This window comes from Halichoeres trimaculatus, unplaced genomic scaffold (assembly GCF_033239565.1).
Source record: "Halichoeres trimaculatus isolate MK-OKI-2021-1 unplaced genomic scaffold, fHalTri1.1 fHalTri1_scaffold_8, whole genome shotgun sequence".
NCBI classification, from domain to species: domain Eukaryota; kingdom Metazoa; phylum Chordata; class Actinopteri; order Labriformes; family Labridae; genus Halichoeres; species Halichoeres trimaculatus.
Window position 1 is genome coordinate 7489850 of NW_027437186.1, and position 144179 is coordinate 7634028.

Sequence of the window (144179 nt, forward strand, 5' to 3'; positions counted from 1 at the left end):
ATTTTATTTTTTTTATTTTTATTTTCTTTTGATGATAAGGCTTTTATGCCTTTGTTAAGTGGACAGGACAGTATACAGAGCACAAACCAGAGTGAGAATAGGGAGTGACATGCAGGAGAATTGCTGCAGGTTCAGATTCAAACCATCCACTTTAGGACTAACCTAATGAAGCACACAATCAACTGCAGGACTGTAGAACAACAACCGTGAAACAAATTTGTGATTCCCTTTCAAAATGACAGATAGCTACCTTTTTATTTTAGTCCCTCCAACTGGTCATGTCACAGTTTGAGGAAAGCCTGTGTTGATCTCAGGGTGCTGTTTAGCCCAGTAAGTGTTTGATAGATGTAGAAGTGGTAATCCCTAACTGTCCTTGTGTTACCAGCAGTGTGTGGATGAGATTAGATAATACTGATGGGCACTTGTTAGCTTCTTTTAGCATCAGATAGATAAACAATACTAACTTCTTCTTTTTCTTTTAGCATCAGATAGGTAAACAATATTAACTTCTTTTTTGTTTTAGCATCAGATAGTTTAACAATATTTGCTTTTTTAAAAAAATAAGTTTTAATTATATTTTATGTTTTAACCCTGTATTGCCAAACAAATCATTTTCGATACACAAGTTTCAAAGACTTCTGTATCATTTGAATGATAAATGTTTCCTGCACGCAAAAACCTGTTAAAAAAGTATTCTTCCTCCTTTAAGATTACACTATGGGCAGCTGAAGTTGTACTCTGACCCTTTTCAAAATGGCTACTCTCACAAGCTCATCCACACACTTTAAAGGAAAATCATAGCTTGATTCAAGAGGTTGTGGTATGAATAACATCAAAATTGTCACCCATTTTTTGAAATATGTCATTTCTGAACCGAAATAATGTGTAAATAATCACTAAAAAAGTTCCAAAATGTTTCAAATGTGATACAAGAAATATATACAAAATGATAAAGCATTATTTTTTTAAAGTTTTTGTTAAAAGGGTTAATAAACATCTCAGTTCCTTGATGTTAGAATTGTCTGGCTACTTTTTGGTGGCTCGGGCTTTTAAGGGTTAAGTTGTTTTTAAATTGTTTCTGTATTCTATTACATTTTATTTTATTCATTGATTTTTCTGTGAGGCACTTCGGTCAACAGGGTCTGTTTTTAAAGTGCTTAGCGAATAGAGTTGGATTGGTTGGCATGCTAAGTCACCAGACGAAATAGTTCTGATATTTTTTTAACTGGATCTTCTTCCACAATCCAGGTGACAGCAGGAAAGCAGCCGCACTGCAAATTATTTTGCACTTACCAAGATTTCAATTTCTAGATTCAGACATGTTAGATATTAAGCCTTGTTTTGGACGTTTTTTTTTTTCTTATTCTTGAACAAGAACATTTTGTTTTTGTTTCAATCAGTCAGAGGATCTTAAAATTCAATAAAAATAAAAACAAACCTGTTAAATAACTTAATTGGTTCCCTCACCGAGAAATACATCTGAAAATAAAACTTATTACACATCCTAAGACCAATTTGTATGCTTTGTTATATTGAAACACATTTTCTTTGTAAAAAAAACACACTCCCATTGAATCAGAAAAAAAAAATTCTCATCCCAATTCTATACTACTGAGTATTTTTGTTAACTAGGTTTGTCAAATTTTTTGTGCAACCTTGGCATACATGTGCTAAAATTAAGATAGAGAAAAGAATGAAATGAGGAATATTTGCTTGTATTCAGTATATGTCACTTATCACTGCTTTAGGAAGTATTTGAATTAAAACATTAACATTTCACTTTCTTTTTTTAACACTTTAAAATACTTCTTAAGACAACAGATTCCTCAATTTAAAATTTTAATTTCACAATTTTTGGTGACTAAAGTTTCATTGCTGCATTGACGGATAAGTAAAAAAAAAAAAAAAAACTCATCAAATTTTAAGTTTTTATCTTCTTTCTGGGCCGCACTTTTTGCAGCCCTGTGAGCATAAATCATTTTAAACCAATGAACTAAGCTTTCATCAAGTGTTTTTTCTTTTCTTTCTTTGCCAACATGTTTGTGTCTCCAGTGAGCAGTTGGGTTTTAAGCATGGAGTTATGGGATATCGCTTCTTTTCAGGGTGGACCAGACCTCAGCTTCACATCAGGGGATGAATGTGAATGTTAATCAAATCTGCAATAAATCAAACCAGCTGATACATTTTATGGTTTCAATGATTTATTAAATATTGCATAATACCAAAGCCATTTTAATATTTTCAATGTAACAGCACTGCAAATTGAAGCCAATAAACCAGACCTGTTGCAGGTGAGTGTCTCATCAAACCTTTCCATTCTTGTCTTCATCAATCCTTGTGTCAAAGCATTGTTGTGTCACACTTTAGGTACTTAAACAGTTACTGTGACGTTCTTAGTATATGTTCCTATGTTACAAAGACAAGGACCAACAAGAAAACAATGGTTACATTTCATTATGTAATGCACACGTTTCAGGGACCCCCCAAAAAAAGATAAATCCAAAAACAAAGAAACAGAGGCACGATGTCGCATCCAACATAAGGCAATCTGATGCTCACGAATGGCAGCTTAATGTTCATGTGTCAATCCTTCTGTGCTCATATGCTGCACTGTGGGCTTTACAAAAAACAAAACAACAACCTTCAGGAAATTAACCACTGCAAGTGACAGTCAGGTCATATAGATGCTCCCGTCTGTTATAGTCTATTTTTTTATTTTACATATGTACAATCCTGCTTGTGCCTCACTGCTCAATAATCTGTGTGTTCAGGTGAAAAATCGACCTTACATTACCTGTGAGCCGCTCACATTATCCATACATTCATACATCCTGTCTTATCTATGGAGCACAGTCTAAAGTAAAACATGTAATGGCTTAACAGGTGATTATTCATTTGTTCATTCGAGGATTGGGATTAACCATCGAGTCACTCAGGAGCAACAATGTGGAGGATGAGGATGGAAACATTCTATGATGCTGTGACAAAAGAGCTGATTGTCACATCAGTGCAAGAGAGGCAGAAATGATGGGGTGAATTATCATCAGCTGTTTATCATGAGGTAACAATCCCTGTCCACGAGGCCAGAGGAGGAAAGAAAGGCTGATTGCTGCTCACTGTTAAATATCTGTGTTTTGTCTCTCAGTTTGTCTACACTAACAGGTAGGTCCATTAAAGTCCAGAAGAGGTCTGGAGTGAGACTTTGGGTACTTGAAGCAACAGATGCTTTGATCATCTGTGAATAATTCTTCTGGTTTACCTCTTATCCTCTGCATTCTTCTGCTAATCTGATGGTTTGAATACCTGTGCGGCAGCATTAATGCACACAGCGCAGAAAGGATGAAGAGAATATTTGACTTGTATAAAAAAAGCAAAGACAGAAAAGCTGTCCTCTACGGTGGCGTGTCGCATTCACTTGAAAAAAATCCTGTTTTTACCACATAACTATCTCATAAAAAACAGTAAATATTTATTTTCAAATTTTTTGTTTTTATGAGATACTGGCTGTTTTCCAAACTGCCTGCTACAGACTACATGTGAATATAGTCTGTAGCAGGCACTGCACACTACCTACTGCTTTAGCATGTAATATGTAGTATGATTGTTCTGTTGGGTCTGTTTTGTAGTATACTACTCTGGTTTTAAGTTTCAGAAAATAGAGGTGATAGTTTTTATTTGGCCTTTATTATAAATTTTAGTTTAGTTATTATAAAGTTAGCTATTTTAGTTATTTTGTTAATCATATCATAAAAAAGTCATTATATTTGATTTTTAATCTTACACCAAAAGTTACATCATTTGTTAAAAATAAATCTGAAAGGAATTTTTATTTTTACAGCTGATGGAAAAACACTACCATATAATCCACGTATGGTTTAAAAAAATGTAATTATTGGTTTATATGGCCTTTAATGAATTTGTAGAAGTAAACGCCTCTTTTATAACAGGAAGTGACAAGATTTACTTGTGTTTCTCTCATTACTTCACTTCAATCTCTTGGACCGTCTGTTAGTGTTGTTGTATTGTAGTTACATTGCTGACTCATTCCAGTAGATGGCGGTAATTCACCTAAACCTGCCACCCACATTGACAAACAGTGTAAGCGCAGTGCATTGTGGGAAACAATATGCCAGGTAGACTGGTCTGTTGCATACTAAGAACTTTTCCTGGATCAGTAGAACATCCAGGGATTTTTAGTATACTGCAGATGTTTCAAGTTTTTGCATACTGACTTCTACAGACTGAATTTCAGCTAAAATAGTAGGCACTGCTAGTGTAGTAGACGGTTTGGAAACAGCCACTATCTCGCAAAAACAAGGTTTCCTATGTTGCTCTGCTCCATGACTCGTTGCTGCATGTTTTAATCAGAGGTGTGGGTCAATACAGGAAAGATAGGCTTTTTATTGTGTTTTAGTTAATAGCTGATAGATGACGATTAAAGATTTTCAGGAATTTCTTTACTTTTTAGATTCCTGTTTTATGAGATAGTATCTCACAAAAACATGAAATTCATAAATAAATAAAAAAATCCTGTTTTATAAGATAGTTATGTCGTAAAAACAGGATGTTTTTTTCTATTTTCAATACGCCACTGTCGTCATCTTTCAGTCCTTGCATGACAAGAAGTGTGACGGGTCTAAGATAGTGGAAGATATCTCAAAGACACACAGTTAACCCAGACATCACTGAGCTGATCGTCTGTTATGCTCTGATTAAATTTAATCTCTTTAATTCTTCAGTGCAAACCGTGCTAAGGCTTTACTTATTATTCCAATCATCACTTTAAATGTTGGACCCAATTCACAGAACATATGTCACCGTATTTTAAGTACTTTTTACACATCCACATGACTACAGCTTCATCTTGTCAGTGAGGGAAAAATTGTGGTTATTAAACTTCTTTTTTGTCTCCACTGATTGATCTGCTGTGTTCATGTCAGTTGTGACGCCTTAAAATGACCAAACAAGGAGTTAAGTGCTTCCACTGGCTCCTGTACAGGCGCCAGCTGTTAGAAAATAAAACGCTTCAGTCTATTTTCACATTAGAGTTATAAAAATACAAATATATGTCTTCTGAAAACACAACATGGGCATTAGTTCTCGTGATTCATGACACTAACTCTGGTGAACACATGCGTCCTGTAAAAGGTAGCTTATGTCAAACCAACATGGAGTAATAATACGTTCTGCATCTTTCAACTGAACTTCAGCGTATCAGATCCACTCTTTAATCCATGCACTGCTCTTCTGCCAATGTTCTGCTGAGTTGTGCTGCTTGATTTTGCAGCATAAGCTACTGCTTTGCACCTTTGATTCATGTTTTTTTTAATTACAAAGAAGGGGAAGGATAAGGCGAGCACATTTGGATACCCTAGAATGAAACCTGTAGGATTTCATCGTACCTCAATGCTTCTAATCCAGAGCCACTTTATATTAAACCGTAACTCACTCTAGAGTAGAGGAAGCAGTTCTTGATACTGTTACAAAACATCTGTGCAAGATTTCAGGAGAAGATGGATATTCTTTGCCAAATGATGCTCTCACCGGTGACAAACCCCGTACTGCCGCCTCCAGACGGAGGTGCAAAGTAAACACTGGAGTAAAGACATACTGAAGGACGTTTTCTCTGATGAGCAAGCTACTTTCATCAAAATATAGTGTGTGATAAACAAATCCCCCCGTGAAGCTGGAGTTTCTGTGTCGTTAAGTGTGTGAAACGTAGTCAAAGTGTGCGCACCGTCGAGCGTTCAGCAACCCTCTCCTCGTGCAGTTTGACATACCTCTGGCCAAACCGTTCACTTTCCCAAACAGACTGGATTCGCCCCCGGCTAAAATGACTAGATTAACCAACAGTCATGCGAAATAGAGTTAAATTTCTAAGCTTGACAGGCAACACGTGTTACAGCTAGATATCTTTACAGTTGCACCTCCTTCACGTAATTCCCAGGAAAAGTCCCAAACTGCTTCGTTCTTTGTGACGTACCTGGAGAGGGAAGAGAGAAAAGAGAAAAGGACGTTTTTAGCATCAAAGGCTGAGATAAATACATCACAAATTAAAAAAATCTGTATTTTAAATCTATGGCATCTCTTGGCATGTAGATTTCAAACATTTGTCCCATTTCTGAAAACTGACACTATAAAAAAAATCATGTTACATAAATAAGTTGGTCTTATTCCAGTGGAAATTGTTTTATTTGACTTATTGTGAGCTTATCCACCTGACAAGTCCAAAAAAACTAACATGACACCTGAACTGCTAGTACAGAATGAAAAATCAGCTGATGAGGTAAGAAAGATATGCTAGTTTAGATTCTTGAAATAAGAATAATGTCTTAATCCCAGAAACTAAGACAGTACATTTTTCTTACCAAATTAGCTGAATGTTTCCCCTCTTTAAGAGCAATCCAGGCATCAATTCTGTCTTTTCATATCTTGAAATAAGACCCTTTTTTAAGCCCAATAAAGCTGGCTCTCTGCTTGACATAAATGTGAGGTCCACGCTGCTTCGTGCAGACTAATGACGTCATTTTAGCAGCCCTCACGCATGGTCCTTTCCAAGAAGAAAATTTCCAAGTTGTGCACGTCCAAAAATGTCCAACTTCCGCACAGACTCGTGGATACGTCAAGCTCCTGTTGTCCACTCAGCTCTGTGCATACTATGAGAATTTTAAACCAAAGCTGCGCAGCTGAACAGAAGCTTCTGGTGTTCACTTGTCCCTTTGCAGAAGTTAGGACCTATATTTTTTTTAAAAAGTGCGGGCATCTATATGACTCATCAGAGATCATGGTGATAACTGTGTGATAAACAATTCCTGGTGTGAAATTGAGACCAAACTCTACAGAGACGAGGATTTCGTGAAAAAAATGTTGTAAACAATGTAAACAGTGTAAACAGTTTCTTTTACTCTAATTTAGTACCGCGGTAGACGTGTACTTGGGATACACTGAAAAAACTGAATCTTATTAAGTGTTTTTGTCGTATTTTCAGTAGAAAATGTCTTTTTAGACTAAATATGAGCCACATCTAGAAAAATGTCTTATTCCAAGTTATCTCAAGACAAAAATGAGGTCTAAATTGCTTGTAACAAGTAAAAACAATCTGCCAAAGGAACAAAAGAAAAGTTACTTGTTTTAAGACTTTTTTCTAGTTTTAGGCAAATTTTCGAGCAAATTTCTCTTTTTCCATTGGCATTTTTTTTACTTGTTACAAGCAAATCAGACCTCATTTTTGTCTTTAAATAACTTGAAATAAAACATTTTTATGACCTGTTAGGGTGAATGTGGCTCATAAGAAGTATAACAAGACAATTTTTACCTAAAATAAGACAAAAACACAAAGATTTTAGTTTTTTGCAGTGTACACCTCCCATTTCTGTGCGTCATGTTTGTGCAGAAAGCACAACCCAGTCAAGACATTAACACTTGCTCATATATCAGTATCTGCAGTGTGCTGTCTTTGGTGTGATTCTTCAGAATCAGAAACAGATTAATGCATTCTTTAAGAAATCCGTCCACAGAGCCGCAGCACTTACCAACAAACCAGCCGTCATCACATTTCTCCATAACACTGACGAGGTCGCCCTCCTGCAGCTCCAGCTCATCGTCGTTCTGTGGCACATACGTGTACAGAGCCTTGAAGCTGGGGCAGAAAACAGGCTCACATTGATCAACTGGTGAAACTGGTGAGTGTCAAAGTGTTGTTAGGCTAACCAGTGTCTGAAGGAGGAAAGGATCTTACTCACATTCCACATTTGAGACGGCTTGGCTCTGGGCTGCTGCTGTGGGAATGAGGTTGCTGGGAAATGATGAGAGATTGTTTACTGGGGTTGGCGTGCAGACTGTGGACAGAGTCATTAGGGTGGTGGGACAGGGTGCTGCAGTACCTCACAGAGGTCTCAGCTATATTCATGATCTCATTACACACTGCCTCCTTGTTGTTGTTGTAGTAAAAGGTGAAGTCGTCAGAGAAAAACAAACAGCAGCCCGACCCCGTCCCGTCCAGGGAGGGGTTGAGGTGAAGTTGAAGGAGATGGTGAAGAGTTAGAGAGGAAGTGGGTGAAGAGCCAGACAGGAAGGTAGATCCAGTAAGTAGCAAGGCAGACAAGGCAGTGATCCGTTAAAAGCCGGGGGAGAAAGCAGAGAGGACATTGACAGAGAGGACGAGAGGACGGGCATGACAGGGCAAGACACCGGGGTGAGAAGATGAAGACAGGAAACATCAGAGATTAGTTCACTGTAAGAGGAAATGATTCAGAATGATGATGCACTGTTAAAGGGAAGCTGAGAGGGAGAGCTCTGCCGTCACAGCTGTCTGTTCAGCCTAAAGTCTAGCCTGTAGGACTACTGACCAAAACATGACGACACACATCAAAGTGGAAAAAGGCAACATAGCCTACAGATCATTAAAAAGTAAATCCAATGTTTGAAAACACTTCTGTCTGATGTTGGGTTTGTGAGTTTGTAGAATAGATCTGATTACTTCAAAGACTGTAGTATCTTTATTAATTTTTTAAATAAAGTACAAATCAACTATTAAAACCAACTTTAATCTCACCCATGTATAGCTGAGCGTATCTCTTTAATGTGTCTCTTTTCAGTGATGAGAGCTGCAGATTAACCTCACCTGTCACGATGTAACAACTGAATCAAGTATTTGTCTCCTTTTAGTAAAAGCAAACATGTCTTATAAAAATAAATATGAGCCAGGGCCACCTGACAAATCCAGAAAAATGTCTTCTTTCAAGATATTGAAAGACAGTGACACATGAATATCCGGCGGTGAGTAGTGAAGATCTGCCAGTATGGCTTCTTCAGCCCTATTCATCCTCTCTGTCTCTCAGGTCAGCTGACCAGCTGCTCCTGGAGGTGCCATACTGTCCACTTTTAAAACCTGCCTTAAAACCCATTTTTACTCTTAGGCTTTTGACCTCAGCGAGACTTAGATTCTTTGCCTGATCTTATTCCCTCTTATTTTCTTTAAGTTGTTTCGAATATGTTTTCTTTCACACTGCAAAAAACTGAAATCTTATCAAGTGTTTTTGTCTTGTTTTAAGTAAAAATTGTCTTGTTCTACTCAATATGAGCCACATTTAACCTATCAATCCAGAAAAATGTCTTGTTTCAAGTTATCAGATTACAAAAATAAGGTTTGAATCGCCCAATGGAACAAGTAAAAATTGCTTGAAAATTTCCATGGGACTTGAATAATGTCTTAATACAATTAACTTTTCTCTTGTTCCATTGGCAGTTTTTTTTTACTGGTTACAAGAAATTCAGACCTCATTTTTGTCTTTAAATAACTTGAAACAAGACATTTTTTTCTGAACTGATGAGGTGAATGTGGCTCATATTGAGTCTTAAAAGGAATTTTCTACTGAAAACAAGACAAAAACACTTGATAAGTTTTCAGTTTTTACAGTGTATGAGTGTCTGTTTTTCTTATTTGTTTTTATTATCCTAATTTATCTCCCCGTACAGCACTTTGTTTGAAGCTGTGTTTTTTTTTAAGTGCTTTATAAATGAAGTTGGTATGGTATGGTAGAAAAAAAAGAAACTTTGGTTTCTTCAATTCATTATTTCTATTCAGAGGAATTAAAAAAAAATTGTCTTTTCCCCTTTGGCAGATTTTTTTTTTACGCAATTCAGGCACCGGTTTGTTCTATCTATATCTTAAATCAAGATATTTTTCTGTACTTGTCAGGTAAATATAGCTCATACTCAGTATAAATAGCCATTTTTTTTTTACTAAAATAAGACATAAACACTTGCTTAGATTAGATTAACAATGTATGAGTCAGACAGTGAGCTATGAAACTGTAAACCTTAAGGCCCTCACTGATCTCTATTGATTGATGGGAGAGTTTCACCTTTTATTATTATTTTTGTTATAATAATAATAATTATTATTATTATTAATAATAATATTTTATCTCAATTTCATGCTTTGCTCCAGGATCTAGACCTCTTTCATTGATAATATCTTAGTACAAGAGTACATTTATGTACAGACTAAAATTTATAGACATGGTTTAAATAAAACCTTTTTTTCCAAATTATTTTTTTGTTCAAAATGAAATCTTGATCCCTTTTTTAAGAATCCTATCCATATTGACATTCACTCTATGAGGTCAATAGAAAATTTTAAACAGTAACGTAAAATAATATGTGACTCTCGCCTTTTCAGGTAAGCTGTTGCTCACTAATAAAAAAGTGAGGATTAAAGGTGCCGTAGGCAGGATTGCCCAGGTAAAATGGCGATTTGACCCATGCAAGATGGCTATTTGAAAACCAGCACAGCCCCTCCCGTCCTGTGTTCTCTGACATCATGCCCTTACGCAAGTTTAGCCCCTCCCACAACAACGCGAACGTGACACAATACCTGCCGGTATCAAAACACTCTGCACTCAAAGGCTTCACAACGACTTCTTCTCCGTGCTGTCCTCATTTAACTCCTTGGTGTTTTGGGGGTTGGAAGTCCGACAAGGCAGGTAAATATGCGAGCCAGGACCTCCTCATGCGCGTTCATGAGAACAAAGAGCTTTACAACCAATCACAATGAAGGACAAGCGATGTTTGATCTGTTTTCCACCATTTCTTTCTCAAAGACCCTTAAGGTGATCAAACCAGGATAACAAAGATATCAGCGAAGACAGATTCATTTGGGAAACACAGCAATTTTCATTTCTCCATCAGTTTGCATAGTTAAATTTCTTAAGCCTGCTTTCATTTATTTTGTTTGTGAAGAAAAGTTTGAGAACCCTGTGCTAAGCTAGAGTAAGCTGTAATCAGATCCTTCGACGTCATTCTGAACAGACTGATGTGAAAGCTCGCTGATCCTTCTCTTTGCCTTTTCTGACACTAATTATAACATTCTCTGTGTTTAAGAGTGCATATCTCTGAGACACATGGGAGTTTTAGATGATGTGAGAAAATGGATCTTTGAAGATGACAGATTAACATTTAAAACAAAAGATGAAGTCATTTTCTTTTTTTAGCAGTCAAAGACAGCTCTGTGCTCGCTTACCGCTAATGAGTTTACATTGTTGTTGTCCTGGATGTCAAACAGCATCACAGGGCTTCTGGAGCTCCGTCCGTGATGGTCGGCCTCGTTTCTCACAAACTGCAAAGCAAACGGGTCAAATTAGAGATCAGGGTCAAGAATCCAGGCTTTCTCTGAGTCCGTCAGAGTCAGGATGCATTTCCAATCAAAACCTTTGTCACAAACATCCTCTGTGACCGTCCAAAACAAACCTTACCGTCACCAGCATCCAGTTATCAGATCTAATGGAACATCAACAACATGCAATCAAACACCAGAAAGAGTGTTTTACTCTCAAACTGATCCTTGAGATGCGCATCAGCTCCTCACTGCCCACAGAGTGAGACGACATGAAACCCTGAACAGACACTGAAAAGGTTTTGGTGTTATTGAGCACACACACCATGCAGACTTTCAGCCTTCAGCTGTGGAACAAGTTTAAAGCCTTCCTGCCTCTGCAGACCAGACCACCTTTATCAAACTGATTCCAGGTCATATCAGTAAAATTCAGTTAGTCATGTTTTCACAATCAGTGTGAGCCTCGGCACTCAGAGGAACATCTTTACGGGCATCAAAGTGTGGCTTAAAGCCAGTGTGTCACAGTCAGCCTGAGATGCAGCACCGCACACCATGCAGCAGATACCTCTGCAGGGCTGCTTTTCCTGACGCCCACTGCTGGGACACCAGCATCCCCCTCTGCACCTTCCCCCTCAGTGAACTCCTTCTCCCCCCTCAGCCAGCCCTCCAGCACCGGCCCACCACATGGGCTCACACTGCGCGACAGGTGCGGTGAAGGAGGGAAGAGCATGAAGTCCTCCCCCTGAGGTGGCGTGAATGTGAGGAAGGGAGTGCTTGAGTTGGGCCTGGGCGGGTAGGGAGGAGGGAGAGGAGAGGCAGCTGGGGACGCCATGGGGGAGACACAGTAAGGGCTGCCAGTGATGGGAGGAACGGGGCTGGCAGAGAAGGGCGGGGGCAGGTACTCGCCACATCGATAGGACACGCTGGGCGGTGGCGGCAGGGGAGGGGTAGGGGCAGCAGGAGGACTTCCCCCTCCAACTGTCAGAGAGATCCACTCAGAGGACACAGCGTGGACCTCAGGGGACACGGAGCGTCGAGGTGAGCGGGGGAGGGGCAGGGGGGACGTGGTGAGACGGTTACGATACAGCTTTTTAGAGAACCAGAAACAGTGGAGGAAGACAGGATGGGATGGAAGCAAGAAGAAGAGAAGGAAATCAATAAAGAAAGAAAAGGGAACTGAATATTTGGACAATAACTCACAAAGTATTGATGAAAGAAAAATGAAGATGGGACCGTCATCATGAATCAACACTTGGATCATCTCTGCACTTTGTCACAAGGTGTCCATGTCTTACCTGAGGTGAGGCGTTGGTGCTACGCTGTGGTGACTGGCTCACAGGAGGGTCAGGATACTCCACCCCGTTCTTCACACGGGGCCGTCTGTGGACTTCCACGTAGGTGACGGGGAAGATGCCTTGGCGGTTGGTTCCAGAGACTTTTCCTTCATACCAGTTTTCATCAACTCTACGAATGAGTGTGATCCTTTCTCCCTGTAGGCGCAATTATTGTTTGAAAAGTCTTTTGGTTAAAAAAAAAAAGACAAAACAAAAGGATGAAAGCAGAGGATAATTTCCTCCACGTACCTTTCTGAAGGACATTTCCACCACCGTGTCTCCATTGAAGTTGAAGCGAGCGACAGCCTCTCCGTACTCCAGCACCTGGACGGGGACAGTTTTCTTTGGCTGAGCTTTCTCTGTCGGGGGAAGCAGCTGGAGCAGGAGGAAGGAACAAAACTGATTAAATTAAACAAAAAACACAAGTGGATTTATTTTGTATACAGGGGGTTCCCAAACTTTCCAGCCCATGAACCCAAAATAGTGACGCTGGAGACCACTGATTCACTGCTGTATAATCAGACTACCTCTGCGCACATTTTGCACATAGGTGACTAAACAAGGACACCTTTGATATCAAGTCGAGTCACCTCAGGGGTTTGCATAGTTTGATATAAAATGAAACCCCTATTGTTTATATTTTAACAATCATGGAAAAAATATACATCTGTAAATAGTTTTTGATTTTGGAAGGCATTTCACCACCTCTGATCAGTGGTTCACGACCCCCACTTTTACCCTTTTCCACCAAGCTGGTTCCAGGGCTGGTGCTAGTGCTGGTGTAAGAGCTGGTTCGCAGTTGGTTCAAGTGAGAACCGGTTAAGAACCGTTTGCTGTTCCACAAACAGGTGCCAGCCAGAGAGCTACGGCATCACGTTCTTCTATTGTTTCGCTTACCCCAAACTCGTCTTTTTAAAAAGGGAGCTCTTCCGTGTTTTTACTCTGCTTTGGTTGGTCAATAACCCTGCCCCCACCCTCTGACGTAAACCCGTAGCCCCTGACGTAACGTAGTTCTTTCTGCTGGCCCAGCAAAGAGTTGGTGCTTGCCAAACACCGGTTTTGAGAGCCAGCAACCAGTGCTTAGTCTGTGGAAGACCAAAGAACTGGTGCTAAGTCTGGCTCCGAACCAGCCCTGGAACCAGCTTGGTGGAAAAAAGGGTATTTGGGAACCACAGCTGTGCATCACAGTACAAAAATAAATACATAAAAGGCAGTTAGGAATATTTTAAAACATGTAGAGAAACTAGAAAATTCTTAAGAACAAAAACAAAGAGAAAAAAGTCACAAACCTCAACATAACTCTGAGGGAAGATCCCCACTCTTCCATGATGTTCTCCTTCATACCAGTTCTGATCCACCTGTCGGATTATATACACAATGTCTCCTTTCTGAAACGGTAACTCCCTGAAAAGAGACGCAAAATTCAAATAAAGACAGTTAGATCGAGATAGATAGAAACAAATAATAATAGACAGACATAGACGGCTAGACAGAAGACAGGACATTTCTTAAAGTAGTGAAAATATCTGTCCATGCAGCAAGATTATTTGACTTGACTTTAAGTCTTCAAAGAATTTTAAATCTAGAAATAAGTGGACATTTAGAGGTGTTAAAACTAGAAGAAAATGTTATATTTAGATTAAAATATTTGGAAACAAACTTCCTGCAGCACAATAATAAGTGAAATATACTGGATACCATACAGAAAAAACTAAACAAATTTAATTAATTTTGTAATATGAACTTAAGCAACTGAGTGCATAGGGATGAGAAAAAGATGCCTTATTAACATTTTTTTCTGTTTCAAAGAGAGTGTGTTTGTGCCAAAAACATACTGTTTTTGTAATATTTCTGTGCATAAAAAAATGGACCTTAGGATGTGTAACTCTGTCAAGAGTTGTGGGTTGTCTCCTCCATGTTGTTTGTGACTAATTCTGGTCGAGTCTGAATCATTCAGTTGGTTAACATGTATTTTCAACCACTGTACCCTCAATGAATGTATAATCCTCAATCAAGCAACTTAAAGGTGTTACTGAATCCTGGAAAAAGTTTTTATTTTGATAAAACAATCTGTCTAGCTTATTTCATACAGAAACAACCTGTAAAAAAAACCTTTCATTAGTTTTTTAACTGTATTTTATCATCCTCTTACCCACGGATTCCCAAAGTGTGGAGCACTAGCTGCTGCTAGGGGGTGCACGACGTTAGTGTAATGGCAGCTGAGGATCATTATTTATTGATATTGTATAAATAAATAAATAAATACATTAATAATGAAATAAAATATTTAAACACTTTTTAATGGGGGTTAAGGGTTTACATTCCTAAATGCTGAAGTTTTGTTACGTAGTAATCACTGCTATTCATCACTCAGCGACCATACGTGACTTTCAAATATTATTATTGTCATTGGTATGTTGTTACTTCCTGTTATTTTCCCCATTGTTTCTAATGTGACAGATCATTAGGCTCATTATTGTACATTCTGTTCTGTGTTAACAGCAGCCTATTTTATCAAACTTGATACCCTATATGTGACTATAAAGACTACACTTTTTATTATGTTTCGGGTGTTGAGGTGCGGCAGCTAAGTCAGGAAGTAAAAGGGGGTGCGCAGCCTGAAAAGTTTGGGAACCCCTGCTCTGACTAATTGAGACAAAAGGACATAAACATGCTTAATATAAGATTATACCTTAAACTAAAAGTCTTAAAATACTCTTAAAACGAGGTTAAATGTTCAATGGGTCTGAAATTTTAAATTTGGCAAGTACTGAATATTTTGCTGTGCAGAGAGAAGGACAGAATAATAGATACACAGAAATGTACTCACTTTAAACTTTCTGCCCTGAAGTCAAAGCGAGCCATGGCTGGAGTTCTCTGTAAACAAAACCATGAAACAAAGCCTCGTGAAGTAAACAAAGAAGATTTCATACACACAGGTGTGAAGCCATGGTTGGTTTAAAACATCTGTCCCTGGTTAGACTTCCAAGAGTCCAACAGAAGTGCTCAGTTTAAGATACTGCAACCATAAAATATACAATAGGATCAAAGTAACATGGAAAATATGTACTATCTTTGTGTAATAAAATCAATACAACTGAAATCTAAATAAGTGTTTATGACTTATTTTTAGTAACAGCTGTCTTATAAGACTCATAAAGAGCCATGTTCACCTGCAAAGCTCAGAAAAAGGTTTTATTTCAGGATGTTTAAAGACAAAAATGACGCCAGAGTTATTCAAAAAGTAATTCAACAATGGAGACAGAAACATATACTTTTGTCAAGTTCCATGAAAACAGACTGTCTTAATATAGGAAACTAAAAAAGTAATTTTTTCTTTCCCCATTAGCAGAATATTTTTTACAATATACCAGCAATTCATTTCTGTCTTCATCTTGAAATCAGTCATTTTCTGGGAATGTCAGGTAAAAGTGGCTCGTGTTAAGTCGAAAACGAGAAGTCTGACTTAAATAAAGACATAAACACTTTCTTTGAGCTCAGTTTTTGCAAAGGTCAGTCTAAAAGTGCTTAGTGTATAATGTGTATTTATATAAGTATTGAGTTGACATTATGTTTATATATAAATTAAGTGATGAATAATTAAAAGACGGTGCTGGGGCTAAAACAGTACTCGACACATACTCGACATACTCTTTAAGTGTTTTCCTCTTACATTTCTGAGCCGGGGAGTTATCTGTTCCTGCAGAGGTCCAGCTGACAAACCAAACATCCCCTCACAGCCTGCCTCTCTCATAAACCAACAAAGCTTCAGCTGCCCTCACTCTGCTGTACCTCCACGCCTGATCTCCTCTTCTCCGTGTTATCTGTGATGTTGAGCAGATCCCCGAAGCGCTCGTTGGTGATGAATTGGTGGTGTGTCGGGACAATGCCTGTGTGTCGCCTCGATGCTGTGTCAGCCTCTTCCTGTTCCCGCTTCAGCCGCCGCTGCTCCTCCAAGATTTTCTGCCAGGAAACAACACTGAACTGTTTGTCCCTTTTTTCCAGATATGGGGCCCTTCCACGCTCTCACTCATTAGACTGATTCATGCAACGTGTCAGGATGAGCTCCTCATTTACACAAACACTGCTGGTGAGGTGGAAACTATGAAAGTTTGACACTTGCCTCCTTGTCTCCATGTCGACGCCGCAAAACTTCATCATGGCCTTCCCCTTGAGTTGGGGACAAGTCTAGAAGAGAAATCAAAGGAGGATTAAGCTTTGAGGAGCTGCAGAAACCTCAGAACAGCACCCTTCAAATATAAAAAAATGACACCGAAGTCCTTAATTCAAATGATCAGAAACACAAAATATGCAGAAGTACGACCATGCATGCTTAAAAAAAGAGCACCATCATCTCTGGAAACAGAAAGCACACACACACATCCAAAAGCCAGATGTATTCCTGCATGCACAGAGGAATGAACACAGGATGACCAGATGTGTGCTCATGAAATCAATACACGCAGAAACACAGTAAAACCTGTTTTGGTTGAGAGATGAGGATGAGATCAAGGTTTTACCGAACAACAAACCCATGTCTATACGTTAACTGAAGGTTAGGCTCTCTGATAGAAGCTGTGTGTCATTTTAACGTGACATTTTACGCCAGGGTCACAGGAAACATCTATCAGTGAGTTTTATGTTTGTGATCCCCAGTGGACTGACTGCTACGGAAAAGAAATCAAAGTAGAGACTTCCTGTCCTGCTTAACAAAGCTCTCATAGTGACAGAATGAAAGATGTCAATGCAAACTGTCTACAGAACAGAAATAAAATCAGATACAGACTGGGTTAGACATCACTTTGGGAGAGTGTATGCAATTTCATACCAACATGTCTGTAACAGAAAGAGAGGGCCATTGTTATGGGTGGAGTCTGTGTGTCATTAAAGATGCTGTGAGGAGGATCTGTTTTAGTTGAGCTCCCTCGCCACCTTGTGGTCCGGAGTCTCCACACACTGTTGTGAATGACTTTTAGTGAGGCGTATGTTTGTTTTGGAATTAAATGGAGATCAGATCCAAACAAATTTTCTTTGTTCAAGAAAACTTTTTACTGGATACAACGCACTGATGTAAGGTATTTATTAGACATACACCGATTGCTCAGTGCTGATTTCCTTAATTTTGGGTGATGGTTGATCAGGGATCAGCCCATCCTTACATATGAAACTGATCTTATATTCCTCCAGGAAGGTCTGACAGCCAGCCATTGTTGCTTTTTGCTCTGAGACCTAAAACTCAGGACACTTTATTGGTTGTTTAAGTTAAAACATAGATTTTATTGTTTCAAAGGTATTGTTCAATGATTTTCAATAAAATAAGATTGGAACATTGACGTTAAATGCTGTCAGTTATAAAAAATAAAAAATATCAGCCCAAATCGGTATCAGCACGTCAGGCTTTTCAAAGATTGGTGATCGGCCAGAAAATTGTTATCGGTGCACCCCTAGTATTTATCAGTACAGTTACGTAGCTCTACGGTTTACAACGTGACATCAAGCAAATGTTGTAGCAGCCGGCTATATGTTAGCCCGTTGCTCCGATGTATCTGTAGGCTAACGTGACAACAAGTAAACACTGTCAGTTTGAAAGTAGTTTAGTAGCTGTTTATATTTAGCACATCTGACAGCCTGGTGCTCTGAGACGTGTCTGTAACGTGTAACGTTAGTGAATCCTGGTTATTTCCTGCCAGTCATCTACCAATCAGAGGTAACGTAACCTCACTCTTCATTTTATTGATAGACTCAAGTTTGAACAGACCACTGCAGAATAACTGCTGACTGTGGGTTGGAATCAACATTATCACAAACAGTTTAACCCATGTGTTATAGAGTGATACAGCATAAGCTAAAGGCTAATTAGCCTTTAGCTTGGGCTGTATCACTCACCCATTTATCTTTCTTCTTCTCTCCTGTCCTTTTTCTGTCTGACAGTTAGGCTCCTGTGTCCACCATCACTACAAAATTAATCACAGAAATCGTTTTCAGCAGAGAAAAACACAGATCCCTGTGTCCGGCTCTGGATGACCCAAACTGGAAGCTAAGAAGTAGCCATTTAAAATAACCTGTAACCAGTAATATTAGTGCTGATAATCTTATTTTAAAGTGTGGATTACAATCAGGTATATATCTAGAAGGGAGACGTTTTCAAGATCACTTTGAAACTCCTCACAGCCCCTTTGAAACACTATTTGACATTTTCAGTCATCTTATCTTCCTAATTTGTGTGTCTGTGAGTGTGTTTGGATGCATTGCTCATGCAGACTGGGTATCTCTTGCATACAACACAAATGTGATGTCACCAGGACAGGTGATAGTCAGTATATACCTTACCAAAAAGGTCACTGAACCTCCTACAGTCACTGAAGTGTTTTGTTGCATTTGTTGAATCAAACTTTTCACAGAGATAAAAAAAAAACAGAAAAAAAAACAGAAGAGCACCAAACAGCACACTCAGAATGGGATGGAGGCTTCCCTGTCGCTTTGTAAACACACCAAACAGACTACAGATGGAGGTGGCAGAGTGGCTTTGTGGAGAGAAGGAGGAAGAGTTGCATTCATGAGGGTCTACAGAGGGAGGAGAGAGGAGGGTGACAGTGTTGAATGGATGGAAATAGCCACCTCTGCGGTGAGCTGCCAGCAGCTGCAGTAGGTTTCCATTGGCGTCCAAGCAGTGCTGGTTGCTCAGCTGGTCAGAGTCGTTCCCCTCCGTGTTACTGAGCCGCTCCAGAACCTCCAGAGAGGACAGGCGCTGAGGGATCCGAGGTCGGGGCTCGGGAGACAAAGCAGACGGCCTCTGGAAGCCCATTGTCACCCTGGTGGCCAGAGTCTTCCGAGTTTGGTGAGACTGCAGGTTCTTCCGTAACCTGAAAGGTGCGGGACCCATGAGGAAGAGGTTCCCTGGCAGCGTGGTCCTCTTCTCCAGAGGTCGAGGCCTCTCCTGCTGGGTCATGGCTTGCTGCCTCTCGTGTCTGAGGATGGTCGTAAAGCGTGTGTAGGAAGCCGGGCAGGAGCCTTTGCATTTGCTGGGTTTGAGGAGGAGCTCGTGGTTCAGGTTCTGCAGTAGGTGATGATGATGATGATGGTGGTGGATGAGGCCGTGCTTTGGAGGGGAGGCTGAGTCACACTTTGATTCACCAGCGCTTTGGTTGATAAACTCCTGAGGACTCTGTTTAAAGATCTGCTCCACCTCGGCCTCAGTGTTGAACGGAGACTCCGTCCTCTCATTCTGCACGTCGGTGGAGGCTGCTCCCTCCTCTTCCTCCGAGCTCTTGCCCTCAGCCTCCACCGGGGAGCAGGTGACTGTCTGGGTGGTGTCTGCTATCAGGAGGGACTCGGCTGACACCGCGGACACCATGTAGAGGTGGGTGGGGCTGTGGCTGTGGCTGGAGTGTAAGGTGGGCAGGGAGGAGGAGCGGCAGGGCGCTGAACTTGACTGCTGGATGATCATTTCAAACTCGGTGACCCGCGACGACACAGAATCCCGTGGAATGTTATCCTCATCGTCTGCCTCTGACCTTTCACCCCTCTCTGCTTTGGCCTTCTCGAACAGAGAGGCGAGGCTGCGGACGCTGCCTTGGGGGCTGCAGCCGGCTGAGCTGGGCTGCTGGATACGATGCATGGACTTGTAAAGACTGGAGAACTCAGACGCGCTCCTTCTCATCGCACAGGAGGCATTTCTGAGGCCGTCGTCACACTTTGCACCACAAATGGAGTCTGACTGTTTCCTACTTTCCTCCGACACGGCGTAGTCTCTGTCATATTGCCCGTTGTACAATTCCTCACAGCTGTGGGCCTTTGGGTTCCTGACAACTTTAGTCCTGCTTTTCTGACTGTCACCACTGGGTGGCAGCAGGTTAGGCTTGAACTTAGAGGGCAGAATTTGGGGTATGCAGGCTTTGGCAGCAGACAGAGGCTTCATACTTTTACACTGGTTACCTATTGCATTACTGGCAAGAACCGTTCGACTATTTACAGAGGAGCAGGGTGAAATTATATAGCCATTCCCACCTTTATAATCCACTGGCAAGCATGCAGGACAACAGAATAAACAACATATTAGATTGCAATGGTCACAGGTTCACACACACAGAAACAGAGTCAGGCACATTTCTGTCTAAGGTCCATCAAAAGAGGATGAGAGGGGAAGCAGGCTGGATGCACTGAGTATCAAATGTTAGATGAGAGTTATCATCACTGCAGGAAGAAATCAAACATTTGTATCCAGCAGATCTTTGCACTGTGAGCGTGAAATAAGTGAGACATGAAGCTCTCAAACACCAATATGCAGTGGGATGGTATGTGACGCTGGAGGCTGTTTAAGATCTAATAAAGACATCTTCCTCTTCTGTGTCGCCTGTTTTCATTCCCATCAGAGCTCCTGCTGCTTGTCCTGCTTTAACCTCCAACATATGCTTTAACCATCTCCCTATAGGGCTGCAGTGACCTGTGATGCCCCATCCAAGCTACAGATCTTGCGTAAAGGTTGTTTCCTGAGTCGGCCCGCCCATTTCAGAGAAGTGACACACTTCTGGAGCCATCACTCCATCAATTTACTGCTCTCTCCATCAGTGAGGAAGTGAGCTTGGTTGGTTATAGTCACGCCATGTGACAATTAACGGGATCTGGCTGCAGAACCCCCCCCCCCTCCAGGATTTACTCTGGAGAGCTCAAAGATTGAATCAGATAGTTTTTATTTCAGGAGCACAAGACGGGGGCATGTGATGACCTGTTGCTCAGATGTTTGCTTAAAGAGGAGGATAATGAAGGAGTGTTGTTGACTGGAGTCTGATTGCTGCTTGAATTAAAGCTAAACCAGCTGTTTAGTGTCGTGCCCAGTCGATAAATGAATAATAAACATACAGTCATGCGTCCTTCTCAAAGAGCATATGTTGAGCAATAAATCTCCTTCCTGTCTCATCACCGTGCGTCCTCTTGTCCTCCACTTCAGCCTCTGACCTCACAATGACAGCTGACTTCCTCATGCATACCGTCCCTCTGTGTCCCTCCTGTTTATCTCACCCTGTCTGCTCAGGTTGTGAAAACCTGAGCTCTGTTTACCCCCGCCCATCCATTCCCTCCCTCTTTCTCTCGCCATGGCGCTCTGACACTCGGCGCTCTAACGCCTGAAGCCTGCCTAGTGACTGTCACAGCTGGAGCAAGGAAGGGAAAATCCTAAAGGTTATCCTCCAGCAACCTAGCGAGACAACCTCACCCTCTCCATGATGACAACACTCATAGCATCATTAACATGTCAGATACTGCGATGGGGACGAATGCTGCGAGGTGATTGGCTGATGGAAAAGAAAATGAGTAAACTCTAACATAAACACATGAATCCCTGCCTGATCGTCAGTGCCTGAGACTTCACATCATTCACACACACCTTTCGTGTCACACGTTTATCATCCTACCTTTAGAGGAAGAGGAGCTGCCATGGCGCCTGTTTAAGGCCCTTAGACCTTGCAAGGGTATGTCGCCACCCTCCAGGACACTCTTGTAAACATGGCGGTCACATTCTGGAGCCCCAGAGTCTCTGGTAGATCCATCGTTCTCCTCCACCTGGTTGTGTCCAGACTTGCTTGAGGAGCTAAAGATGGCAGAAATGCAGACAGCTGATTGAAGGCGGTGAAATCATTTACAGGAGGTATGTTAGGACATCAGAGGTGTAACAAGCTGTTGTATGCTTCTCATTTCTTATATCTGGAGGGGGACTTCCTGTGTTCACAGGCGCTTGGACAGTAAAAGAATTTCAGAGTCAAACTTGAGACAGAAAGCTGCTGTTGGGAGGGCCATGGCTACCACACACATCTCAGCATTCCTCAGAGGCCAATAGGACGGATTTCTATAAATATTCCCTGAACATTCCCACATGGTGCATCAGCCCAGGCTGCCTTGTACCTGGATAACTCTCAGGTTTACTCTCTTTACATGCCACCAGAGTGTTTCTTACACCGAGTGGAAAAACATGCTCAAACAGGCGGCACTGACTCCAGTATCATCGATGGGATAAACCTCTAAGGGGATGGAGTGAGGCTTTATCTGAAGATGTGAAACACATTTCTCTGTCTCTTAAAATCCCAAAGACAAAGTTTATGACCCATCACATTCAAGTTGTGTAATATTTCAGAGACAACACAGAATGTTTTTAACCATGTTTACCCAGAGACTGATGTCTTGATCTAATCTAGCTTCACAGCTCCACAGAAAGATGCTTCCTGCCCTGAAACATGAGGCTTAAAGGGGTCAGAGCAGGACCTGAAGCTTCCTGAAGTTTGGTCCCCTGATCAAGAGTCTCTTTCTTCAAAACGCACAAAGAAGCAATGGATTACATAGCTGGATTGGGACCTCTCTCCTCATACTGGCAAAGATCACATAATGACTGTAGCAGATGGAAAGTTTGGAGCAAAGAGGCAGGGAGAAGTTTCTTAGCTCCCGACTGTTAGACAAGGCAGTCTCTGTTTATTTCCCTTCAATTTGATCACACTGAGGAAGCCAGTATCAGCAGACAGCTCAAAAAAAGCTCAGCTGGCATCTCCTCTCTCAGTCCAGCAGCTGATCGTGGCTCTGTAGTCACACCCATCCAGGAGGTAGATGATGATGATGATGATGATTTGTTTCAGTTACACAGCAGCCCCTGCTATTCCAGGTCGTTGTCTTTAAATAAATGATCACACAGCAGCCATGTCATCACACAACAACCACCCAGCCCTCAGAGAAACACCACAAAACACAGACAGAGGACACACTGTTCAGCTAGCTTTTCGCCTTTTTACCAGAATCTCCTCAGGAAGCCGGAGCCCCCCCCCCCACACACACACACACTGCTGTAAGTGGCCCAACGCAAGAAGGACAAAACCTCGCGCTAACGTTTATTCACATAAACATCCTCTCAGGAGGTTAAAACATTTCAAGCAGAAGTATTAGAAAAGTAGAAGTGGCGTGGACTTACTACTGCTGCAGGTCGGAGGCTGTTTCCAGGGGGCTGAAAGAGGGGGAACTCTGCAATAAACCAAACAAAGAAGTCATTGATAGATCCACAGGAAAGTCTCCTCCAGCTAGAACAGAGCAAGGAGCATTAGCTATGGCTGGATTCTTTCTGCTTTCTCTCTCGGTTGTTCACTTGCTGCTCTGGGTTTTTTCTTGGACACCCGGGTTCTTTTGCTGCTCTGGACTGGGCTTGGCACCGATAAGTAAGCGTATGTTTGGCCTGCATGCAAGTTGGAGAAAACAAGCAGCAGTGAGGAGAGTGAAAGAGGAGGGGTGGGGGGGGAGTGGGCGGGCAGACGTGAACGGTCAGGGGCGCCCATGAAGGGAGGGGGCTGTCACAGGCTCGGCCAATGGGCTACTGTCTCTCAGTGAAGCCGTTTCTTTTGTCTGGTATTGAGTCACTCTTACTGCCACTGGACCAGACCGGAGGACAATTAACCAGCTGGTGGTGCAAACAGGCCAAATTACACACGCACAAACACACGCATACACACTCTCATACACACACACCAAATGAGCCCAAATGAGAACAAAATGCTTACTGGGAAGGAAAGGATCACAGTGAGACATTATGAAACAAATCATTAAAGCAACAATATAGAGATTAAAAAAGAGATTAAGAGGGAAATAAAGGCTGACAGAAATACTCTGAACTCAAAGTGAGGGGAAAAATGTTTAAAGGACAAAAAAGAGTAAAAAAAACTCATCAAGGATTTAATACAACGCCCTAAACTCAGAGGTGGTCATACAGTGTTGAGGCACCCACAAGCATTTCAAGTGCACAGAGCTGACTAATTTTAGCCCTCTGTTTCTGTTGCTTTCCTCTTTTCGGACGTCACAGCAGGTAAAAATAACAGACATGACATGAGCACTATGAATGAGCGCGCAAGTGTTGTTTGCAAATACGATTGCACAATCCCCCCCCATCCCCAGCCAGCCTGGCCCTGCTGCTAATACCACATCCACTTCCCCGTGGCGTGGCCGAGCTTCTGCCTCCAACACCAATGACCAGACAAGGAGCATTCTCAACAGCTCATTTGCCACAACATGCCTTTCCCCTGAGTTGCCAGGGCAGGATGATCATTAATAACCCTGCAGAGTAAATGCCTATCTTTATAAGAACAGAACATCAGGCTGGAAGGTCTATAGTTTGTTCTATTTATAAAGACCAATGTTCCATGTCAACTTAGAGAACATGCTGTCGATGTTCGATAATTTGTGCTCCTGGTCTGACATGTCTTAGCCAGACTGACATCTGAAATAAGGGGAACACTGCAAAAAAATGAAATCTTATCAAGTGTTTTTGTTTTATTTTGAGTAAAAATTGTTTTGTCATACTTGATATGAGCCACATTCAACTGGTCCGTCCAGTCCAAAAATAAAGAAAAATCTGCCAATGAAACAAAAGAAATTTGCACAAAAATTTGCTTAAAACAAAACCTTTTTTTTTTTTTTTTTTTTTTTACATGTTATAAGCAATTCAGGCCTCATTTTTGTCTTTAAATAAGTTGAAACAAGACATTTTTCTGGACTGGTCAGGTGAATGTGGCTCATATTAAGTCTAAAAAGGCATCTTCCACTGACAATAAGACAAAAGTATTTGATAAGATTCCAGTTTTTTTTTTCCACTGAAGAGAGCCGAGTAGTCTGATGAGTAACTAAGGAAAAATACAGTTATCAGAAGAATAAACAAGAAATAAACACAAAGACTTGAGAGAAATCCACTCTTTTGCTCAAAAAGTTGCATTTTTATCAATTTTTTTGCAAAAAATGTGAAAGATCAAATAAAGGAAATGTTAGCTGATGCTAAAACCTCCTCTGTTTTAGGGGACAAATGTACTTTAAGCTCCTCAGACCCCTGGCTCCTGTGTGCCGCTTCGATATTTAAAATAGCAATCATGAGTAGGTCATGGTAACATGAATCTCATTCTTTCCAGCACCTTATTCGTGGTGATATGTACTCATGAAAAAGAACAGCCCCCCCTGTGTGGCGGGCCGGTTATAGCCATGTGTTGGTCCCATCTGCGCTAAATGCTTAAAGGTAAAGGTTAAGTGTATAACGGAGGTTAAATATGAAAGCACAATGAGCTGGCGGCTTTAAGAAGTCGCCTCCTTTAGACTTTGTCAGGTGGCGGGGGGAGAGGTTGTGTGTCTCTGGGCGCTGATGCCGTGTGGTAGCAACCCCCCTCGTCAGCATGTGCTCAACAGATGGAGTCACTCTGTCGGTTATAGGGGGTCAAAATGCTTTCCTGCCTGGAGCTATGTATGGAATTTCAGTTGCAGCTAACTAATCTATATGTATGAGCCTCTGTTTGACTGCCGCTGTCACCTGCTGTGATTTCAGACTCCTCTTTAAACTGGAACTTGTTTACATTCATAAACAGGAGCTGTGCTGTAGTTATACACAGGAGTCACTTTACCCATTGGCCATCAGGTGACTCCAGATGAAGAGTGAGTGAGTCATTTGGCACGACAGAGACAGGAAGTAGGAAAAAAGGGCACAGGCTTTAGGGTCACATTAGGGTGTATTAGTGAGAGTTCCCCTTCTCTTTGTGTTTTTTCTTTTCATTAACCAATTTTTGGTACCCATGGGTCAGAAAACCAGAGCAAAAGGAATCTGTTTGCTCTTAATGGTGAACTTTTAAGCCTAAACTGGAGTAACTTCAATAAATTAAGGCTCACGTTACTGCATGTGTGGCCCGCTTCCCACTAAAAATACCTTTTTCTGTTATTATCATTAAGAATATTTCTACTATCACTGCCATAATGGGTCATCTGCAGACTTCCAGTCATATCTCAACCTGAATACTAACACGTCAATCAAACTCCTATGAGTGAGTGTGTCTGGCCAGACCTTAAGGTCAAATACTGCACATACCAGGTACAGCTTTAGAAGTGACTCTGACATTAAACAGGAGCCAGCCATCAAACCAAGCTCATCTGGAAATCCTCCAAGCTGCCATCAGACAGAGTCAGCCACCTAAACTGCTAAACCTCTCCCACATATACGCTAACCTGGAACAGCAGACTGTGCCGCTGTGTCTGCCTGATGTTAGGACATGACCTCATGTCGTATTACGGTGCCGCTGTGGGCTGTTTACGGGCAGCCAGTGCCATGATAGTCTGTTTCCAGCAGACCCTTGGCATGGATTCCTCTTCACATGCGTTAACATTCCTGGATCTGTCAGGAAGGTTTGGTGAACACGCCAGAGAGCAGACGGTGAAATGTTCACATTTCAGGAGCCTGAGTCTGTGACTTCAGGGTAAATCACTGAGTACAAGCATGTGGCTCACTATATGTAACGGAGTTGGGAGGTTGCTGATCCAAATACAGAAGCAAAGCGTTTCAACTGACTGAAATGAAGAGCATTTTCAACTCTTCCATAAAAATCTTTACTACCCGGCCTGATCTTCCAGCTGTGTGAAATGCTTGATCCTGATTGGTCAAAACATCTTGATGTCGGTTATTAACTTTCACTAACATGAGCAACCCCAGAGGCTGACTGATCACATCTCGTCAAATCAGTCGGCAGAAAAATCTTCAGAGAGTTTAGCTTCTGCTTGTTGGCTTCATACTGGCAAACAATGTGGCTAAAATGTTAGCTTCTATTAGCATGCTACTTCTGCAGGCTAAACAGCTTGGATACTTTCCAAGAGGCAACATCGCGTTTAAAAAACATGAAGTCTACGTAGAAGTGCTGAAAGTTGCAGTTTATTGACGGTTCACTTGAGGCTGGCTGCAGAAAGACCAGAAACCACTTACACACCAAGCCAAGAAACTGACTTTTACAACATTAAAAACATATTTAAAGCCTGGTTCAAAAAACAGCTTGAGTCTGAAACACTAATTTCTCTATCGGCACACACAGAGTCTATGATACTTTCCTGTTGGATCTTGTCCAGGACAATGAGAACAGTGGAGCAGGTAAAAAAAACACTAGGTTATCACTTGTTACAAGCCTAAACCATGAGTGGTGAAAATTGTCTTGTTTATTTTTGAAGAACAGACTGTCTAGTGTTCCTCACAGCCTGGTGCGCTGGGACGTGTCTGTAATGCATAACGTTAGTGAATCCTGGTCATGTCCTCTCAGAGCTCATCTACCAACTCCAACCTCACCAAGCAGAGCTAGCATAACCTCAGTCTTCATTTTATTGATAGACTCTCAAGTTTGAACAGACCACTGTGGAATAACTGCTGACTGTGAGTTAGAATCAACATTAACACAAACCAGTTTAACCAGTGTTTTAGCTCGTGCTCTATCACTCTCCGGTTTCAGTTTCAGTTTCAGTTTATTTCGGACAAAGAAAACAGTTGAAAAAAAAAATCAGCTTTCTTCTTCTCTGACCTCCTTTTCTTTTAGACAGTCCTGCACCAGTGTCCTTCATAACTATATATTTATGTATGTGTGTGTGTATATATATATATATATATATATATATATATATATATATATATATATATATATATATATATATATATATATATATGAGACTTTTTCAATATCACTTTGGAAGTTCTCAGGGACTAAAAAATGATTCATGTATACAGTTCTAAAAATAGTCCCAGTGATTTGACATTAACATTTTATCTGAGATATGATTGGAAACCAGAGATGACGATGTAGTTTAAAAAAAAAAAAAAAAAAAAAAAAAAAGGATAACAATGATTAACATCATATTTTGCTGGTATTAGTTACTGCAGACCTTCTTACATAACAACATTGTGTAGGTATTATGTAACCTCGGTTTAACTATCCATGTTATAAAATCGGATCTTTTTAATATTTTTTTTCTTCCACAGTTGTTTTTGAATGAAAGTTATTTTATATAATTTTGTTATCTTCCCTTATTTTTGCTTTTACTGAATTAAAAGCCTAACTGCATGGGGCTGTTGTATGTAACTGGTGTTGTCCCTCTCTAACAAACCATATAAAATGAATTTTTGAAAACATGAAAGCAGGGAGGCTGCAGGGGTTTCAAAAAGATCTTCTGTTGAAGAATATGACAGTGAAAGACTTAACACAGCTATGGGGTAATTTAATTGGCCCTTAATTAAGATAACTGCTGACATTGTGGAATAATACATCATAATAAAACATCCTCATAGAGAACTACTTCTCTTAAGTGCTCAGAGTTTAAGCCTCAGCCTGGAGAAGTGGTCAGCCTCATCTCTCCTGCCTGAACTGATTGAGCTCCATCAGCCGAACACAAACATGTAAATAACGGAGAGACGCTTCAGAAGAGGGCAGAAATAGATCTGAGCTGACTATTTTAGACACGACTGGATAAAAGATCTATTTCATGGGTCTGAAGGGAGGATTGTGATTAAAACAGTCATTTAACAGTGCTTACACACGTAGCAACATAACTTCTCTGAGCAGGACCGAGTTAAAACACTTCAGGGTGGGAGTAATCCAAATGGACTCACATTTTTAGGCATTATTTGAACATAAATGTTAGCACATGCAATAAAATACAATATGCTGTCACTTTAAAGACAGCGACCACTTACCGCTTTGCCAAACTCCATCTCTGAAAAGAATTTATACCAAGGCTCATTCTCTAAATCTACATCTTCTGGACTTATATCCTGTGTCTAGGGCATGGTAACAAGAAGAGGAAGAGAAAGACAAAGAGAAAACAGTTCAGATGGCACAGGATACAAACACCAGGGGACATTGTTGTTTGAGCCAATGATTGCACCAAACACATGAAATGATCTTCAACACGAAAACAAGATGAAGACACACAGTGATGATTTCTGAACAAGACAATGAGATGATGAGTTTCCTCTGAAACATGGAGGGATATTTTGAGACTGATTTCTTGCGCTCATGCTTGGAGCCAGATTTGATACCACTGTGGTGTCATAGGGAATGAATGTGAGGATACAGTCTAGCTTTGCTCTAAGACTGGAAATGGAGAAACAGCTAGTCTGGCTTTGTCTCACAGTCACAAAACCCTCAAATTAGTTTTTTGTCTCATCTTGAAATCAAGTTTTCAAACACAAAAATCTGACTCCAGGAAGTTGTTGCTTCTGTCAACTTGATGTTTTGTACAGTTCTGCATAAATTCAAAATCAGAATTTGTTGTTTCAGTCGATGAGTTGCAGATAATCTGGCAGGCAGATGTTGTTTTAAGCCCAGCTGTTTCACACACTTTCTGGTCTTTGTGACAGGATCAGTGAAACAGAGTCTGGATTTAGTTTTAGAGTGAATGGACGGATTGGAGACACGTATCAGTCTTCCTACCTTTAATCACAAAAAAGACACAAGTCCTTTCTGTTCCTTAAACTGTCACAATGGTTCATTTACTGATAAGGTACAGGCTAATTTAATACTGTCAGATCAAAAACACAAAGTGAAGTGAAAACAGTTTTGCATCCTTTTTAGTGAAAGGATGTTTGTGGTGAGTATGGACATGTCACATAAAATCAATAACAGAGTCCTTGTGCAAGTTTTCTTCACAGTGATTTTGTTATTGCCTATTAGTTCTCTCAACCAAACACAACCTCCTCACAGGCACTCAATCTTTTGACATTTAATCATCAACTTTCAGGAAATACTTAATGAAATCAAACGTATTGCGCTTCCTCTAAGGATCACGGTGAAAAAAGGAAAGAGCTTACAAAGAACATAACCAGAGGATGTGTTCTTCATAACCCAGCTGCTAACTGAAAACAAAAGAGCCCATTATTTACAATAGTTCAAGGATGAACTGGAGAAAACTCTTGTTAATGACAGTATTCATTGCAGATGTGATCAGGCTAGGCCTCACATAACAACATCTGAAAGCATGAAATAGATTAGCATCAGAAAGGCAACATTTAAAGAATCTCCTTTGATAAATACTAATTCTATTCCACAAGAGTCTGAAGTCTGCGTGGATGCTGATAAACACTGAATTTGATAGTTTTCCAAATCATTGAAAGCATATATTCAATAAAAATATGTGCAAATACAACAAATCAAATGTTAATGAAAAATGTATGCTTATTTTAATTTGATGCTAGCAACATGTTTCAAAACAAGACAGTAAGATTCACTAATAATATTCCTCACAATAAAATGGGTATAAATGATTAGATTCTATTGTTTACAGAGCACAATATCACTAAAAGATGCTGGGTGGGTGTGATCTTTAGATCCTCAGGCAGCACTGTGTTAAAACTGACATGACTCTGTAGTGGAGATCACCACATAGGCTCAAAATCACTTTGAATGAAACATTGTTTGTGTGCACAGTTTATCACTGCATCCACAAATAAAGTTTCAAACTGTACCGTGCAAAGAGGACCCAAATGACACTCTTCATCTTCACTTTTTTATATCAAAGCCTGAATGTCGCAAAACTTCCTACAGCTCAACCAGGACAAAACAGAAGGACTTATCACTGGTCTAAAGGCTGAGAGAACACTGGCCCCCTGCAATAAATATACTTGGACTTGACCCCGCCATGAGGCAAGAGACCTTGGTGTTTTATTTGATTCTGATCTTTACTTCAAATCGCACATATGCTTGGTCATAAAAACAGCATTTAATAATTTCCAAGATCATTACCAAGGAGAGCACACATCAGGACTATTTTAAAATCTTTACACTGGCTTCCTGCTAGTTTTAGAATTGATTTCAAAATTATTTCACTGTTTTTTAAAGCACCAAATGGTCTGGTACTACAGTACATCTCAGAGATGCTTTCATTTTACAAACCAGGAAGGCCTCTCAGATATCCTGGCTCTTTTCTTCTGGCTGTCCCACAGAGTGATACTAGAACTTCTGGTGATGCAGCTTTCAGCTACTATGCTTGTAGACTATGGACAGCCTGCCAGAGGATCTGAGGGGAGCTACAAACAAAGGCAATTTAAAACATAAACTAAGAAATCTGTCCATTCAGTCTGGGTTTTAAGTAGGGGTTTTATGGTTTTAGAAATTAAACTTTTTTATTTATTTATTTATTTTAATATTTTACTGTCTTGTTTATTTATTTATTTGAATATCTTAGCAACCCAGTATTTTATAATGCTTTTATTCTTTTTTAACTCTCATTATAACCCTTTTTACTTTTTTCATTTCATTAATTTACTAATTATGACTTTTTACAATTTTATTCCTATTCAATATTTAACCTTGTTATTATTTTTAACTTTCTATTTTTACTTTAATAGTTGTGTTTTAAAGGTGTCTATATTTTTTGTATTGTATGTAGTTTATAAATCCTTTTTTCGCTATTAAGCACTTAAAACAGCTTTCATATGATCCAGAAGCACTAGGGACTTCTCCAGACCTGAACCCCTTTAAGATGAACTGAGAGAAAATAAATCTGTTCTGTGGTCTGATGAATCAAAATTTGACATTGTTCAATAAAATTCTCAACTTTAAAGAGGAGAGAGACCACCCAGCTTTTTATTAGTGCGAACTTCAAAGCCAGCATCTGTGGGAGTTTTGGGGGTGGTCAAGTGTCCATATGAAGCTTTGCTTCAGCCTAAAACACATGACCTCCACGCCCTCCTTTACCTGTCTGCACATCATGACAAGAGTTGTTGAACATTTAGAAATGCGCATCATAAATCAAATAAATTCTTATCATTGTAATTATCTATACTAACAAACCACATTCTGCACATATTACAACAGTATGACTGTGTAGAAGAGTCCAGGTGCTAGAATGGCCCGTTTGCAGTCCTGATCTGTCACTTGTTATAAACATTTGGTGCTTCATGAAACAAAAATGACAACAAAGGAGACCCTGAACTAATGAGCAGCTTAAACCAATTATCAGGGAGGAATGGGACAATGATACTTTTTGACTCCCCAGAAACTGGTCTCCTGGTTCACAAATATTTACAGAGCTGTTAAAGGAAGAGCTGATGACACATAATGAAAACCATGCTCCTCTAACGAATGTTTGAAACGTGTTGCTGGGATCAAATCTCAGATGAACTACTTTCAGTCAAATAAGGCTTTTAATGATCTGTAAACCATCAAACATCCTCATTCTAATGGAATTTGTGTTGCATAACACTCCAGACCTAATTGGTGCCTGTCTAACTGATCTATAATATATACCAGAGCTCATCCCCAGAAGCTCATGGGAATACTCAACTATGCAGCTATCTGTTTGAGCACATCCCCCATGTCACTAAAAAAACAGGATACATGCTGTGTGTCAGGGATCTTCTTGCACCAAATGTATTCTGCTATATGACCTCAAGTTGAAGACAAGATGACTACAGTACAGCTATCCTTTTAAGTAAGCTATGATACCCCCTTCTTCCTAACAGGATCATCTGTCACAGCAACAGGACACCCTGAAGGAATGTGATGCACATGGCGATCAGGACAGCACATATGTTAGCTGTTAGTAAAGCTGCCTCACACAAGCCTGGATACAAACATGGTGATTGGTGGAGGTTGTGGAGGGTGGGTGGAGTGGGGAACGACTCGCGCAGCATGCACATAGAAAGAAAAACAGACACAGAGAGACAGAAAGAGAGAGGAAGAGAAGGGGGGAGGCAAACAGGCGGCTGCTGGCTTACCGTTCTGTCGTGATGCAGCACAGAAGATTTCCCCGGCTCGTACTCAAAGATGCTCTTGGGCTCCACACGGTACTTCCTGGTGTCTACCTTTTTATCCGGAGGCTCCCACTCGTTCCTGTGGAGAGGAGGGTGACAGGGAAGGGTGGGTGTGAGACTGTAGAGAGTCTCCATGGCAACTAAAAAAGGCTCAGATTCCTGCAATTCATACGTGACGTCCCTCATCATCCTCACTCCTCCGATCCCTCTCTCCCTCTGGTGATGCTGTGATGTAAAAACTGAATGAACAGCTGAGCTGAAGTGGTAATCCTATCATGTAAACAAAGCTCAGGGCTCAGCATCCCTAGATGTAACTGAAACAGACTCTAAAACTACAGTGCCCTCAGTAAAACACACACTTCATCAGGATTAATCCTTTAAATAAGACTTACAAAAAACTTCAACAATATCATGAATTATCAAACACATCTTGTCTCAGAGCCATGCAGAAAAACTAGTCCATGCTTGGTTTGTTCACACCACTCATGGTAGGCTAAGATGAGATCAGACTCCTTATCTTAATCTTTTTTACTTTAACCGTACTGAAGACAATCATTTCTGCGCATCAGAAAATTATTCAGAAAGAATTTCAGGATTTATTCGTACAGGGAGACAGGTCAAGCCACTTCGAATCATCCGCCGCTCAAGTGGGCAACAGTTTATCCTCCATCACCCGCCCTCCTTCAACACTTTATTATTCATTCCTCTGAGAATAGATCACCACTTGTTGGTGCTGACATGTGGAAAAGACAGTGACTTATAACGTCTTAAGAGAAAAAACAGAGGACATGGTAGTGGAAGCAAAAAGGACAGAATGGTGTGTGCTCTATTCTCTTTGCAATACTGTGTGAAGCTATGGAGAAACTTATAAAACAATGCGGCTTCCATCTTTAAACTATAGATAAGACGCATAAGAATCACCAAGCGATCAAGTCACTAACCAACTAACCAATGCAGTTGCATATACAGACTTTTTGAAGGGCAGGGTCAGAAAAACGGTATTTGAAGTGTGCTTTTCAAACCTCTACATATTCATATGTTGTAGAAATCCCTGAGTCTGTCTGTGAACTGATCAAAAATCTCTGTTCTAAAATTAGCACAAGGTATTCATAAGGCTTGTTGAAATGATGAGGTCATTTCATAAGGATCTCCTAGCTTTTTCATGACACACTGAGTTGGGGAGCTGCCCATCGCTCCACCACCAACAGGTCTTTGGAGGGCTGGCCAATCAGAGGGAAGGGGGGATGTGAAGCAGGGAGCCTTAAAGAGACATCAGCTAAAACAAAGTTTCAGGCAGAGGCTGAATAAGGGTTTTCTGAAAAACCAGCATGAGAAAAGTAGGGATTTATTAGAGTGATGTAAAGCTAATACAGGAGCACCAGAGGGACAGTATAAAGACTAGAAAAGGCAAAATACCCCCTCTTTAAACATTTGCTAAAGCTATAAATCGTGTGAAGCTACTTTGGGGGCACCAGACAGACATTATAAAGCCTGAAAAACCTACAATACTACAGCATTTCCAGTGAAATGTGCAAACAGGAGCAAAGTTTTACCGTCCAAAATGACATGTTTGGTTAAATCTGTAGTAATCTAAGCTGCTCTCTATTCATAATCACTTTCTGAAACATACATTGACAGGAATGTCAGACGGATTAGACGTAAACAAACCTTTTGGCAGAGGGTTTGAGGGAAGAGGATCTTCTTGGCACTGGCATTGATCGGCCTCTTGATTCAACGTCCATGTCACTTTTTGAGCGTGAGACTGCTTTCACTGAAAACAGACGCATTGACATTGTCACAGACACAGAGCCTGGTATTTCAATGATTACTACTGCATCAACATATAATGACCAAATGAGTGAATGGAGTGTATAACATGAATGATGATAGTTTATCTCAGGTAAGTCTCAATCACATAAGCCTCATCATAAAACTTACCATCTTCTAAGTAATCATAAGGGCTGGGGCCATCATCTAATAGAGAGGAAACAGAAAATAATCAGTCTTCACAAATTTGATCCACGTTTACTCTGTTAATTGAAAGATAATGAAAATAGCCCACTAAATAATTCACAAGGCATCAACCCCCCTCCCCTCACCTCCCCATCCATTAGGCCAAGCATTACAGGTTCACAAAAGTTAATCGAAGTACGTCAAATCAAAGCACTTTACGGGAAGCACTGCTGAGCTAAAAAGAGATCCAGGCATGGATGAAGATCAAGGCTCTGAATAAGTAATGCATGCAGTGTAAGAAGACCACAGCTCTACCTTTGGGAACATTCACAAAATAATATAATTACAACATGAGAGAAGGGAAAGTGTTAGCTTGAGACTGAGGAGCTCACTGCACACACCTGGGTCAACATGAGGAGAAAAATACACATTTAACAGCCGTTAAAAGCCTCATTAAAGACTTTTATCAAGCCTTTATTCGAACAAAAATAAAAGTTTGATCTAAATCTAGCCTACATCAGCTTTAAAAGTAATAGCTGAGGCTTGTTAGGAGCAATTAGTGAAAAGGAAGTGAACAGAATGACTCGACATAAAGGACAGTACAAAGCAGGAATGCAGCGACATCGTGTGGCTGTTGTATTTAACTACATCAGTGAACTGAGTCTGCTCTATTTCTGTAAAGTATGTCGTAGTTAACTATTTCAACGCTAGAATTCGCAGTTTTTATTTTAAACCACAGAGTAATTATTACCGTAACGACGTCATAGTAATTATCCATACCTTTACGTGGCTGTTTCTGTGCGACACGCACAAGGAACGTCAGTTGTGTCGATAACGTCAGCCGTAGTGTGTTCAGAGCGGAAATGAGGGCTTTTTGCGACTGTTTTAGTAGTTTATTTAACACCATCCATACTCTTTGTTAATGTTTATGTTAGACAGAAAAAAGGAAGTAATAACTCTAGTAATAATAATAAAAAATAACATTTAAAAAGTAATGAACGTTCATAAACTTTTGTGCATTTATTGTGGTACTGGACATATTTGTGACTTAATTTATTTTTTAACACAGGGGCCAAATATCAGTGCAACAGAATTCTCCACACGTGTCCACACATTATGTTTACAAGTCAACCTGACAGTTTTAAAATTGTCACTCATATTGATGTGTTGTAAAACATGAACTGAAAGTACAATGCTCACACACCCTTCTCATTTATAACTAATGGTTTTTACTCCATTATTTAGTTTCAGTTTAAAAGTAGAGCAGCCATTAAAGGTTGCTCATTGTAATGATTAAAATAAAGTTTAGATGTGAAAATCAAAATTTTTGAAACCAAAATTGAAATACTAAAAAAACAGTTTAGAAGCAGGAGTTCCAAAACTTTTCAGCCAACGACACTCAATATAAAGGTGCTAGAGACTGATGACCCCCTGCTGTGAGAAAACACCAATAAGCCAACCCCCCCCCCAAAAAAAAATAAATAAATAAAAAAATAAAAATGAATAAATGAATAAAAATAAAAAAGACCTGAGATACTTTTTTTTTTTTTTTACCTTACTTAATCTGTATCGTCATTATTCTGGTTAAGTCACCAGGGGGGTCTTCTTTTAAATCCCTATTTTTGTTCATAATTTTACAACAACTGATAAAACTTCCAATCAAAAAATAGGTTTTGATTTTGAAAGGGATTACACTGCCCCACTGGTTCATAGATAACTGAATAGCGTAGATGTATTATTATTATTATTATTTTGTATTTACTCAAATAGTTGTTATGCGCTTTTGTTACAGAAGCTTTAGAAATTCTCAAACTTTTTACCCTTGTTTCTTTTTTCCCTTGGCATCATTTGGAAAAATGCTATTTACTTAACAGAAAGCAATGCATGCCCCTTTCAATACTTAACTATGCTTTCCTTCAAAATAGGGAGCTTAAAACATGAACGACTAACTCATCAGGCTAACTTTATAAGACACTGATCAATACAGCTGAGTAATGATAATTCTGGATATAAAAAGGACTATGATCATATTGTTTTTAGACTCTAGGTTAAAAAACAAAACAGTCAACAGAAATATTAAAGTTCCACTAAAGTTAAAACATAGCTGCTTCTTGCAGTTCCCTAATGTGGAGCTAGTATCACATCTGGTGTAAGGTTTAAAGGAACAATATGTGTATACTGATCAAATACTTCAGTGGTGGGACAGGACACAAAAGTAATAGCTCTCTTTTAGCCTGTGACAGCCCACATCTGAAGGTTATGGTCATAAAAGCTGTGTTGTCACTGATGATACTATCAATGGCTCCTTTGTATCAAGGTGTTCCAGTGAGTCATGACACCCAAAATGTCCTGACTCAGAAACTCCAGCAGCTAAATGGAATTCATGTGTTCATTTTATGACCGTGACCTTTTGCCATTCTCTATCTTTTTGTGCAATCCAAAACAGGAGACTCAGAGACTGACAGGAAGTTTGAGTGGGGTCAGGATATCTGAACAAACAGTGTGCTGCACTGGAAGAATCTCATTACAAGATATTTCAAAGCCTTGTTTAATGTTGATCACACTTGTTGGTGTTATGTATCAATCCATGTTTTATCATTTATTTCATCCTTTTGGCAATTCACCCATCATTCCAGAGTTTAGCTCTGATATTGTCCTGTCCCTCTTATGTAGCTTTACTTCTGTCTGCAGTATTCATGCAGGCGGTGCATGATGGGGGCAACAATCTTTTTTCCTAAGCCTGCACTTCTGCAAATGTGTGGATTTAAACGTTAACAAGCTGCATGTCCTACATTAAATTATTACAGATGTACAAATGTTTGGGTGTTTGATCCCACAGGTGTCCAAGCTCATCCTCCTGTTGGATGTTACACAGCTACAGTGTTCTCCCTCTCTGCTTTGTGCTTCGGCTGGTGAATAAAACACTACATTAACATAATTTTTCTTCTTTGTTTATGGTACAAAAGGACACACAGCAACTCTTCAGCCCATATGACATTTTCTGGGATAGTGACTGTATCTTTTAGGTGTTTTATTGTCATCTTGCAATCTACTTTTCTGTGAACGTAACAAAGAGAAAGATGTTTCACACTCCAGGGCTCCAGTGATCCAGACAATTTAATTTGCCACAGGTTATCTGAAACACTGGAGCCCTGCAGAGTGTAAAATGTCTTTTCTTTGTTTCGTTCAGTGATACTTTTATTAGACTCAGCACCTGGCCTTCTAAATTTGGATGCGTTTCTCTTTCGCACATCTTGTTTTCAACCTATGATATCATGATGCTGTGTCCATTTTCTCTATTCCGCAAGTCCTCACAGGCTACGTTCACAAGCAGTTATTAACCCTTTCATATTGGGAATATTAGCAATAACCCGGTTGCGCAAGGGCCATGTAAACACCAATAACCCTTTTGAAAAACAGGAATATGCTCTTATCTGGGTTTTTAAAGAGCTGAAAACCACCGCTGGGTTACTCCTTTTCTAACATGAATATATGGTCATGTATATGCCTATCGGGATATCCCCATCAAAAGAAGCAGATATGACGCAAATTGCATCAAGACATTCTCCATGCATCGCTGTTTTGATTGGGATACCATGTAAAAAGGAATAACTCTGTTTGTTCACACATGTAAACGGGTTATTCCGAATGTTTCAGAAACTGGAATATTGACCTTAACCCGAATACTGACTGCATGTAAACGTAGCCACAGATTTACACACCTAAAGTCTTTAAAGTATTTGAGCGTTTGATACTTAAAGAGGGGGTATTGTGCTCATTTACCCTTGTAGTAGCTATTCATGATCTCTCTTCTTTATCTGTTTCTTGTAATTTTTTTTCGTCTCTTTTTCGTAATCTTTGTATTTGGAGTGCATCATTTCTTTGTATGGCTCATTTGCTGGTCATGGACACCAAACTTTTTGTGGCTTCAGTGATATTTTTACTACTTTTTCTCCTGTGTTTGTCTGGAGATCCTACATGTAACCATGGCTGCATTGTTTAGATGTGAAATAAGCTGTTTGCAGCCTGTAGCATGTTAATGCTAACTGGTGTTAGGCCAGATGTCTTCCCACAAGGTGAAGAGAAGGAGGTGAGGACGACCTGCTGGTTCTCAGGTGTGAGCTAAGAAGTGACAACATGGACCTGTCCGTCCAGCCATCGTTATTGGGAACATAAGATCTATCTCCAATAAGATGGACGAGCTAGCCGTGCTAACCCAGCAACAGAGGGAATACCAGAGGGCAGAGTAACATCATGCTATTCATAGACATGGCTAACGGAGCTAACATCAGACACCAACACCATCACCTGCTGTGAGCAGACAGGATCCAGGAGACAGAGACTGAACAGACTGCTGAAGGAGCTCAGTCCTGGACCCTGTGGAGGTGGAGGCTGGCTGAACTGGACAATGATGGACAAGCTGTCATCATCTATTTTCTTGTGGACCTTTTTGCACTTTCTATATACTTCCTTACTTTTGTTTTCTTGATTGCTGCTGTGATTTCGATTTTGTTGCACTTGTTACAATGACAATAAAGTTCTATTCTATTCTATTCTGTTCTATTCTATACTATTCTACAACATATTAATCAAAGAGGTTTGAAATCTGCACACGGTCAGTCTGAACATCCAGCATTCTCACTTTATATCCATGTTTAAAATATGATAGCGCAGAATACCTCCTCTTTAAAGTGGGGTGGAGATTGGGATTTGGTTAGGAACTAAACACACTGAGGGTAATCAGGGACAGGTCAGAGCATTAGTGCACAGGTGAAGGCACACAATCAGGCAGAGAGGGTAAAGGTAAGACGCGAAGCTACATATGAGGACCAGAAACTCTAACTCTAAATATTTAGGTAAAAACAGCCAGTTAAATAAAAATCTTGACATGGATTGACACACAGCAGCTACAGGTTCAACACAGCTTTAGTATTAGAAGGGCTCAAGATGACAGCAGTTTAGTGAAGCCAACAAGAGTAAGGTCACTGCCACTGATACCTTTTGAATTCATCTTACTGTCATATTTTTCAGGGAAAGTGTAGGTGGGGCGGTAAGGGTTTTCCTCAATAGGCTCTGAGCACAGTGATGGAGAGACAGGGCACAGGGTGACATAAAATACAAACACACACAAGGTTTAGACGTCACCAACAGATAACACCACAACAGAAAGACAAACTGATCAGATATATGAGACCAGGGAAGAAGTGTTTCTCTCACCAGGTATTCTGTGTATCTGCTTGAACATGGACTTGTACCAGTCTTTGGACTTCTCAGTGTTCTGAAACAGACACAAAGAATCGTAGTACCACATATCAAAAGGATAAACGTTCACTAAAAGCTGACTGCAGCATTAGTTACTCACTCGCACAGGCACAACGGGCTTGTTCAGAGGACCCAGGACAGGAGAGTTCAGTGACAGTCGCAGTCTCTTCCAGTCCATATCAGGGACTGGACTGACTGAGTCCCTCCCAGGATCTGGGCTTCTGTCTCTTTCTGGTGTCGTGTCTGTCTCAAAAACACACAATTGATGTAGAAATACATCAGCCTGACTAAATTTAAAGGTCACAGTGCTTCAAAGTTTTAAAAGATTGAAACTGGTACAGACAGAATTAATACGGTAGACATGTTGTTATTTTGATTTTTTTACACAAGTGGCAAAATATCCTGGTATTACATTACATTTTTCTTAAAGCAGTGTGTGTAGAATATTTTAAAAGTTGCATTTTTCCAGCAAAATAAACCAAACATATTGTCTTTGCTCTGGTTAGAACACATTTTTAATAATGTCCATCTCTTGTTAAGGTTTCATGGCATTGAAGGTTAGTGATACATACACCATGTTCATTTCTCACAGCATGCAGTGGTTGCAGTGTTTGCAGCATGGGAAACTGAACAATGAGCTGCCATGCAGGACGAAGACATGAAGAAAGTTCTGATTTAACCAATGGAAAGAACAGGTGTGTCCAAAGCCAACCAGCTTCCCTCTTAACATGTGTTATTTATGGTATAGATATAAATCATGTTCTGAATTATGTGTTTGTTTACATTTTCTGTCAAGATCCCAAACAAAACCAAAGTCTACCATCTAGTGACATCTCACTAAGCTACATCTGGGCTGTGCATTGGCTACTTGTATAAAGCTGAAGCTCTGTACGTTCTGCAGAAACTCAACAACTCTTACAGCTGACGTCTTTAAATGAATGTTTTCATGGTGCGTTCCACTTGTACTCAGAAGTTGGGACATACAAGTTCCAAGTGGGAAATTTGAAATGGAATGCTTCCCGAGGTCAGAATTTCCTACTAGGAAGTCAGCAGATCCACACCACCCCCGAGTTTACAATCAAAGATGGCTGCCCTGGGTTTAAACAGTAGATAAACTTCTGTAATATTCTGCTTATTTCAGTGTTTCTGACTCGTGTTTGTTGTACTAAATTAGCTGTATACATAGTTTTGTTTGATGTTTATATATATGAATATTGCTGGCAACTGGATCACTTTTTACTTGGATACGATGTCGTTCCTAGGGATGGGTACCTTTCACATTTGAAACGATGCGGTACGAATTCCTGGTACCTCGCAATCTGTATTGGTGCTCAACGGTACCGACTTTTAGTACTTTTTGTGTTTTTGTGGTAAAAATTATCAATTTGTTTAATAATAAAGCATAATATTTTTTCAATTTAACATATTTATTCTTTAATATATAACCTTACAATGCTGTGTTCATGTCCAGCATGGAAAATCGCCTTCTCTTCCACTCCCTTATAGTTACAAGGATGCATTTAGGTACCTAAATATGGTACCTTTTGATTTTAAGTGACTCGGTACTTGGTACTTTTGACAGAATCCGGTTGGTACCTACAAAAGTGCCTGATTCGGTACCCATCCCTAGTCATTCCCGCTCCCTGCTTCCTAGTTCAGATGTAAATGTAACATATGATTATCATGATGTGAAAATGTGAGAGTTCAAAAACACATCAGAGGACACAAGACAAGATAAAAGTTATGAAATGGAGCAGAAAATGCTGCAGAAAAAATAGTTCAGAATGCAGGATCAGAAATATTTGAGTCTAACATTGTTGTGTGCAGGTTGAAATGATCTACATATGAAAACCAGTCCTGATAAAATCCAGATATTGATCCTGCCATAAAATAGATCCTTACATATTTTCCTCATATCGCCCCCTAGTGGAGTACATTTTGCTTGGTCAGAAGCTGAGTTTGCTGATGTTAACGCAGGAGATAACGTTGCAGAAAACTGTTCATCTGGTATGAAGAGACACCTGAGGGACAGGTGAGCTTTGATTTCATCAGTCTGTGATGATGGAACAAGGAGGTTTGAGCACATTTAGAAACTGATTTTTACAGAAATAATGAAATAGTTAAATAGAGCACTCTTTGAAACAAGTTTGGACACACCTGCTCTAGACAAAAAAAAAGAAGAAGAAAATCGTGGCAAGAAAATGTGACGTGGAAATAATTGTGCACAATGTTTCTCTGTAGTCTGGATGGGACATTCTTGTTCACGCAGTTTACTGAGCATCGCTTCACAAACCCTTTAAAAAGCCATTCAGTGGGCCTGTCAGTGGCTATAAACTACAAAAATATCAGTAGTGCGTACCTTCAAACTGAGAGAAATGCTTTTGCTTCTCTGTTGAAAGATAAAAACAGACAAGGACAGGACAGTGAAATGTGACTGAGCAATGGTGCAAAGACACACAGCTCTGATCGTGTGCGACACTGAGCGAAGCAGACAAGACACGAGATTGGCTGTGCATAGAGCAGCGTGAACCCTGGCACATAAACTCAAAGTGTACTCACCTCTGTTGTGTTGTAGCAGGACTATGGTGGGGTTCACTGTGCTGGTGCAGGGGTAAACAGAGCCGGGTGTTGATGCAGGGCAGGTCTGAGAGTCAGTGTCGGATGGAGACTGATTTTCTTTGAGGCTTTCTGCTAAGTTGGGCTGAAAATACAGAAAAGTTTAAAAGTATGAATTCATTTTTTATGTATTCAGAGATATTTTTGAGAAGATCATCAGCAGACATTCAATAATAGAGATCACACAGATCACAGAGCAGTTAAACCACAGGAGCCAAACAAAGATCCTGTGTTAAATGGGATGTAAGAAAACCTACCTGGCACTGAGTGTTGTTTAACGGAGGTAAATCAGCCGTGCCGTCGCTGCCTCCCTCAGCCAGTCCTGCTTTAGAGCTGTCTCCATTAATCTGGGTTGTCCAGTCACCTAGAAAGAGACCACAACGCCCTCAGTTTGGCAGCCAGTGCAGAAAGAATATCAAAAACACCAAGGATGAGATGGAGAGGTTCAGTTTTTCAGCAAACATAATCTTTTTGAGATGAAACTTCAGCTCCGATTAAAACTGATATCAGTTTCATGATGTTTTTCTGGATCGTTTTCACGTACAGAGACGAGAAAAAGACTCTCCCACAATCCCTGAACTTTGTCGCCAGAACAAAGCGCTCATTCACAGCGAGCTGCAAAGGCTGTTTGTTCCACTGGCCTTTATATCCACGCTTTACAACAAACAATGCATCTTCCTGAAAGACTTCGCCAGCCTCCAGTCCAATTCCAATGTGCTCCTGGTAACAAACAAGCCCACAGTCAAGGCGCCCTCTTTCCAAAGTGTAGAGTGGGCAGGCTTCCACACAGAAGGACTCTTTGATGCACAGACGAAAGTATGAGCAGTCACACTTCGCGATGGTACAAGGTGTGAGCGGCTGCTGGGCACACAACCACAACATCAGGAGGTATAAACCAACACGTGTGTGTGTGTGTGTGTGTGTGTGTGTGTGTGTGCGTTCATGTACATCTGTAGTTTCTAACTCTAAACTCTCGCTTCACACTGCTGCTCACTGTGACTCCTTCTCCACATTCTGCAGGGACGTGTTTCTCTTTAACACGCTCATGCAGCTTCTCCCAACCTCTCAGTATTTTTTTTTTCATTATGTGAAAAGCTGTTTTGTAACTCTTGCTTACTTGGCACTGTGATGACATTTGGCTCCTCGCTGATGAGGCCCTCGTCGTCTATGTGGACCAGTGTGGCCCTCAGAGTCACGACTCCTTTCCCTTTGCATACTCGGCTGGGGTCCAGATCTGAAAACAATCAAAACAGCAGACTTGTTTCCAGAGCTTCTCTAGGTTCAATGAGGAGTGGTTATATTTAGCGCAGTAATGCTTCAGAGCTGCTGGGAATCCAAATAAACGCTTCCTCATGGCCCTCATCAAAATCAAAGTGTAACATGAAACCAGGCCATCGTATTAATATCCTCCTTTCGGTTAGGCTGATTGTTTTGATCGCGCCATCAGAGGATGAGGTGCAGCAGGCCACAGAGTAACCAGAGGATGAGGAATCCCACAGGGAAAGGCCAAACAGAGGGGTACATACCTGCGTCAGGAATCAGGTCAGGAGAGCCCTTCATGCTCGCCAAAGGAGTTATCCTGACAGCACAGACCGATCGAGGACCTGATGGTTCTTAAACAAAAACACATGACATCAACACATTTTGTCTCATGGCTAAATATCCCATGATCCTCTAACTACTCTATGTGTTCTGATGAACGGGGTCAACTGGACTGGGTTTTGAAGCTGAGATGACTCACTGGGGGTTGAAGCCGGTCTTATGCTGCCCTCTTCTGGAGAGCCCTGGGGAGAAAAACAGATATCAAAATCTTAACAGATTTATCAAAAAAGGATTTTTAAAGTACAAAACTTAAAATCACATCACAGACCTTTATATTTTTCATAATATTTTATTTTTTAAATGAGCTATCTATTTGACTTAATAGGAATTGAATTCTACACTGTGAGAAAGTCAGAAAATTCATTTTTTTTAATGCAATTATCAAAGAGAGCCTGACGATGAAATTGATTTTTTGCGTGTGTGAATTTCTTCTTCTTTTTCTATTATTTATTTATTTTTTAAAGAAAAGTAAAGAAAGCATATCTGCTTGTTCTGATTCTGTGTTGTGCACCTCTGTCTCTGACTTTACAATGACCTCAAGAGATGCACCGATCAGATCCTGGTCCAGACACAAAAAGTTAGACTGGACTTCTGTGATGAAAGGCAGATCCATCATTTCCAGTATACTTTTCTGTGTTTACAACAATCATGTGCATTAACCACATCATCAACACCAGTGGGTTGATGCTTTTTGTTGTTGTCAAAGTTAAAATATCCCGGAGGAAGTTTACCACAGCGCTCAGCAGTTTGAAGTATTTCACTTGTTCCACCAACTTTAAAGATAATTAATAAATAAACAAGTTTAACTCCTCATATATTCACTGCAAAGGTTTACAGTTTAACTGCACTTCCTGTTGGTTTTGAAGATTTACACACTTTTAGGGTCGCGGGTGTCTGGAGCCTATCCAAGCTGTCTTTGGGCTGAAGGTGGGGCACATCCTGGACTGGTCGTCAGTCAGTCACAGAGCTGACATACAGAGACAGACAACCCTTCACACACTCACAGCTACAGGCAATTAACAGTGACCATTTAACCTGATAAGCATATTTTTGGACCAGTGTGCCAGCCCACTTACACCTTTATAATCCAATTAATTAATTTTTATTTAATTTTAGAAAAACCTAAATTGAAAACATAATTCTCAGTCTTTTACTCAGATTAAAGAAAACAGAATGTCAAATGAATACTGGTATTGGATCTGATCACTACACCTCAAGTTTTTTTTTTTTTTTTTTTTTTGAGTTTTCAGACCAGGAGAGAAGAATTTCAACCTGGATTCACATTTTTAGCTTTTTAGCTTGAGACGTTGCTCCTGTTTTAGTGTTTTATGGTTTGTTTTCAATTTTTAGTAACTGTTTTTATTGTTCTTAAATTGTTTTTAAAAACAATGAAACGGTTATTTTAGTACCTGCACCTTTGTTTTATTTATTGATTTATTTATGCCTGCACCATCTGGTGCATATGTTCTGCACTTTGTTTCTGCTGTGGTTGTTTTTAAAGTGCTTTATAAATAAAGATGGGATTTTCTGAGAAGTTAGAAATCAACCAAAAAAAAAACAACCAATAAAACACCTTTTTTTCTGTTCAGTAAAGTAAATAACTGTAATTTAGCAATAAAAAAATAACAATGTGTTTGATTCTTTCTCCTTGTTGCTGCTGTCTAACAGTTGTTCAGTTGCCGGGTCAAGCTCTTCCTTTTGTGACACGTCTAAAAAAAAAAAGGTTCAATAAAAGTCCAGTGATCAGTTCAAAGGGTTTATTGTGCAAAAAATCCAAAATCCAAAACGAGCCAATATGTAACTCAGGCAATAATGTGATAATAATCCTTGATGAAAACTAAACAAGTAATGATAGGAGAACCAAGGTGAAAAAGACGAAGATGACAAAAAGTGATGATGAAAAAGTGACAGTCAACAAAAATATCTGAGCTCTCGACTCTAAGGTTCTGCTTGCCTTTGTTCTAATTCCTGCCACCATACATAATAAGTATAAAAAAAAATAATCACACCCATGGATGGATACAGGGCAGCGACGTCATCAAAGTGACATCTTCATCTACACTACAAAGTTAAAGAAAACAGCTAAACTTATTTTAGCTTCTCGCTACAATTGTTGTAAGGCAGTACATTTAAAAAAATATGGATAACAACAATAATTGTATTTTAGCATTTAAGGTAATATTTTGATCAAAGAGCTCTCACATTCTGGTGAACTGAACCTGAGGGAAAGATAAAAAGTGTTTTGATAACTAGAAAATTTGTGTTAATTTAACACCTTACACTGGGCGGTTGTCTAATACATTCATTAAGCACTTTACAGTACATGCTATTGTTGTTATAAACAATTTTTAAACATGTTTTTTCTTTAGTTCAATCATTTTCTGGCTATATCTGATCTTAATTCATTAATTTAACTGTAATAGTTCCATATTTGGTTATTTCTCACTATTCTTTATCTTGTTAGGGTTAGTCCCTAACAAGATGGAGGATTTGTCCTTTATTATTTTCTTTAAAGTTAATTTCTCTCTGTTCTTTCATGCACACTATGTATAAAAAGTGTTGCACTATAACACTCCATCTGTTTGGCAATTCCTCTTTTGGCTTCAGGAGGAAACTTAACCTGCTTTGAACCACTGATTCTATATTCACAATGTTATACGTGTTCCCCTTTAAGGACAGGAGGGGGGGACGTGAGAGAAAACAAACATATGCTAATCTGATCTGCATCAGTGGAGCACGCTGAAGCAGAACCAAGGCCACCAGAAAAGTAGCAGTAAAACACTTCTGCTGCTCCGCTGGGCCCCTTTTTGTGCCGGGCCGGCTCAACTGATTTACAACACCTCCTTATTTAAAGGCAGAGAACAGAGCTGGTTGAAGACACACACAAACACACACACACACACACACTCAGCCAGCATGTACAAACACAGATATAAATCAGCTGTTCTGTTTTTTAGGCTGTGAACAATGACAGAGAAACAGTTAAATGCGTCTAAAATCTACTAACAATAAATTCAAGCAACTTTAAACTTCAACATTTTCTTGTTTCACTTTATGTTTGTGTCAGTTTGTGCCTGATGTTTGCACATGGAGGTAAATAAATCGACCTGCAGAACAGGCAGGGGACTTGTGTTCCAGCTGGAAAGTCTGCAAATAAGCCCCACCAGGAGAGAACGGGAGCTGGTCCAACATTTCCCCAAGGGACACACGGCTGAAACATATCAAAATGTCTCACAGTCATGGAGACGAGCTGTTCGTGAGCATCAGTCAATCTTTATTTATAATTTTTCACCCTCATTACAGAAAAACTGGCTTGCCTCCTAAACTTGTACATTCCAGAGAAGCAACACATCCATGAACTCATTTTAAGGACCATTATTAGACCGTCCTCTGGGGATCCTTCAAACTACTTTCACTGTGTCCTGAAGTGGTGAGTGCAGTGTGTAAGACACCAGCATGTGTGGATCTTTCTCATATCGTAGATAATGGAAATGTGACAGCGAGCAGGCTTCAGTCTGTTAGCAGTGTGCTGTATAAACACACAAGAGCAGAGATCATCCTTGGCCTTTTTAGGAAGAGAGCAGAGCCGGGTGAAGAACAGCATCCATCCAGCCTGCGAAAAGGAAAAGACCATCGCTGGAGCTCTGGGGTGACCAGCGACCACTGAGCCAAGATAAACAGGAAGTGAGAAGAAGCCTAATCAGCCACAACTCCTGTTTAACAGCCCCTCACCAGCAGGAGTTACTACTATGATGTCGGGAAGTGTTTTTTTTTTTTTTTTAAAGCAGGGGTCCTGAGCCTCCAAAGAGTTAACTAAGGGGAGTCACAAAAGCTGGAGGGAAGAGGGGGAAATTCTGTAACATCCTTAAAGCGAGGGTATAATATCTTTTTAGCTCTACATGATTTACAGCTTTAAATGAATCACTTTTTTCTCTCACTGGTGTTTTAAGAACTCTTATTTCAGCCTCTGTATGAAAGGCTTTGTTTTAGCTGCTGTCCCTTTAAGAGTTCCCACACCCCAACCCCCCTTTCCTTTGATTGGCCAGCTCTCTGGAGACCTGTCAGGGGTGGAGGTATGGGCCAACCATGGTGTTTGAGCTCCACCCCTTCAATGTCTTATGCACCAGTTAAGAGATCTTTACGTGATGACCTCATCGTATCATTGAGTGTCATGAAGATCTCGTTCTGTTTTTAGAGCACAGTTTTGATCACACTAAAGAATATGAAGAAGTCTGAAAATCTGCACGTTTTTTATGACCATCCAGCATTTTTTCTTTATATCTATCTTTAAAAAATGTGGGACAGTAAAATAACCCCTCTTTAATTCAACACAAACACACACCACTATAACTCAAGCAAGTACTTTAAGTGATACTGATGTATCAGAAAGTTGCTGCCTGCCTGTCTCCTCTTAAAATGGAAAAAGCTCCAACCTCAGAGCACATCCTGGGTGAGAAAAACTGGTCTGAGCCTGCATGCTTCAGGGAAAGCTTTACTACAGTGGGTAACTGCTATCAGCTCAGCTGTGCCCTCAGACCATAGATACTGATTAAAACAAATCTATACAAGAATACTGATGGTGATTTTAAAAAGGAAGCACAAAAAATACAACTTTAATCTGTTTTACTTAACATCAGATCATCTGTTAAGGAACCACTGATCTAGAGAAGTGGTTCCCAAAGTGAATCCCCTGTTAAGTTGTGAAATACTGATAGAGAAGCTGTGAAATACATTTCAAAATTAAAAACTGTCAATCACTGCATATTTCATCCACAAAATAAAGTTCCAATTTCAAAGAACACCATGCTAACAGGAAATGTTTAATTTTTTTTCCAGATTTCTCTGATGAAGACCTCTGAGGCGACTAACTCACGATAACAATGGGATCAGTAGAGGCAGATCAATTTAGGCAGGGGTGGCCAACGAGTCAGGGACTAAGAGCCACAAAAAACGTGGTGTTGCAAACGCACTTCCTCTTACACATAAACAAACAACATAAAATCAAAATCAATAGATTTCCAATTTTCAAAGCGAGATTTATTGTGTTTGTAAGTGTGTTTAAAACTGTACTCGGAGCCGTGTCAAAGACAAATTTCAGTTTTTACCGCAGAAGAGACAAAGGTCTATCTATCTATCTATCTATCTATCTATCTATCTATCTATCTATCTATCTATCTATCTATCTATCTATCTATCTATCTATCTATCTATGAGCACATAAGCGATTGAGATGAGTGCATGTAGAGAAAAGAAACTGAAACTTAAGTATCAATCTCATTACACGAGTATTGATCAGTACTGATCCCAATGTTTGCAACAATGTATCAGTTTTATGTGTGGATTGAAGAGCCGCACACCGAAAGACAAAGAGCCGCATGCGGCTTGTAAGCCACAGGTTGGCCACCCCTGAATTTAGTGAACACAGCCATCTATGACCATAGGTAGTCTAATTTTAAACCAGTCAGCCAAATTAAAGGGGCAGCGAGGAGTTTCTAAGTGATCTTAGAAAGTCTTCCTTCCAGATTTATGCCTGATCATAATCCACTCTTTAAAATTACATTATCAGCATCAATACAGGTTATATCCAAATGCTACTTCTTAGTTTCCTGATCAGGTCCAGCACAGTGTTGCCAACTTCACAACTTTGTTGCTATATTTAGCGACAATCAGACCCCTCTTGCGACTTTTTTATGAAATAGTGACTTGCCACAAATCTAGTAACTTTTCTGAAGTTTGAAGTCTGACGTGGAAGCATGTATTGATTCCCAGGTCCAGCTGTGTCCAAACGAGCAGTGAGTGCTGCCGCGGGACCCTCCCTTATCTCGCAGAGGGACAAGTCCTCCTTGTTCACAGCTGCAGACAGAGCAGGCAACAGCATGAATGTGAACCACGCTCGTGCTTGTCGTTTACGGTCACATGAGAACAACAAGAATCCACAGAAGAAAGTTCACTTAATGTTCTAAACAATTTGTTGTTGTTTTACACATTTTCTGTTCCTCCTGTCATATAGTCTATGCCCACATTATTCCTCTCTCCTGCAGCGTCCATGACAATTACATGCAAATAGCTAATTGTGCAAGTTAGGTGATGACATCATTTAGCGGCTTCTGGGAGAGCCAATAGTGACTTTCTTTACTGAGGAAATGGCAACACTGGTAGAGCAGGACCGGATTGATTTACTGCAGGTCAAAATCTCCATAACAACACCAAGCTGATGAAGTTTATCAGTGAGAAGAGACATTTGTGTATTTCTCTGCTGAAAACGATTTCTGTGATTAATTTTGTAGTGATGGTGGACACTGGAGCCTAACTGTCAGACAGAAAAAGGACAGAAGAGCAGAAGAACGATAAACAGGAGAGTGATAGAGCACGAGCTAAAGGCTAAAACACGGGTTAAGCTGTTTGCGATAATGTTCATTCCAACCCACAGTCAGCAGTTATTCTGCAGTGGTCTGTTCAAACTTGAGAGTCTATCAATAAAACAAAGAGTGAGGTTATGTTAGCTCTGCTTGGTAGATGACTGGCAGGACATAGCTAACCAGGATTCACCAAGGTTACTGACATTACGGACATGTCTTAAAGTGCAGGGTTGCCAGTAGCGCTAAATGTAGATGGCTACTAAACTACGGTACAAACTGACAAAGTTTTCTTGTTATTTTTTAAACGACAACGCTTCGTAACTGATAAATACCTTACCTCGTTGTGTTGTATCCAGTAAAAAGTTGACTTGAACAAAGAAAATTTGTTACGACCTGATCTCCATTCACCTCCAAAAAAAACACATGCCTTGTGAAGAGTCACGTCTTCGTCTACGCATCTTAAGCCTTTTTTCTGTTATCATCTGTTCTTGGGATGGCCTGTCAGTCTATTCCCACAGCGGGGGGTCTCTGATCTTCAGCATCTCTATTTTGGGGGCTGTGGGCCAAAAAGTTTGGGAACCCCTGATCCAGGGTGCAACCACATGACTATGATTAACAAGTGGACTGAAGGATCACCATGAAGGAGGAGGATCAGTGTCAGCAGTGGAGTCCTCTTTAATAAGCCGTCTTCCTAAAGTCAGAGGGAATTATCTCCTCGGACTTCACAGGAAACACGTTTCAGGGGAAAGATAATGATCGTAACTAAGGGTCAGGATAAGTTTACCGAGGAATTCCTGTTTCCAATCAATGAGCAACAAAAAAGTCACTATGGTCCGACTAATTTAGGGTTTGGAGACAGTAAAGCTGTGTATTCTGATTGATTTATCTAGATTTAAGTTACGTCAAACTTAGTATCATCCCTGAAAGTAAAGCAGTTTATCTCCTCAAATAAATACGAAGCTGTTTTACTGAGCTGGTCATGAAGTCGTATTGACCCAATGTTGTGTTCTTAAGAGCAACAAAAGTTCTTCATTCTGCATTAATTTTAAACTCTTATAAACATGATGAATCTTGGTCACGCCTTTAAACAGCTTTAAAGTGAAGACATATTAATTGAGCTCATCTGTTTGTCTAACGTCCACTTTAAAACACTCACACGCTCACACACAAATATTCAACTGGACTCTCTCAGTGTTACTAAAAAAAAACATTTCCAAAACAAGCAATTCCCACAGGGCTGATAGCTCCAGAGGATTAGTGATAATCTATGGGGGCATTACCGATTTGATGATCTTCAGTCCGTGAACATCATGTTCCTCTGCAGCCTCCTGAGACTAGTGGCTGAGCTTTGAGGGTCTCGTCTGGGACTGGCCCAGGTTCGACCTTGACCCTCGCTATGTAGGGGGTCTGTGGGTTTTTTTTTTTTCTTTCCTCTTAGATGAGATGGGGCTGTCACCACATGCCACATGGGAATGTGTCACCCACTCAACAACTGTGAGAGCACCGCCTAAAATTCTCCTACCCACTGAAATGCTCCTTGTGGCCCAGCCCACAGGACAGAGACACACCACAGGCTGATGAGTGGCATTGACTTCTGGGTGACCCAACCCTCCATGAGGTCTTAATACCGCCATCAGTGACCACTGCTATTTAAGACTTGGTTTGTTTTTCAGTCACAGTTAATAAAAGTTGATATGTGTGTTTGTAGATTCTGCTTCTGGTGTGTGAAGACTGTAACCCAACATTGGTTTCATTGGTAAACACTGTAAACCACAGGGTTTTATTTTAATTAATTCATCTTCTTTACGTTAAATTAAAAAACAATCAAAGAATAAATCTGAAAGATAAAACATAATAACCTGTTCGTGCAACCATCACAAAAACAAAAACAATCTAAAGAAAGACGATACCACCCTGAATGCTGACACACGACGACTCCAGTGTTGGGCGTAATGTTTAAAGTGCAATATTTCTGCGACTGCCACCGCTACTGCTGCTACTTTTTATTTTTTGCACTACCTCAGATTCATATTTATATTTATATTTAGTCATATCTATCTAAAAAATCATAGCTGCATCCTATGCAATACAATAGAAAAAACTACCTTATATTGTACACTAAGAAAGAACCTTAATTGTGCTGTATACAAGAGCTACATCTCATAAATCTTGTACATTTAAAGCCTTCTGCAAGTTCAAGGTTTTTTTATTCCTTCTCTCTTTATCTTTTTTAATTATACTTTTTTTTGTATGTTTTTCTAATTAACTATTTATGGCACTGAAAGGAGAGGCTCTCCAATCTCGTTGTGCATTATGTATAATGACAATAAAGGCCATTCTGATTCTGACGATAAAAGAACTGAAAGTCTTTATATTTGAGGCATCTGTCCTGTGATTTTTATTCATTTTTGTAATTTTTTGTGTCTTTTTGTAAATATCAACACACAAATAAAATTTATTTTGATATTTTTTCAACAGTACTTAACATGTATTTAATATATATATATATATATTTTTTTTCTTCAGTAAATATTCTCACCCTGCAAGAGGTTTTGCTAGTTTCATGATCCACCACATAGCTGGTGACAAGTTGTGGGTCAGTTAAGCACCTGGACTCCTCTACTACAGAGCCATGCTGTCGTGCTATGTGCTGGATGTTTTATGGTGAATTAAACATTCAGGGCCCAGTTTTAGAAAACATTGTCAGAGAGGCAGCATATGCGGCTCCAGACCATTAATGATGCTCTCCCAGATGCATTTGCTCCCCATACACTCTCACTCATACCCTCACTACCACAGACTATAGCTCCAGCCTAAAAAAAAAGTTTGTCTAATGAGTGTTTAAATATGGTTTCCTCTTTGCATGCTATATTTTATCCTGCATATTTGTACACAGCAATGAACTACATTTATAGTTTTTGATTTTTGGAAGGGACTCTGGAACCATGCAGTGATTTCCACTTCAGAGTCATGTCTGTTTTTAATGCAGCACTGCCTGAGAGGTCCGAAGATAAAAGCCATCAAGTGCTGATCTTTGGCCTTACTTTTCTTCTCTGAATCTTTTAACGACAGCACGTCTTGTGGTGGATAAAATCCACTAATTCTTTGTAATTTATGCTGAGGGACACTATTCTGACCCTGAATACATCTACACACAAACCATATTCCTGCATTGATTGGAGTAGTGACAAATTTTGATTGTGTAGGAGGCATGTAAACACTTAATTCCAAATGTCAAAGCCCAATTAAGCTCATTTTTCTGATTATTAAAAGCCTGAATAAGACCTCTGGCATATGCCTGTAAAGACCCAAACATTGGGTCATGTAAACGCGCTTAAGGTCCATATTCTGGTGAAGACAATATCAGAGTGCTCAGCTCCAGGAATATTCCCGTTTACATGTTAATCAACATATACAGAATAAACCATAGTAGTAGTGTCGTGACAAGATGTCATCTTTTGCACGCACTGTATTGACATTTCCACCAAGTAGTCCAAGATCTTCGCTTTTGTGCCACACTGTGTAATATGCGTGTCCCTTCTTCACCAAAGTGTGACTAAGACTGTCTCATTCTCATTCGCCTCCTCAGCTGCAGCTTGTCACGTGGCCTTTAGGAAATATCACTGTGTTGTCCATGGTATTAAACTCTTTGATTACTTTGAATGAGTTTTTCTACTCCTCATCCCAAAAGTGTAAGGTCTTTTGCTTTCTCACCATGTTGAACGTGTGCAGAAGTTAACCCCTTGATGCCTGTTGTCTCAAATTTGCAACATACCCCGTCAGGTCTTGATGCAGCTGAGATGACCTTTTAATATCATTATTACCTATTGGTTCATATTCTACACAAACCAAAGATTGTATCAGATCCACTATGTCACAATATATTGGTCAGGGGATGAACTTCTCATGTCTATATATATAACTATAATATAACTATTGTGTGTCCTATACTCCAATTTACATTTTCTCTGTCTACATGACCCAATATTCAGGTTCTTACAGGCTTATGCCAGGGGTCTTATTTGGGTTTTTAACAACCAGGAAATGAGCTTAATTGGGTGATGACAATTGTAATAAGGTGTTTACATAAATCCTACACAATCAGACTATTGCCATTGTTCTGATTAATATAGGAATGTAGTGTGCATGTAAACGAAGTCATTGTATCAAATAAAATATTACTGCAGCTTCATTTACGGAATCATTACTCATTTCTCCCCACAATAGTTTACTTTAAGATTACAGAAAAATCAATGACTGTGTACTGATTCTAAAAAAAATTGGTACCCAATGGGCTGGTCTACCTCACCTACTTTTTCCTACAATGCACAGCTCTAATTTTTCTTCTTGTTCTTTTTCTGTTTATGTTAAGTGGCACTCAGTTTTAGGTGCATTACTGTCACCTATTGGAATGAGTTTCCATTACAACTACAACATCACAACACTAATGTTTTAAGGTTTGTCAAACTTACGGTGAAACACTGCATAGGGATGCACGATATAGTAGTACCAACATCGGTGTCGGCCGATGTTGGTCTTTATTTTATCATATCGTCATCACCGATGTGTGATAGTGGGCCAAGGGGCAACATCCAGTTACTAAAAATGAAGCCTATGCTGAAGTGCATAAAGTCGCTGTTCATCAAGAATCCACTTGAGGCTGGCTGCAGAAAGACTGGAAGTCACGTACGCACCCAGCCAATAAAAACAGACTTTTACAGCATTAAAAAACATATTTACTGCCTGGTTCAAAAAAACAGTTTGGGTCTAAAACGCTGATTTCACTATCGGCACACACTGTACGGTGAGTGAATTTTTTTCCAACTCGGCGGTTTAGAAGTTATTAGGATTGTTTGATTGTCCAATCAGAGGCACAGCTCAGGTCACATGACTGCCAGGCACCCTGTAGCTGTTTGAAAGGAAACTCACAGCCGGTGTCATAGCAAATGTGGCTGCGTCTGCGGAATGGCTTCATTTCACGGTTTCAGGAACAGACGGTGACATCACGGATGCTTTTCCATGTGTCATACAGTCTATGGAGTTGGCCAATATTTACTCATTAGCTGCCGGCCATTTTCAGAGCATCTTGAACAATCTTTCAGGAACCAAATAATCTTGTTTTCTATGACTATGTAAACACCAAAGCTACCTAAGAAGAGTGGTCTGTCTTTATTTATGTCTGTCTTTCTGTTTTTGATCCAAAAACAGACAAAATATACTTTTTTTGATTGCGTGTACTCTGGGCGCTCCATCCTTTGATCCTCTCCATGGTTGTCTTTTCTCACAATCAGAATAGTTCTCTCTGAACTATCTCCACACATCATCTGTGTCAAGATAGTTTTTTTTTTTTTTTTTTAACCAACATTGATATCTGTAAATTTTGGTTATCAGCTACAACAGCCACATTAATATCAGATGTCCGTATCAGCCAAAATTCTCATATTGGTGCATCCATAATACTGTGAAAGAAACCTCAGTGATTCTTGTCTAGTTGTTACAGAAGTAATAACAGTGATAAAAGGTGACTGTTCATTTGTATGCCAATTAATGAATTATCAGCTTACTTCTGCTTTCCAAAACCAAAACAAGAGCAGTGTACATTTCTAAGTAGTGGTTTTGAAAATAGCCTCACCCTCTCTTGGATGCCCTTTTTTATACTCATCATGTTACTTATTTACTGCAGATTATCCTCAGTAGCTGGGAGATTTTCCTCCAAGTTTCTCTATATTCCAACTTTTTCAAAATATGTTGGCATCAAATTCAGAATAAGTATATTTTTCAGGAACAATCAATATTTCAGATTCAACACTTGACATTTTGTATTTGCTCCATTTTCAGCCATATGAAGGGTTTGAAATGTTCAAAGATCTATTTTTAACAACATTTTATACAGTGTCCAAACTCTTTAAGGGGGATGGGATTATTAATATAAAGGATCCCCCATCACAAGCTCAGCTGCTGCACGATGGAAAGACAGAAGGCATGTTATGTAACAGTGTTTGACTTTTGCTTTGTCAACAAGTGACACAGGGAAGAGAAGCTATCCAGCTCTGCTTGTGGATCCCACAAAACAGCTCCAAACATGGCTCGAATGGGCTGCTCCAGAGCTGCAGCTTATCCTCCTAATTGAGAATACCCTCCACCAACCCTCCCCCCTTCCATAAACAGCCTCCATGACAGGCAGCAGCCTGAGATTCTACACATTCCTCAGCCGAGCTGTTTGAAGTTCATTTCAAACAAGCCCAGCAAAAAAGGAAATGTATGTTTCGCATACACTGTGGTCAGTGTTGACCTGCGAGCAGGATTATGTTTGAGTGACTGGCCTTAAACTGAGGCTGTATGGACTCCTCTCTCAGCTCATGTAATCAAATATCACTGTAACATGGAGGCGTAATGACTTTACGACAATCATATCCCGGGATTTAAAAGAACAAAATGTCATTTTTTGAGGCAAAAACACAAAAGCATCACGTGAGGGGATGAAAGATGTGTCCTTCATTGCCTGAGGAGGCTCTCAGCCTGCCATTGTGTCCCAGAGAGGCCCTGACTGGCACTGGACATGACAATCGCCAGATCCCGAGAACAAGGAGCACTTGGTTGGCACATGTGAGGGCTCGGGGAGGACAGCAGTTGGCTGCAGAGACAGATTCTGTGCTATGAGACGGCTCCCATAAAACGTGACGGCTCGGCTTTTAAGAGCAGTGAGATAGGAATGTCAGTACGGTAAACAGACGTCTGCACGGCAGGTTTGAATAATTATGAGATTGTAAAGTGAAAAAAAAATCAAAGTTTAGCTAATGAGAAATAAAAACAATAATCACCAGGATGAAATTTCTAAGAAAAAACTGTATATCACTTGATTTTTTTGTAAATGTGATGTAAAAAGAAACATTAACATAACACCCTGCCTCAGTTTCAGGCTGTGTTAAATAATGGATTCTTTCTTGTGAGGCTAAAAGGCTTTCTGGATATCTGACCTGCAGTGACCCTTCACGTTTTTGTCTGAGTGAGTGCTGAAAGTGTTTGCTCATCTGTGCTGTTTGGACTTCGACGTGGATCTGAAGCTATGAGCTCTTACATAACTCTCCGAGTGCCTATGTGACAGGACTACTTGATAATTGAGTCTGAGGATGTGGCGGCTAAACGTGAATATAAACAGCAATGTGATAATCCAGCAATTTTAAGTGCTATGAAGTTATCCTCGTGTGAAATGAGCCAGCAGCAGGACTCCTATCTTCTGTCTATTTCAGGAGCGCCTGCCCAGTCTGACTCCTCTACCCAGATACTGACACCACAGGCTGCTCCATCACTCAGAGCCTGCTGCTGCAGAGAGTTTGAGAGTTTCTAACCTCTCATTTATCCCTCTAACCTGATTATTTCTGCTGTGCCTGTGATACAGCGTGAGGACACATTCACCGCTTGTTTTCCATCAGCTGCTGACAAACAAACACGACACAAGACAAAAAGACACAAAGGTGTTGGTGGTGAGATGCAGCGCTGCTTGTTTACATGCATGGCGTGTTGTGCTGAGGACCTTGAGAAGCTAAAGCACAACACTTCACCACGGTGGGGGAGCAGAGGGTTGCTTAGGAACCTGTTGTAACATAAACAGAGTGAATAGAGAAACCTGGTGTCTGACTGAAGCATGAAGCGTGATCCACTCATCTGTAATTCACAGCAGAGAAAAAGATCCATGAAGGTACAGGTGCTGGAGCGAGGATTTGATCCATGCAACGCTAGTTCAAACATCTGATGAATAAACAGTTGAGCTGAAAAGAGATTCATCAGTCCAAGCAGGTGAACTGGAGTCATGGTTTGTCTTCTTACTTTGGGAAAGTTAGAGTCAGATTCTTTTTAAACAAATTAAGATAAAGACTAAAATCAACAAATAAAATGAGGCTGGCTTTAGCAAATATTTAAAGAGAGAGTATTTTGATTTTTCTAGTGTTTACACTGTCCCTCTGGTGCCTTCGGAGTAGCTTTACATGATTTATAGTTTCAAAGATTCCCTAATTTTCTCACCGGTGTTTTTAAAAAAAAGTTTCAGCCGCTGTCTGAAACACTTCTGTCTCTTCAAGGCTCCCTGCTCTATAAACCCCCTTCTTTCTGATTGGCCAGCCCTTTGGAGGCCTGTCAGAGGAGCGGAGCTATGGTCAGACCTGAGACCCACCCCTCCAATGTATCATGAACCATTTAGGAGACCCCTATGTAATGACCTCATCATTTCAGCAAATTTTGGAAGATCTCACGAAGATTTTGTGAATATTTTGTGCTTTTTTTTTTAAGAATGGGCCTATTGATAATTTTACACACAGATTCAGGGATTTCTACAACATATGGAAGTGTACACATCAGACACGTGTAGTTTGAACATCCAGCACTGTTCCGTCATATCTGTGTATACAATATGGTAAAGCAGTATACCCCCTCTTTAAGTTCAGATTTCAGGTTCACGTTTCTTAGGGTTACTCCTCTCAAATCTAGGTCATCTGTGAAATGTGATACTGAACAAGTTTCATGAAATTTTAACAAGTGTGCTGGGTTCACACCAACAGGTTATCGTTGCTGTATGTTGAGCTAAAAAGACTGCTGTAGACGACTTTGGCCTGAATTTAGCAAGTCTTTACAAAGAGTTAAAAAAGAAGGGCACAAAGTCTGCAGACTGATATTCCAAATTTGAATATTTGTTGACACAAATATTTGATCATTCAAGAAGAAAGGCCCTGTCACTGTATTCTTTCATTACCAACAAAGAAAACTACTTGAGACTAAAGGACTGAATTACACAACAATAGGAAGAATAAGAAGAGGTCACATGTTTGGCTGCTCTTTGAGGGACTGATTCCACAAACAGCCTGCAGCTGAGCCACTGGCGTCCAAATGTACCTGTTCCATGTACACAAGCACACCTCTCCCCATCTTTGTGTAAACACCACAAACTTCTCTGCTACCCAGGTGTCAAACCAGGAGGGTTGCTTCATACTCTCTGAATGACTACTCCTGGAAACAACACCGTCCAACGGTGGATACAAGCTGCACTGCCTCCAAGGGGGTTTGAAGAAATGTTTTACTAAGTGGCTAAAAACTTCAGCAGTAACTCTTTGAAGCCTGCTCACATATTCACAGAGACACACTCACAAAGTAAACAGTGCAGAGGTGATATGTCTGTGGCTGTGGTCCACATGACAAAACACTCTCAGGGTCTTTTTGGGGGAATCTGCTTGACTGCCGGCTCTCTGTCTTGGAAGCATTTTGATTAATTATTTGTGTTGGGGTTAATAATTCATCACGGTAGTTCAGCTTCTTGTTACTCGAGTACTGCTGGGGTCGAGAAAAAAAGTACTGCTGCACAGAACAATTAAAAACACAGGTAGAAGGTAAAGCTACTGACTAATGACAGCGCTCAACTAACTCCCACTGGATTAAAAGCATTCAGAAGAGGAAATATTCCAAATATCTGCCAGATTTGGAAATATCACAAGGGTGCATGTAAGGATATTAACGGCGTTGATTAAAAGAACCTGTTCTGCTGTGCCTTGTGTTACAATTGTGTGTTTTCAGAGTCCTGCTCTGTGCTGTAATTTTACACTTACAATGTGACACTGTAGTTTGTTGACACACACTGTTCATTATGTGGCCTCAGGCCTGTTTGTTGGTCAGAACATGAAGTTCAACATTTCAACCTGCTGTGTCAATACCTGCACTTACACCTAAGCTCAGTTAGACATTCATGAAGAGTCACTCCAGTAAGAAATACTGTTACCTCTGAAAATTGAGGCACTGACACTGTCTTTAAACTCTCCCTAAAGCAACTCATGCACTTCAAACACTTTCAATGAGAACCTGAACAGAATGCAAACGAACATGCTGAAAAAAAAAACAAAATCAGAGATGCTATTCAATAAAGTCTGTGTGAGAACTGCATGTCCTACAATAGCCATTCAATGAGATGCGTGCTTCTGATGTCACAGCCTCATTGTCTGCATGTGAAGTAGTCCATGACTCAGTATGACAGCCTGCTTACAAACCTCACTGCGTCTCTACCTGCGGCTTCCATAACACAGGCAGGCGACAAAGGATCAATCAGCTTTAACAGAATGAAGGCAGGTAGCCGCTTATTCAGCACGGAGGAGGACGTCGCACGCATTTCATTCCTGATCCAGAGTGCGGCACCCATGGCGGGTCGCATTGCCACTGCATGCAACTGCCTTCACTGCAGTAACTGTCCCAACACTGGAGAGCTGCTCTGCTGAGATGCTTTAATATAAGGTTTATTCTGATAAATTCAGGCGTTTCTTAAAATAAATCCACACTTACCGCCTTAGCTAAAAAAATAACGTAATGAGTGGCACCGGTTTTTCATCATGCTGTAACATGGTTCATCTGAAACTGTAAATTCCACTTAAAGCTGGTCATGTGGGAAATGAAGATACTGTAAAACATGAAAACCCCACGGTCACATGCAGCAGTGATGAGGCGCAGAAACACGCTTACCTCTCTGTGATGGTAATCCAGTGTTGTGCTCGCTGTAGCAGACACACTTCACTGCGCTCTGTGCGACGTCGCCCGCTCTCCAGCAGCGTCCTGTCAGCGCTTCACACTCACCGGCACCAGCTGCGTTAACTCCGCAGCACAGCACGGGCAGAGAGCACCGGGGGCTGGGCACACTGACCCTTCAAAATAAGAGCCTGGAAGTGCGTTTAAAGGGAAGTTGGTCTGAAGGTTAGAGCAGTGAGCATTTTTCACTTAAATAACTCCCATTTATAGAATTTTGGCAATTGGAGGGGGGACACTAAGAAGCATCTTTTATTAGCTGCAAGTTTTTTTTTTTTTTTTTTTTTTTTTATCAACATGACGTTTGAGTATTTGTGGTGCAATATGTGGTTCCCTTACTATAACATTACAGCTTCCATAGCATGCCAGTCTTTGTTTCTGTAAAACAAAACAAAGCAATACAAAACAAAAAAGGAAACAAACAAAACAAAACAACACAAACAAAACATCAACACAACAACAAAACAATGACAACAACAAAAAAACAAAAGAAAAATAAAACAACAAAAACAACAAAATCCCTAAAAAAAAAATTCAAAACAAAAATCAAAATAAATGAAAATAACGTTACTCCAAAGTGCTTCACAAAAGGGGTGTGACTAGGTATGGCTCTAACACGGGGGAGTTGTAACCATAGACTGCTTACTATATGGCCATAGTCTCTGTGACATCACCAATTTGTTTTTAATACACAGTTGTGAACACTTATGCTGGACTCGACCCAACTTTGTTAAAGTTAGGGTGAGGTGAAGAGGCTGCTTGGCAGACAGCTTCAGGGTAACCACCTGTCAGTCAAGTCAGCCATGCCCTTATATGGGCATAACTTGTTAGTTTAATAACTTCAGAAATAACCACTTGGGAATAAAAAAAACATTCTGCCGCTGGTGTGAGCTGATGGAGAAACAAGCTATTCAGAACCAACCTGTTTTCTGAAGCAGGCTGTAAACTCCTCTATTAGTCCTATAAAATTGTCTTTTTTGAATGGGTGTGTATGTGGTTTCTGTTTTTCCTGGAGCCAGCCTCAAGTGGACAGTCAAAGAACTGCAGTTTCTTTCAATACTGGTTTACTTACATGGTCATTCCTGGGTTTGCCCATCACCCTGATGCTGTAAAGTGATTTTTAAGGCTGACAACAGGTTTATGTAGTTCTAACATTTTTAACTCTGACTAATTTGTTCTACACTCATACTATTGTATTGTACTATAACAATGAAGTTTGCCTTGATTCCACTGCATAATAAATGGAATCAAATATAAAAATGACTCACACGTTCAAATATTTGGAGATTGAATTAGAGAAAACACAAAATAGAAATATTATGCAGTTTTTAGTGCTGAGGTACACATGGACCGAAATACCCACCATCAAGTTGAATAAGGGCCAAGTCTATAAAAAATGATTTTTTACAGCTCATGTTTTTTAATTATTGCGGTATGACCTTTTATAAAGTTTACAAGAGACTTCATACAAACAACTCTAAGTCATCAATAATGCTGACATCGTCTGAGGTGTGCTAAAGAGACACAACTACACGACGACTTAAAAAGAAGTGAAAGCATACCTTAAGACACATTTTTGTTCTTTTGCAAACCAAACACATGATACAAATAAAACAACACAAATAAACTGATTCATAAATGTAAAGTAGGTCCTCAAAACTCCTTCATGTTAGAACATGGCCTCTGCCTGTTGTTGGGAAACTGATCCTTCTCATTTTGTTGATTCATCTTTTCAGATGCCAAGTTGTTCAGTCTTTTCAGCTATCAATAATAATTTCAAACTGTCAGGGGAATAAACCCAACAGAAGGAGGGCTGTTGATCACCGTAAGCGTCGAGGTATAGGAGGCGCTGTAGAGCTGACTCTTTGAGTCGGTCTCTGAGGAACTGCTCGAGTCGGGCAGGAGATGTAGCGATCGTGCCCCTTCTCTGGTACTCTGCAAAAAGGCAAACAAAAACAAAAACAACAAAAGGTAAATGATTCTCCTCTGTTGCTTCTTCTGATTTCTGGATGCAGTCACCAATATCAACCAAAACACAAGCATGCTCAGGTTCTCTGACTGTCAGGGTGCTCTGCCACTGGGAATCTCACTAGTGAGATTCTGCATGATGCCTGGACTACAGCAGCCGTTATGTGTGTACAAATCATTGGCTGTTTTCGAAACCACCTACTAAATACTACATGTGAATGTAGTATGTAGTAGGCACTACATACTACCTACTGCTTTTTCTTGTAGTATGTAGTATGACTGTTCTGTTGGGTCTGTTTTGTAGTATACTACTCTAGCTTCCAGTCTCGGAAGGTGGAGCTACAGATGATGTTGTTTTTTTTGCCTTTATAAATGTACTCAACAATCTATCTAATCTTGACCTTTTGGTTATTTTGTTAATCATATCATAGCAGAATCATCATACTTGATTTCTAATCTTACACCAAAAGTTATATTGTTTACTGAAAATAAATCTGAAAGAGATTTTATTTTTTACAGCTGATGAAAAAACACATCTATATAATCCACGTATGGTTTAAAAAGTGAATTTGTAGTTTATATGGGCTAATAAATTTGAAGAAGTAAACACCTCTTTTACGACTGGAAGTGACAAGATTTACTGGTGTTTCTTCTCATCACTTCACTTCTATCTCACAGACCATCTAACGATAGGGCTGTGTTGTAGTTGTATTGCCGACTCATTCCAGTAGATGGCGGTAATTCACCAAAACCTGCCACCCGCATAGACAAACAGTGTTAGCGCAGTGCATTGTGGGTAACAGTATGCCAAGTAGACTGGTCCGTTGCATACTGAGAAATTTTCCTGGATCAGTGGGACATCGAGGGATTTTTAGTGTACTGCAGGTTTAACAAGTTTTCCCAAACCGACTTCTACATACTAAATTTCAGCCAAAATAGTAGGCACTGCTAGTGTAGTAGGCGGTTTGGAAAACAGCTGTTGTGTATTTGTAGCTCAGCACTGCCACCAGTGGTCAACCCGAATTCACAGAGCAGAGCAACACTTTGATACAGAACTCACTGCCAAGCTGCAGAGGACTTAAAAATTGTTCAACTACATCAGTCTACCTGCTCTATGAGTAACAAGTCATGAGGTTTCTTTCTGTCTTATTGTGAGTAAATCATTATCAAGAGCAACACAAAATGAGCTTGATAGGTTTGTCCCCAAACAAGCCAACCATGTTGACTGGTCAATTTAAGTTGCCTTTAGGTGTGTGTGTCTGGTTGTTTATTAGTGATAGGTTGGAGACCAGTTTGGAAAGGTTTCAGCCCCCTTTGGCAAATGGATAAACAGATGTTAGAGCCTGTACATGAAGACATCATGAGGTTTAACCCCTTATCACTTTCTCACTTTGGTTTTCTCCCGCAGACACAGCTGTGACTTAGTGGTGGAATAACATTTCCTGTTTGTTGTGTACTGCCTTGCTCATGACTGTGTGCTCTTTTTATCCCCTACGTGTTCCACACATTCTCAGCTATTTAACCCTCTCTACAAACAATCATTTAGAAACCAGAAAAGCACTCAGAGAGCCCAGCCTCATACTGTGATTGTCACCAACACTTTAGTCCTACTTTAATGTTATACTTTCTTTCAGCAGACTGTCTGTTACAGTTTGGTGTTAGTTGCAGGTATGTACGATAATTTGTTTCCTGACAGTGTTGAAAATTATGATGACCCAGTACATATTTCATATTCCTGATCCTAGTACCCAGAATATTGCCAGGATCTGGATCGTACTTTAACATCCTTCAGAAATGATGGTGACCTTGTCTTGGATTGTATTGCTTTGCAAAGCAATTCGACCATTTATCGTGGAGTTATATACATATATGGTGAAAACAGCCCTATCTCACAATGATAAAAAATCCTTTAAAAACATCCTGGATCCAGACGGTGATTCGGATCACCTCCAAAGTTTAATCACTTCTTCCTTATCTCATTTTGAACATTTCCTGAAAATTTCATCAAAATCTGTTTGTTAGTTTTTGAGTTATGTTGTTCACAGACAAATACACAAACTCCCAGTCTGCTCTATTTGAAAAGATGTAGATCGGCCATTTTTAGTTGGAGTATTCAGTCAGGGGAGCGCTCTTCCATCAGCCAGTGCTGTAAGCCTGTCCTGTTTTGCTCATTTCAGGGACAGTTTGACACTTTAATCCGTTACTTCCACTCATGCTCATGGAGGAATGTTTCTGAGACAGTATTTCAAAGCTGGAATGCTCACAGTATTTTGTTTGTGTCCTCCTGTTTATAGTTAAACAGGTCCCTGACGTAGGATACACTGACTTTGGTATCAGGACTTGTTACTAATAAAAAATGATTTATTTAATGTCCTTCACAGACAGAGCAGGTGCTGCGAATTTCCTTTGCATTGTAAGGTTATGGAGCTTTACTTCCATAACGAATTGACTTTTAAACCCAACATGGCCAGTTACGGGAAATTTCTTTCTCATTTTTGACGTCAGTGAAAGCAAACAGAGCTGTAAACTGACCTTTCAGGGACTCGTGGAGGAATCCTGGGTGGAGGAGTGAGGGCTGGAGCTTCAGAGAGGCGTGGAGGTCGAGGTGGAGGCGGGAGATTTTCCATCGCGTCCTAAAAAAAAGATATGAACATTAAAATAACTTCAAATAACTGTTTAAAATGAAAATAAAACAAGAATTTACAAACAGAAGCTTTCTTTAGTGTCAGTTCCTCAATTTTCATTCCCCAAGTCGAGTGTGAGTCAGCAGAGAAGAATTCAAGTCAAGCTCCAAGTCAAGTCCTTATTGTTAATATCGTTATTCCAAGTAACACAGCTGCTACACTCCAAACTACTGACTGTGTAAACCTTAGCTTAAAGCTGTAGGATGTCTAGACAAGAAGAAATCCTGTCAGTGTTTTTCATTTTTGCCAGAAATCTGGGTGTTCTGATTGATGACCAGCTGACCTTTAAGGTTCATGTGGCCTCAATTTCACAGTCTTGTCGAAATGCCCTCTATAACATCAGGAGGATCAGACCCTACCTGACACAACAGGCCATGCAGCTTCTGGTACAGGCTCTTGTGATATCATGCATCGACTACTGCAACTCCCTCCTAGCAGGCCTCCCTGCATGTACATTTAAACCTCTGCAGATTACCCAGAATGCAGCAGCACATCTGGTCTTTAACCAGCCCAAAACAGCACATCACTCTGCTTTTAATCTTTCTTCACTGGCTTCCAATCAAATTCAAAGCTCTTCTTCTGGTTTACAAAACAGTGAAAACAATGGCTCCTGCCTACCTGGGGTCCCTCATCCAGGTCTACACTTCTTCTGGCCCACTACGCTCTGCTTGTGAGAGACACCTAGTGCTCCCAGCCCAGTGCGGCTCCAAATCACTAGCCAGACTCTTCTCCTCTGTTGTGCCCAAATGGTGGAATGAATTACCTAACTCTATATGATCCAGAGTCCCTTTCTACTTTAAGAGATGTCTGAAAACTCATCTGTCCAGGGAACACTTGTGCACTAAAGCTGACCCTTCTCCTCTTTGCCCTCAGGAGTAGAATGAGTCAGTAAGTCTAAGACTTAGCTCTTATGAGTTTTCAGCACTACTACTAATGAATTTTGTTGAAAATTGAAGTATACTTTTGCAGCAATTAATTGTGGTTTGTTGGCTTGTCGATTATTGCACGGCTCCTCTTGGTTATTTGGGGCTCTGTCTCGGGATTAGTCAGTGGAAACGCCACAAAGTGCACGCCATACCGAGAAAAACTTGAGAGTCTATCAATAAAATGAAGAGTGAGGTTACGTTAGCTCTGCTTGGTGAGGTTAGAGTTGGTAGATGAGCTCTGATAGGACATAACCAGGATTCACTAATGTTACATGTTACAGTCACGTTTCAGAGCGCCGGGCTGTGAGGAAACAGTCTGCTCACCTTTCGGACACTAAACTACAAACTGAGTTTAAAAAGTTTGACTGTTGTGACCTCTCTAATAATAACTCTATATAACTGTTTATAAATACATTATCTTGTCGCTTTGCATCTTGGGAAAGATTGACTTGAACAAAGAGAGGAAGTGTTAAAACGATGTGCACGTTTTGGTAAGAGTCACGTCTGAACTTTTGATATTTTCTACCAGGTACAGGAACATGGTGGTTAGACATGTTTTAGCGTCTTCCTACCAGCAGTATTCAAACTCTGATCACTCTCTGATCACACTCTGATGTCGGTTTCTGAGAAACCTTTGCACAGCCAAGCTTCACAGACTTCACAATAAGAGCTCTTTGACATTAAGTCTCCCGCTTCTAAAGATAGAGACACACCTGTAGATATTTATGATCATCAGTGTGTGCAGTCTCTGAGTAATACTGAGAATCTACTCTTGCATAAGACACCACACGAGAAACCTGGCAGCCTGTTTTGTTTGAAGACATCAACCCAGAAATCAAAGCAGGGATGAGTATGATGAGTTTGAGCGCTGTTGGTGTAAGCATCCTTGTAAAATTGATGTTTTTGTTGAAGGTCAGGCTCACCTCAAAGTCCGGCTCTGTCCCGCTGCTGTAGCTGAAGGTGCTGTGAGTGCTCAGCCTGTTGCTCTCTGTGCCTGACGTACAGAAGAAACTGGTCAGTGTGCATGTTTGCGCTTTATGAGAGTTTCTGAGGTTAGTGTTTGTGGTGAATGCACTTTTTCACCAATGGCGGAAAATAGGTTTGAGACCCACAACAAAGCCCGTACAGTTGCATGTTTGTGTTTGCAGAAACAGGTAGGAAGCTTCAAATGAGATCAAACAGAACAAAACAGAGAGCAGATAGCAGATGATTTCAGTGTGAGAACCATGAAACTGTCAGCAAAGTCGTACAACTCACATCAACACATCACAGCTTTTGAAGCAGCTCTGCTTAATTTTGTTTGCAACTTTATGACATTTTTTTCTTTACGAGAAAATTTAAGATACAAATTAGGAAAAGTAGGACACAAAACAAAATCCAAAGGAGTGACAGTTTATTCACAAAATATACAACCAACCACAAAGTTGTGTTTAAAGTACGGTGAAAAAATCTGAGCAGAGGAAGACTGAAATTGATTTCTGATATCAACTATAAAAACTCGGGTTAGTATCTTTAAACAAGCAAAATAAATTTGAAATTTGTTCAAAAAGTAAACTGACATTGTGATTGTTTTTTGTTTTTTTTTCCCTGAAATTATTCATGGGATGTAAGCCAAACTATTTAAGTGTCTTGTTATCATTTGTCTCTTGTTTGGGATTTAAAAGCACAAAGAATTTCACTACCCATAAGCCATCAGCATTCCTAAATGAAAACGTAGCTTCGTGACTCAAATTAGAGACAGGTGAAAGTGAAACTGACGTGAGTCAAAAAGGTACTGAGCGAGTCAGGACTTTTTATGGTCTCTGATGACATGTTGAGTCAGGATGTGGGTACTCAGACCTGTGAGGTAACAGTCTCTCAGCTGATTGGACCAAAGTCCAGCTGGCTTGGGGGCTTTTCCTCTCTTTTATTGGCTATGTGCCGTTAAACTCATTCCTCAACTGGTCTGAAAGCACCAGAATTGAAACACAGTTGTATAATGCATTGTTGAGATGTGAAACTCATTGTTTACCAGCATTTTGATAATATCCCAAAACTAACAGAAGCATGTTAATCTATGAAATGAACATGATTTTTTTGTTTAACTTACCGTTTGCTATCCCCAACCCTCGAAGCACTATGATTATGGCTTTGTGTTTTTTTAAACACATTTATTAAAACTTCATTGCCTTGTCAGGAAGTGACTCTGTTGTATAATAAGGAACACTCACTTAACAGTAAATGTAACTTGTGTGTGGAAATTCAATTTAACTCATTATGAATAATTAGTTTCAAAGTAAAAACGTCATTAAATACACAGGAAATTGAGTCATTAATACAAAGATTTGTTTTGCAAATGCTGCTTAACCAGAATACGTTTGTTATACTTGGATTTTTTCCATGCCCAAAAATAAGTAGTTTAACCAACATTATAGAATATGCAAATAATGGCCTCTTTTTTATGTAAATCTAGCGGAACATCTTTATGATCTTAAGCCAGAGGAAATGAAAGAAGGAAATAAAAGCAACGATCACAGACCCTTAAAATACTCATTGTTGTGTTTCCAGAAGTTGAGAGAAGAAACGATGATGTTCTGAACTAACAAACCTTCATTTGCTTTTACATAAAGGATGGGCGCTCTGCTTTCTTTGTTTAATTATTTAAAGGAACAGTGGATAAATATGAACATTTCAGTGCATCATCCATGTGAATATCCCAGAGTTAGCTAAAAGGCTGATTTTCATCTGTCGTCTCCAGCAGTGTTCCAGATCTCAGCATCCTGAACAAACACAGACCAATCAGGCGCAAGTCTGACCTGATTGGTCCACCAGAGCAGATACCCCCCAACCCCCTCCTCCAGCAGGGGGGAGGAGAATGCCAAAGTTAAAGAGCCATCTCTGCTCTGTTTATGGCTGTAAACAGCCTCATATTTCCATGCACAAGCTTCCCATCTCGGAAGAAGACAAGACTAAGTGGCTAGAGTTCATTTATCAAGGAAATGTGCCAGCTACACCCAGTAAAACTGTGCATGTGTGTGCTAGTCACTTCACGGCTGACTGCTTTTCCAACTTTGGACAGTACAGCAGAGGGCTAGCGGATAGACTGGTCCTGAATCCAGGCACATTACCAACCATCCGCCAACAAACCTGGGACCCTGGAAATGTGAGTATTTTAAATGCTGTGTGCTGTGGAGCAGATGTAAAAGCTTTTCCTCAGTGTCCCCCCTGTCTCTGTGTTAGCTTCAGGATGCTAACTTTAGCTGCAGTTAGCCTGTTGTTTTAGCCTGTTACGGTAAACGAGCTTCGCTGTTTTCTAAATATTGTGCACTTGGAGCTCGTGGCGCCGCTCTCAGTGACGCGGAAGAGCAGGGCGGTGTCAGCAGTGTCTCATTTACATATGAAGGTCACGCCCAATAATCAGAGCGTTCTGAACAGAGGGGCTATGAGAGCCTGGAAACAATGCTGCTGTGCTTGATTTATTAGCTTTTTGGACCAAAACATGTTACTACCATTTCATGAAGACATCAATGATCCATATTAAACTGCAGAAAAGGAGCAGAATATGGGACCCTTAACCAAGCCCAAAGCTATCAGGCTCAAAGGAGATATTCAAGCAACTCAATAACAGCTGGATGTCATCTTATTGTGGACCGGGGGAGGGGGAAATACAAACACTGTTGGGTGATCCGCCCAAAAGTTCTTGGGCCTCTGGGAAGAACATTTATTTCCCCTGAACTAAATTTTGACTCTGGCTCCTTTGGTCAGGAACAGTAAGTTCTGGGGAAAGTACTGTGGTGGAATGTCAGCTTAATTTTAATGCAATAAGTGAAATGAAGTTAGGAAATGAGATGATCACAACTGATTTTTCTTTTGAGTAGAGATAGGCTTAAGATTCTGGTAGCCAGGGAAGCGTTAAAAACACAGGAAACAGAAAATCATGTAATATGTTGCTTTGCGGAAAGTTAGTCTAAACCTTAGGGAAAAAAAGAAAAAAGAACAGTTCAGCCAATCCAACACATAACGCAGCCTACTTGAACACCACTGAAGACTACCTGAGGCTCAGATTGAGTCACAGCATTTTAGCAATAGTTCAATCACAGTGGCAAAAAAAGACACTAAATGAAAAAAGCATGTGGACTCACTGGATGTGCTGGACGTGCTACCTGTCTTCCAGCCTCCTCTCTGTATAACATGGGCCGCTGCAGGCGGAGGAGGAGCCACCATCCTGGGTGTCGGCTCGTACACTGAACACTCCAGAGTCATGTTGGAGCCCCAGTATAAGTTCCTCTGCAGTGGAGCAGTTATCTCGTATTCTGAAAAGTGGAGACATGGGGCAATAGAAAAGAAAGGGATCTAACACCTAAATGGTAAAATTAATTATGGTCAGCTCACTGAGAAAAATCCCTCATTACCAAGCTCTTTTCCACTCTTTTCTCTTTCTTTGTGCCGTCTGGTGATACTTTCTCGTAATCTCTTCAGGTTTTCCTTGGAGAAAGGTAACAAATAACACATTGCACGTTAATATCCAGCACATGTCTGTCGAAATCCTCTCCATGGTGGGTAAGTCTTACCTGCTGATAACGTATTGAGCTGGCCCTCCGCTCGTGATCAAACTGCCAGTCCTTAAACTCTTGGACAGCTTCGTCCACTGTGATTTCTCCCACTTTCACCCTCTCCTGCAGAGAGATGAGCTGTTTCTGTCCAGGTGTTTTCATTCCAGCAAAAGGATCATACTCAGGTAAGGGCGGCTCTGCAACTGGCCGGGCTAGAATGATGGACAATGACACATTTTAGGAAAGAAGGGAATGCATTCAAATGACTTTAAAGAGAGGCTATTCTGCTTTCCCACATGCTAACATGGATACAAAGTAACAATGCTAGGTGTTCAAGCTAAACGTGTGCAGATTTTCAGACCTCTGCATATTCATGAAATGCTGTAGAAAGCTTGCTGAAATTTTCACGACACCAAGGTCTGCCCATAGCTCTGCCACTGTTAGGCCCCAGAGAGCTGGCCAATCAGAAGGAAGAGGGTTTGTGAGTATTAAAGAGACAGCAGCTAAGTGTTAATGACAGAAGCTAAAATAAATGCTTTCTATCAGGGTGAAAAAAATATCGATATTTTTAAGGTTTGGATCATTTAAAGCTGCTACAGGGGTACCAGAGGGACAGTATAAAGCTTTAGGAAAGCAAAATACCCCTTCTTTAATTTAAACTTCCTCTGTTTTTGAGCCATGACTTTTTGTGATGTAAATTCAACAACATAACTAACTTGTCCACCAAATTCATGTTTGGTCCATTTCCATGCCGGGCTTTTCTGCCCACCTGCTAATGCAACTTTAAAAAAAAACCTGTGGACTGATCAGGTGATCTTTGTTGTTATCTAAATGTACGAAAACAACAACAAAAAAACAACAACCCTGAACTCCATACAACAAATCTTGATTATGATTATAATTTACTGACCAAAATCACTTTTTGATTTAAAACCTGTATCCTGTCGGTATTTGAGCAACAGCTGAAATACATATTCCACAGATTGCGTTTTTTTAAGATAATTTTACAGATTTGTAGTCATCCATGTTGTTTGGTCAGAGAGAAAGTGTCAGGGCTTATTCCAGCAATTACATAAAAATATGAAAACTTTGAGATGGTTTAATCATGTTTTAGATATGATGGTTAAACACACTTCAAAAATTACAAAGATACAGTTCTTATAAAACAGTGCTTTACCTTCTACACCTCCAATTTCCATACTGTCTCGTTGGGATACAGCTCTATCTGGAAACACTATGAGAACATCAAATCATTTAGTTTGCCAAGGAGTCATTTTAACATGTCGGGTGAAAATAAAAGCAATTTGGTGACTAAAATTAAAAAAAATGAAAAAAAAATAAATAAATATAATAAATAATGAAGGAAAAGCCAATAAAATTCATTAGAATAAAATTTAGGAAAGAAAAACACATTGGAAAAAAAGAATAAAATGAATAAAAATTAAACAACACAAAATAACATTAAAAGATATATAAAAAAATACATGGATATAGCAAAACAGAAAAATTAAGAAAAATTAAATTAAAGAAAATTAAACAAAGCAAAACAAAAAAACAGAATAAACTACACAACATAAATTGATATAAAAGCATCATGAAATATAAAAAATAATAAAAAAAGAGAAATAAATAATAATTCACAAAAAAATTCTGCATACCTTGAGAAATGTAAGTCATGCGCTTCTCGGCCTCAGGCTGGACCTCGGGTCTGGGGATGGGTGCAGGTGGACGGTTCAGGATCCTTGGATCATAAGTACTGTTTAGATCCACTGTGTCATAGATATCCTCAGGAATGAGTTTGTACGGATCCTCTTCTTCTATTTGATCCAAGTCAGTTGTATCAGCTTTTTCCTCTTCCTCATTTTTAGGTTGCTGGAGTTGATCCTGGTTCACACCAGAATTTGGTTTCGCTGAGGACAAAAAGAAAGCACACTTTATTCAATCCATCCATCCAATTATGTATCGATCTAGCCATCAGTGAACTGACAGATGAAAATAAACCTTGGAAAAACTTCCTGAGCAAAGCCTCCTCTGGGTTTTCATCCACTGCTGCCATCACCTCATCTGAAAATCAAAACATATCAGAATCAACTCTGACAATCTGTTTTATAATCTCTATACTTCATGTGCCAGTTCATAAAATATTTAAACTTACAAAAGTCCTCTGCGTATTCAGGAACTAAATCCAGCATGGACTCATATATGTCCGCTGAGCCATCTGAGTACTTCATAATGATATCTTGACTATTATTTGACATAATCTCATACACATCTGCGCTGTCCTCTGTGTGGACGGACTCTTCGAGATGAGTCTTTAGCATGTCTGCTGTCTCCTGGACATCAGAGAGAAGAGAAGGCCCGTGTGTCAAACACTGTGAACCATCGTTCATCAAGAGAGGAACTGTCACTAATGTACTCACAACAAATTCATCCATAAACTGCCTGAGATCAGTGAAGCCGCTCTTCTCTGCCAGTGTGTTGGGGTAATCTCCATATCTGTTCATCACACTGTACGCCTGCAGAGCCCCGGGGCACTTCATGAGGAGGGTGGTCAGTTTCTTCAGGCCATGCTTTGCAGCGAAGTGGAGCAGTGTGGGGAACTCCTCACTGCGCTGACCTGCACAAACAGCAATCACATCCTAACATTAGCGTGACTGTCGGATGTTTTTTCAGCTCTTTTCAGGCTCTGATGTTTTAGTGTCGTAATTTACGATGGCACTGCAGAAATGGAAAACAGAAGTGACAGAACACATCTGCGACATGTGTTAAATCACATGTGGTAACCACAGGAAATCTGAGGCCTGTACTCACATGACGCCATATTGTCCTCTTCTATCTGTTTAATCCCAAACAGCTGCAGACTATTTCCAGGCATCCTGGCTTTAAAGGAGTCAGTTAGCATGTCATCCAGCGAGTCTGTTGCATTGGACGACAAGTTGAAGGCCTGAAAGTGTAAAATAGAAGCTGAGACACAGAGCACTTTTGTTCTGTAGACAGAGAAACAACATTGATCTGTTTACCTGAATCAACAGCATCTTCACACCTGTGTTCTATCCTAACCTTGTATTAATCTACTGTTGGTTAATGTACTACAAAGACCTGACAGCATGTGGTTAATGACACCTCACACAAGCTGCATGTACATTTGCTACCACAGCATCACACACACCCCCACACACACACACGTACACACGTACGGGCTCCGGGACCTGTCTCTTTGTGTGATGAAGTTTCTGTTGCAGTGACAGTGGCAGTAAAAACTCTGTTTCACAGATCAACAAGTTGTTGTCTAGTTAGTGAGATCAGAGAAACACAAACTGTGATTATTACTCACACTTTACATTTTCTACCATTGGCATTGTTGTGTTTTGATGCTCCTGTATGTGCTTTATGTAAATGTAATGATATGTTGCCAACAACAGATAAAATAAAAACTGATGCTTTTAAAAGGCTTTAAAGTTAGTGCACATTTATCTATTCCACTGGATGAGGGGCAGGTACAACCCATCACAACCCAATCAACCCAAACTGATGAGCATGTTTTAAACTGAACCACAGGAAGAACATCCACGCACCCATCTAAGGAAACAAACCAGGAACCTTGTGAGGAAAACGCAAATTACCCATCCTCCCTTTTGACACCCAAACTCTGCTTTTTCTGTCTCACACACCCACCCTTTAGTTTCCCGTCATCTCAATGTCTCACCTACACTTGGTTTGACACTGTTAAGGGGAAGTTAAATTCACTTTCGTTTTGTTTCCCCCGAGACTGGCTTTAACTTGAACCATGATCAGCCAAAGTTAAAGGCTGACAGCAAACATAGAAATATATATATTTTTATGAGACTTCAGCCCCTTCTTGGGTAAAAGACGTGGTCAGTTGGTGAAACTGGTCAATGTCTACAGTTCTACAAGTTTCATTTAGAAGACACTTTTGTCCAAAGTGACATGCAACACAAGCAAGAATTTAGACGGACAGAAAAAAAAACAAGTTAGTGCAACAAAGTGCTACAAGTTTTTTTGCAACAGGTGCTGCCTGATCGTATTATTCTACTTTTTTTTTTTTTTTTAATAATAATGTAGAATAATCAAGCCAACTAACCACAATCAATTGCTGTAACAGTAAACTTCAACCTTCAACATTTAGTAATTAGTGCTGAAAATTTACTAAGAGCTGGGTCTGAGACCTTCTAACTCATTCTACCCCTATGTATATCTATTTAGGTATATCGATATATCGACACTAACCCTAGAACCAGTATTTCTATACTGAATATAACATTTCCCTTTCTTGTAAAAAACATTAAAACTCCTCAGAAGTGCAATAGTCATATATTTTAATTTTCCATTCAATCCCACAACTCAACCATTAAGTGAACTTGAAGTAAATACATTTTCAACTTTTTCTTTCTCATCCAAAGGATTCTATGTGAACAAAGCTCTTTATAATTTGTTATAATCTATTCCTACAGACCACATCATCCAACTGTGACAGGGCCTCACCTGGCACATGAAGCGAACAGGATCAGTAGCATCTTCAAGGAGCCGACTGACTTCCCCCATGACGGTGTAATACGTCACAGGCTTTAATCTGAGGGAGGACTGGTCAGCATACAAGGTCAGTGATACGACTCCAGCAGGAAGATCTGTACCAAAAAAAAGAAAAAAATACAAGTTTCTTTAAATGTGACCTTTCAAGAGAGGTATGCCTCTAGAAACTAAATTCGAGTTGCATGATTTTAAATTGAATGTTCATATTTTGAAGCTAGATTTGTGTGCTTTGAAATTGTATTCAAACTTACTACAATTGTTTTAGCAACAACTGCTTTAGCAGTCATTCAAACTAAGGATTAAAAATTCAGTGGCTCAGATCTTTCCCTCAGTAGAAGAACAAAAACATTGTGGGATCTTTGGATACTTGCCAGGTGCTGAGACGCTTATTGTATACTCATTCTCCAGACTGCCTGGAACTCTTTTGGTGGAGAAGTTTTCAGATGTGAACTCCACCTCCGGGGCTGACTCCATTTTTTGAGTCATGATGATGAATATTTTCACCTGTTCCTGAACAGAATAAGAAGACTGTTAGAATAGAGCTGAAATAATTATCCTGAATCATATTATTACTCCCTCAGATGCTTTCCATAGAACTAAACACTTCTATATTTACCCCGCACTGGACTCTGTTTGGCTGAACTGTGACGCAGTTGAAGTGAACAGGTGTATTATCGATTTCCTCCTTTGTTGAACTGTTGGTCACAGGTTCTTCATGCTCTGGTGAAGGTTCCTTTTGCTCCCCAGATGTAACTTCCTCCGTTTTATCAGAGATGAGGTTTTCAGGTGAGGAGGCGTCTGTCTCGTCCAACTCTACTTCAGCTGCGGCTTTGCTCTTCTGTTGGGCCTCAACTTTTCTGTCTTTAGGTTTGAAAGAAAAGAAGAAAAGCTTCAAATGAGTATAATATGATATGATTTGATATATGATATGATATGATATGATATGATATGATATGATATGATATGATATGATATGATATGATATGATATGATATGATATGATATGATATGATATGATGTGATGTGATGTGATGTCTTCTTCTGTCGTATGTCCTTAGACCTCCAGCTCCATTGCAGCAAGCCAGTCCAGCGTGTCACTGTCCAAGTCTTTTAAGCCACTTGGCTTAAAAGACTTGATGTGATGTGATGTGATGTGATGTGATGTGATGTGATGTGACATGATATGATATGATATGATATGATATGATATGATATGATATGATATGATATGATATGATATGATATGACATGATATATGAGACATGATATGGTATGATATGTAATTAAACAAAATGACATGATATGCTATTTGAGATATGATAAAATATGATATGATACATGTGATATGATATGATATGATATGATAAGACATGATATGATATATGACATGACATGACATGACTTGATATGCTATAATATGTTGTGATTTGATTTGATATGATATGATATGATATGATGTGATATGATATGATATGATATGATATGATATGATATGATATGATACGATATGATATGATATATGACATGACATGACATGACTTGATATGCTATAATATGTCGTGATTTGATTTGATTTGATATGATGTGATATGATATATGACATGACATGACTTGATATGATATGATACGATATGATATGATATGATGTGATATGATATGATATGATATGATATGATATGATATGATATTATATGATATGATATGATATGATATGATATGATATGATATGATATGATTATAAAAAAAAATGTTTTCTTCTATGGCCAAAAAACATGTGTAGTACATTAAAAGCTTAGTTCTGAGGAATTTGGACTATAACTAATTTTAAAGAGGGGTTTTTCTGCTTTTCCAAATTCAAAACATGGACTTGCTGAAATGATGAGGCTATCACATAAGGATGTCTGCACTACTTAATACAATTAAAAAAAAGGTTTTTTTTTCAAGCTGTAAATAACATTAAGATACTACAGAGAACCAGAGGGACTGTACGAAGCCTGGCAAAGCAAGCCCAAGTAAAAACTGTTTTGTTTTGATGGATTTTTTGATTCATCACTTTGAATACTCTTCTTGAGTTATTACGCTGTCAAAGTTTTCAGCCATGTAAATTCTAATTGTTTATTTACTTCCTCTAGATTACAGCTCCATATCTTGTGACTTTTCCACATAAATCACACTCATTGAACGATTGCTCGCAAAACTTCATTAGGGGAAGCACAAAGGTATTAAAGTGTAGCGTACTGTCATTGATGGACTCCAGTACGGTGGAGACGTAAACAGCAGGCTCGTCCTCAGCAGATATTTTTCTCCACATCGGCCAGTCCTCAAAGGTCTCTGACAGTACTTGATCCTCTGACACACCGCACAGCAGCACCACCACTCGGTGTGGAGGATGGAGCAGTCCCTGGAGTGCTGCTTTCAGCTCTGGGTCACAGAGCATGTCTAAGAAAACTCCCGTCAGGAGCAGCAGAACACATTTGCAGCTTTGGAAATATTCAAACTGATGTCCTGTGAGCTCAACAGATGAGCTGACTGAATACAGCAAAATAGAGCATCCCTGGATTTTCCTCAAGATCTGCTGTAAATACATTGCCCATTCTTCTGCATCCACTGTGTGAAGGATTAAAATCTCACGCTCTGACACGGGTCCAGGATTTGCTGAAAAATAATATATTTCATGTTACAAATGTACATGAACATGGGAATGGGAAAAATTGAGAGTTCAAAAAACACATAAGAGGACACAAGACCATAGACTATTAAAAAAAGTGGTCGTCATCACATCAGTTCGAAGTGAGGTCACCACAAAAACTGCTCCCCCTGATGGCTGGCTGCAGTATAGGTCAAAAAATACATCTCCCTAGTCATTCCAGATGTGCTGTGGTCTAACTTTCAAAAAATAAATACACCTGTTTAAAAAATTTTTCTCACATCCATGTGCTGTGGTGATATGATGGTATTGGGTTCAAGTCCTTTCTATCTGAGAATTTTTTTGTGTAATTTATTTGTAGGGATGGGTACCTTTCATATTTGAAACAATACAGTACCGATACCCAGTACCTGGCAATCACTACCGGTACTCCATGGTACCAACTTTTGGTACTCTTTTTTTGTTGATGTGGTAAAAAATATCAATTTGTTTAATACTAAAATACAATTTCTTGTTAATTTAACATATTTGTTTTTCAATATATAACCTTATAATGCTGTATTCATGTCCAGCATGGAAAATTGCCTACTCTTCCACTCCCATACAGTCACAAGGATGCATTTAGGTACCTAAACATGGCACCTTTTGCTTTTACATGAAACGGTACCCGGTACTTTTGACAGGATTCGGTCGTGACAGGATCCGGTACCTATTAAAAGTACCTAATTCAGTACCCATCCCTTGTTATTACATGTAAAAAGCGGGTTTTCACGGCATGTTTTTCATGCTCACTTCTTTCAAGATCGGTAAAAAACATCAGAAGGGAGAGCCAAGAAGAGATTAGACTCTCAAAAGAAAAAAATATATATTATTTTTGTCACCCGGCTCCACTCGGATTCTCTCAGAGTCCCTCATTGTCTCTATTGCGCAGATCCTGGCTGTACAATGGCAGTGCTTGTGACGGAGTTATTTTTTTGGTTTCTATGGCCTTAACCAATAATGAAATGGTGCATAAAACCGTTTAGAATGCATGATCAGAAAAATTTGGGGCTAAAAATGTTGTCAGCAGGTCAAAATAGCCTGGATATGGAAATTAATCCTGGTAAAATCCAGATCCTGATCCTGATCCTGTCATAAAAACATTCTGACATATTTTTTCCATATTGCCCCCTAGTGGAGGTCCTTTGTCGGAAATAGAGTTTGCTGACGTTTACGCAGTACATAACACTGTAGAAAACTGACCACTGATCATCTGGAATCAAGACACACCTGTGGGACAGGTGAAGTTTGTAATGATGGATGTTTGAGCAGACTGAGGGGCTGATTTATACAGAAATGACAAAAAGAAATAGTTCACAAATAGAGCATTCATATGTTACGTCGGTAAGATTCCCTTTGAAACAAGTTTGGTCACCTCTGTCGTACCGGTTTGTTATCCACCCTAATCTCATGAAAACAATTAAGTCTACGTGATCTCACAGAGAACAAAGGCTGCACTGAGGGTTGGATGTGATGCTGCAGGTCGCGTCTGCTCCAGAACACAGCGGTGTGACTGTCAAGGTGCCTGTGATCAGGCCATGAATGTCTGATTTGTTTGGTATGTCTGGGCAAAGCCAGCAAAGAGCTGTGCAAACACAGCACTGTGCAAACACTGGCAGGTCAGGGTAATTGAGTTGGACTCATTAGAGTGTTTCATGTAAAACAGCCATTTCTCTGTCATCATAAGTCACACTGATGACCGAGCAGAGGCCCAGCATCTGTTTGAGAACGCACTAATACAGCCGTGTGTCTCATGTTCATGTAACCAGCTTGTTACCATACAGGAAGGCTCACACGCTTGCTTCCTCTTTTCGATGCGCTCAGAGGTTACTTGTAGATGAAAGTTCAGTTCAATAAAATCTTTGAAAACGAATGAAAGATGTTCTAAAACATTGTGTGTCGCCCATCACTGACTGTCAACAACTTAAATACACATCCATGTTTAGATATCTTCATCATCAACAACAAATATCTGAGAAATGTGGTGTTTACCTGAGTCAGATCTTCGGACAGGTTCCTCCATGGTGGTGAAGCCTTCACAAACTTAATCCACGAGGAGCATAACAAACTGGACCTGCGCTTTCTGGAGTTACCTGAAGAATGTCTCCTCTTCAATCAGACCCAGCGTTAGCTTTCACCAGCTACAGCTCTTTGCTCTGTTGTATTAATAGCAACCCTTAGTTTCCTGGTTTGGGTGACTCTGACCCACTTCCTGAAACAGTTGAAGAAGTGAGAAAATGCACAGTGGTGTCATTTCGTACATGTCTGCGGTGACACTTGCTCTTGGTAACTTTTTAACTGACCTTTGATGGTTGTTCAGAGCCAAATAAAGGAAACTAAAAGGAGCCCTCCTTAGAAAAACACAAGGTACACACACTGAAACTGAAAAACACTCCCTGATACTGCCACTTTTCTCTCTCTTGTTTTAAAACTACATCAGCCTTTATGTGCTACATCCACTCACCTGTTGTTAAACTCACAGGCCTCTTCCTTTTTTTCACTTCCTTGATGAAGTGAGTTAAGTTTCAAGAGTTTCAGACCGGTTCAGGATGCTGTGTGTGTGTGCAGCAGTGTGAGACCATATGTCCTGTTTAATAATGTTGTAAGAAATATCTTGTACTTCAAAGAAGCCAAACCCTCACCTCCTAACCTACGCGTAAGACACTGATACCACAGAGTGACGCATGTGACTCAGGGTTAAAGATAAAAACCAACTTTTCAGACTATTAATAATGTGTGACTCGTCCTGTTGGCTTCACATGTGGTGTGTGTTTGACTTGTGTGTGTGTGTGTGTGTGTGTGTGTGTGTGACAGATAGTTCCACCTGATGGATCTGCAGCTCCTCCAGATAATACACTGCAACAACTGAAATCTAAGCAAGTGTTTCTGTCTTATTTTCACTAAAATATTCTTATTAGACTTATTATGAGCCACACACCTGACAAGTCCAGAAAAATGTCTTTTTGTAAAGTATTCAAAGTGGAACTGACACCTGAATTTCTGGTAAAGAGTAAGAAGAATTCTGCCAGTGGAGTCAGAAAACGGTGCTAGTTTCATGTTTTGTTGTAAGAAACGACTCTTATTTCAAACGACTTGACAAGTACATTTTTTCTTTTAACATCTCACCCTACACTTGCATAGCATTCCCTTTTTACAATAAAGGGTCTTTAGAGGTTGTTTTACTGGTTTTGAGAAAGCCCCACAGTTTAAGGTCCAAAGGAAACATCCACTGGTAAGTGGCGTATAGAGGCTAAACGCGTCCGGACATGTTCTGCCCATAGACTGTATAAAACATGGACGTAGTCTTGCAGACATCATCCGTCTGTTTCTGAAACGGAAAATGAAGCACATCAGCTATAGCGGCCATATTGGTAGTGGCAAAGGGCTTCGCGTACAGCCCAAGCGGCAACCTCCAGTCTAAGAATATGAGACAATGTTGAAGTGCTAAAATCTGCTGTTTCTGGAGTGTTCGATTGAGGTTGGCTCCGGAAGCACCTGAAGCCACATACACACCAAGACAAAAAAAGCTGTTTTTTGGTTGGCACAGCTCGGGGTCACATGATGGACAGGCGCCCTATAGCTGTAGGCGAAGCCCTTGCTACTACCAATATGGCCACTATAGCTGATGTGCTTCATTCTCCGTTTCAGAAACAGACGGTGATGTTTCGCCGACGTCACCCGGCGAAACTGTTCAGAGAAAAATAATGACGGACAAATTTTTGAAGCAGGTGTGCAAACATGAATGACATAACATAGGATTTAATTTATTTTTTGACGTGCGCAAAAAACGGATCCGTGTGCAAAGGCCTCTTGATTTACAGCCCAAAATGAATGAGGAGAAGATCATCATTAGGGTGGGAACTGAGGAAAATCCTCAGTCTCCTGACCACATCACAGAGCTGGTGTAAGTTGACCAATGAGGGAGCACACAGTCAACATGTGTCGGGGTGGAGCCAAATGAGGGACGCATCCAGTGTCTTCCTGATGTAAGGCCTGTACAATAACCCAGTGTAGATCATAGGAATAGGAATGAAAACAGTCTGAGCCTACAGGTGGAAGCTGGGGCTGAATGTTTGAGCACAGCACTGAAGCTGCTCCTGCTCCTCCTACATCGATGCAACTGGTGGAGCAGAGAGCAGAAATCTTACATCTTGATTATACGGCTGTATCAGAAGGAGGATACTTCAATCAATCAATCAGCTTTATTTAAAGAGCACTTTAAATACAGAGGTTGAGCCAAAGTGCCTTACAGTGGGGAAAACGGAACAAGAGCCAGGAGCAGATATAAAACACCAAATGATAATATAAAAACGAAGACAAATGAACAAGGTAGAACACTACTTGTCAGCTGATTGTGAGAATGAAGCATGGTTAATGTGAAAATAAACTTCTGGAGTTATCTGCCTGAACTATCTCACAGGCTTCGCTCCATCAGTGGTGAATTCAAACTTTAGACAAATAGGGAATAAAAACATTTGTTTTTCAAAGCTCAAATACAGAGACACACATGCACACACAATGAACATTTCTGAATAACTCTAAATGGTGTTTCTGTTGTTCTTGAAGTTTACATCCACAAAGAAGAACATGACTGATTTAAGACTACACGTCACCTCACAGCGGTGACAGCTAGAGGGCAGCAGATAGCCACTTACGGAAGCTGTGAAGTCAGTCTGCGGGTAGATCAGTCACTACTGTCAGGAAATGTTGGCTGAGCCAGGTCTGTCAAAAGTAGGTACCTTTACGCGGGTGAAACTGAATAAAAAGGCTGTAAAGGGGCTTTAACGTTTAGTTTTTAATCATTTAAATGTGGTTGACTAAGCTGGAAGTACAGAAACAAAAACTATTAACTGCCAGTGTTTGATTAATATGAAAATATAAAAAACATGTCTAAGTCATATTTAAGAATTTCGGAAAAGAAATGAAAACATGCTTTTTTAAAATGTTTATTTAGATGTTATCAGGATTGATTTCATATTATAATTTCTATTTCTATGTTATAATGTAACCACATAAAAAGTGGTACTATATACTATATTACATTTCTATATATTTCTATTATTTCTATATTATTTCTATTTATAGAAATAATTTACATTTCGTTGACTCTGGTTACTCTACTTTCAGGCTAACTTTATGTGAGTGGCTGTTTCAAGTGAAATATCAAATCCTGACACACCACACTGTACAAATCAAAGTGGAAACTATCAATAAAGAAGGTAAAGTTATCCTCCTGCCTTGTACATGTAGAAAATATATATACATAAATAATGAATAAAAGTTGTGTTAATGTGTGGAGAAATAAGTTTCACCAAACCAAGTTCTGAAATGCCTCTTCTCTGTCATTCTCCTACACCTTCAAAAATCATCATGAAGGCTGTAAGTTACATCTCAGAGTTAAAGAAATGAAGCTTGGCATAACAAAAAGGTCTGAATAAAGTGTCCTGAATCCTGGATACAAAATCACAACAGAAGTTTTTTCCACTTTTCTGTCAACTGGTTTAGGACACCACATCACTGCTTCCTCCTTTGTAACTCTAAAATCATCCATCATTTTTCCTGTTTTGATCTCTCGCCACAGTGAAGAACTCTGAAGAAGTTAACCCTCTTTCTTTTTAAGCTTCCCGCAACAATCCCAGTGATCTTTGACCCATCTCTAAGTACAATTTCCTGTAGGCCAAGATTCCTTTAATTTTCCTTCAATAATTTTAATTCTGTCATTAGCCGCCATAAGCATGACCAGGCGGTTACCTTCCATACAGGCGTCCATGAAACCACTTTTTTAAGTGGCTCAAACCAAATCCCCACAGCCTTAGTTTAATAAGGCAATATTTTTGCTCCTTTTTTAACCTCGTTATCCAATATCCTGTTCTTTTTGTCTACAGGGATCTTCTTGGGAGTGTGTGTGAGGGGGAATCAGTTTGGCCAAGTGGTTAAAGTCTCTTTGAGGACTATCTGTTTGGTGTTGACTATAGTGACACCTCTGGCCAGAATAGGCAGTGCTTTTTATAGACTCTGTGTCCCATCACCCACTGTTGTAGAGGTGTGACTCTTACCAAGGTGTGCACCTTTTTTTTTTTCTTTTTTTTTGGAAGTAACTGAATGGAGAGTATTTACATAGACATATTTTTCTGCAAGTAAAAAGGAAGATCTTACTTCTAGACTTTGCTGGCTGGTATGGTGTCATCTAAGGGGTTTCGGTCTAAGTGCCTGAAATGGATAAGTGTTACACTGACCACAGATACTGAGGAACATTATTTAACCTCTTAAGACCCAGCCTCCTTACATTTCTGCCTCTAAGACCCATGATTCTTCATCTTTTGAAACTTTGACCTGTTAGCCATATTTATGGACACTGCCCACCTTATCTTTTGGTGATATCACAACATTAAACTTATTTCAGTGGGGGGGAACATAGTCAAGTGCAATAACACTTCTAACAAACAACTCATTGAGAGCTAATAACACTAATAATCGAACTTTCTGTACAATAACCAAGTTTAGTTTTTAAATTTTAAACAGCAAGGTGAATTAAAAAAATGCACACCAGACAAAAGTTTAGGTCTTTAGAGGTTAAAAATAACTAGTTTTGATGCTGATAATCTCATTTTAACCGTGGATTATGAACAGGCAAATATATTGGCGTGAGACTATTTGAGGATCACTCTAAAGTTCTCACAGGGCCTTTAAGTCTTGTATGAGAGTGTTAGTTCATGTTGTTTCTCAAAGTGTAATTCGTCATTAAAGTTGTAATTTTAATGAACTAATTGAATAAACCACATGACTGTCTTTATACTCTATTAGACGGTTGAAATTAACCTAAACATGTTCTGGAGCTGAACAAAATATACACATAAAAAGATATTTAGCTAAAACCTGAAACACGATTTATAAGTAACTGATGATCTGCCTTGAAGTATAAAGTATCGGTATTGGTGATTGTGTTTACTTAGAATAGTTTGATACCAAATTTTGCAGCACCACCCATCCCTACTGATTGAGGCAAAAAACAAACCAAATATACAAGAAAAAAAAGAAGATGTACTTCAGGGTGGTGAAATTTACCCTTACATACAAAACTACACTGTTAGCACATCCAGGGAAATGCTGCCATCACTGAAGCTCTACTGGACATGAGATTATACATTAGTCAAAACTTTGAAGAACAAACCTATTTTAAACATTTTGATCCCTGCAGAGACTGACAAAAACAACTTCTAATTGATGACAAAAAGTTTGTTTAATTTTTTCCAAACTTGGCACTGACAGGGTTTGTTTCTTGGGTTTATACTGTGTCATTTGGCAGAATAACGTTAGAAAACATCAGTCGTGAGTTCACTTTTAGCACAGAGCGCTCAGGAGGCTGAAATAAAGGGGCAGCTCAGCACTGCTCATCTAAGATTGCAGACATAACGCTCATGTTACGTCTCATTGACTGTAAGCTCTACTCTATATCTTCACTGCTGCTGAGGCTGTTCCAGAGACTTTTAAGTCGAGGAAACTGGAAAAGCCCTGTCCGGAGACAATCTTGAAATGGAAAACTGAAATGGGGAAAGGGTCTGAGCTGAAATGTTATTTGGATGGTAGCCTGCATAAGAAAGGAACTGTGTTTGGTTTCTCATTGAGAGTCACCAGCAGGGCTCATTGTGATAAGAAAATAAGTCTAATGTTACCTGATCTGGTATAATGTGGACCAATTACCACTCCATTGCACTTCATTACAGGACTGTAATAGGGCTGGGGGTCATTGCCTGAGATGGAGTGGCAGAGGAAAATTGAGTCGTCATTGATAATATGATAAAAACTGACAGTGAGAGGCCTCTCCAACAAATTATTGAAATTTACAGTTGATAGGGAAACACTATAACCTCATTTAGTAAGCAGCTGGCAAGCACTTGTACAAAGCAGATCCTCAGACACAATGAGAGGCTTATGAAGAGAGGGAAATCCAAAACTATCACAGACTGGTTTTAGACTCCTGCTCATTAGCTTTTGGCACAGAGTGTGCATGTATTTAGTTTTTGGAAATATCTAAAGACACATAAACAACCCCACAGGGCAGGAGCCTTCTCTCAAACAGGCTGTTGGAAAACCAATAAAACGCTGACTAACAGTGAGAATAATTACATGGATGACATTACGCTGCAAAAATGTCAAATTTAAGCAAGTTTTTTCTTCTAATTTCTCATTAAGATGTCTCATTTAGACCTAATATGAGCCACATCCGCCTGAGAATTCTTTGAATTGTCTTATTTCAAGATATCGAAGTCAAAAAATTAGACCTGAGTTGCTATAATGTGCGACAGAATCCGCTAAAAGAGTGAGAAAAAAATATCTGATAAGATTAGTGTATAAAAATCTTAAGACACTTAACTCTTGATTCAAAAAGACTGTACAAATATTTTATTCTTATTCCATTTGCAGATTTTATTTACCCATTTATAGCAAACTAAACTCTACTTTTGGTGAATAATATCTCAAAATAAAGCATTTTTCTGGCTTTTTAGGTGAATGTGGCCAATTTGAGAGTGATATGAGTAATAAGAAAAACACTTTCTGAGTTTTGAGTTTTCTGTGTCGTCTATCTCAGAGTCCTGTATCGGGGGAACAGAGGGGCAGAGAGGCTTATTTGAAACCTCAGGCTTTACAAACCGCTGCACTCTTAGTACAGCTTCAGCAACCATTTGTTTGCCTTGGTTAAAGCCGCCCCTTGAATTAACGTTTCAAATAAACCTCTGAACATTGTTTCATTATATCGGTGTAATAAGATTCTGTTTACCTTAATGTGAACTTTCTGGAAGATGTCAATAAAACCTAAATGGGGTTTAGGGTTGGAATAACTAGGCTCCAGAAATGATGAGTGAGCAGCAGATAAGATTTCAATCACTGCAGGAGGGAAAACAGCAAATCATCTTCTGAAAGCTGGGCAGGCTTTGTTATGTACGGAGGCCTGCTGCTGCTACACCAGGAAAAAATAAATAAATAAAACAAAAATAAAATAAAACACATTCACGTTATTACAACACACAACATGTTGTAACAGCATGCTTTTATCTTGTTTAAAGACGTTTGATTGGGGAAATGGAGATACTAATAGCTATATCGAGGAATATGGCTCATTGAAACGATTTGATTAACTTCTGCTTCATGCTACAGTTTAGACATGAAAAGATTATTCTGTTATTGAGCTCTGTAGATGATATAATGATACATTTACGGACACTAAGAAGAATTTTTTAAATGAACAGGTACAGAAGGAAAAATGAGTCCAACCCTTTGGAGCAGACATGGGCATCATGAGTTAAAATATGATTGATAAAGAAAAAAAAAAAGTAAGCCAAACACACAATACAAATGTGCCACTTTTATTTTGAAAAGTGTGGATTATTTCCGTATTGGCGCACTTTTGCACTTGAGCCCTGCATGTGAACAGCAACAGGTAATTATCCAAACACGCATTCAAGTTATTTTTTTTTGTATGAAGTTGTTTTTAAGTTTTCAGTATTTGTGGAGACTAACAAGCTAAAACTAAAATTAACTAATACTATGTTGTTGGTTTTTTTTTTTTTTTTTTTTTTTTTTTTTTTACAGTTTATTACTTATAGGGGTGGATTTTCCTATTTAACCTACACCATCATTTCACATATTTACAGAATATCTTTATATTTCTGGTTCCCAGCAGCAGCTAATCAGTATAGAAGTAAGAGCAATTAACAATGGGAAAAAGTAATGTTAAGCAGAATTAAGTTCTTGTCACTGTTGGTGTGAACCTCTGACATAATTCAGGTTTCTCATTTGGCCCCTTGTAAATATCATTTGCCACCCCCTGCTTTGGAGGTAGCTTCATTTGTCTCAATATGCCAGATGGGCAAATAGGTAATCAACCTCTGGACCAAAAATTGAGGCTGTTTTTCAAACCACCTGCTACATACTCCATGTGAATGTAGAATGTCCTAGGCACTGCATACTGCCTACTGCTTTTGCATGTAGTATGTAGTATGACTGTTCTGTTGGGTCTGTTTTGTAGTATACTACTCTGTTTTCTGGTTTCAGAAGCGGAGCTACAGATTTAGATTTTTTTTTTGCTTTTATAAATGTGCAAAACAATCTATGGGCAGGTATTTGCATTTTAGTCATCATTCTTGATTTCTAATCTTACACCAAAAGTTATATCGTTCACTGAAAATAAATTTGAAAGGATTTTTTTTTTTTTTTTTTTTTTTACAGCCGATGGAAAAACACTTCTATATAATCTATGTATGGTTTAAAAAGTGAATCAGTGATTTATATGGGCTGATACATTTTTTTAAAGTAAACACCTCTTTTACGACTGGAAGTGACGAGATTTACGGGTGTTTCTTTGCATTATTTCACTTCTATCTCACAGACCGTCTAATGTTAGTGTTGTTGTATTGTAGTTGTAATGCTGACTCATTTCCAGTCGATGGCAGTAATTCACCAAAACCTGCCACCCGCATAGACAAACAGCGTCAGCGCCGTGCATTGTGGGAAACAGTGTGCCAGGAAGACTGGTCTGTTGCATACTGAGAAAATTTCCTGGATCAGAAGGACAGCTGGGGATTTTTAGTGTACTGCAGATGTTACAAGTTTTTGCCCTGCTACATACTGAATATCAGCCAAAATAGTAGGCACTGCTAGTGTAGTAGGGGGTTTGGAAAAAAGCCATAGAGTGTGTGTGGAAGTGTTTTAAAACTGCAGTTCTTTGAAAGTCCACTAAAGGCTGGCTGCAGAAGCATGTGGAACCACATACACACCGCGTTTGGTTAAGTTCAACATTTCCAATATGGCTCCCATCAGAGTTCAGCTTTAAAACTCTGAATCAGAAACAGATGAGTGATGTCACAGAGACTACCTCCATATATTATACTCTATCTATAATTATCGTATTACAACATGAGCAGTTTATTGTTTTAACATGATAAGTAGTATTCTGTCATGAAAAGAAATGTAGTTTATCATCAGTAGATTTGTCAACAACATCCAGATTGCAAAGAGAAAATATATGTACACTAAAACCAATACAACTACAACTACTACTAATGATAATAGTAATATACACTGTATCTCCTGAATGTCGTTTCCAGCTCAACATGACTCCCCTGAAGCATCCACAATACATCCCAGCATTAAGAATTCAGCCTGCCTATAAAGTCATTTCCATGTGCTGAAGGAAATATAATTTATGAATCATTTGGAAGTCGACTTTATCTCACATATCTAAATAGGCAATATATTGAGTGCATGCTTCATTGATCAAAAGTGTTGTGGGACAACTTATCTGGGACTCATCTTTGACTACTATTTAAAGATCATTTTGCTTTCATCTACAGTCTCCACTGGGCTGAAATCATTTCAGCACGATAAGACAGTCAATTTGGATGTCAGCTTTGGCTACAATAATCACGCTGGCCACAAGATAAGTGTGACTTTATTTATTTATATGGAGCCCCGTGCATGTCTAGTTGAAGATAATAGTTTCATTTTCCAGAGAAAGTTTGCCAGCGAGCCTCATTGTGGAGTAAATGTGACAGATTTCTGCTTCATTAGGATTCATCGGGCTGACAGAGAAGGACTCGTAGCATGAATCAACAATGACTGTCCATTCATAGATGTCTTTACTTTCCATAGGCTTAAAGAAGGGGTGTCAAACTCTTTTTAGCTCAGGAGCCACATACAGCACAGCTTGATCTTAACTGGGTTGGACCAGTAAAATCAGAGCATAATGACCTGTGAATGGGTGATCACATTTAATAAACTCCCTTAAAAAGCAATAAAAATCAAAAATATTATGAACAACCTGGAATCTAGGAAGAGGAAAAAAAGTTTATCAGTATTCTGCCACAGTAGGCTACACCAGAATTATGACTAAGATCAAAGTGTATCTACAAAGACACTAACATTTAGTTACAGGTTTCTGAGCTGAACAATAAAGTGAGTTTAAACATAAAAGTTGTCAGTGCATGAACAATACGGATCTACCAGTTTTAATAAACTCCTTTCTGTAACTTTATACGCTTTGCAAAGTCACTTCACGGACTGGATTGGACTGTTAGGTGAACCCACAAGCCTTATGTTTGACTCCCCTTAGTAAGAGAATTACAAGCCGCAGAAAAAAGTATGGAAGCCCAAAAGAAAAAAGAAAAAAAAAATACTTGACCCAAAAAATATTTTTCAATAATGAAAGAAGTTAAAACAGAAAACACTTGAACCATATTGCTGCCACCATAAATAAACAAACAAACAAATAAATAAATCTATATCGTGTTATAATCCAATCGCAGCAATTTGCTTCCAGTCTTTATATTGTTTGTTTGTTTACCTGCAGAATCAGGCATCCATAAAGACAGTTGGGAGAATAAAAATATTCTTTATTCATAAGCATTGGTTCAAGAAAAGTTCGAAAGGTGTCAGGCTGAAACACAATGAATATTTCATGCCTGGTTAAAAAAAAAAAAAAAAAATGTAATTCACATTGTCTTCAAATTCAAGGGGAAAAAAATCGTGCTGAAAATCTAACAGGATTATTTTAGGTGTCCAGGATTGATTGGCTCCTAAACAATCCACACCCTAACTTCTACATTTCTGGGGGGAAAAAAACAGAACTAAAAGAAAACGTCTCAAATTTTGATTGGCTGGGGAAGAATTAGAAAGTTTTTTTCTGGAATTCAACTGTTACAATTTGAGCTTGAAATAACTCATTATCAAATGTCTCAAATGGCAATGGGGAAAAACTGGTAAATTAGAAAAAGAAAGAAAGAAAGAAACTGATTAACTTTTATTGTAATACATGATAAGAAAAGTTAGATTGAACTTTATTGAACAGTTATGTTAAGTATCATACACATCTATGTTGTTTAATTTCCCCCAAACCCCTACTTTATTCAAAATAAAAGAAATCAAACTGTAAATATAACAACATTGAGGTGACTCTAGCTTTTCTAGTAAAGAGAGTCTAATCCTGAAAAGTTAAATCACCTGGATGCTTTCGGTACTTCTTAATATAGTGGAGGTCAAATGATGCTCTTAGTTTAAGAGTTACATCAGTTTAGAGCTTCAGTTTGTCCTCAGGTGTGTTTGACGTCCTGGAGTTTTTCAGCTGAACCGTGCTCAGGCTCCCACAGTGATCTCCCACAGTGACAGACTCGGTTGTTTCACTCGTTCAGATGATGGGATGGTTGAGGATGGTTGTTATCCGACAAAGTTATTACTTGTAACTTTGACAGGAGGAATTTGCAGAGAATAAGGTTTATCATTAGTACCTTAAAGGTTGCATGGTGGTACAGCACTTTTGCCTCATGGCAAGAAGGTTACTGGTTCAATTCCCACAGTCCAAAAAGGATGATTGGTCATTGGTGGGTGTGAGTGTGTACAGCAAAAACTGAAATTAAGGATATTAATAATTATTTCTAACTTATCTGATTTTTTAAATTTGTTTTGCCTAATTTAACATTTCTTACTTTGTTTATTGTGTTATTTTATTTTATTTTATTTTATTTTATTTTATTTTATTTTATTTTATTTTATTAGCATTGTTCGTTTTTACTTGGTGCTATTTTTTTTAAAGAGATGCCAAACTGCTTTTCTTTTCTTAAATGAGGATGTAAAGAGCTGTTGTATTCTATTAAAAGACAAGATTGATGTCACTGACGTGAATCTGCAAGTGAGGGAAAAATGGTTGTCAAGTTTCCTGCAATGCGAAACTAAACTTCTATTTTTTCTTACTCCGTTAGCATTTTTTTCTTCTTTACAATCAATTCAGGTGTCATTTTTGTTTGATATCTTGAATTAAAACATTTTTCTGGTCTTTTCAGCTGGACATGGCTCATATTACATCTAATAAGAAATCGAATGTGTTTTATCACCTGACAAACATTCATTTACTTGTGATTTATTCGATGCCGCTGATCCTGAATTTGCTCTACTGTGATGTACAGAATCGCTCTTCACCCAGCTCTGGTGTGGCCCTTTCAGCAGCTGAGAAAACTCCTTCACAGTTCCACATTGAGCAGCCCATAACTGGATCCCCATGGAACATTTCTCTGGGCTTTTCAAAATATCATCCAAATGTTTCCTATAGGGAGCGTTTTGGAAGTCCATTGGCGGGGCTCTTTTCTGGGAGTCACCTGAGGGGTTGCACTACACATGGAGGGATTATCAAATGGCTCTCCAAGAAGCTTTAATTTGATAAATTAAAATGCCTCCACACAAAGCTGCTGCACTACAGAACTTATCCTCATGACCACAGCCATTGTAGCACCAGGACTCTGCACTTCCAGAGGGAGGCACAAGAGGTCAGAGCATCACTGCGAATGGCATGGAAAGAGCTCGGCTTTCATATCCACAGACACTCACATGCGCTTTTTATCATCACGCTGGAGAAGGGGATCTGTGGAAATAATTCTGCTCGAAATATTACGACAAATCTAATTAATACTGTCATTAAAGATGAAAAGAGAGACAACATTGTGTGGTTTTAAACTCATACAGGGCCTATAGCTGAACACCAGAGAGACGTATCAGTGATGTCTGAATGGAGACTCTGTTACAGAAGGTGCTGTTACATGTCACACACACAGAAATTAAAGGATGGGTCATGATCAGGAAGACCTGTTTAATGAGACACATTGATATAAAAAAATATGTATGAAAAGTTTATTTGAAATGTACTTTATTTGTCAGCATATGGTATAAAGCTAAAAATGTCTGAGACAATTCACTTTCTGCAGCTTTTAATCAGCTGATCAGTTTATAAAAGGTTATTGTTCATGTTGCTTCAAATAAAGTCGACGCCTTAAAGCCAGACACCTTTTCTTACATCAAAATAAAACTCTTTACAGGGCATGAGTTAACAGAAAAAGTATGATTTGTCTTCATGTCACCTGGCGAGACAAAGTCTTCTTTTGTCTTCATGACAAAATAAACCTGAGCAGCCGACTCAAAGAAGCCACTTCAGGTTTTGTTTTACAGTTTTGTGAAAGTACGGTCGCATTGAAGACAAACATGGAGCTCATCGTGCTGTCTTCACCTCCCAGTGTGCTCTCATTTCATGCATTTAATGCAAAATGGGGCTTAATTTCAATGGGGACTGTGCAATAGTTTGAGCATGTGTGCACATTCCATTTGAATACTTTACTGTTTCCTTTTTAAATGTTAAATCTTATTTTGCCATCTTTTTTACCATCTTTGGTTCACATTTCAGTGTTGTGGTATAATATACAATGTGAGTAAAGATGTTTTCTATTCTTATTTTTATTTCTGTATCAGATACCACTTTAAAAAACAAGCTTTTATAAGCTTAAAGACATTTATTTATGTGTTTCATTCAAGTGGCAAAGAGACTTTTGACCTGCTTGGAAATCAACTCTGTCAGTCAGCCAAAAATGTGTAAAAATGTTGTTGAAATTATTTCAAAACAAGCTAACCAACCCCTGTGTGTTGCATCATTCAAATCTGCCAGTTGAATTTTAATATAGACATACAGTATATAGAGTCAGTTTCCACACCAGGAAGTTCATATTTGTCTGAATTGAGATATGTTTTTATTAACCTCTCTGTAAATAGTTTTGAACCAGAAATTCAGAGATGGAGCAGTAGAAGTTCCTCATGCTGGTTTGTCTTTTACTGTTTTAAAAATGATTCCCAGAGCCATAAATTAGTTCTTCATTGAGATTAGAATCCATACATCCAAATCTAACAGGAAGCCATGAACGCCCACTCTCTGTTACAGCTCTGCCGTCTTGTTTTGTTGTCAGAAAATGTCATCTGCCTGACACGCTGCAACATTAATGTAATCTACACTGAAGGGATTACAATGAAAATCAATAAACACCACTGACTTTCTGAATGAGGATAAGTTGAAGTGACACCTCCACATCAGGTTAGGTCTATCTAGCTGTGATAGCGGTTCACAGTGGGATCTGTGCACTCAAAGATTAGATGAACCACAGGTAACAAAGAGCAGATAGCACCCTTCTCTGCAGCTGGGATCCACGCTGTGTTGTCTTCAGGTTGATGTCAAATTAAAGTTGGAGAAAGAAGAAGACTCAGAGAAACAAGAGTATTTATAGTAATGATCCACTCTCCTTGTTCCAGTTTAAGATTATTGTGATTTTGTTTTTATTGCCTGATAAATTATTGTCCTTTGCTTCGAACAACTTCACCAACTTCTGATTTTTCACTGGAGAAACAGATCTCTAACTTTCAGCAAATGGCGTGGGACAAGAAGAGGCAAGACTGCCGAGCAGACAGACAGACGAGCGTTCCACTCTCCAGCTCTTAACAAGCATAGTAATACATCAGTCAAAAGCAATAATTTTACTATTAATGAAATTCCAATTTGCCTTCAGTGCATTTCACGTTGACATTTTCCACATTGCAACAGTGCTTTGATAAAGTTTTTAAAATGCAAAAACGCATCTAAGAGGCTAAAGACCAGCCCGGGTGTCAGCGTGCCTGGCAGAGGACTATGGTACTTAATTTTTATCACCATGTGCCCGGGGCACTGGAAGCCTGAATGTTAACATTGGCTTCATTTTCATTATCATCACATGATTATGGATTTTACTGCATTTAGCTGATAATACAACTAGGAACTCACCTTAAAAGAAGTTGCTTGGAGGTTTCATTTCTGCCCAAATGAAATTTTCATTTGACAAACAAGTATAATTAGGCTGCACTTCTTGTTCAATGTCAGTCTGTTTTCTGATTGAACTTAGACCAATTTGCTGCTGCTAAATGAGTTTGAATAATTTCCATTCTGGATGTCTTGGGGACATTAGCTCTAGGAGTGCTAAGTGGCAGCATGCTTTTTGAAGTTACTGATTATTTGATGCCTCCCCTGTCTACCTATACGTTTTTCAGCTTGCTTCAAAGTTAACAAGGAAATAGCTTACCTCGGAGTACAATGAGAATTTGAAAGTGTTTTTGGCCAGGTCTTGGAGGCAAAGTGAAAATTACTTTAATAAGTGTGTAATACACTTCGTTAGCTTCAATGCTCTTTGCTTCTTCACTTTATTTCTTTCATGTGGACACTTTTATTGAACAGGAGCAGATTTGTTTCTGTTAAAACTCTACAACTAATAACAAATATTATCAGTTTCATGAAACCTGCTATTAATAAATTAATACATTATTAGTCAGGAAAACTGTTACAGCGGTCTCTGGCGCTGCTAATTATTGAAAATACATCACAAAATGAAAAAAATATATACAAAGTATGAAAGGTACAGGCAGGTAATACTCATGTGTAAAGTCTACCAAACAACCATTCATTTCCTATATTAGATTATTTACCGTTGTTTTCTTTAGAAGCTTTTACAGCACAACACAGACAGTGTGTACATTCTTTAATGACATAGACTCAAATGTGATTGAAATATACAAAAATATCCACCTTTAATATTAGTCCACTACACCTTAGTCTGGAGAGTATGTTCATATCACCTCAGTAAAGTAATCCAGCTGTATAATACATCCACAATCTGTGTTTTATACCTATAACATTGGTAAATGAGCATATATATATATATATATATATATATATATATATATATATATATATATATATATATATATATATATATATATATATATATATATATATATATATATATATATATATATATCAGTATTTCTAGTTTCATATTTTTATATATGAAAATCTATATCAGTTAATCTATGGTCTAAAATAAAGCATGTCCACTGTACCTTAATCTTCTTATTACAATCTGTAGTGTTTATTTAAAATCATAGCATTTATCCATGTCTATATTTGAAGCATTTATTTACATATTAATAACATTTTGTTTATATATTAGAAGCATTTATTTTACATATTTATAACATTTATTTATATATTTGAAGCATTTACTTATATATTTATAACATTTATTTATTTCTGAAGAATTTATTTGTATATTTTTAACATTTATTTACATATTTGAAGCATTTATTTATATGTTTATAATGTTTTTTATAGCTCCCATTAAGTCATTAATATATACTCAATAAATAGCCAAATATTTTATATATTTCCCTAAATTACCGTAATTACTTGTTATTTGTTACTTCTGGTGAGATACCAAACCTTGTTTTGTGACCAATAAGTGTATATGTGTAACTACAATACAGCCCATCTCAGATGAATTTTAAGACCCAAAGCACCGAATAAAAGAAGAAATCTTCCACCTCTCATCATCATTTCCTCATCCCATAGTATGAGACTCCATCGCAACGTTTTATTCCCATCTAACTTTCACCGACTGTAAGCAAACAAAAAGTTTTTAGAATTAATTAGAACAAGTTAGAGATGATTTGTCAACTCCCTTGGTAAGGATTTCCAAAGATTAAATCTCTCTTAACCCTCTCCACAAATACAAACACTGATAAAGCCAAAATCTGATTTTGGTATCTACAGTTCACAGTTTGCATCCCCGTCCATAGGAAAGCTGATTAGCCTTGGCATGCTAACACGTATGTGAATTGCTCTGATTCTACCACAGAGCAAGAAAGCACTGAGCTAAGCTGCTGTGAGTGAGGGCATAAATAAGAAACAATACTAATAATGATAACATCAGGAATTACAGAGGGCCTCAATCCTTTTGGTGGTTGAAGGAGAGTTGTCAGTGCTATTGTGGTTGAGGGTTTACTCAGCTTAAACAGCCATCAACATCCTCTTTCTCTTCAGATGGCTAAATCTCAGGTGAGTGACAGGTGCCAGCTACAGGGCTGTTAGGAGAGAGCGTTTGTTGATATAAGCATGTTTTCCTCTCTTTGAGCGACTGATCTGCAAAGGCACACATAAAGGCCCTCCTTCAGCAATGTACACAGAGCACTTCGAAAGGAGTACATAAAAATGCTCTCCCCCCTCTCTGCAACATTAAACAGTGTGTGTGCGTGTGTGTGCATGTGGATGTGTGTGTGTGGAAGAGGGGGGTGGGCAGTCAGAGACATGCAGGGAGGCTGGGGGACTCAAACAAATGCTAGAGAGTGGCAAGTTTGCATTCGCCCATACCAACAAGCTCCTATCTCATTAACAAACCGCTGAAATAAAAGAGTGCTTTTTTGGCTCACAGCTATAAAAAAATTATCATAGTGATGATGTTCCTCAGCCGTCAACAGAGCTGTGATAACGTTGTTTGATGATGACTTTCCTATGAATGTTAAGCAGCTGCCGCGGCAGAGGAAAGGAGCTTATCAACGTCTAATGCCCATCTCTAATTCCTGCCCTTCTTGAACTAGCCATTTTCTAACAGCGTTAACTGTCAAATTTACATCCCGTCTTAATACCACTAAAGAGTACGGGGGATGAAGAGTAAATGACAGCAGTGTAATGAGGAAGGCAAGGCATTCCTTCTCCCAATCTCTCTCCCCCTCTTTCTCTCTGTGGAGCAGGAGATTTCCACAATGTGGGGGCTTTTTCCCTCCTCCTGCGCCATGATGCTGATGGAGAGCTTACCTGTAAACTTAGTGTAGGTGCACATGACTTTCATTTGCTGTGGGCTTTTATGTAAAGAAGGGAAATAGAATTCTTTCCCGCTCTGCAAACAAATATATACAGCACACAGTATATGCTGTCACGGACAATAAAGAGCAGGGTGAAGGAGTGAGGTGGGGGGTCGAAGGAAGCTAGGGTCTGTTGTTAAAATGTTCACAAGAAGACTGCTAAAACTGAAATCTAAGCAAGTGTTTATGTCCTTTATTTAGTAAAGATTGTCTTATTAGACTTACTAAGAGCCACATTCACCTGACAAGTGCAGAAAAACATCTTATTTCAAGATATTAAAAGATAAAAATGACACATGAATTGCCTGTGAGAAAAGCTGGTTTTGTTTCTTCAGATCTCGTTTTTGTCGTGAATTCTTAACAATGAGACATTTTTCTGGACTTGTCAGGTTAATGTTGCTCATTTTAAGCCAAATGGACATTTTTATTTTTACGAATATTAAAACAAACTCTTGCTCAGATTTCACTTTCTGCAGTGATTTCACAATTTAGTTAAGAAACATAGAGGATAAGGGATCAAACTGGCACAGCACGACATGAAAACCTGGATTTTTATCCCTGTTATCCTGCCTGTAAATTTCTTTTTAACATTTCTGCACCAAAAATTTTTTTATGAAGAGTCCCAGAACCTTTTTCATTCTGTTAGTTTTTGGTCCCTTCTGCACATGACGAAACAAACAATGACACCAGCTGCTTTTCTCGTTGATCATCACTTAAACAGAAGGTTATCAGTTCTATCCTGTCTTCAGCTTTCTCATGTCAAGTGTCTTTGGTAGAGACACCAAACCCCAAAACTGTGTGTGTTTAATGCACACAATGCAACAGAATGAGTTAAATGGACGTTTTAAACAGTAACAGGACAGTAATATATAGGGATGGGTACCAAATTAGGTACTTTTATAGGTACTGACTGAATTCTGTCAAAAGTACCAGGTACCGACTCTTGTAAAATCAAAAGGTACCATGTTTAGGTACCTAAATGCATCTTTGTGACTGTGAGGGAGTGGAAGGGTAGGTGATTTTCAATGCTGGACATGAACACAGCATTGCAAGGTTATATCTTGAAGAAAAAATATGTTAAATTGAAAAAAATGCACAAATTATATTACTAAACAAATTGATATTTTTTACCACATAAACACAAAAAAGTACCAAAAATTGGTACCACTGAGTACTGGTACCAATTGCCAGGTACCAGGCATCGGTACTGTATTGTTTCAAATGTGAAAGGTACACATCCTTAGTAATATATGAGTTTGATATGAGCTCTAGTAAAGAGCAGTTACCTTTCACAGAAGTGAAACCACCTCAGTGTGTGCTCTCTAATCTGCATTATTTAATGATTCTTCACAACTTCAGGAGACAGTCATTCAAACAAAAGTTTAAGAATGTTTCTACATGTCTTGGTATGATATGATAAATAAACATCTTTTAGAATAAAAGTATTATCACTACAGCATACCTCAGAAACAAAACCTCCAAATTTGAAACCTCTGAAGAGCCTACATTTGCCTGTTCTGTGTATAAAGAATTTTACATGGATTTTACTCTAGGTGAATATGTTAAGCTGAAATCTACTGGCAATAATTGAAGTACAGACCAGAAGAGACTGTATGATACCTTAAAGACAGTCTACATTTAGTCCGTCTGTGTTTTCTGTTCAGAGTGGGGGATACTGATATGTTCAGATGGTTGGGGTCAACCTTTTGCAGCACTCTATTTCACATTTTATGCTCTCATGATCCACTGTTTCTATCCATCTTTATTTAATCCCTATTGTTCTAAACTCTGCTCTGACCACAGTTAGCATTATGGCTAACTGTGGCATATATTTGCAAGTGCCTTGCTGAAATGTGCTTTACAAATAAACTTGCCTTGCCTATATTTACCTCCGCCAAGGAGGTTATGTTTTTGGGAGAGTTTGTCTGTTTGTCTGTGAACAACATAACTCAAAAAGTAACAAACGGAAATTTTCAGAAAATGCTCAAAATGGGATAAGGAAGAAGTGATTCAATGATGTGATGATCTGTGGTGATCTGGATCACTTTCTGGATCCGGGACTTTTTTTTTTTAAAGGATTCTTTATCTTTGTGAGATAGGGCTGGTTTAACCATATGTGTATATAACTCCACCATAAATGGTCGGATTGCTTTGCAAAACAATATAAGACAAAGTCACCATAATTTCTGACAGATGTAAAAGTACGATCCAGATCCTGGTAATATTCTGGATACTAAGGTCCAGAATATGAAATATGCACTGGGTCATCATAATTTTCAACACTGACAGGAAACAAATTATTGTACAAACCTGCAACTAACAGCAAATTGTAGCAGACAGTCTGCTGAAAGGGAGTATAACATTAAAGTAGGACTAAAGTGTTGGTGACAATCACAACATGCTTGGTGGAGGTCTGCGCTCTCTGAATGCTTTTCTAGTTGTATGAATGCTAATCTCAAATATTCATTAATATGCACTGTTCTCTTAATTAAATAGATTAATAGATCAAATTTACAACAACTGAAAGATTCTTTATGATTTGAACTTAGAAATTAATCACATAAGAACTCTATAAGTCGTATTTTCTGTCAGGCAAAGTGTGAGCAGCTTCTGTGGCACCATATAATAAACACCATTCACAGTTTGACATTGTAAAAAAGACTTGTTGAAAAAAAAAAAAAAAAAAAAAATCAGATCATCCCTGAAATGGATTGTTATGGACTTGCAGGAGTTTTTGAGCTGAAATCAGACCATCGCTTTTACTTTGGTATTATTTCCATGTAAAATAAAATGCAGAAATTTTTAGATGTCAGGAGGAATGTTCTTTCTCCTGTTGGATTATTGTAAAAAAAGATTGTACCCTCTGTTTATGCTGTGCTAATCAACCATGTAAGTGAACCAATGACTGTAGTCCAAGATTACATCTCAGCTCATCTGGTTGGACCTCAGACAGATTCAGACTGAGCTCATTTCATGCTGATCTGGTTGTTTTCTGTGAAACTACCCAGAAGAGGTTCTAGTTATTAGTAAGAAAAAAAACAGATAAATAATGAAATTATGAGATGGATCATCTTACATTTGGGCAAAATGTTTCAATTTAATAGAAAGCTTTATCAAAAAAGACCTCCAGACTAACATGCTCCCCCTGCTGACTGCCTGTGGTACAGGTCATAAGCCCCGCCTCCCTCATCTTAACAGATCAAACATTGGACAACGCTAAGATTCAAATTTACATAACCTTTTTTCCAAAACATCCTTTCTGTCATTATAGTGACTTCCATTTAGCAGTGTTGGGCAGTAACATCACTGCAGATAGCGACGCACAACCAGCAATTAAGCTAATCACCACGTGTCGACACAAATGAGCTAATTTTCACCTGCTAACAATTCAAGTTGCTGTAAATGAAATATATATCACTTGAGATGGTGGTACATTTGTGTGCGTGTGCGTGTGTGTGTTGGGAGGCTTCAATACTTAAATCTTAGGAGTGGGGGAAAAATTATATATTGTAGTATCTGGATTTTTTTGTTAAGATCTTAAATCCTGATGTTTTGGTTCAAAAATCTTTTTCTTTTTTTTTTTTTATAATTTAAGTTCTTCAATTTAGTTTTTGTTTATAAGCTGGGTTAGAAAAAAGTTGAGATGTTTTATTTCTCTTTGGAAAATATGGCTCCTGATATAGTCTGTAGACATCATCCTTATCATTCAACTTTTTCTCATGGTCTGGTGTTAAAGAGAAAAAATAATCACAAAAATCTGGAATATCGAAGGCTCAAATCCGGAGAATAGCATATCGCCCCAGCCCCATTTTAATGATACTTACAGTAGGGACAAGGTGGGTGAAAAACAAGAATGGTAATAGTTAACAAAACGGAATAACAACAATGTATTTCATGATTTGAGTATCCAAATCCTGTACAAGACTGTAACAGCTTACTTTAAATCTATAAATGCAAGTAAATTATCAAATGTAACCTTTTATAAACTTAATTGTAAGTGGTGTTTGTTAATATGAGCTGCTGCTCATACACACAGGTTTAGAAAAGTGAGAGCAAAAGTTATTGTTTGATAATAAATGAGCTCACATTTTCTCCTCTCTGTTTTACTGACAGTTTTAGTAGTCCCTCAAATTTTCTGAGAATTCAGTCAATTCAGTTTGGAGGATAAAAAAGTAACTTGAAAGCATTAAGCTAAGTTGATCATAGTGCTTTAGCTTAGCTTGCTACATCTCTGTAGATATTAGCTTCAGTGAAGCTTGATTTAACACAGAGTAACTGGTAGCTTAGCATCCAAGTGGCTTGCCCAACACTGCCAGTTAAACCGATGTTCGTCCAACTCTTAATTGTTCCAAGAAGCTGTTTTGTAAGATCTGAAATATATGCTAGTGTTTATGTTTTATTCTTTCGTAAAAAAAACAAAAACAAAACGTTTTTCAAGACTAAACATGAGCCTTATTCTTTGACAAGCCAAAAAAAAAAACGACCCTTGAATATCTTACAAAGAGTAAATAAATCTCCTACTGTGGTAAGAAAAATGTACATGTTTAGTTTCTTGTATCAAGTCTAGAAATGAGAAATAAACCCTTGTTTGTATTTCAGGTTTTGCAGTGTGGTCAGTGATTTGATTTCAAAGTGTGATTGATTTGCTTTGCTTGTGCAGTTTTCTCCAGATCATCAGAGCAGAGGAGAAACAACATTTAATTCACTTCCTTTAGCCATGCATGTCTGCCTTTCTATAAACATTTATACAAGTCAACAGTTAAATGTTGTATTGGTGAAAAATTAAGATGGTACCGGATTAAAATATGATGCTACATCACTTGTGTGGGTCTGAGTGAATCAGGAAACATGCAGAGGACACAGCACCTCTGTATATTTGTGACTTTGTTTTGCACTTTTCTGTTGCAACTGAGCTCCACCTGCGGCCTCAACAGATTTGACACAAGAGTGCTGATGAATCTCATCAGTTTAATATGTTGATGCTCACTAAGCCCTTAAAGCTTTGTGCTGTTCAATGGAGTGCTGCAGAGTCACCATGTTTCCCCTCCGGTTGTGTCTCTCAGCGTGCTGCTCCACACAGACTCCCAACGACAGGATGTAGCCTGCAACCTGTGGATGGAAGGAGGCAAGCTGTGTCTCAACGATTTACGTTATCCTGCAGCGAATACACCTTGACAGAGAAACAGTGAGCACAGATATTACAGTTTTTTTCCCTCCTCAAATTCTGCCCATGACTGTCTCTCTTTCCCTGCATTGATCCCATTTTACAGTCTTTTCACAGTAAGTGCTTTAGTCTTATCTCCACCACCCTACCTTGCCTGTCTCATATATTCATATTCTTGCCAATTAGACTGCCTGCCTATGTGACACTTAACACCCAGTATTAATTAAAATGTCACGCCTCCAAATCAATATAGTAAAACAGTTCAAACAGAGCTCAACACAGCTGCTGTGATAAGTGCTTTTGGGTGACAAGTGAGTCCAAAGAGAGATGCGGGAGAATTGCGTGATGGAACGATCCAAAGAGAACATATAACATTAAAATTTCTGATCCCCATACGTGCTCCTTCATCAGCCTCAACTGCAAATTATTCACAGTGTCATGAAGTGTTGTAGCACTAAACTGACAGATTCACAAGTCAGCAGCAGCATCAGACCAGGAGGCTCAATGCAAGAACTCCTCAGCTCCAGACGTCTGGCTGCAAAACGTAAAAAGTCACTAATGCACACTTATTTGTAAGAGAAGAAGAATGTCAGAGGGGGTTTATCTGCACCACTGAAAAGCTGTAATCCATTCGATTCTGAGCATGTTCACACTGCTCTGTTGTGACAAAATAAAAAAATAAGGGCCCCTGTGACGAGAGAGGGAGACTTTTGCCATTAATAAAGTCAATTAAACAAAGAACTACGGCTGGTTTTTGCAATATTCCAACTATATTGAGTGACAAATAGGGTTGATTCAAAACTTTTGAAGGCTGTACGTGATCGCACTCACTCATTGAAACACATTGTTCAAAACTAATGCCGGGGATATGGATAGAATGTGACAAATTCTGTCAGAGTAAATATGGTTTAATAAATGAATTAGCTTCATAAATAATGGCTGTAATGACATTTTAGGGGACAATAAGCCTAAGCGTTGTCAGGAAATAGTTGATGTATGAGTTTCATGCCTCAGCGGTTCCTCAAAATGAATAGGCTTGGGAAGATAGCAGGGGCCTGCAACCAGCCTATTTCCTCGAATTATCTACTTGTTGTCAATTTGCACAGTGGAATTACACATGCAAATTGAACTGCCTGCACAAACACCACTTGGAGATGATAAAAACAAATTAACAAAGGCTATAGAAGGAGGATTTATTTCACTGGCTAACCCAGGTCAAGCAATACACGTATCTTACAATTGTGTGTACCCAATTTTGGTGTAATTATATCAGCAAATTATTCTTTGTAATCTTATTATTTTTTCAAACCTCCTTCTTACACACATAATTATAGCTTCATATCTTTGCGAGAAGAAAAAGAAATCATCTTGCCTCTTCATCACAGAAACACGCTTTAATCTGATTTAGGGTGCACTCTGGTGTCCTTTTGGCAGATGCAACCCAGAGTGAGGTTAGAAGTCAGCAGTTTAGTGACGAGGTTTAGTGTCAACAAGGCAAGGAGCAGACAAATCTACACAGAGAGACACAATGTTAAAATATATATAACCTCTTAACACCATCCCTCATACTGGGGAGGAAATTAAGAGTCTCTAGACCTCCACGTTTGCTATTAGATATCTCATTTACTTTGTACACACAGTGCTAATCTGCACTAATGAATTCTGCCACACCACGCCAGATCGAGATGACTTAAAATTATTAGCACTTCTACAGATATGCCTTTCCTCATTTGAGGCTCAATTTGGCTGGCTTGGAAAAACAGTCTGTCACAGTAAGATACAAATAATTAGGGTTTTAAGATGATTAGTTTATCTCTGTGCTCTTCCAGTCCTGCCTCTTATCCACCATGGCCAAAACTTAATAAGAGGCTCTAAGTTTTAAACAGCCAACTGCAAATTACCAAGAAATGACGAAAATAATGAACTGGAGCGCATGCCAGGGAGCGAGAAAGAGAAAGAGAGGGAGACACCCGGAGATGGATGCTGGGGAAGCTGAGGAAGCTGAGGAACACTAATTCGAGTGTGAAATAGAGCGCAAAGTCTGGTAATCAATAAGGATTGAAGGAAGCAATGATTCAGACCTATAATGCCAAAATTGTTTAGTATTAACAGGACTTTGTGGTTCTCATTTACCTTCAGAGCTACTGTGCTCGTCAAATTGTCACATAAGTAATTAAAGAGTGAGTGATAGCAGCTAATGGTGGCACATTTAAGAGGATGAGATCCTGATTTTACATGTTTGGGTGACATTTAATGTGGTAAATGCCTTAACAGTTCAGTTTTATATGCAAAGCTTTACTTTGCAGATCTCTCATATAGGGGGTCAAGGAGAGTACAAGGTCCTGTGTTTTCTTGTAAATATGTGTTTTTATTATATAAATTCAGAGGTTTCCAACGTTTTTGGCCTGGAAACCCTAAAACAGTGATGATGGAGACCAGTGACCTCCTGCTGAGGTGATACATTAAAAAAAGGAAAACACGGTCACACACACACAAAAAACAAAACAAACTGATACTGCCGTTAACCTGCTCATCAAAGAAATCTGGAAAACACATCAAACTTTTCTGTCTGCATGATTTCATGTAAAATTCAACCCATACTTTTGTTTATATTTTTATAATAATGGATGAAATGTGTACTTGTAAAATCATAATTTTGTCTTTGGAAGGGATTTCTCGACATAAACACTACCTTTGATTTGAAATTATTCAGCCACTGCTCAAAAATTCTTTGTTTACTGCTAAGATGTGTAGAAAAAAAGGTCATAAGATGTGTGTTTATTTGTTTTTTGTACTTTTATGTTTTCTGATTCAGTAGCAACACATAATATGTATTGTTTTTCTCTCATTAACATTGTTAATTGCATTATTAATTGTCAGGGCAGGGAAGAATGTTTGTATAGTTTCATTTTAAGCCAAAGTGAAATACACAAAAAGCAGCAAGAAGTTCATTTAAGGCTGTGGCTCTGTTTTTTTTTTTTTTTTTTTTTTACATTTTACATGTTACTTGATAGGTTACATAAAAATGAATTTTAACAGTTAATTGTGTGATTCCTGTGAGTTATTTTAAGTTATAAACAAAGACATATTCTATATTATTCTTGTTTTTTGATGCACTGAAAAAAGAAATGCTGTCAGTATTGAATAATTAAATGCATTTTCCTCTGGCCCTGTTTATGGTATACCTGTAAGATTTTTTTTTCTTTAAGATACTTATTTCTCTTTAAGAGTCCAGCTTACCAAGGCCAGGCTCATTGACCTTTAGGAAACACATAGGTTTGATAGGTCCACCTCTTTATTCCTCATTAATGAGGAACACAGATTACAGGCTATAACGTATGTAGATTATTGGCTTTGCAATAAGATGGAAGCAAAAGAAAGCTTTAAATGAAAGTGTGTGAAAGAGCAATTTAAGGGTGGATGTGCTATGCCACTGCCAGGGGCTATACAAGATTTGCATGCTAATCATTCTAATAATAATGTACATGCCCTGAGCATTTTAAGCAAATTGCAAACCAATGGCCATAGAAAGAAGCTTATCTTTCTAAGAACATGACACAAATATAGGTTAACATTTGAATGATTCTCGGTAATTTAAGCACTTGTCAGTGGCTTGGCTCACTTCAATTAGAAATTCCCCACAGCAGCCTGCTCTTGACTTTACTTCTCTTCTTAAATCGAGTCAGAGTGGAATGTGTCCTTAAATCTGTTGTACACGTTAATGTTGGCAGAAATTAATACTTTACAGTTTTAAGACAGTCCTATCCCAAGACTTCCAGGTAAAACTGAGCCTTGCTCTCCCCAAAACAACCACTGACTGCATTTAGTTTGTCCGCGTGCTACATCTGTGAAACTACAGCCCTGATTGGGTCACGTGCTCAACTCTAACAGCTTTCAGCCAATCGGTGACTTCATACAAGCTGCGTCACATTATTTACCCGGAAATAGGACCACGGCTGAATAGCAGTATTTTATACATTCTTAGATCGCTTTCAGAGACAAAGATGAGAAATATCCGTTAAATTTGATCTTAAAACATTGAACCGACATGTACAGCGGACTCTTACCGAAAGGTTTGACGGAGGAAGACCTCAGTTCAGATGACGCGCAGGACGATACGGTGGATGATGTCGGAAAGCCGGAGTGTGAGGGCTCTGCTGAAAAGTTAGACTCTACCTGCGAACACAAAGGCTCAGGGTTAGAGGAGCAGTCAGCTCACACTGCCTCTGATACAGACAATGACCCACAGACATGCAGTATGCCTGGCATATCCCAGGAAATGTGGCAAGTATGTTGACTTGTGTGGTGAGCTCCCTCTAATATGCTGTAAGGTTAATTCTTCCAGAAAACACATAATCAGTAGGTTTACTGCTCTGTTTAACCACGAAATGTAAAAGCTACAGAGCAAGTGTTGGGGTGCATGTGTGAATTCAATTTGTGTTAATGTTAAAGAAATTTCAGCAATTAAGAGAGAAGAAGAATGAGGCGGTGAAGACAGTAACATTCACCAGAAGACGAAAGAGAAGAAGACCCAAAAAAGGTGTCCACTATAAAGCTTTTATTTCCTTGTTTGTTGATGTTGAGCCACACAATTTTTGAATATATATATATATATATATATTTTAATATTTATCAGCTGTGGAAGAAAAAATTGAGAAGACTACAGAATTTTCTGTTTCTCAAATTTCCCTATTTACAGGTTAGTGCTTGAGTAAAAGGAATATCATTTTTTTTTATTCTGTAGCCTTTACTACTGATTACATTTCTCCCATATTTCAAATAAAGCATTGTCATTAAGACTTGGAGCATTTAGTTGTAGATAAAGACACACAACAAAATACGATGCAGTGTTCAGATCTCGAATAATACCTGGAAAACAAGCTTATACTCATGTTCGATCATCACAACACTACTGTGTAAACGGAGAATGAGTTCAGAAATCAACATTTGGTGGGATGACCCTGATTTTTAATCACAGCTTTCATGTATCTTGGAATGCTGTCCATCAGTTCATCAGTTTTCACCCTGATATTGGGTGATATTGGGTGGTGAAAAATTCAAGCAGCTCAGCTGTATTTGAAAGCTTATTGCCACCCATCTTCCTCATGATCTTTTACTAGAGATATTAAATGGGGTTCAGGTCAGGAGGTGAGCTGAGTCTTGATGTGGTTGTCCTTCATCCACACCTTTTTCAACCAAGCTGTATAGCATGTAGCGTTGACCTGCCGGAAACAACAATCCACAGAGCAGAAATGAACTTTTCTTTCCCTTCCTATTTAACTTTTCTTTTCAAATCTTTTGGAATAGTTAATAATTATTTTTGTCTCTTATTACTTTAGTGATACTCGCGCTGTTATTGCCATCTAGTAGGTCAAATTGCAACAATCTAGTGATGACCTCAACAGTAGTTTTTATACTTTACACTTAAATAAGATTTGGTTCAGGTGATCACTCAATCAGTATTTTATTAAGTAGAACAAAATGTTCATGTGTTCAGCAGACACTGGAATGAATTACCTGTCATACATGTAAAGATGCTGCTTCTGAAAAATTCTGCAGTGGTCTCTCAATTTTTTCCAGAGGTGTAAATCTTGTTCACTCAACTATAACTTTAATTCAACACAGTGATATCTAGCCTGCTATCACGTGTGGAGTTGACTTCTACTGATTGTTGTATTAAATGTTCTTACCAGTTCTCTTGTGTCATTCAGCAGGAGCTACAAGAAGTGAAGCACCTACAGAGACCAGGTACAAAAAATAATATGAATCAGAGAAGTTAGTTTGTAATACAACATTTGCAAGAAAAAGGAATTGTGAGCTGCTAAACCCAAAACAGTTGCTTGAGCCATCTCTAAAATCCCATGTTTTGACTGTTTTTGACATAAATAGAAGCTGGTTTGATGTTTGCTGTGATGCCTGAACACAAAGAACTTAAAGTTTGATCATAGATCCTCTTGGCTTTTAGACAGAAAAGTCAGAGGCTTATATGGGAAAATGCAGTATGGTTGATGGAAGTTATTGTGCTTCATTGCAGTGTTGATCTACTTCTGGTGAAAATTAACCCACATTTCCTCTGTCAGCAGCAAGCTTCAGGAAGAGCAGGGGAAGCCCTGGGATGAGCTTCAGCAGTATTTTGGTGTAAATGATCGATTTTATCCGCCTGCATGTTCCAAACCTCCTCCGAAGGTAAAAAGACTTCTGCCAGCCAACATTTCTACTCAGGTTTAATACGGCCTCAGTCGTAGCTACTTGAGTTACAACTTATCCTCCTTTGTGATTTCACTGTTCATTGTTTCAAATGATGTGACATTTGGATTAAAGATCCTTCCAGTGGTGAAACCTGACATTAAGATGAACAACCAGGATTACGTTTGGCTACATGAGGAGATTAGATTCTGATGATTCTTAGTTTTGTGTGTTTGAGATTATAGTCAGATGTAGGTTTGTAGAAGTGATAGACATGACAGATTACAGATTACAGATTAAAAGTGGGTTGGAGCACCTGACACAGCTTCTTTTATTGCAGATGAAACAAGTGTTGGATAATAACCAGGCATGCACCACTCATTTGAAACTGTCATTTAAGAAATTACAACTTAACTCAACTTTCTTCTAATAATATTCAGCATTTGAAGATGAATGAGTTCTCTGCTAAGGCTTAAAATTGCAAATGAAGCAAAATATTTGCAAGCTTGATGATCTTTATTGCTGACCCAGTGAATCGTAACTGTTCCCATTTCAATTTGAAATTCCTTTAAATGATTATTTGTTCTTAATTTATCTAAGAGTGGCATAAAATTGAGTTTTTTAACCTCACTTTGAATGAAAGAATATGGGATGTTGGGGGAAAAAAAACAGAACTTATCATAAGGATGTAATGAGAGGCTCAAATGACGTTTCTTTTAATATTTATAGTTTTATTTTTGTACAATCTTCAGTGTTTAACTCATCCTTTAACCTCATTTCTTCCAAATTTTCAGGGTAACAGTCTGACTTTTGTTTGCAAAATGCAACAAACAATTACTGATATCAAAGCCAGGTTGTATTACTGCCATTCATCTGCAGAATAATAACCCACAGGTACAAAAGAAGAAAAACAAAGACTCGAGTCAAATAAAAAGAAAGCCTGTTCTTATTTTTATGCTTAAACACTTAACCCAAAGGTCGCCAAACAAAACATGAAAGAGGCATTTTAATGTTTACAGCATCCTTTTTTTTATACTGTGATGAAAATTTTAGAGGCTGAAGAAATCTGGTGCTCCTCAAATGGGCTCATCACTGCACAGCTGCCTTGCCATGAGTAACCGGGGGCTCCTCTGCATCCCCCTCTGCTTGGGCCTGTAATGGAAATGTGTAATTAAAGGGGCACATTTATATTTGGTAATCTCCTGTAGCATTTCTAAGATTTCCCCACTAATATCCAATCAAAAAGGTTTTCATTTGTGTAGGAAAATCTACATATTTGTAGTAATAGCAATCATATTAAAAATAAAGCCCTGAGGACTTTTGAAGTTAGTCTTTGATTTTTTTTCTCTACCCCTCTTCCAAAAAAAAAAAAATCTAAAATTCCCTCCTTTTCTGCAGTCCGGCCTAGAAAAGAGCACAGAGAGGGCCATAGCTGAAGGGGACATTGCAAAGGCGGAGGAGATGAGCGACAGACTCGCCACTCGAGAGGTACGTTGTGCTGATAAGAGATCTTTGGGGTTCCCTGCTGTGACAAATCAGCCTAATGGATACGGAGACATTTCTGCTGCAAAGACATAGGGGGAACAAAAAACATCCTCAGACACCCGCCATTTAGTCCTGCAGCTCTTTTCCATTGAGTTAATGGAAAGCCCTCCCCTTAGTTTTGAAGTGCTGCAGTGTCTAAAGGACTTTTGGCTCTGCTTTTTAATGAAGGGTACATTGCTTTCAAGCCAACTGTTAAATCATTCTCCAGGTAAGAGTTTCATACCTTTGAAGTGAACATATCCCTAAATGCAGTGCCTGAAGTTTTGTAACTAACCGCCTTGGCAGGCATCAAGGATCAAGTGGTTTGAAACTAATTTAGCATAAAATGTAGCTCACACACGCATATAATTGTAGTTAAAAAGACATACTGCTGCAGTGTTACTTTTCCAACGGGGGATTTTCTGTACTTTGAGCATCAAAGTTAAAGTTCTTTGTTTCATGATGTTGCTCACAGCATCTCGCAAACCTTTTTTTTTGGTAATGTAATAATGGAAACACAAACATTTATGAAATGGTAGGCTCAGATTTCTGTGTGGTACCTGGATTGCAAGAGAGCTGCAAAAAATGTTTGATCAGAAAATAATTTTCCCTGCTTTAAATTGCCCAAGACAGCTACTACTTGTGTAATATCATGTTTCTCGTCCTGAAACATGGGAGTCTTCCTGATCATGTGTAGATCTTCTATAACCAGAAATCCAGATTTTTAAACTCTTTGTGTAGCTCTGAAAAAAGACTAAACTTTGTTGTGCTGTGGTGTAAGAGTCATGATGGGTGAGTTAATTTTTCATTGTTGTTTCATCTTTTTTGAAACGTAGAAACAGACTTAAATGTAATGAGAAAATCATTGTTTTTATAAAATTTTCTGGTAATGAGTGAGAGAAAGTGATTTTAACTGCTCTTGTTTAGCTTAAGTTAATAAGAGCTAAATTTAGGAATGTGTTGGATTATCTTAGCCAAAAGAGTTGAAGCAATAGGACACAAAGAGAAGGCAGATCTGTGCTCTAACTACGAGTGAATCCAGATTTTCAAGTATTCAAATAATAATTTGTATTATCACATCTCAAAAGTTGATTTTTGCAATTGTTTTTTTTACCAGCCTCTGGTTGGAATGGGATATAAAACAGCCAGGAATGGGTACGGAATTAGGTACTTTCATAGGTACCGCCGGGATTCTGTCTGTAGTACTAAGTACTTCACATAAATTCAAACGGTACCTTGTGTAGTAGAGAAAGACCGATATGGATTTTTCCAGGCCGATACCGACGAGCAGTCAGCACTGGAGGAAATTTTGCTTTTGATCCAAACTTTGAAGAACTGAACATAATTTTAAGACTGAATGGACGAAAAACTCGCAATACGGAGTATTGCAAAACCATAAGAAAACAAACTGTCGCCCCCCATCTTTGATAAATCACGTTATGTTTACGTTTTTGCCCCATTGACTATTCTGTTTGATTATAGCTGCACATGTAGACAAGAGATTGGAATATTCCTTTCCATGTATACTATTGTTTTCAGAAAAGTCATTCAGAAAGATTCCATTCAGAAAGACGAAAAACTCCTCATGTTACCGTGGCCAGTGAAAGTTTATGTATTGAGAAATAAATATGTTAAATGGAAAAATTTTGAGATTTTATTATTAAACAAATTCATATTTATTACCACAATAAAAGGACAGAAAATGGTACCATTCAGTACCGATGCCAGGTACAGGGCACCAGTACCGTATTATTTCAAATGTGAAAAGTACCCAACCCTAAAAACCTGTGGTTGGTGGTGTAAGGCATCTGAAAGCTGTTTTCCTTTTGTCGTTAAATGACAAAAACCTTTCATCATAACATAAAACATTCAAAATAACAAGAGAAAGCACTGGTGACAGTTACTTTAGCAACATCAGAGAGTTTTTGGAGGAACTTCTAAAAATCCTAAACATAAAATGAAGTGCAAACTTTGCTCAGTGAAACAGGAACTAACATATTTTTACATAGATTATATCCATTTGTTTATCATATTTAGCCAACAACAGCTTTGCACAGTCATTTAATGGATCCCTGCCTTCTTTTGTCTGCATGGGGAGAAGGAAACTATTCCAATAACTGACAAATAGTTCAAAGTGACTGCTGAGTAATAGTTGCTTGAAATGCATTTGGAGAAAAACTAAGAGGGTGAAGGGATGGGCTTCACTTAGGTCCATTTAATGCAGAAATCCTGATCCACTGATTGATGTTTCCCTTAAAAATAACGTCAGTGATGTGTCTGCTAGAGGTTTTGTTCTTGTTTGAATACATGGACTCACCCTGTGGTGCTTAAATTAAAACAGTACCGTTTGATGAACTGGAACTGTTTATGTGGCCTCCAGTATTCCCAGTGTTGAACAGACATCAACATGAAGCATCAGAGCCCTTTCATATTCCCATCCTCACTACGAGCCATATGACCAAATACGTGGAAGTTATATGAAAGCTTGTGTGAGTGGCACCTGCGCTGCACCTTCAAAAAGCCTCTTAGAGCGCGTGTGGATTGGTTTTAGCCTGAGCCGGGGTTCCTGCCTCCCTGGCACCTGCCTCGCTTCTTGCCAGAACGGTGATGGGAAGTGACAGCAGTCTGGCAGACAAAACTCATTGTTTAGCAGTGATAACTTCATTTCACAAGATTACCGTCAATGGAGCATTTTGAAATTCTCCAAACCTATGTGACACGCAGTTCTCCATTGTTCACTCCAGTGTGAAGGAAAATGCAGCGCTGAATATATGGAATACATAAGGAAACCATCCGCTCTGAGCCAGAAAGTTTGATGGCTTCTGATTCAGTTAGAGAGGATTTATCTGAAATGATGCAGCTTTAATTTAAGACAGCAAATCACCGATGTGTTTGTTCACAGCGTTCCTCTTCACTTCCCACAGGAGTGCTGTGACAAACATTTAAAGGATCAATAATCTTAATGTGGCCAGAATCAATTTCAAGGCTTTGATTGGGTGGCTCATTTGGTGCAGAAAGGCTTGAATGTTTAATTTGTTTACGGTCATAACACCAAGATAAGACTGTGGCAGGCTTTTCACCGGGAGAATAGCAACGGCTTCTCTCACCCAAAAATGCAAAAGCATTCTGACAGCTGTGAGGACTAAAGAGACCTGTTTGTCCCTCTGGGCATTGTTTTGTGAAAGAACTGCTGGTACATGCTGGATGAAAAATGTTTCAGTGTATTTTCATCCTCCATCTAACGCTTTCCCACTTATCTCCTCAAAGCAAAGCAAAATGTACAGAAGATAGAGGGCTGGCTGTCAGAATCCCCCTTTTAAAGACAAAAATGTTTGTTCCTGCTGTTTTGAGCTCCCCCAAATCAATTAATGATTTCCATTTGCTCTACTTTCTTCTCATAATCTGAACAATAAAACAAATTGTGAGTAAATGTTTTGAAGGCTCCTTACAAATTCCAAGATATGTGTTCTTTCATCTGTCAAACTTCTGAGACATGCTGCTCGGATATTACACGTTCAGGTTTTTCTTTTTCATGACAGTTTTTAAACATTTCCTGAGGCTGTGGCTCTTTGTTTGAGATGAATTCACGAGGACATACCCAGTTTTTAAATGAAAGTATTAACACCCATAATGATGGCACAAAGAAATCAAATCCCCAATTTCGAAACAAAATGTTTCATGTCTACTTTACTTGGACAAAGATGTCTGATCTGTTTATTTAAAGTGTGTAGATAGGATTTATTTCTGTATAGATACAGCTCCTCCTCAAACTGTTTACATTTCCTTACATAAGCTGAGGAAGACACAAGCATCAGTGGCAAAGCAGTTGCTGGTTGATCTCTGCTGTTTGAAGCATAAAGACAGCAAAGATTGACCGGTGTATTGGTGTACAGAGCGACCCTGGTAATTGACCACTTTCAGCGAGATGCAGCCCTCTCAAAACTAAACTAGGATGCTTTCCTGAGGACCTTTTCCACAACTGGATCTCCACTGACAGCTGAAGGTCTCCAGTTTACAGGGTCACTCTTTAAACTGTAACACCAGGAGCTGACAAAACACATTCACACTATCAGGCTCAAGGAAGACCTTTGGTTAAGGCCCCGTTTACATAACAACACAACAACTTTTGGTAGATCTCCACTGAAGTAGAGTTGAGCCGATCATCTGGTGTATTGGGGAATACTAAGTGCAAAAGTGGAGCAACAGATGCTCATTTTGTTAAAGACAGTCAGCAGATTCAGCAGATTGAGCAGCACAAACACAACATGGTAGCTCGTGATGTTCGTAACAACAGTACTGTTGCGCAAAGCGTAGTGTGACGCCATCGTTTCCACTGAAAACGCCGGCTTACTGTTTACACTGCAACAGTGTCAGCAGCGTTTCAGAAAAATCGCACTTTGGAGGCCGTTTTAAAAGTTTGTGTTTTAGGTCAACTGAAACGCTGTTTCTGTGTAAACACAAGGCTGAAACGCAACAAAACCTTTGCGTTTCACTCTAAAACCGTTGTTGTGTAAACGGTCCCTAAGAGGCAAGGCAAGTTTATTTGTAGAGCACAATTCATACACAAGGCAATTCAAAGTGCTTTACAGCTAAAATCAAATCAAATCACAAAAGGCAGATTAAAATCACATCATGAAACATTAAAAATGATTAATCAAATTAAAAGAGGAGAGTGCAGATAAAATACTTTTAGTTGTCGTATGCAATGCTGAACAGAACTGTTTTCAGTCGTGATTTGAACATTGTCAGAGTTGAGGCCTGTCTCACATCTTCTGGAAGACTGTTCCAGATTTTGGGGGCATAAAACTGGAAAGCAGACTCACCGTGTTTAGTCCTGACTCTGGGCACCAGCAGGAGACCTCTCCCTGAGGTTCTCAGAGACTGAGTTGGTTCATATGGGTCTAGCATGTCCGAGATGTACTTTGGTGCTAGACCATGAAGGGACTTGTAAACAAGCAGAGCTGTTTTAAAGTCTATTCTCTAGAGGCACTAAACCAAGTCCATCACAGCTCGGGGTCAGCTTAGTGTGGATGAGAAGGAAATAAAAACAATGTGGCTGCTCCACCAATCAGAGACATTCTGCCCCCCAGAGTTCCTGAACATCTGTTAAGTACTACCAGGTAGGGCTCTTTTATAAGGGGTAGCTCAGTTACCCCAGAACTAAATTTAGACCCTAGTTTCTGTGCTCAAAAATAACATATTTCCCCCCAAAAGTCCCTCGTTCCTTTCAATCAATCAATCAATCAATCTTTATTTATATAGCGCCAAATCATAACGAATGTTATTTCAAGACACTTTACAAAAACATTTACAGGTCTAGACCCGTAAATGTTAATAAAATTTTATTAGCAGAAACCCAACATCAAGACAAGATAAGGAGTCTTATCTTATCTTAATCCACCATGAGTGCAGGACTTTGCAGCATTTAGCAAGTTACAATGGCAAGGAAAAACTTCCCTTTAACGGGCAGAAACCTCGGACAAAAAAAAAAGTTCTTATGGTCAAAAAGCACCAGAGGTCATGTCAAAGTATCATAACCCTTAAAGCCTTGTAGTAAAACTAATGAAATGGGTAAATGACTTCTCATTAATTTAGAATACTCTCTGTATTACATGCATAGTTAGCAATGTGCTGGTTTATATATATATATATATATATTTATTTGAATAAAGCTTGAGTAAATGTTTTAAAATAGTAAATCTGGTTGCAGACATCTCTGCTGTCTGCTCAGCTGTTCTCAAACTTGTATCTGTACATCCAAAGAAAACTTTAGTCAGAGTATGATGGCTTTAATATCATCTCTTGTGGCTATTTCAGTTTTCTAAAATGTACCCTTTCCACAACTTGTGACATGACTTGGACTCCAGCACTGATGACTCAGACTGGAACACTGATTCTTTTTTTACTATAATTTAATTCTCTGATAGTCTTTTCAGTTTGGAGCATCCATTCAGTGTATTCAATATGCAACAACAGTTCCTGCCAGGGTACATGAAGAGACTCCATGAATCATGTGTTTTGCTTTTAAAGATTTTTCAGTAATAGCAAGCTAGAGCACTGTTGCTTCTTCAATATGTGAGGGAACCATCGAGACAGAGACAAGCTCAAACTTTAAAGAGGGAGATTTATGCTTTCCTGTATCTTGAACATGTTTATATATTGACAGTTCTGGATGTTCATATCAAATGTGAGCAGACTTTCAAACCTCCCCTTATTAATATGTTGTCTGTAAACTCTTCAGAATGGTCTGTTGCAAAAACAGCTCGATATCTTCACGAGATCTTTACAAGACTTTCTGAAATGATAAGGTCATTTCTCTTTGACGTGTTGGAGGAGGAAGCCTCAAACACCAAGGTCTGGCCATAGCTCCTCCCCCAACAGGCCCCCAGAAGACTGGCCAATCAGGGGGAAGAGGGTTTGAGGAGCAGGAGCCTTAAAGAGACAGCAGCTGAAATGAAGTGTTTCAGACAGAGGCTGGAATAAGGGTTTCTAAAACTGTGTTAGAAAAAGATGGGCAATTTCATTTTGAGCTGTAAGTTATAGATAGCTCAAAGAGTTTAGTCAAAGTCAACTATTAACAAGCTGATCCTGGTAACATTCCTATCTTGTCATGATTTTGTTAATGACAGTAAACTGACCATTTTGAGCAGTTAACACAGATTCACTACAACATATAAATATGTAGAGGTTTGAAAATCTGCACACGTTTAGTCTGAACATTCAGCATTGTTGCTCTAAGCCCATGTTTAAAATATGGATAAGTACAATACCCCCTCTTTAACCCTGCTAATGCAGCCACACTGAATAAATGGAACAATAGTATTCAATTTGCAGTCCCACTTTATTTATAAGGCGTTACACTGACTGTAGCTTTGTTAATTATGGGCTTTAAATCCTTCCCCATTTCAGACCAGTGCTTCCTGTCCTCATATAGAAAATAGTTTGAACAGTGCCCCCTCTGAAAAGCTGGATCACTTCCCTCAAATCAATTAACCTTAAGAATATGCATCAAATGAAGCTATGTATAGCTTCTACAGCATTTGTTCCTGAGGATGGTAATATCATCCTATCATTATAAGCCGGCACATGTTTCAGAGGAGGCAGGAGCTGAAAGAAGAACTCTTCTGTCCTTGAAAGACAAGACACCCTTTGGAAAACCTCTCTTAAATACTGTGAAACAAAGGTGGCAAAGCATTTTTGTAGTCGGAGACATGGTGGCTTAGTTAAAACAAAGAGCTGAACTAAGAGTGTTTCATGATATTCATGTAATTTAACACCTTTTTCTTCTCATCACCTTCTCCCTGCCGTACCCGTGTTTGTAATCAAAGAACTAATGAGCAGAGCCATGGTGGGAAGTGAGCTTTATCTGATTCTGGATTTCCCCGCCCCACGTAAGAGCACAGGCTGACTTTGTCTCCCCTCCAAGCCCCCCAGGCCACCTTTAAGAGAGTTGAACAAAACTCTCCTCTTTGTTCATTTTTCTTACAGCATAAGTAATTTATCACTGAATGAACTTTTATTGTATCTTTGGATGACTCACATTAGATTTTCATCCATTAATTTTGAAATGGATTTCCAAATGGGTACTAAGCTGTTATCAAATGCCTGAGAATCTCATTTGGATTATTGTATTTCATTAATTACTTCATAGACAAAGCATACTTTTCAATGTAGATTTGTGTGCTGTTTAATTAATTAGCATGTTTTCTCTCTTAATTAAAGCCCATATTTCAAATTAAAGCCCACAGCAAAACACATATATAATTTGTTTGTAATTAGGCCTTAATTGGTGGTAGTGGAAGCTTAGCACCCTTGGTTTCCTTTTTTTATGATTGCTATTTTATTGCTAGTCACTCATTAATTAAACTGTTTTTCTAATTAGCTTATAAAACTGTTGATGGCTTATTATTGTGAGTGTGAGTTCAAAGCTTGCTAATAAGCCTACCCAGAAGAGGCGAGATAATACAACCAGCACAAAGCAGGCAAACTTTGACTGATTCTTTTTTTTCTGCTCCTTAAAGATGACACGAACATATAAGAAGAAGAAGAAAGTGGAGGGATGCCTGGAGTGGCTTTATATAGTATACGGTATAACACTATATGTCAGAGAGAAACGGGTTACACAGACTGACCCATGAGAGGCTGTTAACCTATGGTAGGGACTCAGGGAAATCATGTTTAATGTGAAAATTACTTCAACAGCAAAACTTTGTGGTTTTGCAGTTGGATTCAGAAATGCAGTCAGGGAACATCATTATACAGAAAGTTTACATCAAAACAAGTTATCAGCTCCTGTTCATCAAGTGATCAATAGGATTTAGTTTAACGCCGTACTCACTCTTACTGATCATCAGTCCTGTTTAAGGACGAAGGGGCAGCAACTTTGCAAAACTTACCATTCAAAATTCACTTTCCCTCTTCCCCTACCATTTTCCCTTTCTTTCTTTTTTTCTTTCTTTCTTTCTTTCTTTCTTTCTTTCTTTCTTTCTTTCTTTCTCTCTTTCTTTCCTACGTTCTTTCTTTCTTTCTTTCTTTCTTATTTTTTTCTTTCTTCATTTTTTCCTTTCTTTCGTTCTTCTTTCCTTCTTTCTTCACTTTCAACTGCTTTTTCTTCTCTAGCTCCCTCTCTTTTTCTCTCCTGTTTTCTTTCTTTGTTAGCTCATTTTGTTTTTGTCTTTTTTTCTTTTTCTCTCCTGTTTTCTTTTTTTCTAGCCCTCTCTATCTCTTGGCCTTTTTTTATTGTGTCTGTCTCTTCCTCAATTCTAATTCCTTTCAATTTCAGACAACTTTTCAGACAACTCATCATTTAAGTCTCTCTATTACTTACTGCAATGGTCTACCTCTCTTTCTTTGCCTCTTTCTCTTGCTTCCTCCCTAAGATTTTATTCTGTCCTTCTGGTGTTCCCACAGTAGTCTTACATGATGACTTACGGCTCAAAAAGGTCTTTTTTTTCCCCTCAGGCTGGTGTTTCAGAAACTCTTACTTCAGCCTCTTTGAAACTCTTTATTTCAGCTGCTGTCTCTTTAAGGCTCTCTGCTCCAAAACCCCCTTCCCTCTGATTGGCCAGCCCCCTGGGGGGGCCTGTTGGAGCAGAGCTATGGGAAGACCTTGGTATATCTTTGTGTCACTTTCCATGAATACTTCGTAACCTCATCAAGTCTCGTGAAAATCTTGTGCAAATCTCATGCTACTTTAAGAATGGAGTGTTGTGATCAGTTTACAGACAGATTCAGGGAATTCTACAACATGGACATGAAGAAGTTGGGACAATCTGCACGTGTAGTATGCACACCCAGCACTGTTACTTTATATAGTGACAAAGCAGAGTTCCCCTTCTTTAACCAGAACGTGAAATCTAAATGGAAAGTAGAGTTTTTCAGGGTATTGGTTAAGTTCTCCTCTTTTCCTAACGATCACCTATCTGTTGCACCTTTACAAAGAAAACTACCTGTCTTATGTGACATGCTGCACATCTATGAACACAGTCTTCATCCTTGACCTCACTCCACCATTCACTTTCCTCTGTTCTCAACCCCCTGAACACAATTATTGTCCTTTAAATCCCACTAACAGACACACATTATGCAGATGACACAGTTTTCAGCTCTTTAAGAGTTGAATGCATTGTGCACTTTTAATCTCAATCAGTCTGTTAAGAGCTGAGCAGACAAAACTATGTATTAAACTAAAACCAGAGGTTATAAAACAATAAAACAAAGAGTGATAATTCATAAAAATAAACTAGCACAAGATAGCAGTTGAATAGATGAATAATAAAATATTATGGACTCTATTGTTGAGTATTTTTACAGAAAACTCATGTCTGCACTTGACAAAGTGGAATCATTAAAATTTAAAAGATAAACCTCAGTCATAAGTCTGTTGAGAATTCCAGAAATCCTCTGATTAAAAAGAAACTGTCGAACAGACCGTGAAAAATTAAATTGATCTCCAAATTTTTAACGAACCTATGAGTGTTTATAACAAAACAATGAGGATACAAGAGATCATTTTTTTCAAACTTGGTTTATGACACAAAAATCTATCTACTGATCGTTTCTTTACACGGACTCATCATGTGAAGATTTCACAGTCCTCTGGAGACGCTTCGGTCTCTGTTCTTAAAAGAGGAAACACTAGAGAAGTTCCTCTTTGCTCATGTTGAAATGCATCGTTCCAGGACTTAAACGTGTTCGATTCATTTGTTCGTGATACTTTATATTTTATTAGTCCACCTGACTGACCTGCAAGACCCCAAATCCCACCCGAGCTGAGTCTTTTACTGAAAACACGAGACATTAAATGAACGAACAGGATGAATCTCTGTATTCCTTCCCGCTGAACTTGATCTGGGTGTTTTTCTTTGACCTTCTGATCTACAGAGCGTTCTGTGTTTCAGTCTTTTCTGCCAGAAACACTATTATCCTTCCTCCTCTGACTCAGTTCTCAAAAATTAGACTGAAATAACACACAAGCTGCCTAATCTGATATTCACTCCTTTCTTATACAGCCCTCCTTTCCAAAGTTGACTAAGGCCACATTATTTAGGCATTAAGGTAGTGTGATAAGGGAATTAGGCTGGTCATTAATCGTTTACACGTCAAATGCAGCAGAGCAGCTCGGGGAGGTGACTTAGTGAAGCAAAGCCATATAGCCCTTGTTAATCCACCTCTCACACATTTTAATTGGAAGAGGCTTCCTGGATGGGGAATTTATGAATGGCTTTAAGGCCATTTCTTCCTTAAAGCCATCATTTATTTCTTATTGTTAACAGGAACTCTGACACTTTATCCAGATGGAGATGTAGTTTCAGCTGTTGTCTTTTATTCCACCGTGTGCTGCTTTTAGCAAACACTTCTGACAGGATTCAGACAGAGGCTGAAGTGACTGGAAGTGTCACACTGGTGGACTGGCTCTGCCTCATATGTGGCATTTACAGCAGTGATGCAGTTTTCCTGGTTTTGGATCGGACCCCATGTTTTGGTCTCGCCTTGAATCTCCATGACGACCCAAACATGAATGAACAGAGAGCAGGTCTGTTGACTTAACCCTCCGAGTGGCCTTAAGCTGCTTCCACTGCAGTGCCAGCATTGTGGGCATTTTTTTTGTGCCCTCAAACCTACCAAAGGTCATAGTATTAATCCTCTGAATAAACCATGTTTTTAAACTGGCCACACAGGAGAGAGGAGGAGTGAGGAGGAGGAGGGAGGCTCAGAGACGGAGCCGTGATCGACGTTTAATTGTATTTTAAAATGTGTTGGAGAGGAGGGAATTGGCTTTTAGGAGCAACATAAACAGAATGCTGGAGGTTTCCTGTCTCCTGCTTTTATTCCAGCTTTGTACTTACATTCTTATTTTTCTCCCGCCTCTGATATGAAAGGATTTTGCGCTAAGATGCACGCAAGGGGAGGGGGAAAAAAAATCCTGAAAAGTGGATCAGAAAAGTAAATGAAAAATAATGTCATATTACTGAAAATATGAGAGGCTAATTTGTGCCGACTTTTTGCTAATTTTGTTCTCGCCACAGAAAGAGGAGCCGTCACCTGCTCAGCGCCACAGCGCTGACAGTGCCAGTGATCCATGAAATAAGCTGCCGCTGGCTTTGTTCAGATAAGAATGAACAAATCTGCACAATGTACTGCTCTCGGAATCTCATTTTCATACTTGCATGCAGGCTAAAAGAAATAAGCTGTTTGCAGGCTTGATTAATCAGACATTTGAGGTTTTTTGTCTCTTTGATCTGCTCTGTCTCCTAGGTAACTTGGTTGACATTAAGGTTGAGCCCCAGTAAAGACAATCAGGGATTGTAGACTAACTGATAAAAAAGGAGGAAATTACGACCTTTAATGCTGAGAAACGCGGCGTTATGAATTTTTTAAGGGGGAGGATGAGTTGAACAGAAGCAGGGTTTTTTTTTAATTCTGCTCATGAGTGTTTTCACGAAACACCAGGAGAGCAGCTGAATGTGTGCAGCCTTTGCACGGACAGAAACACAGATCTGTCGTCAGTCTCTGTGTGAAACTGTGTGGTATCATGCAGCGTCGACACCGAGCAGCTCTGATTTTTCCATCGGTGTAATAAAAACGTCTGCTTCACGTGTTACAGCCTCTCTGCAACGACAACAAGCAGCAGCAGCTAAAAACACGGGTGTGATTTTTATCTGCTTGCAAATCTTCTGCAAATACAAGCGCAATCACCTGTTCTGGCGCTCTTTAAGAGGAGAAAACGTGCTTTAAGGAATCTAAACCCATAAAACGGCAAAGAAGTGGAGAACTGTCATAGTGCGTGTGCTCCAGGCTGTGAAGACGCTTTCACAAATCTTCCAGTGACTGTATAGATGAATGCCTTGAGGGCCCAGCCAGAGCCCAGTACTTGCAGCCAGCCGGAGCCCTTATCTTAAATCCAAGCAAAGTACCATTAATCTTTTTGAAAGACCTTTATGGCTTTTAATGTATCCCAAATTAGAACATTTTACACCCTTGGTTCCTGAAATATGGTGATAAAAAGCCTTTAGAGTTTAATTTTTCCTGCCTGCTCGCTCTGACCTGCTTAATCCTCGCATGCATTAGGAGATATTTTAGTTTCAGTCTTTCTAATAAAGTTTATCCCACTTAATTATAATTGAAACATTTTTTTTCCAGCAGGTCTTTTTTTTTTTTCAAGCGCTGCAGTGGTGGCACATTTCTTCATTACCTTAAGACTTTCATTCCCCCCTGATTGTACTCTGAATATTACAGAGAATTACCCAAAGGTTTGGTGAAATTGTTCGAAGTTGTTTATCAAACTTTGCCTTTGCCTGAATAATAAACCTATCTCAGGAGTGACATTGGAGGCAGGCTTTTTCCTCTTTGTTTCCTCTGCTTCTGCGTGACTGGGGTTATTGGGATTATTCTGCTTCAACAATACAAACCTCTTCCCTGGGATTTGAATGTTTGCTCCTCGCGCTCGCAGTCGTTCTGTCTTCACTTCTGATTTGAGGGACTGTCTGCAGACAGGCTGCGACTCCAAACTGAGGAGTCTCCTTTACACTGGTGAAGAAAACACCATCGCAGGGTTTTTCAGTTTGAGGGGAAATTGTAAAATACTAATCATTGCTTCTCAGTGTTGATGTGTTAAGTGGTTTAATTTGTGCATTAAGTAACAAAAAGAGGAGCTGTAAACAAAGGAAAGAGCAGGAGAGAGCTTGAACCAAGAGCTTAGACATAAGAAGTTTGATTGTCACTCCTTAAACAAATAAGTTGTAGAGATAAACTATTAGATGAAGCCACAAAAAGAATGATTAGCTTAATGTTGTAAAAAAAAACTGTGTTTCTATGTTTGATTTCCCTGTTTTCATATCATGTCGTGTCATTATCTACTCTTCTTTTCTCATACTGCACAAAGTGATGGTCCTGTAGAGGAAACACTGAGGCTTTGGTCTCATCTGGTCTGGAAGAAAACACCCCCCCCCCCCCCCCCCCCCCCCTACCCCACCCCACCCCACCCCACCCTCCTCCTCCTCTTCCTCTTTCCCAGACAGATCTCAGCTCTCTAATGGTCCTCTCCTCTGTCTGCCTCCACATAGCTGGCTGTGAAGATTGCCCGAGCTGCTGATTGCCGAGACTTTGTGAAACGCAAACAAGAGGAGGAAGCTTTGAGAGCAGCACAGAAGAGGAAGAAGGAGATCGCCTGGGGGTACGACGGCTCCTTCTCTCCTCATGTTTATGTATCAATATCTGAAATGTGTAAGAGTGCGGTTTCAGTACAGTTAAAAAAAGAGCTGCTGCACCCTTGACCAGTAAGAATGTAAATATGTACATGTGTAGAGCGGAGGTGAAGCCAACACTGTTTGGTGACTTCATAAAACCCAGGAATGAGTCATGATCTGAGAATATAAAAAAAACCCTAATTATCTCCCCCTAAAATTCTATTTTTCCAACTGTTTTTATAAGGCCTTGGTTTTAATGTGATACAACCACCAGAGCTGTTTTCTTTTTGCTGTTAAATAATAAAAACTTCCATGATAACATAAGAAAGCATCAGTGGCAGTCGTCAGATTCAGAACTGAAGAAACACAGAGACTTCTGCAGCAAACAGGAAACTTAGCTCTGTAAAAATAGAAAACACTGCATGTGTAAATTTTATCCATACGTATGTCATACTTAACCAAACCCACGCCAGCTTTGCACAGTCATTAAATGGATCTGTGCCTCTTATGTCTGCATAGGGACGAGGCACTGTTTGAATAGAATAGAATGGAATAGAACTTTGTCATTGCAACATGTACAACAAAATTGCAAAAGCCCTTCAGTCAGTACAAGAAGACGTTACTATAAAAATCAAACTATATATATATATATATATATATATATATATATATATATATATATATATATATATATATATATATATATATGTATATATATGAAGGAAAAAAATATAAAAAATATGTTTATGTATATAAAAACTTAGCATTGATTATTGAATAGTTTTTTCTCTTGTAATGCCCAGCTCTATTTATAACCTGAATGACACCAATATTTCAGTCCTGATGACTCTGGTAAAAGTGTCAAAGTTTTCTCTGCTATGAGAAAATTCATTGTTTAAACAACAGAAACTTAACCAGACAGAATTTAATGTTTACTAAGAAACCACTCGCTGTCATCTCCAGTCGAAACAGTGACAAATCAGGTTTGGTACCAAAAACATGCTCGAAACTTAAACTGTAGATGTTTCTTAAAATGTGTAGTCTTTCTGTTTGTGTTGGTGTCATAGTATTTTATACGACAGTTATACCATCTTAACCAATCAAAGAATCAGTCCCATCAAACTGTCAAATGGTGTAACCACAAAAACATAAGGAGTAAATAATTCAACTTCCAAGAAGTTATGTCAGTGCACTGACCAGAATCAGAATCAGAATACTTTATTGATCCCTGAAGGGACTTCCATTTCAGTTACATCCCTTTCAAGAAGTAGAAGAAAACAAACATGGGAAAGCACAGAAATGAGATGAACCTAGAAGCAGCCAGCTGCCCAGTGCCCCTTTGCAATAGATATAAAAAAACAACATTAGGAGAAGAGAGGGCAAAAAAAAATCCATTTCAGACTATTCCCAACAGGGGGCGTAGTTTGAGATCAAGAAAATAAAACCTTAGCATATAAGCGCATGATGACGACAAACAAAAACTCGAAGACTTGCACAAAAGTCATTGCTCAGCCACGGAGGGGGCGCACACACAGCCTTATTCGAAATAAGTTGTTTGTTATGAAACATTATCTTAAAGTATATTTAAAATATTTCATTTGTAGACTTGATTATTTGGGTTTTGTTGTACTGAACATGTCAGTATGCTGCTGTTTCTTTCTATTTTTGGGTCAGTTTGTTTAAATGGTTTAAAATCTTTTCAAGTTTCATTTTTGTACAGTGCAGTAGACATAAAATCATAATTATAGCAGCTTTTTTTGCACAATATCAGATTTTTATGAGAAACAATGGTTACACCAATTGACATTTGTTAGTTTCACCAGCTGACCACGTCTTTCACCCAGTCACCTGCTCCAAATTTTTCTCTTTCCATCAGACAAATTTAGAAAAAAAAAAAAAAAACAGGTCAATTTCTGATTCACAGCTCTGGCTCTTTTTAGTGACAACACACACACACACACACACACACACACACACACACACACACACACACACACACACACACACACACACACACACACACACACACACACACACACACACACACACACACACACACACATTAGTATTCCTCTACTTTCAAACATTGAGACAGTACGAACTATAAGTTACACAATTCAAACACAAAATGTTATTCAAGTCTCATTTTTGTCGGCAAAGCCTTTACATCTGCATTTTTTCTTGTGGTTGATCTGTGATTTCCTTTTTTTTAAAACTCTGAAATATTGTCCAAATCAGCTCTAGTTTCAAATTTTGCAAGTGTGATGCTCATTCAAAGTAGGGAACATCTGTTATTGTGATGTAGTATGTATGAAAATGCATATTTTATGTAGATTTGTGTTTTGTTGTTTTTTCTGTGTTGTAGGTTTGAGGCGAAGAAACGTTGGGAAACCAAAAGTAACATGGGCTACATGTGAAAACAAAGACTGTGGAGAGAGGATCGTTTGCTGGAATCTGCGTTTCTTTCTTTCGTCTTCTCCTTCTTCTTCTTTTTTTTTTTTTTTGGAAGGACTGATCCCATTTCTTTTTATTCTCTTTGTAAATGTTTAAAGACCTCCGCACAGTGAAGTGTGAGGGTGAAAAAGTCACACTGTGGAAAAATCAACCAGAGAGGAAAAAGAAACATTTCATTCAGATTAATTCCTCAGGCGTTCATTTGTGTGTGTGAGTGAGAGAGTGTGTGTGTGTGTGTTGTGTAACTTCCATTACATTCAGCATTCTGGCCTTTTTTCCCCATCAAATTAAATCTGGTGTACATTACTTGATGATTAGTTTATTTATCGCTGTAAAGTGGGTTAATCGTCAGAGTCCTCCTTTCTTCTTCCAAGGAAGTGAAAGGAAAGATTAGGGTCCTAATGCAGTGTACAGGATAATGTGGGATAGGATTTAGAAGTCTAAAATGAAAATTGGCTGCTGTAAACAGCTGTGAGCAGTTGTAGACTGGAAGTTGATTGAATGTTGTTGGGGGTGGGGGATGAAACAGAGGCTTTGCTGTTGGCCCTCACCCACAGTGTGAGAGATCCTATTGTATCCACGCCTGAACAAGAGGCAGGCGCTGTTTCTCCAGGCCTGCGCTCGCTCCTCTTTGTGAGGCGAGCTCGCTTTGGTATCCGTAAACTTGTCTGAAACTGTGGATTCCTCTGGCTTTGATCTTTTTGATCTGCTGCGTGTGTTTCTGCAGCTTCTCTGGCAGGAGCGTGCAAAAACAGCACAAGCAATGATGACTTTTATATTCTTGCTTATGCTTCGTTATCAGCCACACAAAGCGATTGCTTTGCTTCAAGGTAATGAAAATTAAAATTAATCCATCGGAGTTGTTTGCATTGTACATATCAAGCTACTTCTCTTGATGAGAAGCAGCATCCACATAGCTTCGCTGTGTCGGACGAATCTGTACGAATTAGAAAAGACCCAACGATAGAAATAAATGTTCGGAGGCAATTATGATTAAAAAACACCTGAGCTGAAAAACTTGATACGACTCGAGTATGAAATGTCTCAATTTAAAAGAAATTGCAGTGTTTAATCATTGTTCGTGCAGCCATCACATGGCTGAGTCTGGGACGCTGGCAGTCGCTGAGAATTGGCACTAATTAAAATATTAATTCTCTCTGTAATGAGACGCAAGTTGGAAATGTGTTAAGTACATCAAAGTACAACATAGGAACTCTTCACTTTGATGATGGCTTTGAAAAAGATAGGTTTTGGCTGAGGAGTGAAGAAGCATCAGAGATGTTTCGTGCAGAGCTTCCCAGAGTCCTCTAGAGCCGTGGTTTTCAAAGTGTGAGGCGCGCCTCCCCTGGGGGGCGCCAAAGAGTTCCAGGGGAGGCGCAAGAAGAGGAACAAAAAACAAAGCGCGAAAAAATAACACTAATAAAAAAATGTCTAAACCAGCACTGAGCGCATAAAGTATGGTTTCATGACTATTTTCCTTGACTCTGTCCGTCACAGCCTACCTAGTGCTCGTCTCTGAGTGTGCGCGTGCACATGTTTGTGTGTCTGTGTGTGCATCACGGCAGAACTTTGCCATGCGCTACGTAGAGAGCGGAGGAGAATTGTGAACACATGCACACAGCTACAAGACCACACAACAACTGCTCTGCTCTTCAACCAAACAGGACACCAACACTCATGGATCCCTCTGGGCCATGTGCCCACAAAAACACCCGTATGTGAACATATGAACTCAGCTAAACAATGTATGGCGAAATGTACTTTTTAAGAGACCTCTGGGAATGTTGCCATTGAGCCTTTTAGCCAGTCTCATAGGGGTCTCAGACCTCGCTAGACTTCACATATTTTGCACAGTGATAATGACAGATATTTAAAGTTGGGTTTTTCTTAGGCTGGATTCTCCAAGGCCACAGTGTGTACCTTGTTTACTATGAATTTGTAGTCTATTTGCGTTTAAAAGGCTGCTCTAAACAAGAGTTTTGTAGATGCTAAAAGCAGCTCTGTGTACAATTGATCTGTAATTGAACATGTTTAAATTACTGCATTTTGATTGATCTTTTATTCTTTGTTGCCATGCTTTCTCTCTTGGCTCAAGAGCTGTCATCTAATTTTATTTTGTTGTTTGAAGTTCATGCAGTCATTATGATAAATGAACAAATAGGCATTGACCTAAATTCATCTAATTCTTACCCATTTCAACAAAACTTTGGGAGACTGTATTAGGAAAGAATGTTTGGAATGAACTAGAGCCCAACCCATATGGGATTTTTGAGGCAGATGCCAATACCGATACTGATAATGGGGGCAAAAAAAAAGCTGATATATTTAATATATTGACCAATATCTGATATATTGACCGATAAACGATATATCTGCTGATATATATATAATAAATTCATTGATATACACAGGATATATACTGTATATGAACACAATTTATTATAACACCCATATGATTCAAGACAGAGAGAGAACACTATTAAATGAAAACAAGGAACTTTAATTATAAAAAAAGTCAACATAAGAACTGTGGTGTTAACCAATGATAAATAAGAACAAGCTGTAAACACAATAATAAATAAAGAAGTCAAACTTTAAACACAGTTAGTAGAAAAAGAAGTTAAACTGTAAACACACAATAAGCAGCTTACACAACGTTAAAACGTCGTTCTACAGTCTTACATTACATAATGGTGGATGGAGGGGGCAGGCACTCGGGCAGTGTGCAGCCTAACACACAGACACACAGGAGAAAGAGTGACAGAATCTCCTCGGAGCAAAATTTTTTAAAATTGGCTACATTTTGGCCAATGTTGATTAATCGGTGACAGGCATAATTGGCCCAACCAAGTAATCGGTCGGGCTCTAGAATGAACACTTGTATGTTTTGTGGTTAAAACCAGAGTGGATTATTCATGTAATAATAGTAGTATTTGTTTTATTAAAAAAGAGGAGGACTTCATGATCTCTGAAGGGGGGCTCATTTGTCTTACACTTTGAAACCCCTGCTCTAGAGGAACACGTCACAGTTTAACCCTCAGATTTATTCTTAGAGGAGGTGTGTGTTTGGATTAGGGATGCACGGATCTGACTTTTCTGGTTCCGATACCGATACCAGTGCTAAATAAAAACCTACATGTCCTACTGTGGGATAAGACTGGTAATTTTATTTGTGTATTTGTAGTCAAGGAGGCTGATAACCGATATTTGAAGCTGATATTAATTTGCAGTCAAAGTGAAAATATTGGTGTCAAAATTTTGAACAATACAAACTCCAACACTTAACTTCATTGAAATGCCTTTAAGCATGAGTTTATTAAACAGCTCCCAGGCTCAGCAGCATGTTTTATCTTTATGAAAACACTAAAAAAATAATAGCTAAAGTTTTCTACAGTAAATAAAGTTTTTCAAAATTTTAATGTAATTGCAATAACTGTAATAACTGCACTGCTGATTGGCTGTTTCCCAAGCCATGGCTCTGCTTGTAACCAATCAGATGGTGACTGAAGTTTATATTTATTGAAACTATAAAATATTTAAATGTTCACCAGCAAACAATTCTTCAGAATGCACACAAGTTCAGTACAATTTTGATTGTAAATGTTCATACTCTGTTGATTGGTAATGCAGCAAAAAATACAGAGGTAAAATTTCAAATGAAGTAGCAAAGAGCGCTAGTGAAAAAAAAAAGGCAGAGAGATGTTTGCCTGGATCAGCACCATGGATCGGCCCTTCCCCACAGCTTCGAGGAGCACTGATACACCGATAACCAATACCACCGATGGGTATCAGTGCATCTCCAGTTTGGATGTTTCATAAATGATGCTGAAATTCCTTATAAATAAAAAAATTCAAGGAGAAAAAGAAACATCTTGGTGTTTTTATAAGCCATATATCCTTTCTGAACATGACCAGCGATGATCGCAGAGCGGCGCTGCGTGGTATCAACGCCATCTCCCTTTATTAATCTCATGGAACACAGGATAATGCCTTGAGCAGAGAAGATTCTGCTTTTAAGCTGGAAAATCCACTTTCCTCTTTTCAACAGTCTGTTCCTGCAGGCCAAACTTAGCCCCCTCGACCCAGGCTGATTTGTTGTGAAACGTGCAGACAATTCCTTGGGCACATGTCAAACCACTTCTAGGAAGAGTGTTTGTTGTGTGGAGTAGGGGTAAAAGAAAAAACAACAACAATCTCATTAAATGGTTCGAAAGCTGCTGTTGTGTGAAAAGGAAACATATGTCGCTGCTAACAAGGCGTCGGCGCTATCACTTGCTGCTATCGCCAGAAAGAAGAGGATTAACTGTGGCAGTTAAGATCTGTGAGATGCTGCTGATAAGCCGGGTAACATTCAGAACACCTTGGTGGAGATCAGGCATGGTGCTGTTGCTTTGTTTGTGTTTCAGCTTGATTATAACATTTATATCCATTAACTTGAACTTTGAGCTCTTTTGCTCATCTTTAACATAAAAAGGTACCAATTACTTCACTGCAAAACGTTTACGTCCCCTCTTCTGGACGAAACGCGCAATAACACAAGGAACTCAACATTTAGGAATAAATTTCTGAAATTACCCTTTAAAAATACACTCAACAAATACAAACATGCAGGAAAACATCACTTAATCATTAATCTCTCATTGACAGAATGAGAAACAAGTTGTTTTTTGTTTACCTCAAGGCCCTCATACGAGTGCGTGTGATATGTCAGTAATGAGCGCACGTCTGCGCGAGGTAGACTTGTTTCCTTTAACTCAAAGTCAGTGTGTGGGAGTGACAGGCAGTGTGGATGCTGATGTATTTCTTGGCTGATTTAATGACCTGTTTAATTCTGGCACGTCTGCACTCCTCTCAGATGTTTTGCAGTTTTAATTAGTGTAATCATCGCTTTTTAAAAAGGCCACAGGGATATTTAATGGGTCATGTTTGTCAAGATGCAGAGAATTATAACACAAAAGACATGCCATTTATTCAGCGCTGCAGTCTTCCAGTCATTATGAGTGTCACAATTGATAATTAGTGAAAGAATTGATTCATCTGAAAGTAGAAAACGTCTGCGGTGTGAGGAAATTAGTTTGACAGTGTTTGGATGAGCCGTGTTTGTTCGGCTGCTGTGGGAACACTTTCCCACTCAAACCAATAATAACTGAAGCATCATGCTCCGGCTCTGGCTGCTGCTGGGTGGGAGCGTCAGCGTACCTCTGTGACATATGGAGCAGACACGCTGAACCTGAGCACACTCTTATATGTTGTAAATATGAGGTGAAATACTTCAGGCTTTGATGAATCAGAAAAACAAAACGCTACACACACTTTTGTTTTTACACTGAGTGAACATTTACATCCACAGTGATTCGACTGTGGCCTCCATAATCAAAAAGAACCATTTAAAAGGGCACCGTTTCCTTTTTAATAATTGTTTTTTAACAGAAAATTATTCTGAAGCATACATTTTATCATCTGCATAACTAACAGAACAGAAAAAGAAAATGGACTGTTGATTAATTTCTTCTTTGGCAATCATGAAATATGTAGAATTAAATGATTTAGAAGCATCAATATGCTGTGCACATACAGGCATACACAGTATATAAAACAGCTGATGAGTTACTCTTCAAATTGACATTTTTATTGTAAAAACTCGTCAGCCATTTTATTAGATTCACCTATTCAGCTGCCCCATAATGTAAATATCTAATCAGCCAATCACGTTGCAGCAACTGAATTCATGTAGTCCTGTTGACATGATGGAGCAGGCTGCTGAAGTTCAAACTGAGCGCTAAAATGAAGAAGAAAGGTGATTTAAGGAAGTGTTTCTTAAATTGTGGTCAGCCAGCGCCCCCTAGTGGCCTACCGTAACCGTGACTAAATTGTGTTTCTTTTTAATGGAACATCTTTAAAAAATATAAAAATAAATCAAAACAAGGGATTGTTCAGTATCTGCTGCAACCTGCCGGAGCAGGGATATAGCCAGTGTGAGATGACATATTGACTTGAATGGAAACGTGTCTGACTGACTGTGATAGAGCAGAGCCAGACCAGAAACACATCTGGTGTATTTTGGCCCCATGTATGAACATGTATGATGCAAGTTTATAATAAATCAATGACATTGTTTTTAGAAACAATGATTTCAGGGACTTTGAACGTAGCATGGTCGGTCTGAGTATTTCAGAAACTGCTGATCTACTGGGATTTTAACCCACAACCATCTCTAGGGTTTACAGAGAATGGTCCCAAAAAGAGAAAATATCCAGTGAGCGGCAGTTCTGTGGGACAAAATGCCTTGTTGAGGCCAGAGGTCAGAGGTGAATGGACAGACTGGTTGGAGCTGATAGAAAGGCAACAGTAACTCAAATAACCACTGGTTACAACCGAGGTCTGCAGAAGAGCATCTCTGAACACACAACACGTCCAACCTTGAGGCAGATGGGCTACAGCAGCAGAAGACCACACCGGGTGACCCTCCTGTCAGCTAAGAACAGGAAACTGAGGCTACAATTCACACAGCAACACCAAAACTGGACAATAGAAGATTGGAAAAACGTTGCCTGGTCTGATGAGTCTGGATTTCTGCTCCACATTCAGATAGTAGGGTCAGAATTTGGCATCAACAACATGAAAGCATGGATGCATCCTGCCTTGTATCAACGGTTCAGGCTACTGCTGGTGGTGTAATGGTGTGGGGGATATTTTCTTGGCTCACTTTGGGCCCCTTAGTACCAACTGAGCATGGTTTAAAGTCCACGGCCTACCTGAGTATTGTTGATGACCATGTCCATCCCTTTATGAGCACAGTGTACTCATCTTCCATGTCATAAAGCTGGAATCATCGCAGACTGGTTTCTTCAACATGACAATGAGTTCCCTGTACTCAAATGGTCTCCACAGTCCCCAGATCTCAATCCAATAGAGCACCTTTGGGATGTGGTGGAACAGGAGATTCTCATCATGGATGTTCAGCTGACAAATCTCTGACACATCTCTAAGGAATGATTCCAGCATCTTGTTGAATCTATGACACCAAGAATTAAGACCATACCGAAGGCAAAGGGGTCCAACCTGGTACTAGTGAGGTGAACCTATAAAGTGGCCGGTGAGTGATTTCTATCCACACACAGACATGAGATCTCATTCTATCTGAAGAATGAACACGTCATGATCCAGAGAAGCTGGGGGGGATTTACAGTGAGTGAACGCCTTTAATGGGGTAATTAACATTACCTTGATTTGTCCCAGGAAAGGCCTCGGTCAGTCTGCTTTGTGTGGTCACCTGGTAATTTATGAAGAACACTCATCCACTGTAAGGTGGCTAATTACAACCTCTGGCTTGATTAGAAGAGGAAGAAACTGCTCTCACTGTTAGAGATCGATTTAGAGCTGTCACTCTGGAGCTAGAGCTACAGATCAGGGGTACATTCAACAAACGCAGGATGTTAAAGGGACTGTGAAATAGTCTCACTTTTATATATTTGCCTGCTTGTAATCCACAATTTAAAATGAGATTATCAGTGTCTGAATTAACTATTTCTAAATGCTATTTCTCAGGATCTGTGGTCAGGAGGACAGAAGAAAGATAAACAGCAGAGTGATACAGCCCGAGCTAAGGGCTAGCAAAGGGGCTAAGCTGTTAGTGCTAATGTTCATTCCAACCCACAAGTTATTCTACAGTGGTCTGTTCAAACTTGAGAGTCTATTAATAAAATGAGGATTGAGGTTACGTTAGCTCTGTTTGGTAGATGACTAGTAGGACATGACCAGGATTTACTAATGTTACACTTTACAGATACGCCTCACAAAAACAATCTGAGTCTTTCTTTTATCCAACTTTCCATCACATAATGGCGTGAGGTTGTCACCTCTTTTACTTCTCTATCTTCTTATAGCCTGTCTAATGGTATGGACGCAAATTTGCGTTGAGATTATATACAAAGTCAATGCAAAAACGTGTCTGGACGCCGATTCGCTCCGGACAGTGCGTTGGACGTGTTTGGAGCGTCGGCGCGTTTGGGGTGTCAGACGCCTCTACGCTCGAGTTGAAAATATTAAACTTTAGACGCAAATTCACGTGAGGCTGTGCCGCGGCAGTCAATCAGCGATGACATTCCCCCACAACGTCATTGATTTGATGACGCTGGTGGGGAACCGCCACCTGCTCCAACTCCAACCCCGCCGGAAGAAAGAGGAGAAAACAATCTGTGCGGTGTGTCATTATCCAGAGTTATACGATACGACATGTGTACTCTACTGAGACCGGAAAAAAAGCAGCAGGCTTGGGTGAAAGTTGCTGAAGAGACAGGTTTTGAAAGTAAGTTTTGTAAATATTCGTTTCCAGCTGGATTTGCCTGCACGGGTCATCACTGAGTCCTACCGTGTTTTCCTCAGTGGAGTTTTGTCGTAAAAGATGGAAGAGCGTCAGGGACACCTACCTGAAGGAGCGGGACAGGGGCAGAGCTAGGGAAAAGATGGAAGTTCTCTATGGTCCTCTCTTTCCTCGACCCCTTCACTATCCCCAGGGAGACCTCCGGGAACATGGGTTGGGGGGTTGAGGACTAGGTCGCAGGGAACAGCCAGGCAGGGCCAGTCTAGGTGGATTTCCAGGGAGAGGCAGCAGGCCTTGATTGTGATCTCCAAAGCTTTCACACACTCTCCTGTCATGCTTTTAAAAACACAGCTCATTGTTTTTCAGATGCTCTTTTGGGCTTTCCGTCTTTAAATGACTGGGCCCTCTACTCTGCCTGCACAGTGACGCGCATCAGCCCCTCAGTTTGTCAAAATAGTCCAGCGTCCAGACTTGGGCATTTACGTGGCACGTTGCAGGCATGACGCACGTTTAAATTCACAAATTCGTGTCCGGTGTGGCCGCGGCATAAGCGTATCATGTGGACTCTGGATCTTCATTCACCCACTGACGTCCTCTGAAGCTCTTCTGCTGCCATGTTAAAAGGAGCCTTGCCTCACAGTCAGGCCAGGCCAGGACAGACGAGCAAGGAACCAATTTGTGTCCAAACCCCAGGAAAGTACAAACTCTCTGAAGTAATTCCCTCTATTCCAATTCCTTAAAACCTTGTCTCAACACAAACAATAGCAACGCTTTGTAAAAGTGACTCTAAAACCTCTGCCAAGCATAATTTATCATTTGAATGACAATGGAGCACTTAGCAGTGCTTAAATTATTTCACTGCTCTATCTCTACTTGACTGTCTTTGTGTTGTAGGAGCGGACGATCATTAACGCCACGGGGTGATTCGGTGCTCTCTTATCTGTGACTCAGTCCTTAGAGTTTACTCAACTCCAGATAGAAACTGCTCAGCCATGGCAGCAACAACTTCTTTTTTTATTCTAGGACAGATTTAGACTTATTAGATTAAAGTGAAGAATGAAGAGAGTTCAACTGTAGAGCTTTAGACATGTTAGTCATGTAAATCAGGGATGCAGCAACACATCAGCTGAGTATTAGTGCTGGCTCTGTCATTGGCCTGTTGGACAGCAGTTCAACATAAATATCTGCATCACATCCAGTCACTGATAATACCACACAAGGCTTTCTCATTTTTTGTTATTTTAAACAGACAACAGTTTTACATAAAAAGAAAAAGAAAGCTTATTGATTATCCATTTTTACCTCCACCAAGGAGCTTATGTTTTGGGAGAACTTGTCTGTTTGTCTGTGAACAACATAACTCAAGAAGTAACAAAGGGATCTTGTTAAAATTTTCAGGAAATATTAAAAATGGGATAAGGACGAAGTGATAAAACTTTGTAGGTGATCTGGATCACCGTCTGGGTCCAGGACTTTTTTAAAGGATTCTTAATCATTGTGAGATAGGGCCATTTTCACCACATGTGTATATGACTCTACAATAAATGGTCAGATTGCTTTGCAAAACAGCACAAGACAAGGTCACAATCATTTCTGAAAGATGTTAAAGTACGATTCAGATCCTGCCTATTTTGTGGTGTAGGGATGGACCGATTATCGGGGCCTATATTTGGCATTTTGAGGCATATCGGCATCTGCCTTTTTTTTCAATCTGATGGCCGATAAGAAACAAAATTAAAACTCAGCTCTGATGCAGTCTCTCCACTGTCTGCAGTCACTACTCAGTCCTCAGCACTGTCCCACCCACAGTACCATCTGATTGGTTACAAGCAGAGACATAGCTCGGGTAACAGCCAATCAGCAGTTCAGTTATTACAGTTATTGCAGTTACATTGAAACATGGGAAAACTTTATTGACTGTAGAAAACTTCAGGGTTTTTTTTTTAAGTTTTTATTTAACTTTATAAAACATGCTGCTAAGCTTGGGGGCTGTTTAATAAACTCATGCTTAAAGGTATTGGAAAGAAGTTAAGTGTCGGAGTCTGTATTGTTCAAAATTTTGACACCAATATTTGCACTTTGACTGCAAATTAATATTGGCTTCAAATATCAGTTTTCGGCCTCTTCACTACAAATAATCAGTATCGTATAGGCCCGCAAAAATCCATATCGGTCTATCTCTATTCTGAAGACTAAGATCTGTAATATGAAATATGTACTGGGTCATCATAATTTTCAACACTGTCAGGAAACAAATTATCGTACAAACCTGCAACTAACACCAAATTGTAGCAGACAGTCTGCTGAAAGGGAGTATAACATTAAAGTAGGACTAAAGTGTTGGTGACGATCACAATATGCTTGGTGGAGGTCTGTGCTCTCTAAGTGCTTTTCTAGTTATGTCTTTAACTGTTCCTCATAAGTATTTTCAAATTTAGGGTTTATAATTTTTACTGCCTTTCTGACATCAACATGACATTGATATTTTATTGAGCTGCATTGGAAAAGTAATGTCTTAGCATGTATTTATGTCTTATTTTTAAGTACAAGATTTTTTATTAGACTCAACATGAGCCACATTCACCTGACAAGTCTAGCAAGGTTTTTTTTTTCCAGATATCAAAAAGACATAAATGGTGCAAAAGTGATAAAATGATGCTATAAGATATTATTTTTACTTCAATAAACTAAACATAACATTTTTTCCTACCTTACTGGCAGATTTATTTACTCTTAACAAGCAATTCACAAATCACTTTTGTCTTTTAATGTCTTAAAATAAGACATTTTTCTTGACTTGTCAGGTGAATATGACTCACATTAAGTCTAATAAAACATTTTTTACTAAATTAACACAAAAAGAGTTGTTTTAGAAAATTGGAAAGGTTGTTTGGTAAATCTGTTTCAGCTTGTGCTAATTTCAAGACAATGTAATGACTTAAACGTCATTCACTGATGTTTTTATAACCAGGATTAATTTGAAGTCCCAGCCCAGGGGAGAGAAACAATGATTAAAAAGAAATTTAGAAAATAAAACAATGAGTAAAACCTTTGGTTCCTGAATGAGCAACATTTTATTCTTAATGTCAGAATCAGTATCTGTCCAGAATGACTCACAGCATCCCAGATGTAATGAAATAATGGTGTAACAGCTGCAGGGTCCTTAGAGGTGAAACATTTTCAAGGAAATCCAACTTATAAGTGGACCAAATTTAATTCACAGGTTGGAAAATATACTTAAACTTCTAAGTTTACACTGATGTTCTTTGTGTAGCTGATTGGTGTAGATATAAGTTGATTAAACCACATACATTTCTTTTGTTAATTAAGCTCCTGAAAGAAGTGGAACCAAAATTAACTTGATAACTTTAGCTCAGTTCTGTCAGGAGCAGAGAGATGAGCTTTTACAACACAAAGCAAAACAGCATGCTGACTTTTTTTTCATACTCCGTCATTATTGTTCTTTCAAATTAAGCAAACTTTTGTCCTTCAATTACAACTGATCAATCAAACCTTTAAAACTTACAGGATGAGATTGATGATGGTCAGATGGTCAAACATGTTAAATAAGGTTGTTTATCCCCACTGTGATGCAGTGCAGTGAGTGATGGCTGTAACCTCTCACATGTGATTTCTTTCTTTTTTATTTTTATTTTATTTTTTTTTGTAGGAAACACATTTTTATTTCCTATAAAAATAAGTACAACACAACAGAAATGTCTCTCCTGATACAATATCAGTGATTACATGACTTGTACAGTTTTCCCTTTAACCCACATCATGCACCCCCCTCCCATAAAATCAATCAATAAATAAATAAATAAATAAATAAATAAATAAAATAAATAAATAAAATAAAAATAAAAAAGGGGAAAAGAAAAGAAAAGAAAAAAGAAAGAGTAGGAAAAAGAAAAAAATGACAAAATGCAAATAAAATATGAGGAAAAAAATAAGAAAACCAAGAGGATAAAAAGGAAATGAAAAGAAAGAAAACATCATTAAGTGAATAAGTGAAAAAGAAGCAGCATAACTTCACTGACATCAGTAGATTAATAGTGTGATTTCTGAACATACTATGTAAAAGTGACTGTGCAAGTTTTTCACCAGACGGGTTAATGTTGGCAAACATCTGTGTTTTATATGTAAAAGAAATCATGGACTTAATATGAAGAACAAGCACTGCTCAATTAATTTATTGACTTTACACAACAAACACTTTATGTGTTCACTGACTGTGAAACTAGTAGATTTAGAGCTCCCCCTGCTGATTGGTGCAGTATACTTACAGCTGTTTGAGCTTCATACTTGTCATCGTCCTACTTTGAGTCATTAATGTCAACCACTATACAACAGAGTAGGCCTCAGTGTCACTCTGAGCTTTTTTTCCTTCTTGGTTGTATCACCTGATGAGGATGAGATGAACGGGCATAATAATTTACACCAATAACACTGAATAGAGGAGAGGCTCCAACGCAAGCCGTAGTGTCGCCCGTGAAACACATAAGGAAGAACTCGGAGATTAAAATGGATTTATTAGTCTTTACTGATTGTGAAGGTAAAGTATGTCGTTCTCCCCCTACTGGCTGGCTGTAGTATAGGTCATAAATCCAAACCCCTTCAAAAGGATATTAAAACTTTCAATTATTCTTTTTTTTTGGTTTGTTTGTTTGTTGTTCTTCCTTCAAGCATTAGCCATTTAAGAAGTGAATGAGAAATAGGAGCTTTTTTCGGCACCAGCGTGACCACACTGCTGTATTCAGTTCAGTTCTTTGTGTTTAATATTCAATAAAAAAGAAAAAGTGCAGAGAGAGACAACAGATTATATGGCCTCTTTATTTTTGGGGTCAAAGGTGGGCCACAAAATTTTTTGTGACTTGAAAATGGGTCCTGAGCTGGAAAAGGTTGGGAACCACTGGAATATAGGCTAAACTATATAATCAAAACACATTTTAAAGGTAGGGTCTGCAAGAATTTTTTGTTACTTGTTGGTAAACACAACATTCAAACTGAGCCCCTCCTCCTCGGCTCAGTGCCAGCAGCAGTACACACCCACTCACTAGCCCAGCAACCATTTGTAGCATCGCGTTTCTACATGAGAGAGACTCAAGAGCCGTGCACCTAACGTAACAGGTTAGCACAAGCTAATCACAGGTATTTGACACATACCAAATCATGTCGCTTTTTGTCCCGAGCAGTCCTCCAAGTGCCTAAAGGCGAGTGAAAGCCGGGCCAAGCTTCACCCTCATTTAGGAAATAGTTTTATCTGTTTGGTGTTTCGTTTCGCTTCGGTTGTGTCTTTCTGTCTCCATGCTCTATTCACTATTGTAGCTGCTCAGAATAGCTTCCACTCGCTAGCATCAACACACAAAGTCACTTGCGCACTGGGCGTGCTGTGATTGGCTGATGTAACCACACTTACTCTCTGCTCAGAAATGTCCTGAAACAACCAAAACATCAACATACGGGCAGAGGAGGGGGTTGAGGCAGACACAGACACTGACACGCAGAGGTCCATTGGGGACTTTTGAGCAGGATTATTCCTGTAAAAGATTTTCACTGGGCAAGAGGCGGGGTACATCCCTGAACAGGTCTCCAGCCTATCACAGGGCAAAGATCTAGAGATACACAACCACTCTCACACACACCTAGACGCAATTTGAAGTGACTAATCAATCTGATGAGCAGAAGGGAAGATTCTACCAGAGATTTGAGCCTAGAACCTTCGCACTATGAGGCTAACCACTACAACATTGTGCAGCCGCTAACATTCTTGCACTCAATACATGGCTGTAAAACATGTTTATATATATATATATGTATATGACAGGTTTATCTAAATTCTCGTTGCGGTGTGACGCAGCAGTAAGTATCCTGTTCTGCAGCTGACAGGTACAACATCTTTGCAGCGTGTCTTTGTGTGCCATCATTCTGCTCCTGTTCTCAGTACAGTGATAAGTGAAATAATGAGATTTACCATTAAGAAAGAGAAGAATTAAAGGACGCCTGCCATCTGTACGGCTCACTGTGGTAAAAGGCTGAATACTATCAAGCCAGAATTCAATCTCTGAATTATAGTCTCTTTGTATGCGTCAGACGAGTGAGAACCTCACACTATATTCATTTCAAAAAGGCCTCAATTTAATTAGCTCTCATATGTTGAAAAATTCATGAATTTGTCCGCAATCCTGCTGCCATCGTCGGAGAGACTGAAGCGGTGGCGTTCGGCTTTCAGGTGGCTCTGAAGGAAAACAGCCCCCCCTCCAAAAAAGAAACAACTGTTTATGTAAATAGACACTGCGTGTTTACTTGGTGGAAGAAAGCGAGGGCCCTGAACAGAGTGCTAAGCTTTGCATGGCTCTGCCAAAGGGGACCTCTCACCATCAACTTCAGTCTTATTAAACTGATTACCAACTCCAGCTAATTAATCAGAGACAGTGCCCTTTCTTGTCATGCAGGGAGCTCAGTGTGTCTCACTGCCTCCCCCCTCCCATCTGCTTGCCTCTGTTCCCCCTTTCTCCCTTTTCTTTCTCCGGCTTTGATTGAAGTAGGCAAATGGTAATTTTCATGCATCATCTGGGCTGGCAGGATGGGAGGACAAGTAGTAATTACCTTAAACAAACAAGGCCAAGATTGCTTAAGAAGCTACCCCTTTATTCAGGCACGCAAAATAGGAAAACAGACTGAGCGCACGGGCTTTTAAAACACATTTTACCGTCCATTTTCTTAATGTGCTGGATATGTTTTTCATCTCAGATTAAGACTCGGCCCTGCAGTGTTTGAGAGAAGAATTTAAAGCCAGTTTGGTGGTAGTTTGGTTCAGGGAATGTAACGTTTTCTAACGTGTGAATCAGAGTCTAAGTGTTGTAGGAGAACGTTGTGAATGATCTGTCAACCCTGATAATGAAGTAACCTAATTTTAGGGACGCTCAATGTAAATGTTTAACCAGGGTTATGAATATTATGCCAAGATCTTTCTCCAGGTCTAGATGGCTAAAGCAGATGTTAAGCCAGCACTAAAGAACTAATATTTTGTGCTGATGATTTAATTAAGGCCTGTGTGGGAACGATTCTTCTCAGACTGTGTGAGTGAGATTCCTTTCAAACATTTGAGACACTGTATCAGATTGTTAACGTCGATATAAGTGAAAATTAAAAGAAGCACAGAGTTGTGCTGAGTTTGGTGATTAGGTTTTAATGTCCTGTGTTATCATTTTTAATATTAAATATATTATATAACATTTTGGCAGGTAAGGTACGAGGGCGGACACCAGTGACAGTGAATGGTATTTCACCAAGAGGTGTTAGAGCATCAACAATTAACCGCACATTAACGATAAATATTTTGAACTAAATAAAAGAGCTGAGAAACAAAATGTTTTTACATTTAAAGTGTGTTTAATCTTGTACCATCCACTCTCCATGTGGCAAGTATGATTTGAAGTTTTGTCTTTAGTGAAGTGACGTACTTGAATTTCTGCTGTATTTAGTTTTGAACAAATTCTTGTTGGTGATTTTTGGAGATTTGAGTTATCTATGAAGTTAGAGAAGTTACAGCGCTGTGTTCAACCCATAAACTGTGATATAAATGGATGTAGTCTCTGTGATGTCACCTGTCTGTTCTTGAAATAGAGTTTTGAAGTAAATCAGCTGGTGCAGCCATGTTGGAAGTGATCCAGGCCTTGAGTCTCCACACTAACAGTTATAGGGTTTATAATAACACCCCAATAATAATGTAATAGTGTAATAAATGTTCATTCCATTTTGTAATAACACCGCATTTCGTAACAATCTGCCGTATTTTGTAATAAAATTCTTGAATGCAATATGTAATAAACTTTGCAGCATTATGTAATAACTTCTTACGTATTACATGTGGGAACCTGCATTTTGTTATAAGTGATACAATATGTACAAACTTATTACAGAATACGGCAAAGTTTATTATATGTTGCGTACAAGAATTGTATCACAAAATGCAGCGTTATTACATAATGACGTAAACATTTTCTTACATTATTACATATTGGGGCGTTACAGGACACCTGTCAGCCTTGTGAGCTGAGCTGTGCCTCTGATTGGGTAAACTCACCATCTTAAAATCTCCTAAGCTGCAGAGTTTATTAGAACAGTGTGTGCCAATTGTAAAATAAGCGATTCAGACCAGAGACAAAATTTGAACCAGGCTGTAAATATATAAATTTCTGCTGTGAAAACAGCTTTTTTGGGCTTTGTGTGTTTGTGACTTCTGGTACTTCCAGAGCCAGCCTCAAGCAGACGCTCAAGAAACAGCAGATTTTAGCACTTCAGTATTGTCTCATATTTTTAGACTGGTTTCACCATCCAAACATGTTAAACCCTACAACTGAATCTCTTCAGCTGCTAATATCACTGTTAGCATGCTAACACAGCAACATTCTGAACAGTCTCGATAACTTTACTATCCGTCCTACTTTTCTGAGGACGTACTGACAAACATCTGTTGAAGTTTGAGCTTGTCTTTTACTCGTTTCTTCTTTTATCTAACATGTGGCTCTGCTGCTCTTGTTGTAAACACTTCAAAATCTTTGTCGCATCACTTTGTCCTGGCAGTAACTTCTGGAGTCGGAGGCCTGAATT

General features: G+C 39.1%; 3 protein-coding genes across 12 annotated transcripts; 1 reads left to right on the forward strand and 2 right to left on the reverse strand.

Annotated features, from left to right (window-relative positions):
- Positions 1-2183: 2183 nt before the first annotated feature.
- On the reverse strand, positions 2184-61425 carry sorbs1 (sorbin and SH3 domain containing 1). Of its 7 annotated transcripts, XM_074675185.1 has the most exons (28): positions 61294-61425; positions 44580-44622; positions 44365-44451; positions 43956-44072; positions 43096-43202; positions 42782-42923; positions 42582-42611; positions 40323-40465; positions 40178-40238; positions 39959-40033; positions 34946-34981; positions 34676-34778; positions 32972-33086; positions 28949-29032; positions 23399-23448; positions 21861-22036; positions 19069-20469; positions 16574-16638; positions 16243-16413; positions 15281-15327; positions 13740-13854; positions 12700-12825; positions 12412-12606; positions 11682-12203; positions 11024-11119; positions 7743-7930; positions 7533-7639; positions 2184-5983 (listed from the first exon to the last, which is right to left on the reverse strand). In XM_074675185.1, exons 3-28 carry the CDS (start codon positions 44396-44398, stop codon positions 5916-5918), a joined length of 4374 nt encoding a protein of 1457 aa, XP_074531286.1. In that variant the 5' UTR covers positions 44399-44451; positions 44580-44622; positions 61294-61425; the 3' UTR covers positions 2184-5915. The 7 variants fall into 7 exon arrangements, with proteins under 7 accessions (XP_074531286.1, XP_074531280.1, XP_074531285.1 ...); XM_074675179.1 differs by lacking the exon at positions 11682-12203 and having other exon boundaries at positions 39977-40033; XM_074675184.1 differs by lacking the exon at positions 11682-12203 and having other exon boundaries at positions 7743-7795.
- Positions 61426-62788: 1363 nt separating this feature from the next.
- pik3ap1 (phosphoinositide-3-kinase adaptor protein 1) lies at positions 62789-80848 on the reverse strand. Its single transcript, XM_074676112.1, has 17 exons — positions 80693-80848; positions 78253-78669; positions 76631-76875; positions 76386-76524; positions 75967-76109; positions 74275-74407; positions 73884-74080; positions 73619-73796; positions 73465-73527; positions 73122-73373; positions 72641-72697; positions 71482-71675; positions 71323-71395; positions 71053-71223; positions 67855-67925; positions 65854-65954; positions 62789-63288 (listed from the first exon to the last, which is right to left on the reverse strand). Exons 1-17 carry the CDS (start codon positions 80721-80723, stop codon positions 63174-63176), a joined length of 2580 nt encoding a protein of 859 aa, XP_074532213.1. The 5' UTR covers positions 80724-80848; the 3' UTR covers positions 62789-63173.
- A 26471-nt stretch (positions 80849-107319) lies between these two features.
- fam204a (family with sequence similarity 204 member A) lies at positions 107320-131769 on the forward strand. 4 transcript variants are annotated; one of them, XM_074676498.1, is made up of 7 exons: positions 107320-107676; positions 107841-107928; positions 109103-109136; positions 109469-109574; positions 110973-111062; positions 124664-124773; positions 127152-131769. In XM_074676498.1, exons 1-7 carry the CDS (start codon positions 107437-107439, stop codon positions 127201-127203), a joined length of 720 nt encoding a protein of 239 aa, XP_074532599.1. In that variant the 5' UTR covers positions 107320-107436; the 3' UTR covers positions 127204-131769. The 4 variants fall into 4 exon arrangements, with proteins under 4 accessions (XP_074532599.1, XP_074532597.1, XP_074532600.1 ...); XM_074676496.1 differs by having other exon boundaries at positions 109100-109136; positions 127152-131768; XM_074676499.1 differs by having other exon boundaries at positions 109472-109574; positions 127152-131768.
- The last annotated feature ends 12410 nt before the right edge of the window (positions 131770-144179 follow it).

Coding starts and splice junctions, on each gene's coding strand:
- sorbs1 (XM_074675185.1), bottom strand. CDS start 44,398: ATGAAGGGCTCTCCTGACCTGATTCCTGACGCAG. Junction 42,612..42,781: donor CCTGCTACAACACAACAGAG/GTGAGTACACTT, acceptor ATCTTTCAACAG/AGAAGCAAAAGCATTTCTCT. Junction 40,034..40,177: donor GCAGATACACAGAATACCTG/GTGAGAGAAACA, acceptor CACTGTGCTCAG/AGCCTATTGAGGAAAACCCT.
- pik3ap1 (XM_074676112.1), bottom strand. CDS start 80,723: ATGGAGGAACCTGTCCGAAGATCTGACTCAG. Junction 72,698..73,121: donor CATGACTTACATTTCTCAAG/GTATGCAGAATT, acceptor ATGTTCTCATAG/TGTTTCCAGATAGAGCTGTA. Junction 67,926..71,052: donor TAGCACGTCCAGCACATCCA/GTGAGTCCACAT, acceptor TCTGTACGTCAG/GCACAGAGAGCAACAGGCTG.
- fam204a (XM_074676496.1), top strand. CDS start 107,437: ATGTACAGCGGACTCTTACCGAAAGGTTTGACGGAGGAAGACCTCAGT. Junction 111,063..124,663: donor ACAGACTCGCCACTCGAGAG/GTACGTTGTGCT, acceptor GCCTCCACATAG/CTGGCTGTGAAGATTGCCCG. Junction 124,774..127,151: donor AAGAAGGAGATCGCCTGGGG/GTACGACGGCTC, acceptor TCTGTGTTGTAG/GTTTGAGGCGAAGAAACGTT.